Source organism: Mustela nivalis, assembly GCF_964662115.1.
Source record: "Mustela nivalis genome assembly, chromosome: 6".
NCBI classification, from domain to species: domain Eukaryota; kingdom Metazoa; phylum Chordata; class Mammalia; order Carnivora; family Mustelidae; genus Mustela; species Mustela nivalis.
The window spans coordinates 82,404,231-82,548,409 of NC_139025.1; the positions used below are offsets into that span (position 1 = coordinate 82,404,231).

General features: G+C 37.3%; 2 protein-coding genes, 1 long non-coding RNA gene and 1 pseudogene across 24 annotated transcripts in view; 1 reads left to right on the top strand and 3 right to left on the bottom strand.

Annotated features, from left to right (window-relative positions):
- Nucleotides 1–3,513, bottom strand: part of CTDSPL2 (CTD small phosphatase like 2) — an 83,006-nt gene extending 79,493 nt beyond the window's left edge. For 5 of the 19 annotated variants that reach the window (XM_082735319.1, XM_082735320.1, XM_082735321.1 and 2 more), the window contains exon 1: nucleotides 2,879–3,449. The gene's annotated coding sequence lies outside the window, so the exon portion shown is untranslated. Of the gene's footprint in view, nucleotides 1–2,757; nucleotides 2,854–2,878 lie in introns of those variants that run through there. The other 14 variants (XM_082735316.1, XM_082735332.1, XM_082735317.1 and 11 more) reach the window with 11 other exon arrangements.
- An 8,295-nt stretch (nucleotides 3,514–11,808) lies between these two features.
- GOLM2 (golgi membrane protein 2) lies at nucleotides 11,809–117,648 on the bottom strand. 2 transcript variants are annotated; one of them, XM_082735335.1, is made up of 10 exons: nucleotides 116,996–117,648; nucleotides 84,812–84,866; nucleotides 78,067–78,169; nucleotides 76,274–76,364; nucleotides 72,439–72,583; nucleotides 71,630–71,710; nucleotides 55,533–55,631; nucleotides 53,326–53,496; nucleotides 21,997–22,164; nucleotides 11,809–13,904 (listed from the first exon to the last, which is right to left on the bottom strand). In XM_082735335.1, exons 1-10 carry the CDS (start codon nucleotides 117,320–117,322, stop codon nucleotides 13,834–13,836), a joined length of 1,311 nt encoding a protein of 436 aa, XP_082591461.1. In that variant the 5' UTR covers nucleotides 117,323–117,648; the 3' UTR covers nucleotides 11,809–13,833. The 2 variants fall into 2 exon arrangements, with proteins under 2 accessions (XP_082591461.1, XP_082591462.1); XM_082735336.1 differs by lacking the exon at nucleotides 21,997–22,164.
- On the bottom strand, nucleotides 29,827–32,273 carry LOC309867058 (putative elongation factor 1-alpha-like 3 pseudogene; annotated as a pseudogene). The gene has a single exon. The product of its transcript is annotated as a putative elongation factor 1-alpha-like 3 pseudogene (transcript).
- On the top strand, nucleotides 53,492–71,514 carry LOC309867073. Of its 2 annotated transcripts, XR_014312972.1 has the most exons (4): nucleotides 53,492–53,566; nucleotides 58,575–58,693; nucleotides 63,246–63,402; nucleotides 70,757–71,514. It is a non-coding gene; the product is annotated as an uncharacterized lncRNA (long non-coding RNA). The 2 variants fall into 2 exon arrangements; XR_014312973.1 differs by lacking the exon at nucleotides 58,575–58,693 and having other exon boundaries at nucleotides 53,507–53,566.
- Nucleotides 117,649–144,179: the final 26,531 nt, after the last annotated feature.

Genomic DNA, 144,179 nt, shown 5'->3' on the forward strand with positions numbered 1-144,179 from the left:
CAACCACCTAATCTATCTATCTGTAATGTAGATCCAGTTACAATTTAACACAGTTTAAACTAAAAATTAATGTAGTCCTATACAACCAGTACTGACTATACGTCTGGCTTAGATATATACCTCATGAGAAATGTCAAATAAGTGAAAACTAAAACTACAACTGTATGGCTTTATCATAAGTGCTATATCTGTTAAATTTTCTCATTTTCAAAGCAGAGCAAATGACACTTTGTATTTAATCCAGTTAAAGTAGTCAGGTAATTTTTTTTTAATTTTTAAAATATTTTAGGTAATCTCTATATACCTCTAATGTGGAGCTTGAACTCACAACCTCAAGATCAAGAGTTGCATGCTCTATCAACTGGGTCAAGCAGGTGCCCCTAAAATGGTCAGATAACTTTTTAACCTACCCAGAATAATTACTTGAGCATACCATATATGAGACCTTCTCAGAACATTTGCTATTTATGACTTAGTGTCTTTTCTGCTTTATGCTTTTCACAACAGCTTGGTAAGTTTCAAATATAATTACAGACTGTTTATTTCAAATTCTAACAAACCACTTTATTCTTTATTGCATTAATACAAAGTACAGTCTCCTATGACCAAGATAATTTAATACCATTTCATTCAATCTGCAATTAATTCTATAGTTACAAGTCTAGAGCTTAGTACATCTTTCTGAACAACAGGTCCAAGTTATTATTTTTTAAACCAGAACTGTATAGATTTTGTTCTGCAATAATCTTGTGAAGAAACCTCTAGACCAGAAATCTCAAACATGAGAATAGTTAAATAAATCTGGGAGAGAAAAAATTTCCCCAATTCTTCATTTCTTAACAGTGGAAAAAGAATAGCATTACTAGCTCAAATGAAATGCTGGAAACATTATGTAGAATATTATAAAACATACCAATCCTATTTTTCTATACAATCCTATTTGGAATTTCTATACAGCTACAAGTCCACAGAGATTAAGGACTATACCACTTAGAGCTCTTACAACCTTTCAACCCATACTGAGAAGAGTATGAAAAGAGCACAGGTACTGAATGAATGCAGAATTAAAACAATTTGGGCGAATTCTTGAAGACAAAATCTATTTACAATTTACAATCTATTTAATCTATTTAATAGATTTACTACCTATTTACAATTACAAAATCTATTTCCTTAACTCAGCTATCTATAAATCAAATTTTACTTAAAACGGTGCTTTATCAACTACCCAAAAAGGTCATTAAAATAGAGATAAAACCTACACCCGTCCAATAATTTACATTACTTTAAGTCACATATTTGGCCCTGTTCTTTAAACAAATAGGCTCAGCAAGTATTCAATACGCCCTCACCTTCACTTCCCATCCCCTATTCTTTTGGTCTTAGAAGACAAGTATGAGGTTCAAGTCAATCCTAAAAGACTGCTTCACCTAAGAGCTACTTTTGCCTTGACTTTCTTTATGACCTTGGGGGGGAATCTACCAAATGACAACTATAATGAAGTTGGCATGCTCTTGTTTATCACTGAAATTTAACCCCAGTATGCTAACATTAGTGAAGTCTTCTAAACTGAACCTAGAGAACTGAAAACCTTTGAGTTATAAACGTCAACTGATGTGTAACATGAACCATATTTTTAAAAAATTAATTTGACTAGTTAAAGGGGGGAAAAAAACCTATCAATGCCCCAAATTCTGCAAGATGGAAAACAAATTCTGAAAACACCAACAGCCTCCTCATTTCTTCTCTTTAGGACAACTGGTCTGCAAGGTTAAAAGTGGGGGGCTATAAAACTAGCTTTAACTAGCAGTTTTCTTGCTTTTATAAGGATTACATTTGGACAACAAACGAAAATTTAAAACTTGGCAAAGAATGGGGAAACTGTATATAAAGAAATCTACAATCTGAAAACTACTAAGATAAATCTATCATTTAAACCACTAATTTGTATACCCATATTGGGCAGTAATCACTGTACCGCTTTATTGGCACTAGAAAAATAAATCCTTGCCTTGGAGGAACATTTACTAAGTACATTTCATTTCAGGATCTTAGGGCAGTTTACGAGCAGTATCTCTTTAGGCTTCCCTAAGGTACTCTAAAGTGCTTAACATCATTCACACATCCAGCCACCACTAGGGTGAGAAGTAAATAAACACGATTTACTTATGCAATTATTTACCACAGAATTCTAGTCAAGAAGGAAAGAGTAAACATCCACATAGTCATTTAACACCCAGAGAAAGCGTCGAATACTACGGCCGGTAACATTCACCCTTAATTGACCACTACAGAAACCACAGGCCTTCCACATGGGCTGTCCTTTACTACCACTCTTGATTCGAGAAAGTAACAATGTCAACTCAACATTTTATCAGTACAGAAGATAAACAGAACTTGATGAAATTTCTAATTCCAGATCCTTAAAAGATGTTTATAAAAACTGAGAAAGAGCAACGCCCCCCTAAAAGCGCCCTACTAGAAAGAATAAAATACCGAAAACATTAGGTGGGCCAAGGTTAGAAAAGCTGATCTAACCCAATTACCGGGAGGGACCACAGGGTTTGGGACTAGGAACGCGAGATCGGGGTGGGGGTGGGTAGCAAAGTGAAATCTAACCCCAGAAATCACAACACAGGCCGCAGCCTGGGAGCTGAAGCTGGCGGGAAGTGAGCTCCCTTTCTGTTCCCAGGGGAAAGTCCAGAGAAGAGCGGCTCCACAAGGCGCACTTACAAGGCGCCAATAGTGCATGCCTACCAAGGCACCGGAGCCGCTGGAGAACCGGGTTAAGAAGGGGAGGAGACCCCGGCAGACGGCCCTGGAAGAGGAGGAGGACTAAGGTTGGAAGCAACGGCAGTGTCTGGACGAGGGGGATTACCTAACTGTGACGACAGAGAAGTGTCCTCAGGCTCCGGCGATGGTCCCGACTGCGCAATGTGTGGTGTCTTTCCCGCTTAGCCCGCAGCAGCAACAGAACCAGCTCCTTCAGCCAGTCGCCATTTCCCGCCTACCGACCTGCTGCACCGCACGGACAGAGACCCGGATGGAAAGCGGCCTCTCCGCGCAGGCGCCTTGACTTCCTCCTCCCCCTCCCGCCACAATTCCGCGTGGTGGGAGGGAAGGAATGCGGGAGGCCTCAGAGGCAAAAAAAAAACAAAAACAAAAAAACCCACAACAAAAAACAAACAATTTTTACTTCCGTGAAGAGCGTTGGAGTTCCTGCCGCCAGAAGAAGCACACAAGCCAGATTCCCGACAAAAATTGAACGCAGGCCCCTGGGACCGAATGGAGGAACAAGGACAAAACCAATCAGGATACGCCAGGGCCTGGGGGTTATTTGTACTTTAGGGGCCTCCGTAGCTGGTTGTGTAGTGATTGCAGGGGGAGTAGGGAGTAAAGCGTTGGGAGTGAAGAGGCGGGGAACCGAAGGACGGTTTTTCCTCCCGCGGCTAACGGAACTGCTTAGGCAGGTGGGAGGGGGAGCGCGCCCTCGTCCCGGAGGCGGGGCTTAGGAACGCGTCGCTCACCCTGGCCGCTAGGGTTTAGTAACTCAGGCGCGCCAGGTGGGTGGAGCCAAGTGGGACCGGGTGGGACTAACGCCTTGGCGCGCAGGAGAAGGTAGCGTGCAGAGAGCGCTGCCCGAGGCGGTGGTGAGATGAGTTCTTCCATCTTTTCAGGGATCCCAGTGGCCCTTTAAGGTCCTCTTTCCAACTCTCTGCCTAGAGAGCATTGCAGTCGCTTGTGGATCTGTCATACTTCAAACGATGTCGACGGTGGTTCTGCCAAGAAGTCTGATCATTCAGACAAATGGGTTCCTACCTGCATGCCTGGGTCTAAAGATTTAGCGTCAGCCTCACGGGGTGAAAATGTGTCAATCCAAGCGTCCAGCCCTAGTAGAATATCAGAATACCAAGCGTAGTGGCTGGAAGAGTATCATCTGTTTACTAAAACTCCGGGCCATTCACATTATTCAATCAAGAACTATTTATTGAAAAAACAGTATGAGGACCATACTAGATGCGAGGGATACAACAAGGCAGACACGGACCCTGCCTTCCCAGAGTTCACAGTCTATTGAAGGAGAGAGACATGTAAACAATTTAAATACAATGTGTTAGAATGACCACAAGAAGTTTTGACAGGCGTACAACTGGGGGTCTGGGAGGGCTTTCATGAGATGACATGAGGATTTGATGTTACAAAGGAAGGGTGTCGGATGGAAACAAATGGAAAAATCCAAAAATGAGATTGCATTGACCAGTTAGGGGAAAAGTTCTGTGAACCAGGGATACAGGAGTTGAGGGGAAGATAGTGGAGAGAGATGAGACGAAGGTAAGCAGAAAACCCTTGTGAATCTGATTGTTTCAAGGTGTGGAGCAGGTGGGTTGTCTCCTGAAAGCTTTATGTATTGCAGATCCACAGTTCATTTGCACCCGGTATCTTCCTAATACAAGAAAGCTCTGAATGAGACATTGACTAACAGCGTGCAGAACTGGTATTAGTCCACAAAATAATAGATTACTGAAAAACTAATTGGAAATCAACAGTTACTGATTATCCAGTCTGTATCATGGAAAGCAATAGAATACAGACTAAACAATTACCCAATTGATTACCAAAATAATTTTTAAATTAGATAAAAATTGGAAATATTTCTGGGGAAAAAATGTTGCCAGTAGTAGTAACTTCTCAGTGTTCTCTCCTAAAACTTAATTATACTATTTATAAAATGCTTTTAAATGCAATTTGATTTTCCTAACAACTCTATGAAATAAGTAGAATAGGTGATATTAGTCCCCCAACTCTTCAGCTGAAACCATTGAAATTTTTTGATGGTGGGGATAGGGGAGAAAAAAGGAAAAACAGATGCCTATACAAAAAAATAATCCACTAGTTAAGAAACACAATCAGGAGTCAAGCTCTCCTTCTGCTCATTACACCATATCCAACTGTCTCCTGTGGCAATGTTGTTATTGTTAGATGTTAAGTTTAGTAAGGCTGCTGGTAGCAAGTTGAAATGTCTTTGCAATTTATTTAACATTTTAACAGCATTTTTTCACGGAGGATAACTGTATTATGTTCTGATTTTTACCTTTATTTACATCTAATAGTCTCTACTAGACAGTTTTCTGCAATATCTAAGTGGATTGTTGGAAGATCAAATGAGATTTATGGGAAACACTTAACAGGGTGTTTTCGTTGCTCCTTATCTGATGGTTGTTATTGTCATTAAGCTTCAGTAAAAATCTTGTCCAAGATTTTAGAATAAAATAAAGGTTTAAAAATATGAACTTTAAAAAAACTGAAGTGTGTTAAGATGCAAAGTGGTAGCCATAGGGGAAAAAATTAATGCAAAGACCTAGTCACATTCATCCTTTCTAAACTATATGTAACTATTACTATATGAAAACATTAATGAAATACAATGTTTACTAAGCAATGTAGTAGAAGTATCTTGGATATTCAACAGAATCCTTCAAAGAGACCCTTATTTCACAGTATATGGACTATATTTACCAATTATCTGATATTATAAGGCATATGTACTTCACAATCCACTCCTATATTAATTCTCTATGAGATAAATTTTATCACTCTTACTACAACTCATTAAGGAAGTAATACTCATAATAAATGTTGAAATATCAGAACTGCCATTTTGCTCTAATATTGCAGTGACTTGATGGCAATGATCAAGTGAAACATAACATTGTCAAAACTAAGCTCTTTTCTCTCAAACCTGCTTCTCTCTTAGTATTTTCCACCTTATAGAATGCAGTTTCTTTTTCATATTTCATCCTTTCTGTTTTAAGTGCAATAAACTAAACCTTGAAAATATATCTTGAATCCAAACACTTATCACCCCAGCCATCTCCCTAGGTCAAGGACCATCATCTCTGACCTGAAATACTCTAAGTCTTCCTGTTCCATTCTTGAACCTCCTTCAATCTAACACATACCCAAACTGATCATTTTAAACCTCTTTATAAATTTTCCATCACCCTTAAAATCTAAAATCTTTATTATGACACGTGAAGCCCTTCATTAGCTCACTCTTGGCTACCTTACTATATTCCCTACCTCTTGCTATTTGGATTCCCGCCATACCATCCAACTAACTGTTCTTTGAAAAAATATATTCCTGTATCAAGGATTTTGTATTTATTGTTTCTCTGCTTCTTTTTTTTTTAAATATTTTATTTACTTATTTGACAGAGTGAGATCACAAGTAGGCAGAGAGGCAGGCAGAGAGAGAGGAAGGGAAGCAGGCTCTCCGCTGAGCAGAGAACCCAATGCGGGACTCGATCCCAGGACCCTGAGATCATGACCTGAGCCGAAGGCAGCGGCTTAACCCACTGAGCCACCCAGGCACCCCTGTTTCTCTGCTTCTAATTCTCCTCCCCTAGACCTATGCTATTCAACAGCCCCTAGCCACAAGCCATGTGTGGCTACTGAGCACTTGAAATGTGGCAGTGTGACTGTAAATATCAATTTTTAATTTTATTTCATTTTAATTAGTTTAAACTTTAAGATTTTATTTATTTTATTTATTTATTTGATAGACAGAGATTACAAGTAGACAGAGAGAGAGGAAGGGAAGTGGGCTCCCTGCTGAGCAGAGAGCCTGATGCAGGGCTCATTCCCAGAACCCCGGGATCATGACCCGAGCCGAGGGCAGAGGCCCTAACCCACTGAACCACCCAAGTGCCCATAATCAGCTTAAACTTTAAAATTAATACCTGCATAATTAATAGAGCTTCCATTTGGGATAATGAAACAGTTCTATCTAGAACTAGTTAATGGCGAAGGTTACATAATATTGTTAATGTACTTAATGCCATTGAATTGTATATTTTACATGTAAATGTACAATGATAAATTTTACTTTATGTGTATTTTACAATAAAAAGAATTGCTTGTTGGTATTTCCCCAAAGAAGTTGAACTTAAGTCCACACAAATACCTACACATGAATGTCTATAGTAACTTTATTCATAAATGCCAAAACTTGGATCACCCAAGATGTCCTTCAATAGGTGAATGATAAACTGTGATATATCCATACAATGGAATAGTAATCAGCTAAAAGGAAATTTTAATGCATCTATGCATATGCATATGCTTAAATACGCATATACTTAAATATACATATGCATAAATGCATATCTTAAGAAATCTTAAATGCATATTACTCAGTGGAAAAAGCCAATCTGAAAAGGCTATATGCTGTTTGATTATAATCATATGATATTCTGAAAAAGATAAAACTATGGAGACAGTAAAAAGGTCAGTGGCTGCCAGGGTAGGGGTAAGGAAGGAGTTAAGTGGAACACATGGGATTTTTAGGACAGTTGAACTATTCTTCATACTATAATGATAGATACACATCATTATACATTTGTTCAAACCCACATAGAATTTACAATACCAAATATGAATCTTAATGTAAACTGACTTTGGTTGATAATTTGTACAGTCGTTGGTTTATCAATCTTAACAAATAATTTTACACTGCTGCAGGAAGCTGTGTGTGTGTGCACATATACACATGCGTATGCAGGAATGGAGTATGTGGGGATTCTCTACTTTCTACTTAATTTAGCTGTGAACCTGAAACTGCCCTAAAAAGTAAAGTCTATTGAAAAAATGTAATACTTGTTTCAGTTATTGGAAAACTTTTAAGTATGCATGGAACATAAGTATTGTGAACATACTCAAACATAAATTTTAATAATGCTAAATACCAATCAAATATTTCCAATGACAATTTAGTGTCCAAACTGAGATGTACTATAAATGTAAAATATATACTAGATTTCAGATTAGTTCAAAAGAAAATATAAAATGTCTCATTAGCAGTATTCTATGTTGATTACCTATTTTTTTTAAAAGATTTTATTTATTTATTTGACAGAGAGAGATCACAAGTAGGCAGAGAGGCAGGCAGAGAGAGAGAGAGGAGGAAGCAGGCTCCCTGCTGAGCAGAGAGCCCGATGCAGGACTCGATCCCAGGACCCTGAGATCATGACCTGAGCTGAAGGCAGCGGCCTAACCCACTGAGCCACCCAGGCGCCCCCTATGTTGATTACCTATTAAAACGGTAATATTTTGGATATATTGGTTAAATATAAAAATTTCACCAGTTTTTTAAAATCCAGTTACTAGGAAGAGGGAGGGGAAGTGAGGAAGAGGAAGAGGAAGGGAGAGAGAGGGAGGGAAGAGCCAGGGAGGGAAAATAAATAAAAATAAAATAAAAATAAAATGTGGTTACTGGATGGGCGCCTGGGTGGCTCAGTGGGTTAAGCCGCTGCCTTCGGCTCAGGTCATGATCTCGGGGTCCTGGGATCGAGTCCTGCGTCGGGCTCTCTGCTCGGCAGGGAGCCTGCTTCCTCCTCTCTCTCTCTCTCTGCCTGCCTCTCTGCCTACTTGTGATGTCTCTCTGTCAAATAAATAAATAAATAAATAAATAAATAAATAAATAAATAAATAAATAAAATCTTTAAAAAAAATGTGGTTACTGGAAAATTTAAAATTACATAGGTAGCTTGTTGTGTATTTCTATTGGATAGTGTTGCACAGGATATTCACGTGGCTTGTTCTCTTACCACGTGATGCTCCTATCTAAAATAGCAGCCCTTAGGGACACTTGGGTGGCTCAGTCAGTTAAATGTCCAGTTCTTGATTTCAGCTCTGGTAATGATCTCACGGTTGTGGGATTAAGCCCTGCATCAGACTCTGCACTCAGCAAGGGGTCTGCTGGAGATTATCTCCCTCTGCTCTTCCCCCTGCTTGCATTCTCTCTCCCACTCTCTAAAATAAGTAAAATCTTTCAAAATAGCACTCCTCCATCACTATTCTTTTATTCTGACTTATTTTTCTTTTGAATTTATCAATATGAGTATAGGAAATAATGATCTCTCCCTCTGGCATATAAGTTCCATGAAAGCAGAGACTTTATCACTGTTGTAACCCTAGTACTCAAAACGATTCTCCATATATATTAGGTAAGCAATAACTAATTGAAAGAATGACCATTGTTCTTTCATAATGGAATCTTTAGGCTTATGTGTTAGGGGGTGGGGTGGACATCTTGAGCACTCACCAAATATTGAATGAACCCCAAATCCACATTTCTGGGTACCTCAACATTTAACCCTCTATTTTCAAATACCTAAAGTACATTTGTATGTCTTCACAGTCATTCTACCACCATTGCAATTTGCAATTAAGCCCAACCAATGAATTTTTCATTTCAATTATTATACTTTGCAGGTCTAGAATTTCCATTAGGTTTTTTATAATTTTCATTTCTGTGCTGAGATCCTCTATTTGTTCACTCATTTAAAACATTTTCATCTGGGGCACCTGGGTGGCTCAGTGGGTTAAATCCTCTGCCTTCGGCTCAGGTCATGATCCCAGGGTGCTGGGATGGAGCCCCGCATTGGGCTCTCTGCTCAGCCAGAAGCCTGCTTCCTCCTCTCTCTCTGTCTACCTCTCTGCCTGCTTGTGATCTCTGTCTGTCAAATAAATAAAATCTTTAAAAAATAAAAAATAAAAAAACATTTCCATTTGATTTTTAAACATAAATTTTAAAACCTATATTAACATAACAATATAACAATAACCATCTAATTTTTTTAGCTATGGATCACATTTCAAGTATTTGTCTAGTAATTTTTTATTGAGTATTGGACATTGTATATATGTTATACAGGTTCTGGATTCTGTTATCTTCTGAAAAGTGATGATTCTTGTTTTAGGAGATTCTTCAGTTAGTGAGTAATCATTTAAACAACTACAGGCTCGGTTTTTACACTTTGTTACTAGTTTTTATCTATGAGAAGCCCAAGGACTTTCATTAAGTTCTAACTTGGCAGGCAGGACTCAATCTACATATAATCTCCCTTATAACCTTGTCAGAGCATGTTAGGGCAGGTCTATGAAGTTCTTACACTATGGCATGGTCTTTACTCCCAAGGTACAACCTTTCTAATGTTTCAGCCTGATGCCACAACTGTTATAATCTCTACCTTGGCAGGCCCGGAAACTTGGTACCCCTGACTACTGCTTTTAGGCCAACACTTCTTGACCTCTAGTATCTACATTCCATTCTCAACTCTGTGGCAACTGCTATCTGGTAAGCATTAGGTGGTCTTGCTCTAATTATGTATAGCTCAGCCCTCAGCCATGGATTTGTGGGCATCCCCAAGGATTTCTCAGGTTACCTCTTTGTATAGTTTCCTCTTGATGCTCACCCCATTGATTCCAACCATTTAGCTCTCTCTTGATGCCCACACCATTGATTCTAGCTGCTTCAGCTGCTCTCCACCATGATTTCTGTCTTCTCAGCTCAGCCTCTTTACACCACAAGAAGCTGGGTGATTGTGGAGGTCAATTGCTTAATTTCCCTTATTTCTAAAGTTTCAGTTTTGTGCTACCCCAAAACAGTCACTTCATATATACTGTCCAGTTTCATAGTTGCTACTAATTCAGGAGAGCTAGTCAAATTACTCAGTCATAGCCAGAAACAAAAGTCTCCCTTCCCTCAGATTGTTTGGGAGTGTTAAGGATAGAGGAGCAACTGCTCGCAAGTGACCAACTAAGAAAATATGAGCTGCTGGAAGTCATGGTTAGAGGTTTGAGGGGAAAGCTGGGTCTATATGAAAGAAAATAACAAGCAGAGGCAGTAATGGGAGTTGATGAAACAAAGTGAGCAGCATTTAATTGTGTCAACTGTCCACAGATCCAGGAGATTCCTGTCCTTAATGCCATTTGCTCACATGGGCCATTAAATTTCCCCCTTTCTTTGGGATAGTTGTTTAATTTTCATTTGGAACCCTTAGTGAGGAGAGTCTTAAAAGGAATTGGATATAGCCCAATTGAAAGTGAATATTGATGTGAAGACTCAATAACCTAGATGTTGGGAATATGTCACACAGTTTGATTATCTTACTGAAACTACAGGGTCACACATGTATGTAAAGGAACAGAAGTTTCCAAGGCTGGCTATTATGGGAAGTAACTATTCCCCTCAATAACTATGCAGTTTTTGTTTTATTTTTTCTTCTTGCAGATTCTCTTTCCTCATTCTAGCAAATTTTGTTACAGGCATATACAGGACAAGTAATAAAGGCACACAATCTTAAGATTTTTTAAAGATAAAGTTACATATTTTAGAAATGATTTTGAAGTCATATTTACATTTCCCCGGAATCATCCCTCCACGTATACTTCATTTTACATTTTCTCTTTATGGGTCAGTAGCAAGTGACCTGAACTTACAAGCTTCTGCCTCCCATACCCTTTCCATACCTCTTCAGCCGCATTTCTCTCTCCTGATACTCTAGCTTCACAATTATAATGTTTCAGTTAAGTGGAAACCTAATTATTTAGAAACTTAGAGACCTTGAAGCCTTGGAACTTTGCTTTATTTTTTAATAGTTCTTATCATTAAAGAACTATCATTAAAATAGTTCTTATCATTTAAAACTAACTGGTTCATGTATTTACTTATATATTGTCTGACAGCTCCCAACTTCAAAGCTCCATCAGAACAGAAACCTGGTCTATCTTATCCATTACAGTATTATTATGTAAGACAATGCTGGGCACATAGGAAGCATTCAGCATTTGTTAAATATACTAGCACTACAATAAACAACCCCAATATAAATCTTTCTGCCATTCTCATTTAGCTTAGCCTAAAATGTATTCTAAATTTGCTCAAATTTTAGTGTTAAAGTGTAGCTATTTGCATCACATGAGTGTGATATGTGTATATGTATCAGAATCAGCAAAATAGTAAAACAAGTTTAATTTAATTTATTAGAACCCAGTAAGTGATGATTTTAAAAGCAGAGTTTCCATCAAATTAACACTTAATTCCGGGCAAAAATACATGTAAAAAACCTAAATCTTAAGGCAGAAGTAAAATATTATAAAAACCGGCATGTCTATTACAGACTGTAGAATGTCAGAATTTTAAGAGATTCACATAGTATTTTATAGCACTAAAATGTTAATACAGTCAGAAATATTATCAATTGGTCCAAGATTTCTCAGTTTATAAAATGTATAGATTAATTAAAGAAATTTTGTTGTATAAGTAATAGCTACCATATAATTAAGTGATTGTTTTTATGACAAACGAAGGCAGGAAATTTCATGGTTTTCATTTGTAAAGATTTTACAGTATTAAATATAAAGTATTACTAGAAGTATGTTTTAGATTCATCTTCCCACCCTAATACCCAAATAGTGTACATCAATTCCCTTTAACTCCATTTTTTAAAATTCTGTGAATTAGCATACCTATTCATTATAGGCCTGAGTACACTCAGCAAAGGCATGAATTGCTTACTTTGATTTGGTAGAAATAATAATTTTAGTAAATCACTATCTTTTCCTGGTTAGTAAATAATTTCAAACTGAAGTCCAAGAATTTTTGCACCACTAATAAGTGAACACCTTTTTTACCTCTTTAAATCTGAATTTTTTACTAGAACCTGAGCACAAAGTGAGGGGTGGTGGTGGATTTCATGTTTATGTGCAATTAACAGAAGTCTTTCTGAAAAAGCAGAGTTAACAACCTTAAATTTCTCCTTATGATCAAACCTTTTATTTTGTGGTGGGGGAGAAAATTTAAAAGATTTAAATCCAAAAGCAGGGATTAACTATAACTAGCTTATGCATTTTATGGAATAGTGTCAGAAAAGACAAATGGATTTAAAATAATTTTGTAAGTCTAGCAAATATGAGGTTTATGGGTTCTTAACAACATATTAATTACAAAGATTCTTCATCTTTATTACAAACTTTTAAGCTATTTTAATAAAATGGCTGTAGACCTCACTGTACTTCTACCTATCTGTGCATTAATAAAAACCTGTTAAAACTCCTTATTTAGTACTTCTGAAAAATTCTAGTCAAATAAGATCACTATAACTACCAGAGAAGCTTTGAAATACTGATTACAGATTCATTTCAAAGTTGATTTATCTTCTTTCAGAATCTGGCATTTAAATCATGAATATTTTCACCAACGTGGACTCTGAAAATATAAAAATTTTAGCCAATGACAGTTAAACAGTACTAGTATGATGCGGAAAAAATAAAAATTGAAAGTATATTGTCAATCATGCATTTCACAATTTCATGAATTAAGTAAGATATAACTCATAAATATTATGTCTTTGCAGGTTACCTCAACTTCCATCAAGCACCAGCTGAAAGCTAATCTGCCGGAACACATCAGCACTCTATAAAATAAAAGAAGTAGGGGAGGGAAATGATTTTGCACACATGCTGCCCAGTGTTTGGCTTTCAGGTTCCAACCCCTCTTTTATGTAACTATTCTAGGTATAACTCCATGAAAAGCATGAGATGAGGGGTAGATAGAACAGAACAGTTGTTGGGCTAGCAAGAATATATTAGTGAATAAAAAGTTTTTCATCTGAGTAACTGTTCTCACTGGGGTTATGCTATGTGCAACATATAAACTGTACAACCAATTTTTCCTATCTGTTCATTTGTGGAAAGAATTGGGCTCAATAAAATGTAAAATATATATTAGTTCATTTTAAACACAAAGATTACAGTTTTGCTTATTTTGTTTTTGGCTCAACTGTAATACAACCAAAAAAATCTCTGCTTTAATAATACAATATGAAAAAGTTCACCTATGTACATGGGTACATTTCTTCATTAAAGTTTTTCCTTAAATCTATCTCATGTATCTTTACAACTGATCTTTACAACAAAAGTCAAAAACAACAAAGTAGAAATGATTCCATTTTACAGCACTTTAGGTTTTCTGAAGTTTTCCTTTAGGGCTTAAAGAACATCATTGAAACGTTGCTTTCCATAGTCTGCAGGATCCATCTGAAGTTCTCGTTCTTCATCATCTGTAAGGGAAACAGTTATATATCAAGAACATTTATTTTAAAAATTATTTGCAGAAAACCAATTAAACAATGCCTCAGTTTTTTTTCTTGGTCTTAGGGTAGATTTCTGCTTGTTATTTTATGCCTTCTAAAAAGCATTCTATTTCTTAGTAGCTTAGCTTAACAGTGAAAAGTCTGTCTTCCAGTATATTGGAAGATTACTTAATTTTTTAAAAAAGATTTTATTTATTTATTTGACAGAAAGATCACAAGTAGGCAGAGAGGCACGCAGAGAGAGGGGAAGCAGGCTCCCTGCTGAGCAGAGAGCCCGATGCGGGGCTCAGTCCCAGGACACTGAGATCATGACCTGAGCTGAGCCGAAGGCATAGGCTTAACCCACTGAGCCACCCAGGCGCCCCGAAGATTACTTAATTTTAATAAATCTTGATGGTAGTCAGATATGTAATTAGAAAGAAGTAGAGCTAGATATAGTTAGCAAAACTTCAGGAACCCACAAGTATATTATTTCCACTAGATGAAGTAGTCCTTTAAAGTTTTGGTAGAAACCATTCTGTATACATTTTCATGCCTTTAAAAAACAGCTTTTTTTTTTCCTAATTACAAAATGAATCCATACTCATCACATAAGAATTAGAAAATAAATGATAGGAAAATAAAAATCACTCAGAATCCCAGTACTTAACATTATAGTGAACTTCTCTGCTCCTCTGCAAAGAGCTTACCAGCAACTTCTTAAGTGAAATATACTAACCAAAACTTAACCTTTTCTTTATCAAAAAGAAAAAAATTATTACATAATATTGTTAGTAAGACCCTCAAGGCCACTATGAGTAACTATATTAAGCAACTCCTTATAATACCTTGGAGTTTTACTTATTTAAGCCATTGACAGGTTTTTCTGGGTTGTTCTTGGTTATCACCTGTCACTCCACATTACTGTTAGCTTATCTGCCAGTAGCAATCCCTATCTAATTTTGTTATAAACTACAGATTTTGAAATAAGATTGTTCAGAACACAAAATTTATGTTAGAACAAGAATGAAAAGTATTTAATCAAAGCGAAAGGCTTCTTTCTTAGTATAAGGCTTTAATAACATATTTAATAACATGTTTTGGTTCCTCCACAGCCTTAAAACACGATTTTTCATACTTTCTGGTCGACAGTTACAACTACCCAACAGGTGGCTCAGTTGGTTGAGCAACTGCCTTCAGCTCAGATCATGATCCTGGAGTCCTGGGATCAAGTCCCTCAACGGGCTCCCTGCTTGGGAAGGAGTCTGCTTCTCCCTCTGACTTTCCCCCTCTTGTGCTCTCTCTCTCCCTCTCGAATAAATAAATAAATAAAATAAAAAACCAACTACCCAACAGCTTAGTTTTTGATAGACTGAGGTGATACTATCATAATTGTCTGGAAATATAATTTCATATGATTTAAAGAGGTTAGAATTCAAATTCACGTGTATACTGTAACTTTCTGAAATCTGTTCTTTTAGATTTGGTAAGTTTTCTATTCTCAGCTTCTCTAGCATATCCTATAGTAAAATTTTGTCCAAGAAAGATGCCATATGGTGTATGTAGTATGTATGAACTTCACATAATGATGTGTTATTTCTTCTTTATGTTTATTCATAAAAAAATGCCAAATAAATGAACTCTTTTTTCCTTCCAATAACTTTCCTGTTAAATTTATAGAAATTCTCACATAGAATTGTAGGCGACCATTTTGCATCATAAGCTAACAAAATGATCTCACATCTCCAATAGGTAATCCACTAGGTATGATAAGCTCAAATCTGTTACAAGTAAAGGCTGAAATTGTATCCATAAACACATCCGTATTTTGAAAATATGCTAATCAATCTCTTATCATAGAACTCTTTATACTTTAAAAATTACCTTTTTTTTTTTTTTTTAAAGATTTTATTTACTTATATGACAGAGAACATAAGCACCGGGAGCCACAGGCAGAGGGAAAAGGAGAAGCAGCCTCTCCCCTGCCCTTTGCCTCCGGTGGAGCAAGGAGCCAGATGTGGAACTGGATCCCAGTACCCTGGTACCATGACCTGAGCCCAATGCAGGCGCTTAAACGACTGCCCCAAAATTATCTTTGGTTTTAAAAGAAAAATAGGTTAGGGAGCCTGGATGGCTCTGTGGGTTAAAGCCTCTGCCTTCAGCTCAGGTCATGATCCCAGAGTCCTGGGATCCAGCCCCACACAGCTCCCTGCTGAGCAGAGAGCCTGCTTGCTCCTCTCTCTGCCTGCTTCTCTGCCTACTTGTGATCTCTATCTGTCAAATAAATAAATAAAATCTTTTAAAAAAAAAGAAAGAAAGAAAGAAAAAGAAAATAGGGACACATGGGTGGCTCAGTGGTTAAGCATCTGCCTTCAGCTCAGGTCATGATCGCAGGGTCCTAGGATCTAGTCCTGAGTTCAGTGCCCTGCTCCGCGGGAAGCCTGCCTCTCTCTCTGCCTGTCACTCTCCGTGCTTGTATGTGAGCTCTCTCTGACAAATAAATAAAATCTTTTGGAAAAAAATAAATAAATTAAATAAAATAAAAGGAAAAGAGTCATTGGCACCTCTCCAGAAAGCTCTCCTTAGGATCTATGTTATAGGACATCACGTTATGGCTATAAATACATCTTTCAGGGCTTCAGTAATTAAACAAAGATTTAATCACTGGAGAGCAGTGGGGAAAGCAGCTATACAAAAGAGAATTCTAGAAATTTAACAGGAAAGTTACTAAAAGGAAAAAGGAGATATGCTGGAGGATGTTTAAGTGGCTGATTATAAAGAGAAAATAAGAGCAAAACTCTAGGAATAGAAAAACTGAATTCTAGTCCTGACCCAGGCACTTATGAACAAACCTGAGCTAGTTTCCAAATCTCTTTAGACCTTTAATTACCTTCTCAGTAGAGTACAGATAGCAACTGTTTTTCCTATCTCAAAATAAAATACTGCATATGAAGGTAGCCTTTACTGCCTTCATTTACTTCCAAAGTCGTCTATAAATATAAAGAGTTTGTTGATTCTATTAAGTTATGCTTTAAATCAAATTTTAATATGGTGCCTTCACATTATTTTTTAAAATTCCACAGGACTTTTAGAATTTTTCTTACATTGAACTATTATTTATGTTAACTAGAGTACATTTTCAGCGTAGCTATTCTAACCAAAATTCAAATTTCTATTCACAAACTTTTTGCATGTATTTGTAAAGTCTGATGAAATTACCTTACCAAATCTGATACAGATTAGAAAACCACTAAATATAATTGTATTTTATTTCATTTTACAAAGCAGCAACATCTATAAATACTTCATTAACATAAATACTTCATTAACAACAAAATGACTATTAAAGGAAACAGAAAAACATTCATAATTTATTAAATAATTCCTAAATTCCCTCTGAAGTCAAGAAACGACCACCTCCATAAAGCAAGCTATACCAAGCAAGAATATCTTGGGGTAATAAGGCAGTGAGACTCCACTAAAATGTACAAATTAATCCACAGGCCAAAGTGCAGTTATCCTCTAAAGCAGGCAATCCAAAGAAAAATATTGTTTGCTTTTACTTCTTAAAAATTATTATTCAACAAACACGTAGTGCTTGCAGTGCAGAAGACTTGTCCTAAGTACTGAACAAATATGTGAATCATATAATCCACACAACAACAGGTAAGTATATCCCTATTCTACAGATAAGGATATTGAGGTATAGAGGTTAGGTTATTCACAAGGTCATAGAGCTCATAAGTGGTGGAGCTACGATCAAATCCAGTCAATTTGGCTCCAGAATCCAAGCACTTAAGCATTATGTTAAGCTTCCTTCCACAAATATACCCTGTTATATGCAGGTCATATTCTACTAAGCAAACTTGGGACTTCTATGGGATTAAAAATAAGAGTAAAGAGAATTTGCAAACTTCCATCCCCTTATTACAATAAAGAATGAATTAAAAGACATATCCATCAGATGTATACAGTTTCCAGAGTTAATCTATTCACTGGGTCACTTAAAAGAAGGCAGGAAAAAGAATGTCTTACACTAGGCAAATAAAGTAATATTTCTTTAAATTTTTTTTTTTTTTGAAGAATGCTTCATGAAAACAGGAATTAAAAAATCAAAATAAACCAGGATTATAAACACAGGAAAAACAGGCTTCATTTAATTCTACAAGGAAACACTCTATAGGTAGTACTGTCCCAAAGGATCAATACATATGAACAAGCATCAGAGGTAAAACTGGAATCCTCTAGCTCTCTAATGGCAGAGATCATGCCAAAATCTCCATTTCATAATCTAGAATTTGTGGCACCAAAGCTAGAATGTCCTTAGCTAAATCCAGAATCTCAGTACTACAATTGGAATCCTCTTAAAAACCCAACAGACTGAGAAAAAACTACTTCTAATATTAGAAAAAGCAGAAAAGAGCCCCTAATGCTAGAACTTTAGTAGTATTTCTGAAGTGCATATTTCAGTTTTTTTTAATTGAAGTATAGTTGATAAAATGTTCCATTAGTTTCAGGTGTACCACATAGTGATTCCACAAGTCCACACATTATTCTAGGTTCACCACAAAGTGTAGGAGCCATCTGTTACCATCATGTTTCAATTTTTGATATCTCTCTAGCTGCAGTCTCCATGGTGGTAGTGAAGTTTCCACTTTCTCTCCTGGGTTTGGAGGAAGGTGTGTTTCAAATCTGAAACACATTTTCCCACGATACCTGTTGTTCAATATAGTGCTTCCACTGTGAATGTGACCACAGAATTTTTGAATTGAGAAGGACCATCTATTGTAGCTCAACACTCACATTACAGATGAAGAACTGTGGCCCACAGAGTTTAAGTGACTTGATAAGCAATACACAGCTGGTCTCCTAACTCAGAATAATGCCTATTTCTTAGAAAAGAAATTCCTTCTATTCTACTGCCTGCTTTGGCTACAAATGCAAACTGGCCTGGAAATCCAACCACTATTTCTACATTAAAACTACGAAGAAATGCTTTTAAATTCTAAATATTCTTTTTTTTTTTTAAATAAACATATAATGTATTTTTATCCCCAGGGGTACAGGTCTGTGAATTGCCAGGTTTACAGCACTCACCATAGCACATACCTTCCCCAATGTCCATAACCTCACCCCCACACCAACCTCCCTCCCCCCAGCAACCCTCAGTTTGTTTTGTGAGATTAAGAGTCACTTATGGGGGGCGCCTGGGTGGCTCAGTTGGTTGGATGACTGCTTTCAGCTCAGGTCATGATCCTGGAGTCCCGGGATCGAGTCCCGCATTGGGCTCCCAGCTCCATGGGGAGTCTGCTTCTCACTCTGACCTTCACCTTGCTCATGCTCTCTCTCACTGTCTCTCTCTCAAATAAATAAATAAAATCTTTTTTTTTTTAAGATTTTGTTTATTTATTTGACAGACAGAGATCACAAGTAGGCAGAGAGGCAGGCAGAGAGAGAGGAGGAAGCAGGCTCCCTGCTGAGCAGAGAGCCCCATGTGGGGCTCAATCCCAGAACCCTGGGATCATGACCTGAGCCGAAGGCAGAGGCTTTAACCCACTGAGCCACCCAGGCGCCCCTAAATAAATAAAATCTTAAAAAAAAAAAAAAAGAGTCACTTATGGTTTGAAATTCTAAATATTCTAACTTAACAATAAACATTAAGAATCCAAATTGTTGATAAGGGAACACCTATAATTTCCCCTTCTCACTTTTTGGACAGTTAATACTACACCTAAAGAATCCCCGAAAGCATGTTTAAAATTATTTGGGTCTACAATATTCTTTTTTAGTCAGTTCACTCAAACTTATCCCTCTTCATTTGCTGCAGTTCTTGAATCCTTGTTCCCTATGATAAAGGTATCCCATCCTCCTGCTGCTGTAATCTAGTGAACCCCAAAATAGGATTAAAAATAAGTTAGGTTGGGGCACCTGGATGGCTCAGTGGGTTAAAGCCTTTGCCTTCAGCTCAGGTCATGATCCCAGGGTCCTGAGATCGAGCCCCACATCAGGCTCCCTGCTCATCGGAGAGCCCGCTTCCTTCTCTCTCTCTCTCTCTGCCTGCCTCTCTGCTTACTTGTGATCTGTCTGTCAAATAAATAAATAAAATCTTAAAAAAAAAAAAGAAAGTGGCAACCCCCAGGTCAAGTAAGCTTCACCTGAAAATGAGGAAACCCTAAAATTTAACAATCCCCTCCCTACTTCATGAGAGTATCATCTTAGGTTATTTCCTCATATTCCTTAGACCTGGTGCATTTATTTCCTTGTGGAAGGAAAAACAGCAGAGCAGCATTAGGGTACTGGAGACCTAACATGGCAATGAGAACTAGGGGTGAGAGAAGGAGAAGGGTACAGGAGAGAGAGAGAGAGAACACTGAAGATAAATGTACTTACTATGGATAAAAGCCATACAAGATAACTGAAATTTTGTGACAAAAGTCATTAACTTTAAGATACCCTAAAACATAAGAAATGCTTTTCAATTATAGTTGAAATTATTTGCTCTAATAAAAACCTCAAAATTATCCAGTGACATGATAGACAGCAGCTCTTATGAATGAAAACTAGACAAAGTATAAACTAAGTTTGTAAGACCAGACGTTAAAAGGTTATTATTCTAGTCACAGTTATAAAATAAAAAGTCAATGAAAAAGCATAAAATTATCAGTTAACATTTACTCAGGGCCCTATGTATGCTAAGTACTTTGTGGGGGGTGGATGGGTGAATGTGAAGGCAGAAAAGGATAAAAACAAAATATAAGGCAAAAGAAATGAAAATTCCTGCCCTCTAAGAGCTTACAATCTAACTGTTGATATAATGTACATGCACGAAAACGCCTGGAAACAATGTTATAAATAACTGCAAAAAAATATAATCCAGGCAAATCACAAAGCAATAAGAAAAAAAAAATGGTAGAATTTAGGAAAAATGGATATTATAGAAAAGGTGGTGTAATTTATTCAATAGTTCCAAACAGTGTTTGAGTTCTCATTAATGCATCCTTAAATAATTCCTAGAATGATTATTATCTCTTTCTATTTACAACAACCATTCTTCCAAAACTAGAATGTACTATTGAAACAATGCCTGCATGGAAGACTGAGTCTCTAATTTCCCTTTTTCTATTAACTACGTAGTATTCTAGAACAACTATATTTTGAGTTTTTATAAAAACAACCCTTGTCATGAACCTAAATAACATCTGATTACTTTAAAAAGAGTAAAGGAAGAAAAAAAAGAGTTAAGGAAATCAAAACAGTTTACATTGGAAAATATTTCATGCATCACATTATAAAATCAAATACGTCAGACATTATGTTCATGATCAATTCTTACAGAAAACAGAAAAAGTTCCACAAATACTACTAAATGATATTAGCAGGCAAAAAACAAGCCTAAAAACTTGGAATAATACAACATACTCTGATACGCATGCATGGGGAGGGCTGCATGCACACAGGTAAATTCTGAACTTTTAATAACTTAAAAGCTCAGAAGTTACACAGTTAACAAGGAAAATGCGTTGAATCTGTGTATTAAACATAAAGCAGACAAATCTTTACAAACCATTAAATATAAATTTTCAGCTGCTCAGAAAAAATTTCAGAAACAGCCTTCCTATACTGAATCAGTAGTGAAATCATCTTCATTGTGGAGACCATTACTTTTGGGGCTTCCCTTGTAACAAAAAGGTTGTCTGGTCTATATTTGTACCTGGAATAATGAAATGTTTTCAAATGAGAAGTTGGAAAAGAATTATTTACTGGGAGTATTTGCCTCAGATTAACTCTAGAGCTATTTCAAGCAATTTAAATCTAAAATTTCTGAATATTCTTGAGTTTCAAATTGTATCAATAATATATGCAAGATAACTAAAATGAAAATACTTAAATAAAATAATTAAGATTTATAAATATGACTATCATAAAATTGTTTTCAAAATAAAACTGAAAAACCACAGAGGATCTCTTTGTATTAGGATTGTAATGCCACTAGGAAATGGGAAAAATTCTACACAAATTCAACCAAAAAATTTAGAGGTGGTTTTCACGGTCACAGCATGGAGGCCAGGCCCACGCTCACCTTGGACGTCTTCCTCTCCACCATCACCATCTTCTTCCTCATTGTAAGCCAGCTCAGCCTGCTTGTCTGCCTCGTACTCACCTACGTTACCATCATCCCCATTATAATCCGCCAGTTTAGAGCCATGCTGCGGATCAACAGGGGATTCATTCTCATCAAAGAATCGGCCTGTGAAGTAGGTAGAGGATTAATTCAAGAGTAAAGAGAGAAGAAAAGAAGGGACCTACACTGGAGGCAGACCAGAAAGTAGACAAGTGAAACCTGGCAACTTTGAGGGTACGGGTTATAAAAAAGATAAATTTTGTGAAAGTTATCCAAGACAAAAAAGAAATAAGAATGAAGATTGAAAACTTTTTAAAAAATAATTTCTCTTTTGTGTTAATTTTAGTACTTGCTACTTAAGGTTTGAATATTTTCAGGGCTGTTTTCCTAATAACTGACAACTTCTCCAACATAACTATTTGTCTAATTTACCACTTTAGAAGAATAATAAATAATTTTATTACTAGATACAATACATATTTGGAATCTCTAGTCATTTATTGCTTATAAAATACCACTTTCTATGAATAATTTTGATAACGTTTTTTTGTAAAAATAAACAAGTACTATGCAGATTAGTTTCTTTTTGGATGCTAAGCTAACACAACTGAGGGCTATCTCAGGTTTCTTCAGTGACAGTGACTCACTATAGTCTTGGATTTCTAAGGAGAGATGGCAGAAAGAATAAACCATCAGAATTCCTAGTGGTATGTGTTTTGAAAAAACACCCCATTTAATTCTGATTTATTATTTCCCATATCCTAAACAAGACTTTTAAGTCCTGTTAAGCTTAAGAAAGCTTAAGTTGATCTATGTGAGACTGTTACATTGCGCAAATACAGAAAAATAAATAAAGAGCAATAGAAATAGCACCTACTGTAGTAAGCTACTCAATAACTAAATACTGAAAATAAAAATGTTAGGCACCCTAAGATCTGACTCACAAACACAAGTTAATCTCTAATTTGACATTAAATTTAAGTATCATAAAAGTAAATTTTATTCCAATCCCTAAAATAACAGCAACTTACTGATAATGAAAGAATTTAAGACTTTAAAAAACTGTAAAAACTTTCTATGATAAGTCTAAAATTTTTTGAATTATATTTTTAAGAATTACATTGCAATGAGACATTCAGGAAAAAAAATTAATGACTTCTTTTCTTGAAAAGAAAGTTTAAGTACAAATGGGAAGAATTATGGAGGTATTGGTCAAGTCTACAAATAGCTCACCATATCATTAGGCCAATATATTTCTATTTGCTGGGTAAAGAGTTAATCAGGAAAATAGTTAAAGAAAAGGTCATTCTTACATAGGTTTTCAAGGATAGGGCATGTTTACAACAGGAGACTTAAGGAATTGGGGACAGTAAAAAGAGCACAAAGTCATCTTACATCTATTCCAGATGTAAGGTTGGATATGTACACTTAACAAAAAAAAAAGGAAAAGTTGATAAAATAGAGTTAAAGAAATGGATATAAAAGAGTTAAAAAGAAAAAAAAAACAGAAACAATAAGAATATGTAAGCTAATTTGTGAGAAAGACATCTTGTCTCCTAAGGATAGTAATATAAAACATCTTGGTGGCTTTTGTTATTATTTATTTCACTAACAATAAAATAGATGACAGCAACGTAAGCAAGGAAAAAGGGAGATTTATAGAGATCTGTATTTACTTTTTTTAAAAAAAGATTTTGTTTATTTATTGGACAGCGAGAGAGAGAGGAGAGAGAGAGAGAGCGTGCACAGCAGGGGGAACAGGCAGAGGGAGAAGCAGGCTCACCAGGCTCACCAGAGCAGGGAGCCCGATGTGGGGCTCGATCCCAGGACTCTGGGACCATGACCTGAGCTGAAGGCAGACACTTAATGACTGAGCCACCCAGGTGCCCTCTATTTTCCTTTCTTTTAAATGTAATATTTATTATGATCTAAGTACCTGGAGTAGTTAAATCATCCTTATACAATAAGAAACTGCTGTTTTATTTTTTTTTTAAGATTTTATTTATTTACTTCAGAGAGACACAGTGAGAGAGAGCATGAACGAGGAGAAGGTTAGAGAGAGAAGCAGACTCCCCATGGAGCTGGGAGTCCGATGCGGGACTCGATCCCGGGACTCCAGGATCATGACCTGAGCCGAAGGCAGTCGTCCAACCAACTGAGCCACCCAGGCGTCCCAGAAACTGCTGTTTTATATATAAACATTTTAATATGGTAGTTACCAGTAAATTTCTCAAGGTATACCATTTCCTCTAAGAATTTTTTTTAATTTTTTATAAGTTATAAAATATAGAAGGCTAAAAAATTAAAGTTACTGTGAAATATAGTTAATATTATCAGACATGGTATACTAACCAAAAAAATCGTCCTCCTATACTTATTATAATATTCCAACAGAACAATTTACAGTTTCTTTCCTTTATAGGTGTTTGGTGATCTGACTAAAGTGAATTCACTCCTAAAATTATAATACTACAATTAGTGACATGAGACGCTAGAGACAACTAGAAAATCAATAAAAAGAATGCTTAAAAAATCAACCACAGGGGCACCTGCCTGGTTCAGTCAATGGAGTGTGAGACTCTTGATCTCGAGGTTTTAAGTTTGGGCATAGAGATTACTTAAAAAAAACAAAAACAAAAACGGATTACCACACCATTGTCCTTTGCTGAATAAGTATTCTGTGCTATCATACATACAGAATTTTTATCTTTGGAGAAAGAGCTAACCCTTCATATAGGGTTTCTAACACTATGATAGCCAAAACAATAGAGTAAAAAAGAACCAGTTGCCAGTCAAGTCAGGACATCAAACTTCACATTAAACAGTGAATAGATATGAAGTATAAATTAAAATTAAATACATAAATTAAAATGCCTAACAATAATAAATATAACAGGCTGCTAAATTGTATGATTGTCAGGCAACATATCTGCAGAAAGAGTTATATAAGGGAGAAATCTGTATGGGTTGGAGCTAGAAGGGAAGGTTTCAAAGAAGAGGTAAATATATTGGACCGTGACGGAGCAAAGGAAAGAAATATTCAATGGATAAGTTAAGAAGGTAGATAAAGTATTCAGGAGACAGTAAAGACATTAATTTGACTGGATTTATTTAAGACTGTAGAAAGAGGAAGTTTAGACAAGAAAATTAGGAATAATTATGGAAAACCTTTAAAGTTAGAGACTTTAAAGAGCCTCCTATATCCACTTCACAAGGTTCATGTTAGAATGAATGACAAAGTACATGAAATTATCTACAAGGCTTTTTCATCCAACAAAGACCCACTAATGTATGTGAAAGGTATTGCACTGGGCACTGTGATGCAAAAATAAACTTACCATCTCTCTATATATTATAGTAAGGGAGACAAATATGTAAACAAATATTTAGAAAGCAATGTTGTGTGTGCTATACCCAATGACCTAGAAAGTGACATCTGAACACGGAGACTATCACTACCACTGGATAGAGGAAGTCTGGACTTTATGCAGGAGTCAATAGGCAGTTGTCATGATTTCTTTTAAGCTCTCTGAGAACAGGATTCTAATCTGGCTCATGTACCATAGAAACTCCACTATCTATTCAGGTAAGGAGTTATAAGGACTTAGACTAGGAAGATATAACAGAAAGTAGTTAGTAATGAATGAATCAAATAAACTTAAAAATGACAAACTGAATACATGGCACAATGGAATGGGAAGACTCAAAGAATGAGTTTATAATCCTAGCCTGGAAACTAAAAATAAAGATATTTGCACCCAAATGGAACAACTGAGAATGTATGGGAAAGCAAATGCTTTTGGTATACTGAACTTAGGGTTACAGTAAGATGTCCAAATGAAAATATTTTATAGATGCCTGGAAATACAGAACTAGACTGTTGGGCACAAAGTGAGGGCTAGTTGTATAGATTTAAGATTCATAAATATAAAGATGACAGGTTAAATTATGGCAAGATAATTTCTATTAGGAAATGAATATTCACAGACAACAGCTATAAATCGAAGGAGTGATCTTGGGTAATGACTGAATTTAAGAAGGGAAAAAGGAAGTAATGAGGGTAAAGTTATCACATGATGGTGTAAAACTGTGATATGTTCAACAAGAATTAAATATTGTATTTTATCTCTGAAGCATTTTACCCATTTAAAGATTTTTTAATTCTATCCTATTTCTTAGTAAACCATAATGCTAAAACTGTGCCCAGGTAGGTGAGTAATACAGTAATTATATTTAGTTTGGATCCCCAAATCCCCTTATATTTTTGCAAAATTCAATTGTGTACTTGAATATTATTTTCATCCTGGTGGCTGCTTGAAAATGATTAACTTACAGCCTATTGGTAACAAGATACTAGTTCCATCTCAACAGTTTAAACAAGAGCACATGAAGAAAGAAGCAATATACACTCTAGCTACTGAAAAGTCTTTGGGTGGTATCAAGTTGTAAAAAAAAATTCTAAGAGATTGTTGATACACTTTTCAGTTCACTTTAAACAATACATCAGAACTTCATACAGAATGACAAGTATTCTGTAAAACTCCTTAAATATCAGACTGCAAACTTGCAATACCAGTAGAAAACGAAAGGTTGACAACAAATAACGATAACATTTCTCAATCACAACAAGGCATTTCAACCAAGAGAACCTAAGTTTTATTTATTTATTTATTTATTTATTTATTTATTTATTTATTTATTTTAAAAAGATTTTATTTATTTATTTGACAGAGAGAAATCACAAGTAGACTGAGAGGCAGGCAGAGAGAGAGAGTGGGAAGCAGGCCCCCTGGTGAGCAGAGAGCCCGATGCGGAACTGGATCCCAGGACCCTGAGATCATGACCTGAGCCAAAGGCAGCAGTTCTCCCAGGCACCCCGAGAACCTAAGTTTTAATCCCATACTAGAAATCAAACTAAGATAAGTCACTTTTTTGCTTTATTAGCTCAAGGATTGCTTATAGGTTTCAATTTCTCAACTATTGTTGAGAAAACAAATATTGTTTAAAAAACAATATTGTATGAAATATTGTATGAAAAACAGGTTTTATGTTTTTCTAGTCCTTCTTTTAATATATTATCACTATTATAAAGAAAATGAATCAATCTGAGCTGATCATAGTAACTCGAGAGAGAAAGTAAAGGAAATTTTACTCTAAGGAAGGCAACCTCTTTTTCTAGCCTTTATCTACTCCTGGTATCCACTTGGTACCATTCATTTGGAAATCAATGCATTCAAATGACACCTACAGTTTTGACTACTTCAAGTATCCTTGAGGGTCCCTGGCATGTGATAATTTATAATCTGTTGAGACATTAGTTAGAGTTTGAATGCTGGAAGAGTGAGGTGTGCAAACTGGATAAAAATGTTACTGTAGGCTTTCCCCACCAAGCAATGCATAGGGAAAACTACCAAATGGCTTTTGAACAGCTTACTTTGACTTCATTACGAGGCACATTATGGGGCAAAAAGACCATACTTATTTTACATCTCAAAGTATAGGACCTGCATGTAGTAGGCACAGGAAAGAATCTGTTAATTGACTGTGGACTTATGGAAGGTAAAGAGAAACCAGGGAAATGAAAGAAGCATGGTAGCTGGAAATTATGTCTAACAGCATATGAGTAACCTGACCTTCATCACTCCTTCACTCCCATTCCCAATGGAAAGAGGTTCAACTGCTCTTTCCCCTTCTTTACATTACCCACAGGCTATGCTTTTGTTATTTTTTTAAGACTAATTCTATGAGGAGAAGAAGAAGAAGAGAACAGAAACAATTTGATTCGCATCAAGGTCAAATGCTCTTCTCCTTTACCTTTTGCTTTCATCCTCCACCAAACCTACTGGACTAGTCTCAGAACCAGCCTAAAATAAAGGAGCCAGAGGCAGGAACCAATTTGCCAATTTTTTAGTAAGTGATTAGAAGTAATTACTTTTAGTAAGTAAAAAATTTGCTAATTTTTTACCAGGCACATGGTAACATATTTATGACAAGCACTTTAATCTTACATACATTAAATAGTTGGGACACTTCATTTCAGCTTTGGTATTCAAATATTCTTAATAGTTTTTTTAAGGATTTTATTAATTTATTTGAGAGAGAGAGGAAAAAAAACATACGCAGGGGGTAGCTGCAGAAGGAGAGGGAAAAGCAGGGAGCTCAGCAGGGAGCCAGATGTGGGACTCAATCCCAGGACCCTGGGATCATGACCTGAGCCAAAGGCAGATGCTTAACTTACTGAGCCACCCAGGTACCCTGAAAATTTTTTCTTTCTTTCTTTCTTTTTTCAAATTAAAGTAAGCTCTCTACTCAACGTGGGGCTTAAACTCACAACTCAGAGATCAAGAGTCCCATGTTCTACCAACTAATCCAGCAAGGCGCCATTATAAATTTTTTTTTCTTTTTTTTCTTTTGTTCTGAATTTTTCTTTATAATGTAGTACTATGTTCCATACTTTACAAAAAGTTTGACAGATTTTTCTATTTTTTATTATTAAATATTTTTAAATATACACAGAAGTGTGGAGAATATCCATATTTCCATCATGCAGAATTTTGTCTAATTTAGACATATTTTAGAACGTTTAATAAAGGAAACATTACAGATACATGAACTTTCCCAGGATCTCTCCCTAGTATTCTCCTCCTATTCCAACGAGAACCTCTATCTTAAACTGGGTGTTAAACATCCCTATGAAAGTTTATGTATTCATTAATAAGTAGTTTTGATTCACCAGTCTCTAAACCTTAAATACATGGCATCTGGGTAGGAAAGAGTTAACTTGCCATGCCTGGTTTGTTCAAACTGGTACATTCCAAAGAAAGGTTTGTCTTTGGGACTGGTGGTTGGCTGGAAGCTGGCAGAGAACTTCTGAGCCTATGGAATGTTCTGCCTGATAAACATTTTTGTATGGCTGAGGCCTTGGGCCATGCTATACCAGTATGATTAGATAAGTTTATCCTAACAAAGCAACTTATGGTGTATATTTATTCTTGCTAGGTGGAGGATATAAGGGCTAGAGTATGAGCTCAGTCATAAGGGCATCACATGACATGTGGGCACTACATGACTGACCCCCAATAAACACTCTAGACCCCAAGGATCAAGTGAGTTTCCTGAGCTGGCAACACTTCACACGTTTTGTCACACATGTTCACTCAAAAGATTAAACAAATCTCCATGCAACTCCACTGGGAGGAGACACCGGGAAGCTTACATCAGCTTTCTTCTGAATCTTGCCTCATGAGCCTTTCCCATTTGCTGATTCCAGTCTCTGCCCTTTCACTGTACTAAGCCGTAACTGTGAGTATAATTCTTCTGTGTCCTGTGAGCCCTTCTAGTGAATCATCAAGCCTGAGGGTGATCTTAGGATAGTTAGGATAATGTATCTGTTTTACATTTATCCATGTTGATAAATGTGGTTTTGTTCATTCATATGAATTCCTATATACAATTCCATCATATGTATAATTCCATTGTATACACAATGATTTATCCATTTTCATACTGATGAATATTCATTTCCAATATTAATGTAATAAACAATGAATATTCTTGTACAGTGTTTTTAAGTACATATTAGGTACTAAGTTGTAGGGTATGTGCATCTTCTCACTCTTATGATTGATGTTCTGATTAACAAAAGTTCTTAAATTTAATCCACTCCAATTTGTCATTTTTAAAATTCATGGTTAGCTTTTTTAGGAGAGGGGAGATTAAGAAATCTTTCCCTATCCCATGTTATGAAGATACCATTTTGTTTTCTTCAAGAGGTTTTATTAGTTTTAATTTTAAATCTGCAATCTTTTTTTCTCATTAAACTTTTGTCTTAATGGGTCTCAAAATGGGTGATACCTTTTTGTACAAGTTGTTTCCACTAAAAAGAACTGATTCTAAAAACATATAACTTGGGTGCCTGGGTGACTCGGTTGGTTGGGCGACTGCCTTCAGCTCAGGTCATAATCCTAGAGTCCCGAGATTGAGTCCTGCATCAGGCTCCCTGCTTGGTGGGGAGTCTGCTTCTCCCTCTGACCCTCCCCCATCTTGTGCTCTCTCTCTTTCATTCTCTCTCTAATAAATAAAATCTTTTAAATAAAATAGAATAAAATAAAAACATACAACTTAAAAATGACACACACACACACACACACACACACATACACACAAAACATGGTCCACAAAACATTCTCCTTTCCTTCTGAAGGTCTTATAATGCAGTTATCAACAACCGGTCTTTTACTATTAAACTTAAATGGCCAATGACACAAACAGATCTCAGACCATTCTTCCATCACTGATTAAGACTGGGGTGGCAGGTATTGGGGATAATATTCATTTAGCCTTCCGAGCCTCCTAGGCAGACTTGGTGACCTTGCCAATTCCAGCTGCCTTCTTGTCCACTGCCTTGATGACACCCACAGCAACCAACTGACCCATGTCATGAACAGCAAAAGGGCCCAGAGGAGGATAGTCAGAGAAGCTCTCAACATACATAGGCTTGCCAGGAACCATATCAACAATGGTAGCATCACCAGACTTCAAGAACTTGGGACTATCTTCAGCTTTTTTCCAGAAGGATGATCTATCTTCTCCTTCCACTTAGCAAACTTGCAAGCAATATGAGCTATGTGACAATCCAGCACAGGTGCATATCCAGCACTAATTTGGCCTGGATGGTTCAGGATAATTACCTGAGCTGTGAAACCAGCTGCTTCCACTGGTGGGTCATTTTTGCTGTCTCCAGCCACAATGTGACAACAAACATCTTTGACAGATATGTTCTTGACCTTGAAGTCCACACTGTCCCCAGGAAGAGCCTCACTCAAAGCTTTATGGTGCATTTCAACAGACTTTACTTCAATTGTAACAATGTCTGGAGCAAAGGTGACCACCATGCCAGATTTAAGAACACCAGTATTCACTCAGCCCACAGGGAGAGAACCAATACCACCAATTTTGTAGACATCCTGGAGAGGCAGACACAAGGGCTTGTCAGGTAGACGAGGTGAAGCAGAATGAAATCCAGAGCTTCAAGCAGTATGGTTCCACTGGCATTCCCATCTTTATGGATGACTTTACATCCCTTGAACCAAGGCATGTTAGCACTTGGCTCCAGCATGTTGTCACCATTCCAACCAGAAACTGGCGCAAATGCTACTGTGTCGGGGTTGTAGCCAATTTTCTTAATGTAGGTACTGACTTCCTTAACGATTTCCTCGTATCTCTTCTGGCTATAGGGTGGCTCAGTGGAATCCATTTTGTTAACACCAACAATTAGTTGTTGTACACCCAGTGTGTAACCCAGAAGGGCACACTCACAGATCTGCCCATTCTTGAAGAAACCTGCTTCAAATTTACCAACACAGCGACAACAATCAGGACAGCAGTCAGCCTCAGTTGTGCCCATAATCATGTTTTTGATAAAGTCTCTGTGTCCTGCGGCTTCAATGATGGTCACAAAATACTTGCTGGTCTTGAATTTCCTCAGGAAGATATCAGTTGTGATAACCACATTCATGTTCAGCTCTCAGTTAACCAAAGAACCAGGCATACTTGAAGGAGCCCTTTCCCATCTCATCAGCCTCCTTCTCAAATTTTTTGATAGTTCTTTTGTCGATCCCACATTTGTAGATCAGATGACCAGTAGTGGTAGACTTGCCTGAATCAACATGCCCAATGACAATGATGTTGATGTGAGTCTTTTCCTTTCCCATTTTGGTTTAGGTTTAGCGGTGGTATTCACAACACCTGTTTTCTGGCAGAATACCTGTTATGAAAAAGCTCGGCCATCTATCTTGATTTTAATTTTGTATACTGTGGAGGTAGGAGAGCCAAGGTTAATATTTTCCCATTTGGCTATTGAAATGACCCAGTACTAGTTATTGAAAAGACTATCCTTTCACCCATTGCATTATATTATCAACTTTGTCATAAATCAAGTGACTATGTATGTGTGGTTAACTTCTTCATTCTTCAATCTGTTCCACTGGTCTACCCTCTATTCTTGTGCCAATACCATATTGTCTTAATTACCTCATCAATAACAGTTTTATAATAATCCGATGTCTGATAGTAGAAGTCACTAAGTTTCATTCTTCTTATAGATTGTCCTGGCTATTCTTAAGTCTTCTGCATTACCATACATATTTCAGAATAACTTTATTTCCACCAAATTCCATCCAATTTCCACCAAAAAGAAAAAAAATGGATAATGAATGGGATAGACCTGGAATTCTAGATCAATCAGAGAACTGACATCTTCAAAACACTGAGCCTTCCAATCTATCAACATGAATTACTTATATATCATCTAATATCTGTCAATAATGTTTTGTAGCTTATAGAAGTTCTTGTGAATATTTTGTTAGATTTTTTTCAAGAATCTGCTGTATTATGCTATTAAAAATAGTTTTTTGGGGTGCCTGGCTGGCTCAGTCAGTGGAGCATGCAACTCTTGATCTCGGAGTTGTGAGTTTGGGCTGTGTGTAGAGATTTCTTAAAATAAAAATCTTTAAAAAAAAATAGTTTCTTTTGGGGAGCCTGGGTGGCTCAGTCGATGAGCGTCTGTCTTTGGCTCAGGTCATGATCCCAGGGTCCTGGACTCAAGCTCCACATCAGGTTCCCCCCCTGGCGGGAAGCTGCTTCCCCCTCTCCCACTATCCCTGCTTGTGTTCCCTCCCTTGCTGTGTCTCTCTCTGTGTCAAATAAATAATATTTTAAAATTTTTAAAAAAATTTTATTTATTTATTTGACAGAGAGAGAGAGATCACAAACAGGCAGAGAGGCAGGCAGAGAGAGAGGGAAGCAGGCTCCCTGCTGAGCAGAGAGCCCCATGCGGGACTCGATCCTAGGACCCTGAGATCATGACCTGAGCTGAAGGCAGAGGCTTTAACCCACTGAGCCACCCAGGTGCCCAAATAAATAAATTTTTTTAAAAATCTAAAAAAAAAATTTTTCTTTTAAAAATTTCACTTTTTTTGCTGACATACACAATTAATTTTTTATATTAGTCTTCTAATAACTTTGCTAAATGCTTATTTAATACTTATTTACTTTAATAGTTTGTAGACTGTTTTGTTTTCCACATATAAAATTATACCTGCAAATAATATCAACTTACCAGTTTTATCTCTTCCTTTTAAATCCCTATACTGTTTGTTTTTTTTCTCTTTTTATATCATTTACTAGGACTTAGAGTGAAAAGCTGAAAATAAGTGATGATAGAGGTTATGTTGGTGTTCATGATTTCAAAAGGAAAATTTTTGATAGTTCACCATTAACTGATGTTATAGGATTTTTGTAGATAGTCTTCATCAGATTAAGGAAATTACTGTCTATTCCTAGTTTGCTTAGAGTTTGCTGTTTATCATGAATATATGTTGAATTTCTTCAAATGCTTTCTTTGCACATATTGAGATGCACCTACTCGACCTGTCTCATATATTTTGTAAATATGGTGAATTACATAAACTGCTTCTCAAATGTTAAATAACCTTGCATTTTGAGAATAAACACAACATGGTCATCATGTATATATTTTTATCTATCTCTGGATCTGATATGCTAATATTTTATTCAGTATTTTTAGATGTACTATGTTGGCAGGAATTGTCCTGTAATTTTCCTTTTTCATAAAATACTTAGTTCTGCCATCCAACTTATGCTGGCTTCATAAAATGAGTTGAGAGGTGCTACCTCATTTTCAATTCTCTGAAAAAGTTCATGATAGATTGGTTTTAGTTCTTCCTTTAAGTGTTTGGAAGAATTCAACCATGAAACCATTTGGGCATGAAAATTTCATTAAGGCAACGTTTTAAATTACAGATTAAGGATCTATTCTTTTCAAAGATTTTACTTTTAAGGGCACCTGGGTGGCTCAATGGGTGAAGCATCTGCCTGCAGCTCAGGTCATGATCCTAGAGTTCCAGATCAACCCCCATGCTGGGCTCTCTGCTCAGTGGGGAGTCTCCTTCACCCTCTCCCTTCCCCTGCTCCTTTTCTCTCTTGCTCACTCTCCTAAATAAGTAAAATCTTTTTAAAAAGATTTTATTTTTAAGTAATCTCTACACCCAACTTGGGGCTCAAACCCAGAACCCCAGGATCAAGAGTCACATGTTCCACCAACTGAGAGAGCCAGGTGTCTCCAGATTCAATATCTATTTTGTTTTTAAGATTTTATTTATTTTAGAGAGAGAGCATGAGTGTGCATAATCGAGGGAGGGGCAGAGGAGGGAAGACAAGCAGATTCCCACTGAACGCAGAGCCCAGAGAGTGAAGCCCTAGGTGGATCTCACGACCCCAAGATCATGCCCTGAGCCCCATACCAAGAGTTGGGCACTTAAACAAATGACCCACCCAGGCGCCCCAGATTCTATATCTTTTTTTTTTTTCAAGATTTTATTTATTTATTTATTTGACAGAGAGAGATCACAAGTAGGCAGAGAAGCAGGCAGAGAGAGAGAGAGAGAGGAAGCAGGCTCCCTGCCGAGCAGAGAGCCCGATGCAGGACTTGATCCCAGGACCCCGAGATCATGACCCAAGCTAAAGGCAGCGGCCCAACCCACTGAGCCACCCAGGCGCCCCCATATTCAATATCTTAAATAAACATGGAACTATTCAGATTTTTTGTATCTTCTTCTGTCAGTTTTATACAAAGGTGTTTTTGTAGAATACTATCCACTTCTACACTTTCCAATGTTTTGGTAGTAATTCATAATAATACCTCACTAAATATCCTCTAATATTATTCATAGGGCTGATATGGATGCTCTTTTTCATTCCTGATAATAATTTGTGCCATCTCTTTCTGTCTTGATCTGTGTTAGAGGTCTTATTTTCATTAGTCTTTTCAACAAACCAACTTCATTTTATTGATCTCATTACTGATTTCATATAGTGATCCTGAATTTAGTTATCTAGCTAAACTCTCTTATTAGTTATACTAGTCTCTTTTGGGGTGTGATGAGATTTGATTATTCAATTTACTTAATGATCATTAGTTTATTTAGGTTTTCAAATTGTCTTGAGCCAATTTTGGTAATTAATTTTCTAGAATATTACCCATTTGATCTAAGTTTTCAAATTTATTGTCAAGTTTTAGATAAAAATTTCTTGTGACTTAAAGATCTGAAGTATACCCACTGTTTTTTTAAGATTTCAAGTAATTTCTACATCCAACATGGGGCCTGAACTCATGACCCTGAGATCAAGTCTCATACTCCTCTGACCTAGCCAGCCAGGTGTCCCTAATCTCTGTTTTTTTGAATATTACTGATTTTTATCTTTTCTATTTTTTTCATTCGTATTACTAGAGGTTTATCTAATTTGTTTTTATATTTGTTCCTAGTTATTCTTCCTTTTCCACTTCACTTAAGATTGCTATTACTATTTTTTTCCCTCTCTTCTACATTCTTTCTATTTCTGCTGCTATTCTTTTTCTCCTTTCTGTGAGGTCAGATTTATCTTTGAGGTAAGGGTTGGTCTAACCCTGATTCAGCTATTTACAAGCTAAGTAATCCTTTTTTTCTTTTCTTTTCTTTTTAAAGATTTTACTTATTTCTTTGACAGAGAGAGAATACAAGCAGGGGGAGCAGCAGGGAGAGGGACAAGCAGGTTCCTGCTGAGTAGAGAGCCCCCGACGTGCGGCTTGATCCCAGGACCCTGGGACCATGACCTGAGCCAAAGGGAGATGCTTAGCTGACTGAGCTACCCATGTGCCCCTAGCTAAGCAATCTTAATTTAAAAGTACTATGAATCTTCTTTGTGTCTGCTTCCAGTCTGTAAAATGGGAATAAAATCTACACACTGATTTGTTATGCGTTTATACATACAAATACCTTTAGAACAAAAACTGGCACATACTAACCACTCCAAAGTTAGCTATTATATTAGTATCATCATCATTAGTAGTAGTAACAGGATAACTACTTCAACCTCTACTACTATTATTACTATTATGAATTTGACTCATTTGATTTTTTTTAAAGATTTTATTTATTTGTTTGAGAGAGAAAGTGAGGGAGAGGAAGAGAGAATCTGAAGCAGACTGCACTGAGCACAGAGCCTGATTTGGGCCTCAATCCCGTAATTGCGAGATCATGACCTAAGCAGAAACCAAGAGTTGCAGGCTTAACCAAGTAAGCCACCCAGGTGCCCCTCAACTCATTTAATTTTGAGGGCTTTTTTTCTTACTGCTTTCAAGGCCATAAATTTATTATATGTATTTCTCATATTTTGATATGTGTGGTACTATGTTGTACAATTTTTAAAGTGCTGATTATTCATTCCCCCTCAAAAAAAAAGTTCTTGACTGATACTTTTAAGTTTATAATACAGGGGTTTTAAGATACTATTCATGATATAAATTTCTAAAATTTATCAAGACTCTCTGTGACCTAGGATCTAGCCAATTTCTGTAATTGTTCTATGTATACTTTAAAAAAGTCTCTCTACTAAATGTAGGGATCTGAGACACCTGGGTGGCTCAGTAGATTAGCCCACTGACTCTTGGTTTCCATTCAGGTCATGATCTTGGGGTCTTGAAATCAAACCCCAAGTGGGGATCTGCACTCAGTGGGAAGCCTGCCTGTTCCTCTCCCACTGCTTCACTCCCCCATCCCGCTCTCTCTAAAATAAATAAATAAAATCTTTTTAAAAATAGGGGCACCTAGGGGCGCCTGGGTGGCTCAGTGGGTTAAAACCTCGGCCTTCGGCTCAGGTCATGATCGCAGGGGATCGAGCCCCGCATGGGGCTCTCTGCTCAGTGAAGAGCCTGTTTCCTCCTCTCTCTCTGCCTACCTCTCTGACTACTTATGATCTCTGTCTGTCAAATAAATAAATAAAATCTTTAAAAATAAAATAAAATAAAGCAGGGGTACTTGAGTGGCTCAGTTGGTTAAGTGTCTGCCTTTGGCTTAGGTCATGATCCCAGGGTACTAGGATTGAGCCTTAAGTCACACTCCCTGCTCAGAGAGGAGTATGCTTCACCCTCTCCCTTTACCTCCTCCCTCTTTCCCACTGCTTGTGCTCTTCCTCACTCAAAATAAATAAATAAATAAATAAATCTTTATAGTTGCTCCTCTTATTATGGAATAACCTTTTTCTTTTTCCCTTAAAATCTATTTTGTCATTTGTTAATACTTTTTTTTTCTTTTTTTTAAGTGGTATCTCTTTAAAATTTAATTTAATTTTTTTTTCAGTGTTCCAAAATTCATTGTTTATGCACCAAACTTTACATCAACTTTCTTTAGTTTTCACTAAGGAGTATCGTTATTGAAATTACAGTAAAACATACATTATATAAAACTTACCATCTTAACCATTTTTAAGTGTACAGTTCAATGGCATTAGATACATTAACACTGCTGTGCAACTACCACTACCATTCATGTCCAGATCTTTTTTCATCTTTCCCAACTGAAAACTCCATGTTCATTAAACAGTAATATCCTCTCCCCGACCCAGGGCCAGGCAACTACCATTCTCTGTTTCTGTATATTTGACTACTCTAGACACCTCAAATAAGTAGAATAACAGTATATGTCCTTCTGTAACTGGCTTATTTCACCCAGTATAATGTCTTCAAGATTCATCCATGTTTTAACATGTCAGAATTTCCTTATTTTCTTTGGCTGAGTAGTATTCCTTTGTACCTATAAACCACATTTTGTTTATCCATTCATTCAGCAATGATCACTTGGGCTGCTTTACCTTTTGGCTACTGTGAATAATGCTGCTATGAATACGTGTGTACAAATATTTGCTCAAGTTCTGGAGAACAGAAAACAAGGAACTTGAGCAGAGATTTGTACACACATATTCAAGAAGTGAGAAATAGCTTTCATAGTCCTTCATATTTTCTGTGTATTTAAGATTTAGTTGTAAACCTTTTATAGCTAGATTCTGCTTTTATATCCTTTAATGATCTCTTTTGATAAATTTAACCTGGTTATCTTTATCATAGTTTTTGTAATATTTGACCTTATTTCTTTGATTTTACTGTTAGGATTTTCTTCTTTAAATTTTCTTTTTTTTTTTTTTAAGATTTTATTTATTTGACAGAGAGAGATGTCACAAGCAGGCACAGAGGGAGGCGGGGGGGAGGGTGATGGGTGAGCAGGCTCCCTGCTGAGCAGAGTGTCTGATGCAGGGCTTGATCCAGGACCCTGAGATCATGACCTGAGCCATAGGCAGAGGCTTAACCCACTGAGCCACCCAGGCGCCCTTAAATTTTCTTCCTTCTTTCTAATTTATCTCCTTTCCCTTTTCTATCCACTGAGAGAGGGAAGTGGTACATTGTATTTTTTTAAGTGATTACCCTTGATTTTTAAGTTTTTCTTTTTTAATTAGTTATTTTTTTAGGTAGGCTCCATCCCCAACATGGGGCTTGAACACATGACCCTGAGATCAAGAGTCACATGCTTTACCAACTGTGCCAGCCAGGCACCTTAATCCTTAAATTTTAAACATACGTAATTTATACATATTTTAAACATTACAAAGTATTCAATATTTCTATCCTCTTTCTGAGCAGGACATGAACCTTTTCACTTTACCCCTGCATACCTTCTCTCTTATTATTTATTTATTTGTTTGTTTGTTTGTTTATTTATTTATTTGACTGAGAGATCACAAGTAGGTAGAGAGGCTGGCAGAGAGAGGGGGGAAAGCAGGCTCCCTGCTGAGCAAAGAGCCCGATGCGGGGCTCGATCCCAGGACCCTGAGATCATGACCTGAACCAAAGGCAGAGGCTTAAGCTACTGAGCCACCCAGGCACCCCTTATTTGCTGTTTGTGTTGTCTTAACACAAAAATAATTTTAAGTCAATAAATTTACCAACAGGTTTGATCAATCTGAGATCCCATTTTTTTTGTAGCTATTACTAGCACTCTTCAATTTTCTTTTTACTAAAGAGTAAGTTTTATCCTTCGTTGAGTGTTTATGAGATGTAAACTCAGTCTTGTGGAACTGAATATGTCCTCATTTTATCCTCTTTGTCCTCATTAGCTGGTACATTCTACACTGGTAGTTATTTTCCACTCATCACACTGAAGATATTACTCCATTTTCTTTTGTCACTTGAGTTGCTTATGAAAAGTCTACTGTCAATGTAACTGTTATTCCTTGGAAATAATCTATATCTTCTGTATCATTTAAGACTTTTTCCCTTTATTTTTGGATACTCTGAAGTTTCCCTACAGTGCCGAAAAGCAAAGATTTTCTTCATTATCCTACTTGACACTCAGTAGGCACATTTGTTCTGAGAACACATGCATGTCCTTATTCAACTGCAAAAGTTCTGAGCTCTTCAAATTCTTCAAAATTATTTTCAAGTATTGATTACCTACCATTTCCTCCATTCTCTACCTTAAACTCTTATTAGATATACAAATATCTTCTGTCTTAACATCTGTCATATATACATATTACATGTATTTGTCTCTGTATCTACCTCTTTGCCATTCCGTGCTATATTCCTGATAAATATCTCAATACACAGATGCCTGTGTGGCTCAGTTGGTTAAATTTCTGCCTTTGGCTCAGGTCATGATCCCAGGGTCCTGGATTGAGCCCTGCATCAGCGTCCCTGCACAGTGGGAACACTGCTTCTCCCTCTCCCACTCCCTCTGCTTGTGATTCCTCTCTCTGTCAAATACAAAATCCTTAAAAAAAAAAAAAAAAAAAAATCTCAGTACAAGTTTCCAAATCACTTATTTCAGTCAATTATTTTCATGGTCTAGCATCTCATAGACTGATTTTTGTTGCAGTGATTATATTTTGACTTTCTAAAACATAAAACTGGCTTTTATATTTATCTGTTTTTGCTTTACCTCTGCCTCTTTCTTAATCTCTTCTCTCTCTCCTTTTTTTTTTTTTTTTTTTGGGACTTTATTTACTTACTTGACAGAGATCACAAGTAGGCAGAGAAAGAGGAGGAAGCAGGCTCCCCGCTGAACAGAGAGCCTATGCAGGGCTCCATCCCAGGACGCTGGGATCATGACCCAAGCAGAAGTCAGAGGCCTTAATCCACTGAGCCACCCAGACACCCCTCTTCTTTTTTTAGTAAATTATCTCTTTATTTACCTCTTTGAGCATCCTTAAACATATTTTGTTTCTAGCAGGCTATTAGATAAAATTGTTTTCACATTTCAATTGTTGATATGGTGGCTATGTCCGTTAGCATTAATATTTTCATACATTTTAGAGTTTTGGTTTGCTGACTGATTTTCCATGTAGGTGGGGTATTTGTTCACGTTTTTTCTTTTTCCTTCTCTATGTCAACTCATATTATCTGGTAAGGTTAAAGATATTTTTACCCAGTTCCCCAGTCTAGAATGAGATTTATAATGACATTTCAGAGTTTCTATTGCATGATGCTACTGGGGATAGCACAAATTCAGTATAAAACCAATGATGGTGTGGTAGGACCATGTAGCATGGTTACAAGGCTGCATCCCCAAATTCCTGTCTCCGTAAGCCTTCAGGTTGCTAAATACTGATAGCAGTGGATACTATCAGATACCTGATACTGTTGATAACAGCCAGCAATAGCTTTATTTTCTGTTTCCTTGGCCAAGTGAAATGGAGCAATAACCAGGTCTTGGCTTTAAGCAACAAGTGAGGCTCCTGTATCATTCTGGTTGCTTTTAAAAGCTGAATTCCTAGAAACCTACATTTCCAGACCTGAGCATCATAGGTGCAATAATTCAGTTCTTTTCATTATCTAGTATTTTTGTTTCTTGACCACAGAAATGTTAGCATTGTTTTGAGATTACCTGTAACTTTTTAAGTCCTCTTTTTTAATATTTTTGTTTATCGTGTGTGAGCAAAGTGGATATATCAAAGGTGAACTCATTAAACCATGAGGATCAGAGGTTGAAAAATACTTTTAAAAATTCATATATATATATATAGGGGCATCTGTGCCTCTGCCTTTGGCTCAGGTCATGGTCTCAGGGTTCTGGGATCAAGCCCCGCATAAGGCTCTCTGCTCAGCAGGGAGCCTGCTTCCTCCTCTCTCTATGCCTGCCTCTCTGCCTACTTGTGATCTCTGTCAAATAAATAAAATCTTTTTTTAAAAAATCCATAATATATATATATATATATATATGTATATATATATATACATATATATATAAATCATATACTCTCTGATACTCTAGCTTGTCTCTCCAGTGTTGTTCAGGAGAATCATTAACCTTGGTTAAATAAATGAACTCCTGCTGCTACTTACTCTGACACATGCTATACAGAAAAAAACCATAAGAAAGGCAGCGTGATCATTGCCTACTGTTTTGAGTAACTGTCTTTCTGACTTTCAGGATAAAGCTGACATTTAAAAAGAACAGATTTTTCTATTCAAGACATCTAAATATACAGGATATGCCCTTCCTACTTGGCAAATAGGTAGGGCTTACATGAATTTTCAGTTTTAACTACCTTGGAGAATATCTGACTCCTTCCTGGGAATATGCCTCCAGGATACTTTGAAATATCCCCTAGACTATATTTTGTGTCATAACATAGCCTACATTCTACACTTTAAATTAAACCAACCCAAAGAGATCTTCCAAATTTAATGAAACATGCCAACATAGCCATTTTCAAATGATGTGGCAATACAAAATTAAATTTATAAAAATATATCAATAAAAATATGATATGCTAACCTAAAAAACAAAAAAATACTGAATTTTAAAGTGCCAAAAAATTTGTGGTGATTATTGAATAAAATCTAAGATTATTCCTCCTATATCTAGTCAGGAAAAATTATAGCTATAAATGCATAAGGTTCTGCCTAACAGGCATTCAAGAAAAGTTAGTTTAAATGTATTAGTAAGAAAAATAAATATGAAGATTTAAGTATCTAAAACTAAAAATTAAAGTTTAAAACCTAAAAACTTAAAAGAAAATAAAGTGACAAGTCACAAATAGCAAAGAATAAAATAAGTATAAGACAGATTAGAAATTAAACAGTAGCAGGAGCACCTGGGTGTCTCAGTCAGTTAAGCATTCAACTCTTGATTTTGGCTCAGGCCACGGTCCCAGGGGCCTGGGATCGAGGACCATATCAGGCTCCCCGCTTGGTGGAAAACCTTATTCCTTTCCCACTCTCCCTGCTTGTGTTCCCTTTCTCTCTGTCTCTCTGCCTGTCAAATAAATAAATAAATAAATCTTTTAAAATAAATAAAATAAAAAAGAGTGACTATAATAGTTCTAGGACTAAGAATTTTAGAATGAAGAAATTAAAAGTAGAAATTCTCATAACTATATATTGATATAATTTATGATCAAGCTATCATTTTGATTGTCACTATCTATAAATAAAAATCCCAAAACTGATACAATAAGTTTAGTAAGTATTTAACAAATGCTTACTATGTATATGAAGTCTGGGAAAATAAAAAAGAGTAAGACACAGTTCTGCCCTCAACAAGTTACCACTTTAATACAGAATGTGGGTAAATGAACAGTTACAGGATTCATGACAAACTATCCAACATTGCTGGTTTTGCTTTTCAGATTTAAGGAAAACTTTTTCTCTTTTCTCTTAAGCAATCTATAACTTAAAGCAATTTGAATGGTGATTCACAGACCTGTACCCCTGGGGATAAAAATATATGTTTATAAAAAATAAAAAATTATATTAAAAAAAAAAGCAATTTGTAAAAATATACCTTTGTTAATAAAGATGAAGTAATTTTCCCCCCTACCTGATCACTAGAAAATTCAGAAACAGAGTAATCTTATTTTCATGCAATATAGTTCTTTGGGAAACTTCAGTAAGAATCTGTTCTCCTGGTATAAGGACATATTTGGAAACTTTAGTTATATTACCAAGGATCTGACTAAATGTCATACTTCAGAATGATGCATAAAATTCAGTATGACCAGCTTCACAAATCTAAGGTTGACTGCAGGTGTTAGTATTTATTTATTCGGTGTACCTTGGGCTTGGCTTCCTAACCTCTAAAGGCTTTTAAAATTCGAATCTGAGATTCCTTATGAAAAGTCCCAGCAAACAAACTCAAAAGACCTATGTGGGCAATCACTATTGTTGCTGTACTTATATAAATAATCAGATCAATTTTAATGAGACTAGCTTTATTTTGCAAACAGATTAGTCTTACTTTGATAGAAATGGTGGTGACTATAGAGGAAAAAATGATGCTTCAACAAAAAACTATAGCACACCCTCATGGGTATTAATTCTAATCCTGTTCATTGTCTTTAAGATTTTGTTACTTACTAGGGTACCTGGATAGCTCAGTCAGTTAAGCATCTGACTTCAACTCAAGTCATGCTCCCAGCATCCTGGGATAGAGCCCTGTGTTGGGCTCCCTGCTTGGCTGGGAATCTGCTTGTCCCTATTCCTCTGCCCCATCCCAAGCTCATACTTGTTCACTCTCTCTCTCAAATAAATAAAGAAAATCTTAAAAAAAAAAAAAAAAAAAAAAAAAGGATTTTGTTACCTACTTGTTAACCAGATGGCATCTTGAATCCTTCTAGTTTCTAATTTTTCCCCACCCTCTGACTTTGAATTACTAAAAATTCAAAGTGTCCTTTTCCCAAAGCCATGCAAACTGAAGCTGGACAACTTAAATGTAAACTTCAGAGAAATCACCACAAGAGCTCATATATAGAAAAATTTTGTGCATTCCTATGTGTGTCACCTCAAAAATTCACCAGATCGGGACGCCTGAGTGGCTTAGTCAGTTAAGTATCTGCCTTCAGCTCAAGTCATGATCCCAGAGTCCTGGGATGGAGTCCCACAGTGGGGTCCTTGCTCAGCAGGGAGAGTGCTTCTCCCTCTGCCTGCCACTTCTCCTGCTTATGGCTAACAAATAAATAAAATATTTAAAAAGGAAAAAAAAAAAAAAAGAAAGAAAGAAAATTCACCAGATCACTTGATGACACTGTCAGAGACATTCAAAGTGTAAACCAGAAAAATATGTCATAGTTCCAGTGCCTTGTCCTTATTTCACCTGAACATGTTTCAAGTCCAACATCTAGAAAATCTTCTTAACTGAGTCTTCTGGGCTAAAAACTGGTTCCAATCATTAACTGTTATTTTTCTTTCGTTTCCCTAGAAATACTCAGGACAGAGACAGGTTCAATGGGTTATGGGACAGTCTATCAACTCAGTTTCTGGAATGATATTTCTTGAAGTTTCAGATGGGGGAATGACAGGATTCAGGACATGCCACCCCCAAATACAATACCTTGGCATATTAAATATTTTAAACTGAAGGAATATGAGAAATGGTATGTGAAGGAAGGACTTCCTGACCTTTCCTGAAGCAGGTCATAAAACCCTCATGTCCTCCCTGGACCTAGAGGAAAGGAACATTTTTATATCCAAGATACAGCAACACCAAGAAGAATCTGAACAAAAAGGCCTTGTTACATTTCCCCCAGCTTACTACACTTACCTCATACCCTTTGTCTTATTACATCTTTCCACAACTTTCCACTTTTCATCTGACCTAGCATAAAAACACTTAGGTTTAACCATTTCTCAGGTCTTCATTTTCTTATGAAGTGTCCTGCATCATTAAAATTTACATTAAATAAATTTATATGCTTTCCTCTTATTAATATTTGTCAGTTTAAATTTCAGACCTGATCATAGACCCTAAGAAGGTCAAGGAAAACTTTTCCTCCCCTACAGCAGTTTATTACAGAATAGTGTGGCAAATACACTAGTGAACGTATGTTCAATAGACTGAAAAAATATGAGAAAGGAGTAATTAACATGGTCAAGATTAGTAACAATATGAAGAAGGACTTTACCAAAAAGGTGACAGCAGAGCATGGCTTTAAAGTATGATTAGGAACTTCTTAGAAAAAGAACAAGAAAAGGAAATATTGAAGAATTTTTCTAAAACTTCAAAGGTAGAGGAGGAGCTGTGATAAAGCAGAAAACAGTGAACCTGAAGACTTAGATAATAGTTCTGACTGTTCCACTATTTATCTTAAGCAAATTAAACTTTTGGGACCTCATTTTTCTTTTCTGGGAAATGAGGGACTCATATATTAGAGAAGAGTCTCAAACCATAATGTAAATAAAAATAAGGTCTATGGGGCGCCTTGATGTGTTCAGTGGGTTAAGCCTCTGTCTTCGGCTCAGGTCATGATTCCAGAGCCTGGGATGGAGCCCTGTATCGGGCTCTCTGCTCAGCAGGGAGCCTGCTTCCCCCTCTCTCTCTGCCTGCCTCTCTGCCTACTTGTGATCTCTGTCAAATAAATAAATAAAATCTTTAATAAACAAATAAATAAATAAGGTCTAGGGTAAGATCTGAAATCCTAACAGGTGATATGGATGCTCTTAGTCACTGATCTATATACTTCGTGTAATAGGGCATTAGGTCATCTCTACAGGTTCCTTGTATCTTAGAAGTTTATTTCAAATCATTTTTCTATTATTTTGAAATTTTTTAGGCAAATATGATTTTGAGAAGGATAAAACTAAAGAAGAAAGTTACAAGGTAGAAAAATAAAAGAAAGAAAACTATAAGGCAAAAACTATATTTAAAAAGTATTTTCCTTTATGACTAAATAGTGTTTACTCTCTGAAAAATAAATATTTAATAAAATCACTTTCACAACTAACATGATAATATATCTCTCAAAATCTTTATAAAAAGAATTTATTGGACATATTGAATAAGCAATTTAAAGGTGTGAGAAATGAGAAATACCAAAAAGTAAATTATAATCTACAAAATAGTGATGTACAATTTAAAAACATAAAAACAATTCCATTTTTAAATAATGAGGGAAAACAGTTAAATATTGGGACATCAGTATAACTTGGGAAGTCAGATATTTATTCAAAGAAAAGCATAAGACTAAAATAAAGCATGAATAAATGGAGGCTTAGATGTAAAGACTAAAGATAGCAAATAATACAATTTCTTTTTTTGTTTGTTTCTTTTAAATTTTTTCAGAGAGGGAGGGGGTGGAAGAGGCAGAAGGAGAGAGAAAATCCCAAGCAGACTCTATATTCGCACAAAGCCCCTACCGGCAGCTATATATCACAACCCCGAGATCATGACCTGAGCCAAAATCAAGAGTCAGATGCTTAAGTGACTGAGCCACCTGGGTACCCCTACAGTAAGGTTACTGAGGACTATTTAGTGAAATTATTCTGGAAGAATAGAGAAAAAATTAGATTTTTTTTTAAAGTTTCTAAGTTCAAATTATTATAAAGCAGTTTTCAAATCCATATGTGATATTCTGATTTGTGCTAAGAAATATGTATTTGTCTTCATCCCTTTTCTGGCAGAGAGCTCCTAAAACATTTGGAATTTTCTAAATGAGGAAAGCCAAACTCTACCTTGTCTCCATACCTTCCAATATGTCTCTTCTGTCTGGCTATTCCAGAGTTCTATCCTTTCATAATAAGCCTGTAATCTAGGAAATAAAATGTTTCTGAGTTCTTTACCAAATTAATCACACTTACGGAAGGGGTTGTTGGAACCTCAGATCTATCATCAGTTGGTCAGAAGCACAGACAACAACCTGGACTGAGTAGAGTACATTATGCCCAGATAAAGAATAGATGATTAAAAGAAATGAAGGTTCTCATAAAAGTCAAGATAGATATACCTGAATATATACAAATAAAAACCTAATGTATTAAATTCAGCTAAGGGGCAGGATATTAGATCAATAAACAAAAATCAGCCATAACTGGAGAAGTGTGGAGAAAGGAGAATCTTTGAGCACTGTTGGTAGAAATGTAAATTGGTATAGCCACCATGGAAAACAGTATGAAAGTTCCTCAGAAAAATAAAACTAGGAGTGCCTGGGTGGATCAGTGGGTTAAGCCTCTGCCTTCAGCTCAGGTCATGATCTCAGAATCCTGGGATTGAGCCCGGTGCATTGGGCTCTCTGCTGAGCAGGGAGCCTGTTCCCACCCCACCCCCACCACCTGCCTATCCACCTACTTGTGATCTCTCTCTGTCAATAAATAAATAAAATCTCAAAAAAAAATTGAAACTACAACTATCATATGATGCAGCAATTTTATTTTGGGTATTTATCTAAATAAAACAAAAGCACTAATTCAAAAAGATATATGCACCCCCATGTTCACTGCAGCATTATTTATAATACTCAACAGATGGAGGGGTGCCTGGGTGGCTGAGTGCATTAATGTCCAACTCTTGATTTCAGCTCAGGTCATGATGAGAGGGTTGTGAGACTGAGCCACATGCTGGGCTCTGCGCTCAGTGGGGAATCTGCTTATCCCTCTGCTCCTCCCCCACTTACGCACATTCACTCTCTCTCCACTAAATTTTTTTTTTTTTAAAGGGAGAGCTGGAAACAATCTAAGTGTCTATCAATGGATAAATGGATATCCAATGGAATATTATTCAACCATAAAAAAGAAGGAAAGTTTGCCATTTGGGACAATAAGGATGTAACCCGAGGGCATTATATTAAGTGAAATAAGTCAGAGAAAGACAAATACCATATGATTTCTCTTATAATTTTTTTTTAGATTTTATTCATTATTCATTTGACAGAGAGAGAGAGAGATCACAAGCAGGCAGAGAGAGAGGAGGAAGCAGGCCCACTGCTGAGCAGAGAGCCCGATGCAGGGCTCGATCCCAGGACCCTGAGATCATGACCCAAGACGAAGGCAGAGGCTCAACCCACTGAGTCACCCAGGCGCCCCTCTTATAAATTTTTTAAAAAGGAAAAAACCCAAGTTTATAGATAAGAGTGGGCAGATAAGTAGTTGCCAGAGGTGGAAGTTGTGATGGGAAAAATGGGCAAAGGAGGGCAAAACATAAAAAACAAACTAAAGAAAACAAAAGCAGTTGATAGAAAATAGGCACAAAAATTTTGAATCCTATTTAAAGTAGTGACTTTGTGTGTGTGTATATATACATGCACACACGTTTATGATGTAGGTATAATTACATATAATATATATAAAAACACTGATCCAGAGCTATATTGCTACAATAATAAAAATAAAATACCACATTCTAAATTTTTAAGATGAAACCAAATATTACATATTTTTAGAAATTTGCATAAAAATTAAAACCTCAAAAGCCAAGGGAAAAAAGTCATTTTTCTGTGCATTATCAACGAATAATTTGAAAAGGAAAAAGAACTAAATTTACAATAACATCAAAAAGAATAAAATGCTTAAGAATAAACCAAGGAGGCAAAAGACTTGTACTCTTAAAACTATTAAACATTGCTGAAAGAAATTAAAGATACTTTGAATTAATGGAAAGACACCCATTTTCATGTACTGGAAACTTATGATTGTTCAGATGCCAATATTCCTCAATGTAATCTACAGATTCAGCAATTGTCTTGGGGCACCTGGATGGCTCGCTCAGTCAGTAGAGCATGTGACTTTCAATCTCAGGTTCATGAGTTCAAGTCCCACATTGGGTATAGAGCTTATGCTAACTTAAAAAAAAATGCCAACTGCCTTTTTAGTAGTAGACAAGCAGATCCTAAGAGTCATATGGAATTGTAAGAGATCCCAAATCACCAAAATAATTTTATAAAGAACAAAGTTGGAGGACTCATACTTCCTGATTTCAAAACAACACGAAGTTACAAAACAGTGTGGTAGTGGCATCTGGGGAACAGAATTGAGAGTCCAGAATAAACTCATACATTAACTTTGAACAAGGATGCCACAAGTGTTCAATGGAGAAAAAAAAGTCTCTTCAGCAAATAGTATGGGATAACGAATACCTGCATACAGAATAATGAAGCTGGATCTTTACCTCATATCATATATAAAACTTAGATTAAAAAGAATATAAGAAATAGATCAAAACCTGTATATAAAGGACAAAACTATAAAGCTTTTAGAAGAAAACATGGGGGAAATCTTGATAAGCTTTGATTAGGCAAAGGTTTCTTAGATAGGACACCAAAACCATGAATAACAAAACAAGGGATAAATTGGACTTCATCAAAATTAAAAACTTTGTGCATCAAGGGATACTACCAGAGAGTGAAAAGACCACCCACTGAATGGGCAAAAATAACTGTAAATCATGTATCTGATGAGGGTCTAGTATCAGAATATAGAAAAGAATGCTCAAGGAGCCCCTGGGTGGCTGTCATTAGATGTCTGCCTTCAGCTCAGGTCATGATCCTGAGGTCGTGGGATCAAGCCCTGCATCAGGCTCCCTGCTTAGCAGAAAGCCTACTTCTCCCTCTCCCCCTGCTTGTGCTCCCTCTCTCACTGTCTCTGTCCAATAAATAAATTTTAAAAGTCTTTTAAAAAATTAGAAATTAAAAAAAAGGGAATGCTCAAAACTCAACAAAGACAAGCAACCCAATTTAAAAGTGGGCAAAGGGGCGCCTGGGTGGCTCAGTGGGTTAAAGCCTCTGCCTTTGGCTCAGGTCATGATCCCGGGGTCCTGGGATCGAGGCCGCATCAGGCTCTCTGCTCAGCAGGGAGCCTACTTCCCTTCCTCTCTCTCTGCCTGCCTCTCTGCCTACTTGTGATCTCTGTCTGTCAAACAAAACAAAACAAAACAAAACAAAAAAAGTGGGCAAAGGACTTGAATAGACATTTTCCCAAAAAGATTTATACAAATGACCAATGAGTACATGAAAAGATACTCAATTTCCTTAGTCATTAGGGATATGCAAATGGAAATCACAATGAGGGGCACTTGTCTGTCTCAGACAGTGGAACATAAGACTCTTGATCTCAGTGTTGTAAGTTTGAGCCTCACAGTGGATGCAGAGATTACTTGAAAACAAAATCTTTAAAAAAAGAAAAGAAAAGAAAATCACAGTGTGATTCCACTTCACATCTACTAGGATGACAACAGTGAAAAATAAAACAACGAACCCCAGAAAGTACTAAGTTTTGGCAGGGATGTGGAGAATTAACTGTCTTACATGCTGGTAGGACTGTAAAATGATATAGCTACTGTGGAAAATAGTTTGGCAGTTCCTTCATAAAGCTAAACATAGAATTACCATATAGCCCAGCAATTCAATATCTACATATACACTTAAAAGAATCAAAAAAACAAGTGTTCAACAAGAACTTGCAAATCAATGTTCATACAGCACTATTCATAATAGCCAAAAGTGGAAACAACTGAAATTCAGATAAATGGATAAACAAAAGGTATTCATACAACTGAATGTAATTTAGCCATAAAAAATAAAATACTGATACATGGTATAACAGGCTGAATCTTGAAAACATCATGGTAAGTATAAGTAGCCAGACACAAAAGGTTACATATTATGATTCCATTTATATGAAAGATTCAGAATAGGTGAACCCCTCAGGTCAGAAAGCAGATTAATCTTTGCCAGGGACTGTGGGTAGGAGAGAACCAGGAGTGACTGCTTAATGGATACAGGTTTTTCTTTTGGGGTGATGAAAATGTTCTAGAACTAGATAATTGTGATGATCGCCCAACATTATGAATGTACTAAATGCCACAAAATGTACACTTTGGTAAATTTTATGTGCATTCTGCCACAGTTTAAAAATTATTTTTAATTAAAAAAAATTCTTGCATGATAAAATAAAATAAATTCTCATATCAGGAAAGGCAATGAAGAGTAAAACTGTGGCAAAGGTAATTTTTAAAAGGTTGATATCTAAAATTACATATAAAGATTTGACACAAAGATATAGGATCAGTATCTAAAGTTATCAGGCTAAGTGGTCAAACTGATACATGGATTATATACCAAGAAATAATTACAGTAAAATTCCTCACATGAAAATGGAGAAGCTACTAGGAAGTAAATGTTTATTAAAACATTTTTAAGGAATCATTATATTCTAAATGTCTCATAAAAGAGTTAAAAACCAAATGTGGTCAGGCCACAGGGAAATAAGTAAGTTTAAAATCTCCAGTGTTACCTGCCCTTTCTCCTGTGGTCTCTTAATCTAATAATTGTATTATTGCCATTAAAGGATGCAGTTATTAAAAAAAAAAAAATCTCCAGTGACATAGTGAAACTGTTCTGGAGAACAATCTGACAGACAATATGTAACTGGAACTATAAAGAAGGTTGTCAGATATTTTGACCTAGGAATTTCAGTTTGGGGACTACTTTTAAAGGAACACCCTCAAAGTAGGAGAAGCAGGAAATAATCTGAAGATAAGATATTCACAGCCATGACAACTAACATGAGAAAATATGAAATAATTTGTATAGTCAATAAAAAAGAGTTAAGCTAAATGAACTTTTATTATTGCTTAAGCACAATGGAATATATGCACCTATACATGTGGGTATATGTATGTATCTATTTAATATGACAACTGTGTAACTATTTGATAGGTTAAAATGTAAGTAAAGATAATGCTAATGTAAAGCACAAAACAGTGCTCCCACTGATTTCAACTCTATATATACAATGAAAAGAATTTGGAATAAGACTTTAAAACTCAACAGGCTCTTTTAAGTAAGTTGTAGAGAATAATAATTTCCTGGCAATTATTTTCCAATCACATTCTTTATTCAAAGATCAGTAAAAAAAAAAAAATACAGATATGGGAAAAATAAAAAGTTTTTCAGGATGAACTATAAGCTTAGAATAAAGTCTTAAATGAATTAAGATATTGAATAAAGGTATTTTGTTTTACGCTATCTCTTTCTGTTCAGATACAAGTTTTCAGGCCAATTCCTCAACAAGACTTAGAGGAAAATATTTTCAGTGTATTTTTTTTTAAAGACTTATTTATTTCAGAGGGTCATGCCTCAATCCCATGACCCTGAGACCATGACCCAAGCAGAAATCAACAGTCCGATGCTTAACCAACTGAGCCACTCAAGCGCCCTTCATTGAATTTAAACGTTAGGGGCACCTGGCTGGCTCTGTCAGAAAAACATGCAACTCTTGATTTCAGGGTTTTGAGTTTGAGACCTAGGCTGGATGTAGAGACTACCTGCAAATAAAATCTTCAAAAAAATTAGCCACATTTGTTTAATAAAAATTCAGGGTGCCTGAGTGGCACAGTTAGTTAAGCAACAATCTTTGGCTTAGGTCATGATCCCAGGGTCCTGGAATCGAGTTCTGCATTGGGTTCCCTGCTCAGTGGGTGTCTGCTTCTCCCTCTGTCCCTCTCCCTCTGCTAGTTCTCTCTCAATCTCTCTTTCTGACATGTGTCCAAAAATAAAATAAGCAAGTCTTTTTTAAAAAAATGTTTTTCAGATGATACTTCATTCAGTCTACCTGGATACACTTTAAAATATCATGGAAGGAGAAAGTGAGTTAAACGTATGCAAAGTATAACACCCAGTGTACATAATAAATAAATAAATAAATAAAAACTATCACTAGGGGGGAAAAAAAACGAAGACCGAGGAAACAATATATGCAAACTATATATTCATATAGATGAAGAAATATGAACAACTGTCAAAAGACCAATAAAAATGTTGAATAGGTTTAAAAATATAACACTGTGCAGTCCTCACTGTACAAGGAACCTGTGCAGAAGTACCTGCCTAAACACTGCTCTAAACAGTTGTTGCCATAGAAGCCATCATAAAAAGCCAACAAAGGCAAATTGCAGCTTTGAAGTTCAGAAGGTGAAGGGAAAAAGCTTTATAAAGCAAAAGTAGTGAAAAGTATAGTTTAAGGGAACTGACCTAAGAGATATGTCCTGTTCAAACTTTGCTATTGGAATTTCTCGCACTTCCTAAGAACCTGCCAATTAGAGAGTTACGCAGATTAACAGCTACTGTCCACTTATTAAAGTTGATACCCCTGAAACAATTAAGCAGTGATAAGTCATTACATGGTACTACAAATTTGTTCAATTCCTTTCACTTCTCTCCTAACACTTAAATGAAGCAAATTGCAACTGGAGGGAAGAGAAAAGAGCGCACCATTGAGCCTTCTACTATGGCCGTCTCCCCAGATCTGCATATCTCCCAGAATCCATTTATCAAAACTACTTATCTTCTCCTCCTAAGCAAAGTTTTCATTCATTAGCCTAACAAAACATATCTTTTTTCACTTCTCCAAAAAATTTTATAGTCATAAGAACAGCATTTTTAAAAAATCAACTCACCTGAAGTTCATTATTTAATAATGGAAAACAAGAGAAGCTTTTTAAAGTTTTCTTTAATATATGTCTATCCATTTAAAACTTGCTTTCCTTTTAATTTCACCACCATCACACCTTCTCTCTATATGCATATAACTTCACACTCATTAGAGACTATAATAATGAAGATCTTAACTAATCCTTGTAAACATACTATATTTAAATCTTTTCAGCATAACATTCATCAACTGATTCTTACTTTGCTTCAACTTATGGAAATCACCGACTCTATCCTTGGTAGCCTGCTTTAGTATATCTGCTTGAATTCTGGGTACACTCTCCAAGTTCGGGCCTGGAATTAAACGCTGAAGAGGGTTGGAAGGGTTCTGTTTTGAAGTTCCAGCATTTCCATTGTGATGTCCATGAGAATCTATAGCATAAAAACATCAAACCAAAGTCATATTTTGCTGAGGAATCTCACAAGACCTGCTTTAGAAAAGGTAAGACAACTGTTGTTTGAAACTGCATACTCAGGCAGGGTTTTTTGGGGGAGGGGGACTTTATTCTAACTTCTTTAATCAAATCTGACAGCTAATGTGGTTTTAGCTATGAGAAGTTGACTAATCATTCCTAGCTAAGTATCTCTGGTACTGATTTTATAGACATATCCAACAGAGAGATATATAATAGAAAGCCAAAGATTTTATTGGGATTAAAGACCTGTATCTTTGGGGGCACCTGGGTGGTTCAGTTGGTTGAGCGTCTGCCTTGGGCTTAGGTCATGATCCCAGGGTCCTGGGATTGAGACCCATGTCAGGCTCTCTGTTCAGCAGAAAGCCTGCTTCTCCCTCTCCCTCTGCCTTCCTCCCCACCTACTTGTGCTCTATCTATCTCTCTGTCAAATAAATAAATAAAATCTTTAAAAAAGAAAAAAAAAAGACTTGTATCTTTGGGGCACCTGGGTTGCCTAGTTGTTAAGCATCTGCCTTCGACTCAGGTCATGACCCCAGGGTTCTAGGATTGAGCTCCCTGCTCAGCAATAAGCCTGCTTCTCCCTTTCCCACTTCCCTGCTTGTGTTCCCTCTCTCACTATGTCTCTGTCAAATAAAAAAATAAAATCTTTTAAAAAATTGGGGAAAAAAAGACCTGTATCTTCTTCTCCCTTCAAACTCTGTATTGCTATCAGAAATCTCTGGTCTCTAAGTCATTTTCTTTTCTTTCTTAAAGCGTTTATTTATTTATTTGCTGGGGGTGGGGGAGAGAGACGGTGTGCGTGCACAAGCAGGGGAGAGGAAGGAGAGGGAGAGAGAGAAGCAGGTTTTCCACTGAGCAAGGAACACAATGTGGGACTTGATCCCAGGACCCTGGAATCATGACTAGAGCTAAAGGAAGATGCTTAACCAACTGAGCCACCCAGGCATCTCATCTCTAAGTCATTTTCATCTACACAGTAACTCAGAACTGTTAATTTTTTTTTCCAGTTCATATTTTTAAGTAATCTCTACACCCAATGTGGGGCTGAAACTCAGGAGCCCAAGATCAAGAGTCATAGACTCTACAGACTGAGTGAGCCAGTATTAAATCTTGATTCTTTCTTTCTTTCTTTTTAAAGATTGTTTAAATATTTTTTAAAGATTTTATTTATTTGACGGAGAGAAAAAGAGCACAAGCAGGGGGAGCAGCAGGCAGAGGGAGAGGGAGAAGCAAGCTCCCCTCTGAGCAGGAAGTCTAATGTGGGACTGGATCCTAGGACCCTGGAATCATGACCTGAGCCAAAGGCAGACACTTAGTGGACTGTGCCACCCAGGCACCCCATAAAGGTTTTATTAAGTAATCTTTACACCCAATCTGGGGCTCAAACTCATAAACCCCAGAGATCAAGAGTCACAGGCTCTACCGACTGAACCTGCCAGGCCCCCATGCTAACTCTTGATTCTTTATTAGTTAACTCCTGGATAAAACTTTCCTTTGCCCCACTCCCTTTCTTCCTCATCAAAGCCCTGATTTAGATCCTTACTATAATTAATTTTAATCACATCAATTCTCATTTTAGAGGAACATTTCTATAAAATTAAATACATATTCAGTAGAAGACAAATACATTTATAAGTAAGGAGTAGGGAGTTGAATACAGATGGATGTAGTTGTTAATAGAAGGACTCTGTGAGATAAATTTCAACACATTTTGAAAAGGGTAAACACAAACAGACTGGCAGAGATGAAAGGGAACATAGTCCAGACAGGCAGAACAAATAATTCTTCTGCTCTTCAGAATACTTCAGACAAAGTGTACTTTTAAAGGATTATTTATTCCTGAATTTTGATCAATCACTGGGAAATATGTAACATTAACTGGAATGAATGCTACTTCACCATGTTACTAAATGACATGTTTTATTCACTATCTAACAACACTCGACCAGTAAATTGGTTTTCAAATGGAATTTTAAGAATATGACTTCATACCTGGGGCCATATTTGGGGAGAGAGGTTGTCCAGTTGGAATATGGGAGATTGCTTGATGACTTTCATATTGAGAAACAGAAATAGAGGGTTTCCTTAGAGCTAAAAGAAAAGATATCCATATTATTCCTGACAATATGATTTCCAAAAACCAACCACCATGAATCTATTTGCACTGCACTAATCGTATGATGCTTATTTTAATTTTATAATCTTTATAGTTGATATATTAACTAATTAACTTAATTAAGTGAAACATTGTAATATCCATCACAGATTTTGGTGACCAATAAATCTGACCAGGATATAAAATAGATGGAACGCATATGTTTTGGACACCACTACATCCCCATCACCCAGAATAAATGGCACATAACAAAAGCTCAACTAAGATTAGATGAATGAAAAAACAAATGAATCTCTTCAGATACAGCAAGATCTTTTTCTATTGATAGTACAAATAAAAATCGACATTTAAAGATTAGGTAAAGCAATGAGAATATGCTACTCTAAGTTGCTCAGATTTTAAATAAAAATTAAATATGACTGATGGAACAATGCATTTTATTTTTGAAGAGGGAAAATTTCTATTTTGTACAAAGAGCTTTACTAAGAAAGATGTACATCTTCTAGTGGGGACCTTATTCTCCCTTAAGAAATGAAAGCAATAATGAAAGATCATTTTCCACTCACTGCCACTAACGCTACAGTTTCCCTGGGCAGCTTAACAAGATAGAAACAAGAGAACCAAGAAACTAGAGAGAGCAGAAACAGGTAAGAAGAAAAAAACAGAGAACCCATCTGTAAGATAGATTAGTGGCACATTTTATTCTTCTAAAACTTTGGTGGCAGAGATAATGTGTTCTTATCTCATCAGAGGAAAATCAGCCATCCTTACAGTTAAGGGCCATACGACTAGGTTCTGATTTGAGGACATAAGCAAACTGAATGTGCCACTTCCAGGTATGGCAATAAAATCTGTGCAAATCACCCACAACCTCTCTTCCTTTTCTGCTGCAACTCAGGATGCTACATGAGAAGATAAATGTTATCAAATAATGAAAGAGACACTACTTGGGAGGACAGCTACAAGGTAATCATCCAACCTATATCAGACTGTAAAATGAACAATAAATAAATAAAGTGACTGCAATTGGGGGTTGTTTGCTAATATAACACACCTGATGAATTCTTTCTTTCTCTCTTTTTTTGGGGGAGGGAGAGAGAGTCTTAAGCAGGTTCCCTGCTCAGCACAGAGCCAGACATGGGACTCAATCTCATGACCCTGAGATTATGACCTAGGATATGACAGTTAGAGGCTTCTCCCAAGGGTCAGAACAAATGATGACCTAGAAAACTACTAGTGGGCTTGAAGATAAGTGACAGTGCTAATCTCACTGTCCAATTTCTACAGAGTTCTTCAAATTCTTTTTCTATGTACATGTAAGTATCTAATGTTTATTCCACAAAAATGAGATATTATACTTGCTTTCTTGTTTTTTTCTGCTTTTTTCATTTAAAAATCATAAATATATTTGTATGTTAATAAGTACAGTTCAACATTATCATTTTTTAACAACTACATACCATACTTTATGGATATAATAAATTTAATGAATTAACCCTCCGTATAACACATATAACTTTCAGTTTGTCATTATAAACAATTTTGTGTTATGCCTTTTTACATCTACACGATAGAGTAAATTCTCAGGGAAATACTAAGCAGTAGGGCAAGACAAACAATAATTTATATCAAAGCATTTCTAACTTTCTGTGTATTTTACCCTGGTCCTCGCCATTGAGGACCATTAAGAGCCAGGGGAAAGTAGATAAATCAACAGAAAATACCATGCTGCCATCAGATAATATTAATAACTAGGCTACTAAAAGATATATCATTGATAAAGCCATTAGTAAAGAAAAGTACCAAAGATAAAATGACAAAGCCTAGTTTGATAAAGACAAAACACAGGAAATAAAATTGTAGCACAGAGTATTTACCCTACTACTCGGGTTCTGCCTTTTATATTTTTTATAAAGGAGAGCTATCTGTATGAAAATTCAATCATTCAACAATATCTATTAAGTGTCTATTATATGCTAGACACTGTTATAAAAAGCTGGAGATTCAACAGTGAACAAAATAGACCAAGTTACTGTCCCCATGAAGCTTACATTCTTGTTGGGTAGATAATAAGTAAATAAGAATATGTATAAAATATAAATGTCAGAGTGAAAACTGCTATGTATAAAGTAAGATAGAGATATGACAGGGAGTGGTGGAAGATTCTACTTTATATAGCTTGGTTAGGGGAGCCATTTTCAAAGAAGAGACATTTGAGCAAAGTGTTTAAATCACTTTAAATCATGTTTGAACCAACATGGAGGGAAAGCATTCAGGCAAAGACCATCAAGTACACACAAAGGCCTTGAGACAGGAGATGCATAGCATATCTGAGGAACTGCAAAGAAAGGAGTGAGGGAGAAGTGTTAGAAAGGAGGTCAGAGAAGAAAGAAGGATCTATATTAGAGACATAACAGTTAAAACATTAGGAAGAATTGGTTAGAGGGATGGGGGGCTGATGGCTGGGACTATATTTGGCAATTCCAAAGGAGGCAATAATGTACTACTAATAATAACAGTAGCTCCTATTTTCTGACTGTTTGGTATAAAGCAGGCACTAATCTCATGTCACTCTCACACCCCAGACTTTTTTAAATATGGACAAAAATATTTAAGACAACAGTTTTCAAATCTATGTGAGATAAATATGCCTTTCACAGATGAGGAAAGTGAAACTCATGACAGAAGATATACATTTCACTTGATTTAAAAATTCAAAGTAGCATTTCTGGAGAAAATCACTGAGATGCTTATAAAAGGTGATAGAAAGTTTAGGGTTAATCCTCCTTCACATCTCTATTGGACCTCAGTTGCAGTCCCTACTCTGAGAGCCAAAACAGAACTGTCCGCATTTCCTTTTTCCAACAACAGGGCTACAACCTCAAAAATGTTCAAACCTTCCAGTTTTTGTCTTACAGGGCATCACAATCCGGTGACTATGACTAGCGAGAAGTTACATGGCACTAATAGGCAACAGTCCTCAACTCTGGAAGCACAGCGCCTTACAGATACCACCCTGGACATACTGCATATGGAGGTGGTACACAGATATCTATATTCATTAAAAGCTCCAAAAGTGGTTCTGCTGCATAGCCAAGAGAATAAAAGACAGAATAAAAAGCATAAGCTTTGGAATTAGACCAGGACTTAAATCACGATTCTGTAATTTATTAACTGTATGATTTTGGGTTAGTGACTTCTGAAAGCCCTAGTCTTTATCTAAAAAACAGGAATAATGCCATTTACCCTGCATGATTGTTTTGGAGGCTAAGTAAGAATATTAACTAAAGAATTATGATATAAGTCGGAAAATAGTAGGTGTTCAATATATACTGAAGTTGTCAAAGTTGAGTATTAATCCTTAAATGAAAAAAGAATCCAAGATTCCTGCTGAAAAAACAAAAACATTGAAATGTAGAACTACTGGCCCTAGCCAATATATTGAGCTTCATGAATTCATAGTTTGCTCATATTCAGGGGATCCTGATGAATGTTTACTTACAGTAATGCTTTGGGAATTTATGAAACTCTAATTGGTAAGTGCCCATAAAAATATTAATCATCTTGAAGCATGAACATTAAATATAAAACAATGATACAACATTTTAATGTTCCTTTGTTCTGCATATACAAACAGATATAACATGCTTGTAAACTGTTCAAATACGAGCCAGTAGAACCATCCCCACCCTCTGAGCAATATAGATACATATCTAAAGAGACTATTAAAATGATATTCTCATGTGGCTCGTAAGACCTGGCCTGTGAACTCCACATCCTTCATATTTGGAGATCCATTTATATAATTTCAAAAGATCAACACAAATTTCCACTGCTAGCCATGACATAGAAGTCAGCACTGGACTTACCCTCTCACACCCCAGACTTTTTAAAATATGGACAAAAATATTTAAGACAACAGTTTTTAGGCATTGAACAACCAGCAGCACAAGACTAACTCTTGAAAGAAGGGCTATATACATGAGATGGGCAATCTCAGTGAGCAAAGGAGGCAGAGATCATCAGAGTTTGGGCTGCTAAGATGGTTGGAATTTTTAAGACAGAATACTACAGAGAAAGAAGCCGTGTGGGGTGAAATGGAGGAGAGAGATCTGCATGGATATTCCACTTGGGTCTTTGGCTGAGGCCTCAGCTAATACACACACAGGATAAGACTCTAGAGGGGCTAACAGAAAGCACTTGCTGCTGCAGGGCTGAGAGCTGAAAAGAAACAGGTCATAAAGCACTTGGAAACAATGCATCTTTGGGCCAGCCACAATAGAGAATCTTTACTGACCATCGGGGGCATTCAGATGAGATGCTACAAGGCCTACTTTAGAAGTAGGGATCATACCGTATAGTTAAGGGTCATGCCTTCAGATGAAAAACAAAATCAAAACTAACCTGTCCTGACAGCATAAAATCAAGAGCATTCACCAGTAATTTAACTGTCTGCCAGAATAAAACTTAGCACCCTTTAAAAAACAAAACCCATACTTCTATACTATAGCATTCATACAGGACACAATAAAATTACTAGACATAGAAAGAAGCAGGAAATAATGCCCATAATCAAAGAAAAAAAAGCAATCAACAGAAACAGACTCAGAGATGACCCACCTGCTGAAACTACATACAAGGACCTGTAAACAACTGTTTTTCACACACACACAGACACACACACACACAATTTAAAGGAAAAAATGGAGACATCCAGTAGAGAAATGGAAACTAAAAAAAGAACCAAACAGAAATTCTAAAACTCAAAACACGTCTCAAATGAAAAATAAACTGGATGGGTTTTGAACAACAGACTAAACACCGTAGAAAAAGGGTCAATGAATTTGAAGACAGATCAAAGACATTAAACAAACTGATTGAGAAAAAGTACTGCAAAAAAACTAAATAGAACTTCAGTGAACTATGGGATAATATAAAGCAGTCTGAAATGTATGTATCTTGAATTCCAGAAGGAAAAAAAAGAGAACAGGGCAGAAAAAATTTGAATAACACCTGAATTTGAATGAAGGCTGAAAATTTCCCAAATTTGGTGGAAAACATCAACCCACATATTGAAGAACCTCAGGGAATCTCAAGCAGGACAAATACAAAAAACCCAGGAGACCATTTCAATGTATATCTTAGTGAAACTCATGAAAACCAAAGCTATAGAAAAAACCTTAAAAGCAGTTATCAAGGGGCACCTGGGTGGCTCAGTGGGTTAAGCCGCTGCCTTCGGCTCAGGTCATGATCTCAGGGTCCTGGGATCGAGTCCCACATCGGACTCTGCTCCATGGGGAGCCTGCTTCCCTCTCTCTCTCTGCCTGCCTCTCCATCTACTTGTGATTTCTCTCTGTCAAATAAATAAAATCTTTAAAAAAAAAAAAAAAAAAAAAAAAAAAGCAGTTATCAAAAAAAAAAAAAAAAAAAAAAAAGCATACTATCAGTACCTGCCTGGCTCAGTTAGTAGAGCACACAATGCTTGATTCTCAGGGTAGGAGTTCAAGCTTCACAAGGGCATAGAGCTTACTTTAAACAAAAACAAAAACAAAAACAAAAACAGTAATACAAAGGCACATCAAAAATAATGATGGCAAGCTCAGAATCAACAAAGTCTATAAAACAGTGGAATTGTATTTTTAAAATGATAAAAAAAATCAACTTGAATTTCTTTCTTTTTTTTTTTTTTTAAGATTTTATTTATTTATTTGTCAGAGAGAGAATGTACAGGCAGCCGGAGGTACAGGGAAGCTCCCCACTATGCAGGAAGCCCGATGCAGGACTCAATCCCAGGACTTTGGGATCATGACCTGAGCCGAAGGGAGACACTTAACCACCAAGCCAGTCACCCAGGGGTCTCTTGAATTTCTATATTCAGTAAAAACATACCTCAAAAATGATTATGAAATAAAAATGCTTTTAGATAAAAGTTGAAGAAAATGTGTTGTTAGAAGATCTGCATTTCAAGAAATGTTAAAGGAAGTTCTCCTAGCTGAAGGGAAAATAATAATCAAGATAGAGATCAGAAACTAGGGGCAGTTGGGTGGCTCAGTTAGTTAAGCCTCTCACTTGGTTTTGGCTCAGGTCATGATCTTGGGGTTGTGCTATCGAGCCATGAGTGGGGCTCCACACTCAGCAAGGAGTCTGCTTAAGATTCTTTCCCTCTCATTCTACCCCTCCCCCTGCTCTCTCTCTCTCTCTCAAATAAATAAATAGATCTTTAAGATCTTTAAGAAAAGAAGATTCTCTCTCTCCCTTTCCCTCTGCCCCTGCCCCCACAACTCACAAACACTCTCTCTCTCACTCTCCCTCTTTAAAAAAAAAAAAAAAAGAAGAAGAAAGAAAAAAAGAAAAGAAAAGAAAAGAAAAAAGAAAAGAAACGAAACTAGAATCCTTAGGAAGGAATGAAGAGCACTAGAAAAGGTATGAATATGGTAAATACAAGAGACCATAATATATTCTTCTCTTATGTTCTTTCTTTTTTTCCCCCCTATTTTTTATTAACATATGTTTTATTAGCCCCAGGGGTACAGGTCTGTGAATTGCCAGGTTTACACACTTCACAGCACTCACCATAGCACATACCCTCCCCAATGTACATAACCCCACCACCCTCTCCCTACCCCCCTCCTCCCAGCAACCCTCAGTTTGTTTTGCGAGATTAAGAGTCTCTTATGGTTTGTCTCCCTCCCGATCCCATTTCTCTTATGTTCTTAAAATAAAGTTTTTTAAAGCAAAATAATACTAAAAGTATTAGGATTTATATATAAATAAAATACACAACAGAAGATGAAGCAATGCTAATGGCATCACACCTCGGTAAAGTTCTATATTTCACATGAAGGACTACAAGATTATTTCTAAATAGACCTTGCTATAGAAAGGATGCAAACAGTAATCCCTGGAATAACCACTAAAACACAGAACTTTTTAAGTATAGTTCTTAAAAAGTGAGAGAAACAGACACCAATTAAACCCTCAAACCCAGTGAGTACTAACTATCCTACTCTCCCTAGGTATTTTCTAATTCAAGACCCTATTTTGATTCCTTTTTTCTTAATTGTGGCCCCATAAAATATGACAACGAAAAAATTATAAACCAATGTACCATTAGAAGTTTTTGCATCTTTAGTAGCAATTTCCAATAATACAATTTGATATTATGCTAACTTAAGTATTTTTTTCCTACCCCCCAAAACCTTGCCCAATTTTATATAATTTGTTTCTTTGAAAACTTTTTCTTAAAGGGTCAGTTAGTGAATATTTTAGGGTTGGAGGCCGTACTCAACTGTTCTGGCACAAAAGCAGCCATAGACAAAATATAAATAAGCAAGGTAATGTTTTAATAAATGGTTTATTAAAACCAGCAACAAAGCTATAGTGTCCCACTACTGTCTTAAAGGATGCCTAAGAGAAAAAATTAAGTATATCTACAGTTATTTGATAAAAACTTTTAATGTACTTTTATAAATATAGATATTTCCTCTGAAAGCTCTAATCATTTAAGAATCTTAACCGAAATAAATAATAATAATAATAACTACATTATTTCTTTCTTCCTTCCTTTTTATTTACTTATTTATTTTTAGAGAGAGAGGGGAAGAGGAGCAGAGGAAGAGGGAGAAAGAATCCCAAGCAAGCACCATGCTCAGTGCAGAGCCTGATGCAGCACTGGATCTCAAGACCCCAAGATCACGAACTGAGCCAAAATCAAGAGTTGAACACCTAATCAACTGAGTCACCCAGGTGCTCCTACATTGCTTCTTTAGAACATAATCTTTTCTGGGGCTCCTAGGTGCCTCAGTCAGTTGGGCATCTGCCTTTCGCTCAGGTCATAGTCCCAGGGTCCTGGGATCGAGCACCATGTCAGGCTCTCCACTTTGCGGGGAGCCTGCTTCTCCCTCTCCTTCTGCTTATCACTCCCTCTGCTTGGGATAGAGGGTAGAGAAATGGAAACTAAAAAAAAAAAAAAAAAAAAAAAAAAAGAAATTCTAGAACTCAAAACATGTCTGAAATGAAAAATCACTGGATAGGCTTTGAAAAATAGTCTAAACACCATAGAAAAATGGATAAATAAAATCAAATGGATAAATACAATCTTTTTAAAAAAATCTTTTTTTTCCCTCCTCTCAAATATCACTATGATTACCTCTCTTTAATTTTTAAAAAAATATTTATTTTTAATAGGTAATTTATACCTTATGAAATTTTGAAACCAAAATCCAAAAAGTTCAAAAGACTGTATGATTGAAAACTAAGTTACCTTTTTATCTCTGTCCTCAGTCTTCTTTCCCAAGAGTAATCACTATTATCATGTGGAGCAGTACTAGTCAATAGAACTTTCTGGAATGATGAAAATGTTCTATACTTGCGCTGCTCAGTACAGTAGCCACTAGCTACAGGCAACCATTAGGCACTTGAAGTATCTCTAGATTTAGGAACTGATTTTTTAGTTCTATTTAAGTTTAATGAAATTAAATAAATACATGTGACCAGCTGCTACTGTATTAGACAGTATAGATCTAGAAAATTCCCCCAAGAGAAGTGTTTTTCAACCTTAGTTACATAATACAATCACCTACAGAACACTTGCACATTCAGTGCCCAAGCTGCATCTCAGACCAAACATATCAAAATCTCTGGAGTGGGACCCAGACATAATTTTATTTTAACTCCCCAATGATTCCAATATACAGACAAGGTCAAAAGCCTCTATTTCAGAAAATTAAGTATCTTACACATAGAGTAGCTCTATCTAATATATATGTATAAACCAAAAGAAGTAATTTTTTCTTTCTAAGTTATTAATTAGAAAAGAACTTCCAATTGTTTAGGAACCTAAAAATCTTTGTATCTATCAGGATTTTCCCCAAAGTAAATCATTAGAGGCAATTTTTACTAAAAGAGTAACTGGATCTTAAAACTAGAAAAAAGTTTCCATGTAAAAAATAAGATTTTTCTCTCTGTTGATACACATGACATGGAGAAGACATTTGCATCACATACTTCTAAAGAACTCTTAAAGAAAATCCCAACATTTGCATCACATACTTCTAAAGAACTCTTAAAGAAAATACCAACAATCCAAGAGAAAATTGGGTAAAATTGATTACCAGGTAATTTATAGAAGGCAGCAACCAAAATGGCTAATATATGAAGGGATGCTTAATGTCACTAGTACCACAGCATATTTAAGTTGAAATAAGATAGCATTTTAAAACTGTCAGAATGGCAAAAAATTAAAGTATAGCAAACCCAAATGTTAGTGAGGACATGGATAAACAGATACTGTCCTATATTACCAGCAGAAGTATCAACTGATATTACTGAAGATGAAGATATTCTATCATGCAAGCATTCTACTTTTAAGTTCATACCCTATACACAGTTTTGCAACCACTATGCTGAGAATTGTTTATGCGTTACCAGTGTGCTGAGCTATTAATCCCCACAACTCTGTGACTGAGGAGGGCCTGGGACAGATAGATCCCTAATCACGTTTTCTAGCCAGTAGCGGGCTCATCTTTGTAACTCAATATACTACTCAAATATTAGAATCCAGAGAGTCTCATGTGCATAAGATGTAAACAAGAACATCCACTGTGGTATTGTCTGAAATAACAAAAAACTAAAAACAGTCTTAATGTTTATTATATGTGAATAATAAATCATGATATATTTATACAATGAAATAATTATAACTGTTGAAAAGCCACAGGTATGACATGGGTAAGTTGCAAAAGCATAAAATTGAAGGAGGAAAAACAAGCTATAGAATAATATACACAATAAGACACCATTTATTTAAAGCTTAAGGCAGCAAACAAAACAATACTTTATAGTTTTACAGATGCTTACAAATATAGTAAAAGTCTAAAAACATGTATGGAAATTGATACACACCAATCTCAGCATAGTAGTTACCTCTGGGGAAGAAGAGACAGGAATAGGATCTGGAGGGTACACAAGGAGGCTTCAACTTATCAGTAATGTTTTATTTCTTTAATAATAACATCAATAACAGAAATATCTGAAACAAATGTGGCAAAATGTTGTGTTATTTTTGTGGCTTTCTTTTGGGGGGATGTAGGTACTTGGCTATTTATCATATTATCCTGTTTTTCTGTATTTTTAGATTTTTTTAAATCTAAAAAAGCTTTAAAAACTAGTGATATAAATATATAGCTGTCTAGCATAACAGGTGCCTAAAAGAGCATAAAGGTAAATATCCAGGTAAGGGTGTGGTAAAGGATTAAATTCTAAGACTCCATAAAATCTTGGAGACTAACTTAAATCAACATTAAAAACAAACAAAATCCACTGAGGTTTAGCTCTATGGTTTAGGGAGCTCAGAAGCTGAAATGTCATGTTAATCATAGTCACATGTTATATACCCCTTGACTGTTTCAGAGCTATATTTTAAGACAGTTCAGCCCTGCTTTGTTATAGTTTCTGGAAGAGCCTTGGCTATCATAAATAAAACAGTCATTAACAGATAAAAATCTACTTTAAAATGACAAGGATGTGTTCTTTTTTCTACTTCTTCTGTGGGGTTACTACCTCTACAGCCATTAGGGACTCCACATATATACCAGAACTTGCACTGACATTAAGAATTTCAGCATAGACTACTTCAGAAAGAAAAAGACAACACTCAGTAAAAAGAATGACAAGAATATGTTTCTAATGATATGCAATAATCATAATAATAACAATAGTAACTAAGATTTATATAGCTGTGGCAATAAGCCAAGCCCTGTCCTACCCACTTCACACTGAAATCTCACATTCACGCTTCAAGGTTGGAACTGTTGTTATCTTATTTTACAGATAATGTAAAGAGCAAATAAATGATCATCACACACCTATTAAAAGATGGGAGCAAAGGGTTTGAATCCTGGCAGTTTAATTCCAGATACCACTGTCCCATCTAGGTGGGGATATTCTGGTAATTCAGCAGACACATTTATTGGGACTCTGTTACATCTAAGGCATCAAGCTAGGAGCTCAAGGTACAAAAATATGAAATGGCTTCCTTTCTGTGGGCATCTGACTGACTACACAGCTCAAAGTTCCTTTTCAACAGTTACTATATCAAAATAATCTTTATACTCAAGATACAAATCTAAATAATTAAGGGTAACTATCGTGAACTATCGTGCTTTTTAAAGCAAAGCACCAACAGTTTAATGAAGTTCAAAAATTAATCTATAGGACTTCTGGTTTCTGGTTCTACAAGTAAGGAGCTTAGGAGTTGCCACACTATCCTAGTAAGTAAAAAGCTATACAGGCTGAAAAATCAACAACCCTTCCTGGATAAGAGAGAAGAGGACACAGGGCAGACCACTGTTCTTAAGAATGGAGAGACAGAAAGATGAATACAGGAAATCACAGCTTGCAAAAAAGACTCATAAGCAGAAAGTGCCACAGGAGCCAGTGGCAGGGAAGGAAAACCTGAACTGTAATTGATGTTCAGTGTGAACAACTCACTGGAGGCTCAGTGTGGTAACTCAGAGAGTTAAAAATTCTAGGGGGACTCAGTCACAGGGAGGATCCCCACAATATACTCAGTCACAGGGAGGATCCCCACAATATTGTGAGATTTACCTCCAGGAGCTCAACTATATTCCCAAAGGAAATTTTGGGGGGGGGGGGTAGGTTGAATCCCCTCAGGCAGGAGGAAAGGAAAAAGAAACTATTTTGAAATATACCAGAGCACTCTGCTCTTAACAAGGCCTGCCCTCAGGAGAAACTAGGCAAATAGAGCCTAATTTGCTAGGGTATTATCAGAGCGAGTGACCACAATTAGAAAAATACCCAACTTCAGCCCACTCTAGCCATCTTGTCCCACCTAAGGGGAAGGAAAAAACTGAAAAAAAACTTGTGAAGTTCATAGACCAGAGACATAGAGTTGCTCTAAAAGAATAGAAATCAGGGGCGCCTGGGTGGCTCAGTGGGTTAAGCCGCTGCCTTCGGCTCAGGTCATGATCTCAGGGTCCTGGGATCGAGTCCCGCATCGGGCTCTCTGCTCAGCAGGGAGGCTGCTTCCCTCTCTCTCTCTGCCTGCCTCTCCGTCTACTTGTGATTTCTCTCTGTCAAATAAATAAATAAAATCTTTAAAAAAAAAAAAAAAAAGAATAGAAATCATAGGACTAAAGAACACTTCAGACTTTCCACTACCTCATACCTCACTACCACATTACCAAAGACCTACTTACAGCAATAACTATTACCTCGTACATCATGTCTGACTATCAAGAAAAAAATTACAAGTCATACCAAAAGGCAAAAAAGCACAATTTGAAGAGATAGACCTAGCATCAGAGAATTTAAAACACTATGATTAATGTGCCAAAGACTCTAATGGATAAAGTACACAGCATGCAAGAACAAATAGGCAATGTAAATAGAGAGATGGAAATCCTAGAAAGAACCAAGAAGAAATGCTAGAGATAAGAAACACTGTAACAGCAAGGAAGAGTACCTTTGATGGGCTCATTAGTAAACCACACAAAGCTGAGCAAAGAGCTGTGAGCTAAAGGATCTATCAAAAGAATCCTCAAAAACTGGGACGCCTGGGTGGCTCAGTTGGTTAAGCAACTGCCTTCGGTCAGGTCATGATCCCAGCGTCCTGGGATTGAGTCCCACATCGGGCTCCTTGCTCGGCAGGGAGTCTGCTTCTCCCTCTGCCTCTGCCTGCCATTCTGTCTGCCTGTGTTCACGCGCGCTCTCTCTCTCTGACCAAAAAAAAAAAGAATCCTCAAAAACTAAAAAGCAAAGAGAATAATGGGGGAAAAAGCCACTATCTAAGACAACTACAAAACGTATAACATAATGCATAACGGGAATACTAGGAGAACAGAGAAAAGAACAGAAGAAATACTTGAAACAATAATGATGAATTTCCCCCAATTTAATGTCAGGCACTAAATTGCAGGTCCAGGAAGCTCAGAGAATACTAAGCATAAGTGCCCCCCCCCCCAAACCGGCATGAAAGCATATCACATTCAAACTACAGAAAATCAAATATAAAGAAAAATTAATCCAGAAGAAGATCCCTAATAGTGTAGACAGTGTCTACTTACACAGGTATTTTTGGCATTAATGCTAAATTTACATAAAACATATACCATTTTTTTGTGTTCTTCCCAGTTCTAAGCTATAGTGCTGCAACCATTATATGAATCAAGATAGCAAATTCATACTGTAAAAGTCAGACAAGAATTTGTTGGCATCTCATCAAAAGTATCATTATTCATCTCTATTCATTCTAATGAAATGGTTGTGTGATTTTCGTAATCAAGCAAAAGTAGCAAGACAGGATTTTTGCCCTTAGGGGTTCATGTATGCAAGACATCTGAAAACCACTGTCTGATAAGCACAATATACCTAAAAATGGTGAAGATAAGATCCTGAAGACCTCTAGCATTTTCATATCATATAATTCTAATTCTGGAATTCTTTGGTGGCCAGCTAATAAATTATGATAGTGGACCAATAAGAAGATAAATGAAGACACTCATACATAGAATAGCAATGATATAATTTTAACTTGAAAACTATACACAAAAAGAGGTTAAAAATTATAAATTTCAATGTAAATATATATTTTTTTATATATGACATCAAAAACAAATGCATGCAAAGAAGGCATCAAAATGGCCAAGAGACACATGAAAAAGTTCTCAACATCACTCAGCATCAGGGAAATACAAATCAAAACCACAGCGAGATACCACCTCATAGCAGTCAGAATGGCTAAAATTAACAAGTCAGGAAACAACAGATGTCGGTGAAGATGTGGAGAAAGGGGAATCCTCCTACACTGTTGGTGGGAACACAAGCTGGTGCAGCCACTCTGGAAAACAGTATAGAGGTTCCTCAAAAAGTTGAAAATAGAGCTACCCTAAGACCCGGGAATAGCACTACTGGGTATTTATCCCAAAGATACAAATGTAGTGATCCAAAGGGGCACATGCGCCTGAATGTTTATATCAGAGCATCAGTGTCCACAATAGTCAAACTATGGAAACTATGGAAAGAATCTAGATGTCCATGAAGAGATAAGGGGGTAAAGAAGATGTGGTATATATATGTGTACAAACACATATGTGCGTATGTGTATATATATATATATATATATACACATATGTATGAATGTATATATACACAAACACACTGAAATACTATGCAGCCATCAAAAAATTAAATCTTGCCATTTGCAACGACATGGATGGAACTAGAGGGTATTACACTAAGCGAAATAAGTCAACAGGAGTAAGACAATATTAATACAATCTCTCTGATATGAGAAGTTTAAGAGACAAGGTGAGGGGGGGCTGTGGGGGGAAGGGAGGGAAAAAAATGAAACAAGATGGGTCCAGGGAGGGAGATAAACCATAAGAGACTCTTAATTTCAGGAAACAAACTGAGGGTTGCTGGGGGGTGGGAGTGGAGGAGGGATAGGATGGCTGGGTTATGGACACTGAGGAGGGTATGTGCTATGTTGAGTGCTATGAATTATGTAAGGCTGATGACTCACAGACCTATACCCCTAAAACAAATAATACATTATATGTTAATAAAAGAAAATACATGCAAGTTGGTAAACAACCCTTGTTCATATCTGAATAGGGTACTTCTATATACTAAAAACCTACCGTTTATCCTTGGTGAAACTTTGGGTGAAACTTAAAAAACAATCAAGGGCAATGTGAAAGAGATTAATCAAGCTAAAGCTCAGTAAGTCTAGGATTGGAGTAAGTGCTGCAAAATTCAGAATAACACATGGTCCTTGTTCTCAATATTAAATTAAAGTTGAGTTAGTGGTTCTAAAACTTTAGCATAGATCAGATTCACCTGGAAAGCTGGTTAAAACACAGATTACTGGGCTCCATCCCATGAACTTCTCATTTAGTGTCTGAAATGGAACCTAAGAATTTGCATTTCTAGCAAGTTCCTAGGTAATGCTGATACTGCTGGTCCAAGGACCACACTTTAAGAACTGCTGGATGACTTCATTACTTCACAAACAAATCATGTTCATACTAACTCTATTTTTAAATTCCTGTTACTGCTCTTGTCCTTGCTTTTATTTTAGAGGCATATACTGTGAAGTGGAAACCCAAAAGAAAAGACATAAAAGAATTTGAAAAGATGATGAAACTATACAAATAAAAGGACCAATATTCATTCATTTGGATCTCGGACACTTGGCAATTTGAGCCACACACAATGAGCTATAACCACCGAATTGATCCCTATGACTGGAAAAGGAATCAAAATAGCCAGGAAGAATAAAAGACATGCTGTTACTTCCAATTTTTCACCACAATAATTTGGAGTCAGCAGGAAGAGGTGCTTATGACAACCAAGAAACAGAAATGGCAAGAAAAACAAAGAGACATGTGAACAAACAAACAAAAACAACCACTGAACAAGACTAGAAGTCACCCACAAGTGACTTCAAGTGGAAATGGTAAGAAGCTGACACATTAATGAAGAAAGAAGCAGACACTGAACAGCAATGGCCATAAAAGAAGAAAAAGAAAAGTAGAGAATAAACTATTAAAGTGTGGGGTAATTAACTGAAAGGACAAGCCAAGTCCTAAAAACTTATAAAAGGGTATTACCATGCCATATTAAAGCACACCAACAACACAGCAATCTGGGAACATTTTGTCTCAAAGATATGAGCCATATAGACTTTTAGTAAATACAGATGATCTAACACAGGGTAACTGTCATGAGCAATAATTGAGTTAAGAAAATGTTCAAATATGGCTGACTCTTATCAACACAAAAAAATTTTAGCAAGATTTTTAAAAGCAGTTGGATCCTAAACAAGTCCTGGCAATTAATGGGTAGTTAATTAACAGAAAATATAATCTTCCAGAGATCTATGACTTTTCTCAAATGACTGTGACTTTTACTGAAAGAGGGTAGGGTAAATACTCTGATGACTTTTACTTACCAGTAGGAAGATCTTCAACTTTTGCAAGGTCATTCTCTTCTATTCCAGGCATTCCTGCATCACCACCTCGTTTGATTTGTTCTGCCCAAGTAACAAAAGATATAATTTGGTTTTTTTTAATAAGATTTATTTATTTTACAGAGACGAGAGACCAACCATGGGAAAGGGTGCAGTAAGAAGGAGAGAATCTCAAGCAGACTCCACGCTGAGGGTGGAGCCCGATAGAGAGCTTGATCCCGTGACCTTGAGATCATGACCTAGTCAAAATTCAGAGTTGGCCTCTTAACCAACTGAGCCATCCCAATAATTCTTTTGTTCCCTTACATAATTGAAAAGGTTTTGAACAAATGTAATAATCAGTTTCTAAAGCAATAGGCTACATTGACTGCATATTGTTATATCTTGCTTTGGACACAGTTGTAACTCTAAAACAATTTACTCTCTTCTCTTTTCTATCAAAAAATCCAAATTTGAAACAACACTGACACCTAATCAAAACTGAGATAAAATCAAGCAATATTCTTTTTTTTTTTTTTTAAAGATTTTATTTATTTATCAGAGAGAGAGGGAGAGAGCGAGCACAGGCAGACAGAATGGGAGGCAGATGGAGAAGCAGGCTCCCTGCAGAGCAAGGAGCCCAATGCGGGACTCGATCCCACGACGCTGGGATCATGACCTGAGCCGAAGGCAGCCGCCCAACCAACTGAGCCACCCAGGCGTCCCAGCAATATTCTTTATGACTGAAAATGTTCACTTCAAAGTGAGTAGAAAAGTTAATATACTATTAACACAAAACAAAATAGTAATACCTTTCCCATGTGGAATATGATTGCTTGATGGTTCTTCGTTCTTATCTGCAGCATTCTCAGCTACTTTGGGAATGTTTTTAGGTAATGCATGATTGTTTATACCCAAATCATTTTCATCTTTTGATTCAAACTTGTTTGAGTTTTGCTGTTAAATAAAGATTTGGTAATAGTAAATATTTTTCAGTTCAAAAGATTAAGCAATTGACACAACTACCAATTAAATGTTCTGAAACAGTTCATTTTCTGAAGCATATACTATGGTTCCAAATTCCAAACACTTGGGAGATGTGGGATATAATACTATTTTCTGTTCAGTTTTTAGACCTAATATGAAATAAAAGAATAACAATTTTTAAAGTCTCTAATTATAGTAAGTGGTCTTAAGTGTTGGGCAAAGGTAATTTTCTTTGGCCATGCTGAGGGAGTGATGCTGCAAGATAGTCTTGCTGAGCACTGTAGGTTGCTGTGGAGGACTACAGCTGGGCATTATTCTAGGTGCTATGGGCAGGGTGGGTTCTCTAAAGGCCTATGGTATGATCAAGCAGGATGGTGGACTACAGGAGGCTGGCACATGGGTGCCCACTCAAGTGTGACAGATGGCTAGTGACCCTGCCAGGCTTTTCCAGAAGCAGAAACAGCAAGGGTGGAAAAAAGCAGACTTCTTTCTAGGTGTACTGGCCACCCAAGCATAGGAAGTAATGGCAGAACAATACACAGGTCAGTGTATTCTAACATGCTTCTAACCCAATCATCTCTTTGGAAACTTGAATCTTCAGATACTTGGTTAGGCCTGACTCAATTTTATTGGTGGGTCAGTTGTGCCTTTCATATTGGTTGAGTGACCTCAGTAGAAAATTGAGAGAGGAAGGAGTTAAATACACATACTTGTGTTGCCACCTAGGTCCTTCTACTTAATGTTTAATGCATATATAAATGCTTTTTCAACTCTAAAGCACTATGCAATGTTACAAAAAACAATATACTAAAAAATCTAAAGGAAATCTAGAAAAACAAGTCAAATTATAAAAATTCATTATAAGAAACAATAGTACTAAAAAACCTAAAGGAAATCAATAAAAAACAATAGTACCAAAAAATCTAAAGGAAATCTAGAAAAACAAGTCAAATTATAAAAATCTGTCACAATGAAGAAGAAAAGGTGTTTTGACAATCAGGTATAGGTATTCCAGTGGGGCTGGTAGATAACATTAACAATAAACATTTGTACTGTGCTTTATAGTTTACAAACTACTTTCAAATCTATCCTCTAGTAAAGTGAACAGCTTTGGGAATAATGAAGTCAGACTGAGGCTTGAAGAAGTTCAGTAGCTTATTCAAGATTACCAAGATAGAGAGTTACAGAGAAAGGATTCAAACCACAGTCTTCCTCACTCCCACATTTCCTAGGAGCCAATTCTGAGCTTAATAATCGATTAGTGAAAGAATAACACTGAAATTTTTGAACTTGTCAATAGGAAGGCTGAGGGTAAGAAAATCCATGAGGTTTCCTGAAGAGCCAGGCTGTATCTCTGTGCATTTAACTATAATATTATATCATAAGGCTATTTCTATAGTACTCTTTGTAGAGGTGGATAAAACAATTAATATTAAGCAAAACTTAAAGTCAACAAATTACTGCTCAAAAATACTTTCCCATTTAAAATAGTTAATCAAGATGAATTATTAAAGATAGTACCTTGATATGATTGGACAATAGCAAATATTCTTAATAAAATTAGATGGCTTTCTAAATGCAATGTTGGTGATGTGGTAAGAGGGCCACCTAAATGTTTTTTAAATAAAACTTTCTATTCTGAAATAATTTTAGACTTACAGAGAAGTTACTACTCCTCACCGGATTTCCCTTAATGTTAACATCTTATGTTAGCACAGTCCATTTGCAAAACTATGAAACCAGCATTAGTACCTTATTAACAGAACTCCAGACTTTATTTAGATTTCACTTCTTTTTCCATTATGCCCTTTTTCTGTTCTAGGATCCAATCTAGAATACTCGATTTCATTTAAGCCCTCAGGTCTTCGTTTTCTCTGCTCTACAACAATTGCTCCTCCTTCATAGCATGAAAGCAGTAAACAAATGACTATGGCTGTGTTCCCAAAAAAATGGTATTTACAGACACTAAAATATGAATTTCTTTTAATTTTCCAATGTCATAAAATATTCCCTAGGTTTTTTCAACCATTTTTTTAAGTTTTTTTTTTTTTTTTTTTTTTTTTAATTTATTTGCCAGAGAGCACAAGTAGGCAGAGAGGCGGGCAGAGAGAGAGGGAGAAGCAGGCTCCCCGCCGAGCAGAGAGCCTGATGCGGGGCTCGATCCCAGGACCCTGAGGTCATGACCTGAGCCGAAGGCTTTAAGCAGAGGCTTTAACCCACTGAGCCACCCAGGCACCCCTTTTTCAACCATTTTTAAATGTAATAACCATGTTTCGCTTATGGGTCATAGGGAAACAGGGAGCAGGTTGGATTGTTTGTAGACCTCTTCATCACAGTAATTTCTAAGGTAGGCATGTGGTTGGTTAAAAAGAAAAATCTCTGAATACAACTTATGCTTGTTTCATACAGTTTCCATTAGATTTGTTCCAATGAAAAAAACAAGTGAAATTTCACAGAATCAATTTATTATGGTAGTAGAACAGGGAATGAAGGATAGGGAGTAGGACTAGCAGCTGGCCTGAAGGGTAAGGGCTGGTGCACTACCCTAGAAAGAAGTTCCTCCCCTCTTTGTTCCATTTAGGGCAAAATAAGGGTAAATAAAAACTGGAGAGAATATTAGTTAACTAATAAGATAAAAATAGCCTAGTACACACTTGCCCGGAAAAAAGGAAAAGGTCTCACCTGTGCTTCTTGGGAGAACAGAAGAGAGTAAATTTATCCCCTTATTTATATATTGGTCTTATAATAATTCAATTGCAACAGCAAACCCCTTTCTTTTGTGTTCTACTATGCCCCTCTAGCCATCTAGTGTCTCAATAATACCTCTGGCTGCCTTCAATGCCTCTATGCTAAGATAGTAGCTCACTTAGTCACTCACTGTCATCTTCCAGCAATCTATGCTCACATTTCTTCAAGGCAGACTGCAGATGAGCAGCAGCTACTCCACTTTGTAGATTCAAAAAAATGAAACAGAAAGAACAATGCCCTCGATATTATGCTATAAAACAGTGAGTTAGCCAAGAACAAATTTGGTTTCCTTAACTTCTAGTCCTGTAGGTAAGATGCTAACACATTTCACTATTCCATCTCTCTTTAAATCCCAAGACTTTTTACAAGTCATGGTTAATCAGATGAGATTACAGGATGCAAAAAAAAAAAAATGCATGTCCTAATGTCTAGTAATTTTCAAATTCCTTCCATTTCTAGCACGGCTTTCATAACATATAGCAAATGAAAATGGATAAATTAATAAAAGAAATTGCCACCCCCAAAAATATGAATCAAAATGACTAATGTTTCATTTCTGTGTTTTAAGAAAAGAATTTAAAGTAACAGAGATTAATACTTTATGAACAGGTGTCTCAAATTTTTCTATTTCTCAAAAGCATAAAATAAGTAACTGATGGAATATCCACTTTACAATCTGAGAAATATATTAATAGCAAAATTATTTTTGAAAGTCAGATAAAAAATATTTAACTAGTTATAAGAGTTGAGGTTATATTTTTGCAAATGTCTAATTTACTCAGCAATAAAAACACTGCAAGTCAATTTTAGATACTGGCAAGCTAGAATACTTAAAAATACAATGTACATATTTTAATTTCTAAATTACAAGATTTATAACAAGAATGTATTCTAAGTATTTGTTAAATTTACCTTTTGTTCCTGCAAAAACTGGTCAGCTAACTTTTTAATATTTTCTTCATGTTGTGCTCTTAACTCCTTGATCTGTTGTCCACACTGAAAACTAAATCACAGAGTCATTCTTTTAAGCTATATTATCTTGCATTGACTTCTCAAAGTTGTCTAGAAGTTGAAAACATACATTTATAAAGATAAAGCATTCAGTTAGCAAGAAGGTGGGCACAGGACAAAGAAAAGACATAAAAATAGTTCACAGTCAAAATTCTGAGAATATTTAGGATAAAGAATACTATAAAGCTAATTAAAATAACAGAAATTAGAAAGATGAAAAATTGTTTTTATAAATTACATTTATAAAGAAACAACCATCAAAGCCAACTTCAAACACAGAAGAGAAAAAACATTACAGAAGAGAAAACCATGAGACCAATATATAGTAACAGATGAGAAAACATAGAATTATGAGTTGATAAGGAATAGTAGCAGATGATTCACCCAAAAGATAGCATTTCAACACAACAGTAAGAGTCTAAACCATAAGAAGAACAAGAATGGAAGGAACAAATAAATAAGATAGAATGGAGCCATCAAGAAAAACGTGAAAGAACAGAAGAGATAAAGATTGGGAATTTCCACTGGACAAATGGTCATAGAATACAAATACATCATTCATGCAAAAAGAAACAAATAGTTGTAAAATAAACAAAAAATGTTAACTTTAACCATTAAAAGTACAATTAAACTTCTTCTATGTATATATGATGGTACTTTATTCCTATACTAGCAAAATTAAGACTGAATTATAAAAGCCAACATTGGTAGGGGTATGGGAAAATATTTACATTATAAATTAGTACAACCATTTTTCATATATGTGATACAAACAAAACCAATAAAACATTTTGTCTCAGGAATACTGTATTTGAGAATATATACCAATGAAATAACATGAGAGAGAAATCCTTTTTGCATTAAAATTTCTATAACTTGTGTTTACTACAGTAAGATAAGGAAAACTACAACAGTCCAGCAAATAGGAGAGATTAACAATTGGTACACTAACAATTTGTACACTAACATGCTGGAATAATATATTACCCTTGAATATGCTAACTCTCTAATTCTACAGATAAATTGAAAACTACTGAATACTACCAGGTTAAAATACATGTATGTAAGTAAATACATATTGATTACCTACAAGAGTAGGAAGTCAGAAATGGATACATGGTGCTTTAAAATATGGTTCATCTTTCTAGTTTTGGGTATGCAGATCCAAAAGATAACTTTCATTATAAAATTGATTAAAGAAATAACAAATTTTTAAAGAGTGATTGCTGGAAAGACGTTCCCTGACCTCCTCACCAACTGAGTGTAGAGGTGTACACAAGAAGACTGAAATACAGAGCAGGAGCTGCTGGAACTCAATCCCTCAGCCATTCTGGGGACACCTCCCAGCATGGGCTTTGTCTTCTCGATGCCCCTCAAAGAGAACCACAGATTCTCCTGTCAGTCTTTGCACATCTAATGCAATGTAATTCAGGCCTTGCAAGATTTTCTGGCTGACAATGAGTTCTTCTATACGTGCAGACTAAACATATCTTGTAAAAGATATTTTCATGGTGTTTAACATATCAAAATAAAAGAGAGTAGATTTCAAAGAGGCATAGAAATACAACAGAAAAGGAATTTAAAAGACCTAAGGAAATGAAAGAAAAAAACAAATCAGAAAGAAAGAAAGATATTGTCCAAAAGTTGGACAAATATTCCAGATTTATAACTATTTGTTGTATATAGCATCTCACCTCTCATATTCTAACCTCTTCACAAGGTAAGTAGTGTTCTTCCTATAGTCCTGAAGCTGGTCTTCTTGTCGAAGAAACTCCTGACGAAGTTCAGCAAGTTGCTCTAGCCACATAAAGAACCAAAGGAATATAATTTACTCACTCTAATGCTTCTTATCAAGAAATTACAGGATTTTAAAAATTTATAAAATTTTTAAACACTTCTCAATTTCTTTACTCAGACTCTCGGGCAGTTAAATTATATAATTAGTACCACATTTAATTGTCTTTTATAACACAAGCATGGGCAATAAAATTTTTTTAAAGATTTATTTTTTTATTTAAGGTGGTGGGGAGAGAGAGTGAGCAGGGGGAGGGACAGAGGGAGAGGATCTCAGGCAGACTCTGCACTGAGCAGGAGCCCAAGATAGGGGCTCTTCTCTTGACTCTGAGATCGTGACCTGAGATGAAACCAAGAGTCAGATGCTTAAAAGCAACTAAGACAAAAACCAAAAAACCCTAACTCTTTAAACCTATCTGCTTTATAAAAGGGGAGTTGGGGGGGGTGCCTGGGTGGCTCAGTGGGTAGCCTGCTTCCCCCTCACTCTCTCTGCCTGCCTTTCTGCCTACTTGTGACCTCTGTCTAATGAATAAATAAAACTTAAATAAATAAATAAATAAAAGGGGAGCAGGGAATCAATGTGTTGGCTATGGATAGAGAATTCATGGTTTCTTTTTCATTCTAAATCACCTTTGACTCCCAATTTATTTATTTATTTATTTATTATTTTTCAAAAGATTTTATTTATTTATTTGACAGAGAGATATCACAAGCAGATGGAGAGGCAGGCAGAGAGGGAGATAGAGGGAAGAGGGAAGCAGGCTACCTGCTGAGCAGAGAGCCCGATGCGGGACTCGATCCTAGGACCCCGAGATCATGACCTGAGCCGAAGGCAGCGGCTTAACCCACTGAGCCACCCAGGCGCCCATTGACTCCCAATTTAAATGCCAATCACTATGGATCTCATTTCTAGTTCTGCTACTAATGCTAGGTCCACATATACTATAATTATATTTTCAAAGCTTATAATTTCTGGACAAGAGCTGAAAGTTTTAGTTGTAATGAATAACATGAAATTCCAAGCTGAAGAGTAGATTAAAAGTGGGACCCGATACTCTTCCCTGCCCCCTGCTCCCCAGAGAAGGGGAGGCTGGGACGGGCAGAGGGAGAGGGAAAGAGATCTTTAGTAGGCTCCACGCCCAATGCAGAGTAGGAACCACTGCCAGGATTGATCTCACAACTCTAAGATTATGACCTGAGCCAAAATCAAGAGTTGGAAGCTTAACGGACTGAGCCACACAGGTGCCCCAGATACTCTTTTGTTGACATTTAATCCACAATCACCGGCCCCATATTTTGTAGCTTGCTCCCTCTTCACATGACCCTACAAATAAAAGAAATGCAGCCAGAGAAGAGAAACGTTAGTTTCTTAAACAGAGGATTAAAAAAATTCGGGCACCTGGGTGGCTCAGTTGGTTAAGCAACTGCCTTTGGCTCAGGTCATGATCCTGGTAGTCCCAGGATCAAGTCCCACATCAGGCCCTCTGCTCATCAGGGAGCCGGCTTCTCCCTCTGCCCCTTGCCCCTTTCATGCTCACGCTCTCTCTCTCTCAAATAAATAAAATCTTTTTTTAAAAAATTAGCTAACAGCCTTAGCAGTAAGCAAAAGTAGTAGTTAAGAAAGTCTTAATTTTTATAAATGGCAACAGAAGTCTTTTCTATATAAAGTAACATTTCTTAAGACTAAATATATCTAATCATAATGTACCAATATTATAACATCTACTTCTCATGGAAGGTTTCTAAAATTAGTCTTATTACTTTAAAGGCACTCCAAAAATGCTTGGGATATAAGTTTTCAAAAAGCAGAGGTAAAATATATTTATAATGTAATTATATACATGTAAAAAACTGGACTAGAATAACAACATACCAAAGTGCTACCAGTGATCATGTATAATGGTGAGATTCTGAGCATATTTTTTTCTCTACTTTCTAAGTTTATTGTGGAGTCATAACTGTGACAATGACAACAAATAAAAATTTTAAAGTCAGATGGACACTTGCTGAAGTATATAAATAAAACATTTAAAACATGCATATTAATAGTTATTGTATAGTATAATAACCAGGGGTGAAAAGTTAATGATTCACATAAAAATGTTTGTAATTGATAATTATGTTTATATATTCAAGCCACATTTTTTATTTAAAAAATTTTTTTTGAGGACACCTGGGTGGCTCACTCATTAAGCATCTGCCTTCAGCTCAGGTCATGATCCCAGGGTTCTGGGATCAAGTCCCACATTGGGCTCTCTGCTCAGTGGGGAGCCTTCTTCTCCCTCTCCCACTCCCTCTACTTATGTTCCCTCTCTCACTGTCTCTCTCTCCCTGTCAAGTAAGTAAATAAGATCTTTAAAAAATATATTTTTGAGATAGAACACTGTATAAGTTTAAGATGTATAACATGTTGATTTAATTCACTTGTGTACTGTGAATGATTACCACTAAAGCATTAGCTAACACCTCCATCATTTCACATAATCATCATTTCTTTTTTGTGGTGAGAACATTTAAGATACCCTTAGCAATTTTCAAGTACACAATACAGTATTCTTAACTATAATCACGATGTTGTTTATTAGATCCCCAAACTTACCCATCTTATAACTGAGAGATTGTACACTTTGACCAACATCTCTTCATTTTCCCCACCCCAACTTCAACCCCTGGTAACCACCATTCCATTCTGTTTCTGTAAGTTTAGTCAAGCCACATTTTAACTTTCTTTTTACTCTATTAATTCTCCAATATGTAAACATGGTTGATCTTCATAGTTTTTCACCTGTTACAACCACCGCAGATAAAAATAGCAAATTTGATGTCAGGTATCCCTGAATAACACATTCTGCTTATTACTTGACCCCTGGCCCCATCTCCTAAGACACAGAGGACTAGAGGTAGGACAAACTCTGGCCTCAGCTACGGATGTTGATTCTACAGAGACAATGAGATCTCAGCAAGAGGCAAAAAAGCCTTGTAGCTTATGGTCAGCCAGTTCAGTGAACCTGTATTCAGGCAGGAAACTGAAAAGTTACTGCAATTAAAAAAAATGAGCATCACTAAGTAGCTAGCCACTAGAGAATGTACTTCAACTGGTGGTCTTTAGGCTTCTATTCTCCCACACAGTAAAATAACTGAAGTAGCTAAGTTTATCTTCAGAATGAGCGTGAGGCTTAGTATGATTTCAAGATTTGAGGGGCACCTGTGTGGCTCAGTCAGTTAAGCATCTGCCTTCAGCCCAGGTCATGATCCCTCATGATTCCAGGGACCTGGGATCGAGCCCCGCATTGGGCTTCCTGTTCAGCGGGGAGTCTGCTTCTCCCTCTCCCAGTCTCGCTGCTTGTGTTTCCTCTCTTGCTGTGTCTCTCTGTTTCAAATAAATAAATACAATCTTAAAAAAAAAAAAAAAAAAGATTTGGGATGGCTTCTCCTCCTCCCCATACAGTTTTTCCCTAACTACATCAGAAATTCCTTTATAAAGAACTAAAGTTTTATTTCTAACTGGAAATAAAAGGCTTAAAATATAATTGACAAAGAAAAATAAAACACCAGTGAGTTCCAGTCCATGTAAACTACCAGATTCTTTTCTGTTTGAATACAGGGAAAGGATTATAAAGCCAGGAGCTAATTGGTGCTTTAATACAAAGACCTGAAAAGGGGAGAAGTAAATAGATTGGAGAGCAAAACTAAAGAAAAATCTTTCCTATATTTCAATTTTTCCTTCAGCTGATGGCGTGTTTTTAAATTTTTTTAATTGTCTTTATTCTACCTTCTTTCTTGCAGTATATTTTATTTTACTTTTTAAATAGGCTCCACACTCAACATGCGGCTCAAACTCACAACCCCAAGATCAGGAGTTGCATGTTCTACCCAACTGAGCCAGCGAAGCACCCCTTGTTTTCTTTATTTTAAACCCAAAGATACTCTGTGTCTACTGTGGCTCCCCCTGAAAACCACAGCAGGATTCTCAGAGTAACTTAACAAGAGATCAGGTCCATAGCTGATCATGCAGAATGTTCTACTTCTGACAGTAACACCAGAATATATTACAGAAAGGCATGGCCATACTCCTTCAAGAGAGATGTAGTTGGGTGCCTGGGTGGCTCAGTGGGTTAAAGCCTCTGCCTTCGGCTCAGGTCATGATCCTAGAGTCCTGGGATCGAGCCCCGCATCGGGCTCTCTGCTCAGCAGGGAGCCTGCTTCCTCCTCTCTCTCTCTCTGCCTGCCTCTCAGCCTACCTGTGATCTCTGTCTGTCAAATAAATAAATAAAATCTTAAAAAAAAAAAAGAGAGAGAGAGATGTAGTTAAGAAATGGGTTGCCTAGAACCAACACCTAAGGCAAAATAAATAAATAAATAAATAAATTTACTTCTAGAAAATTTTTATTTCAAATTTCCTTTCAGTAATAGGCATAAAAATAAGGCAAGCTATTCAAGATAAATGGGTGTATACTAAAATGTTACTTTGTTATCTCAGGGATTAAAAACCAACTCTCATTCCTTTCATTTCCAAAAAAATATTAATTACCATAAGGTTTTTTAGAGTCTTAATGTGTATTAATTCCATTATACCCAATATTAATTTCAATGAAAAGAGTCCAATTTGAATTTTATAGTTGATTTGAAGTTTCTTTCAGTAGAAATACTTCCTAAAGTGCAAAAATCCATTTAAAAGGATATTCACTCCTAAGAGTCCAAGCTTTAGTAATTGCACTAAGACCAAAAGTTGTACAGTTATGCGTTCAAATCAAAGCCTTTCTTACCACTAAAGATTATCACAGAAAATTTCTGAACATCTCAAGATCTACATCATTGCACACAATACAATAAATAAATATTTTTACTCAGTCACATGGGTTGTCATTTACTTTGGCATTGACTAGCAGAAGCCACTGGACTTCTCATTCAACTGATCTATGATTATTTAATAGGAAAGTACTTTGATGACAAACAGAATCATTTGTTAAAATAGCAAGCAGAGGGGTGCCTGGGTGGCTCAGTAGGTTGAGCTTATGACTTCGGCTCAGGTCATGATCCCAGGATCCTGGGATCGAACCCTGCATCGGGCTCTCCGCTCAGCGGGGAGCCTGCTTCCCACCCCCCTCTCTGCCTGCATCTCTGTCTACTTGTGATCTCTGTCTGTCAAATAAATAAATCTTTTTAAGAAAATAGCAAGCAGAAAGCAGCACTGACAGAGTGGCATCTTCCGTGTCTTCCTGATGTACTGCTGTGAGTCAAAAAGAGTAAAACACGGACACAAAAGCAATAAAAACAGACATGGCCACCCAGGAAGTAAATTTCTAAGAGAACGTCAAAGCTGTTCTAAATCACAGATAGTAAAAAATAATTTCTATTTTCAAGTTACAACACACACACACACATACACAAAATGATGGTTTTGCTAGGTGAAGAGCAAAACTTCAATAAACTACAAAGCCAGCTCAGGTTAGCTTCTTCAAGAGGACAATAAAAATGTAACATCTAGGGACACCTGGGTGGCTCAGTGGGTTAAAGCCTCTGCCTTCGGCTCAGGTCATGATCCCAAGGTCCTGGGATCGAGCCCCACGTCAGGCTCTCTGCTCAGTGGGGAGCCTGCTTCTCTTCCTCTCTCTCCGCCTGCCCCTCTGGCTACTTGTGTCTACTACTACGTCTGTCCAATGGATAAATAAAATCTTTAAAAAAAAAATGTAACATCTAATTCTACCAAAGAGTATTAAAATGTTTATAAAGATACATTTTTGAAATTACAAAGCATTTATTAACCACATACAAAATCTTAGAGTCATTGTTGCAAAGTTTTAAAATAATATAGTGCTATAACAAAAGGGTGGGAGGGAAGGGGGATGCTCTTCAGACTCCAAATTCCAAAGGCCAGTGACGGTGTGAAGTAATGTAAGGAATAATGTATATAGAGTTTATTCTCCTTAACTATTATTATTTTTTATAAAAGCTTTAGTGATATATTTTTTCACCTAAGGGGGGAATATATACATACAGCTCCAGGTTTCTTCCTGGCTTCTTTATTTCTTTCCTTTTTTTTTTTATTTTTAAAGAGGGAGAAGCAGACTCCCTGCTGAGCAGGGAGCCCGATGCAAGATGTGGGACTAGATCCTGGGATCCAGGATCTTGACCTGAGCCGAAAGCAGTCACTTAACCAACTGAATCCCCCAGATGCTTCCTTCCTGGCTTCTTTCTTTTCAAGTTTTCTTTCTGTTCTAAGTTTCTTTCTATTCCCAGGGTATCTAAAACACTAAGCATGGAGGACCTGTCCAAAGCTCCTCTAGACCTGAATGGATTATTTTAGCAGCTGGAAACAGTACAAAGGGATTATCCCTTAACCTTTTCCCTAGAAATCTGATAGCTTCTGAAGCTACAGCTCAATTTTCTCTGATGCTTCTTTTAACAACATTTCATTGCATGAAATCAGTCTACCACACAAGATTTAAATGCAAATTTTAACTTGTATTTATTATATATAAAGCAACATTATAATCTTTTATTCTATCTTAAGACAGAAGGATAAAAGCCTTGGAATCACTCTGTTCAAAAAATTTTATATCATTTTGCTAACTATTTAATTCTTAAGGATTTTAGACATTTTGTGAACTTTATTTATCTTTAATCTGCAATTAAGTTTCTTACCCTTTAAATGATGTATATCTGCCATCTGATATGATATGTTGCTCTGTAGTTTAACCTGAAAAAAAAATTAAGCTTCATTTTACTATAGAATATACAGTTTTGCTCATATTTCCTTTTTTTGGCTCATATGCACTTTGAGCTTGATCATAAATGCTAAAGAAAAATTCTTAACTTCTACAAATCCACTCCTTTACAAAAAGAATTAAGAGAAAAATTCTGATTTTGTAATACTCATTTTAAATTTGTAAAAGGATATTCATTTTACTTACTATATAGTCTATTAACTTTCAAACATTTAAAAGTTTGAGTTGAATATTGCTTAATGGGATTTTTCAAAATCTTACCAGAAGAGACCTCTTATTAACTCTGTATTAAGAAAAGAATTAATTATTTGAATCAGTTAATGGCAAATCAAAAATAACTGATGCTTATTAAGCTCCCATAAGATAACATATACTACACAGGACCTATAATTGTGTTCACTGCCCTTCAAGAGCCAATATAAAAGAACAGTAAGAACTTAGAAGTATACCAAAATATGACTCAAATTAAGGCATAGAACTTCATTTAAATCTTTTTTTTTTTTAAGTAATCTTTACACCCAACATGGGATTCCAATTCATGACCCTGAGATCAAGAGTCACAAGCTCTACCAACTGAGACAGCCAGACACCCCAGGCTCAGCACTTAATTAAAAAAAATTTTTTAAAAAGGCTTTGGAGAGCTAGGATTCACCCACAAAGAACTACTGTACCAGTTCTTGCTTAAAAAAGGTTTCATTGAATTGGTAAATGCAACTAAAATATCGCTACAAACAGGTTCCCTTGTCACCCTCAAGAGTAACTTTACAGATTCATATTGATCAGAAGCAGCTCCATGAGTACCAAAATGATTATGATAAATACCTCCTCAATCTCTGAAGAGAAAGCTTTATAATTGAAATAATTATAGATTTGTAAGAAATTGCAAAGACAACACAGAGAAGTCCCATGTACCTGTCACACAACTCCCCCAGTGCGTACATCCTATATAACCATGAATAACATCTAAACCAAGAATCTGACATTGGTACAACATGTAAGCATTAATTCTATGTCATTTTGTCATATGTACAGATTCATGTAACCACCACCAAAACCAAGATACAGAATACTCTATACTCTATCATCACAAAGATGTCCCTCATCCTGTCCTTTATATTCAAATCTATCCTCCTTCCTCACACCATTTCTAATCCCTGGTAACTACTAACTTGTCCTCCATCTTTGCAACTTTGTCATTTCAAGAATCTTATATAAATGGAACCATGTAACATGATCTTTTTTTAAAAAAAGATTTTAGGGCGCCTGGGTGGCTCAGTGGGTTAAGCCGCTGCCTTCGGCTCAGGTCATGATCTCAGGGTCCTGGGATCGAGTCCCGCATTGGGCTCTCTGCTCAGCAGGGAGTCTGCTTCCTCCTCTCTCTCTCTGCCTGCCTCTTTGCCTATTTGTGATCTCTCTCTGTCAAATAAATAAATAAAATCTTAAAAAAAAAAAAAGATTTTATTTATTTATTTGACACAGAGAGAGAGAGAGAGACCACATGTAGGCAGAGCAGCAGCAGGAGAAAGAGGGGGAAGCAGGCTTCCCGCTGGGCAGAGAGAGCCCAAATCGGGGCTTGATCCCAGGACCCTGAGACCATGACCTGAGCTGAAGGCCGTGGCTTAACCCACTGAGCCACCCAGGAGCCCCAACATGTGAACTTCTAAGATTTTTCTTACTCAGCATAACACATAGTTGTTGCATATATCAATAGTTCATTCCTTTTTATTGCTGAGTAGTATTCCATGATATGAATGTACTACTGTTTTTTAAAAAAATTAAACTACTATATATTTTTGTGGTTTCTACTTTTTAGTTATTACAAATACAGATGCTATGAAAAATCATGTACAGTTTTTTACATGAACATTAGTTTTCACTTCTCTGAGACAAATGCCCAGGAGTGAGGTTGCTCCTTTTCTAAAGACCATGTCACTTTCATTCTCATTTTTAAAAAATTACTATGCCAAGGTACTGGACGGTAGAATATAAAACAACTGGAAAACATGAGAGCAGCCTCAAGGAATCAGTAGACAAGGCAGCACCTAAAGCAGTATAATTACTGTAGGAATTCAGGGATGAATCTTAGTTGATGTGATCAGGGAAAACTTTATGGAAGGGACTTAGGCTATGAAGGCTAAGTAAAATTGTAAATTGGTAGAAAAAGACATTTTAGATAGAGGGGATTGCATAAGAAATGTTAAAGAGCAAAGAAAGCATGAGGCATGATGCGCCTGGGTGGCTCACTCTGTTAAATAGCTGCCTTCGGTGCTCAGGTCCTGATCCTGGGGTCCTCAGATTGAGTCCTGCATCAGGCTCCTCGCTCAGCAGGGAGTCTGCTTCTCCAACTTGTGCTGTCTCTCGATATCTCTCTCTTTCTCTCAAATAGATAAATAAAATCTTTAAAAAAGAAAGAAGGAAAGCAAGCAAGCAAGCAAGCATGAGGCACATATGAAGTCCTGATCAAAATACTGTTTGGTTATAGCACATAATAAAGGGGAAAAAACAGTGATAAAGAAGATTGGAGAAAAAGTCCTTTAGCCATAAGAAGAGTATACTCTTCAAACGGAGAGCCAGTGACTTTCAAATTTCAAGTGAAAGTTTATCCATAACAAATAACTAATGAAAGCATACCTGTTCTAGTTGAAACAGAAGTGGCAATCTAGGAGTCCCTCTCTCTTTTTCCCCTAGAGTCCTGGTAGCTTTGAAGAATGAAGTTTAAAATATGATGTTGATATTTAGTCATAAAAAGGAATGAAGTACTTGTACATGCAACAGTATGGATGAACCTTAAAAACATTATATATGCTAAGTAAAAGAAGCCAGTCACAAAAGAACATAGGGTTTCTTCTGGTGGTGATGAAAATGTTCTGGAATTAGTGGTGGTTGCATAGTACTGTGAATTTATTAAAAACCAAACTGAACTGGAGAAAAAAACCTGACCTGTACATCTTAAAATGTAAAGTTTTATGATATAAAAATTGTTTCTCAAATTTTTAATGCAAAAAAATAGAAATGAAAATGCCAAAGGTATTACAGGGACTGGATATGAAACTGGAGATAAAATAATGGACAAACTCCAGGCACCCAAGAAGTTTTATTATTTCGGAGAGGCAGTCAAGTAACTTGTCAATTATAATACAGTAAAATAAATGCTATTATTAGGTCCTACAGACATGACAGGAAAACTTAGTAGAAACATTAACTCCTTAGATGAAATGTCTTAGGGGAATGAAGGGTGGCTTCTGAGATGATAGCTAAAATATGTCCAGGAGGAAGAGTAAAGTTTTGCCAGGTAGAAGTGGGCTGACGGTAAGGAGGAAAGATATTCGAGGCATGTGTCCAAACTCTGAAGTGAAAAATACTACACATTACAAAAACTTCAAACAGTTCTAAGAAGCTGTAACAGACAGAAGGAAATAACAAGAAATATGCCTACAAACGTAAGCAAGGTCCACATTATGAATGGTCTTGCCAAAAAATTCCAATGGCAATGGTCAACCTTTAAAGGACTTCAAGCAAGGTAAAGAGATCCAATTTGCAACCTGGTTTCAGTGTGATGAATGGACTGGAGGGACAAGACAAGCGAGGGAGACCAGGTAAGGAAAGTAGGAGAGCAGGAGACCACTGTTGCATTTCAGGTAAGAAAATGATGGTCTAGGCCAGGGAAGGGCACACTATGGCCTGTGAGCCAAATCTGGCCTGCTTCCTGTTTTGGGAGGGATGTCAAGCTAAGGATGGTTTATACATTTTTAAATGGTTGGGAAATCAAAAGAAGAATAATATTTTGTGAATTAAATGAAATGGAAATTTCAGTGTCTATAAATAACGTTTTATGGGAAACAGCCACATCCATTCATTTACATATTATCTCTTGCTGGAGCTATGGTGATTGTGACAAAGACCATATGGCCTGCAAAGCCTAACGTATTTCCAATATGGCCCTTTATGGAAAAAAAAAGTTTGCCAACCTCTGGTCTAAACTAATAGAATAACAGAGAAATAAATATATGTGGGAAATATGAAAGAGGATGAATGAATAATCTTGCTGACTGATTAGATAACAGCGGTAAAAGAAGAAACACCAGGCACAATGTTTAGATTTCTAAAGTAGGACACTAAATGAGTAAGGATGGAATATTCCCCAGTAGGGAAGCAAGAAAAATAGACTTGGGGTGGGAAGAAGTGGGGGAATGATTTTTTTCAGGTTTGAACCTGCTTAATATGAGGGCACTTGTGACACACCCCAAAAGAGATCTGGAAAAGGCTGGAGCTTCTGCACCACTGAGTTGAGGCTGATTAGCATATGAAAGGCAATTAAAGCCAAGGGGACTAATGGTGAGATCACTGATGGAAAGGTGCAGAGGTAGCAGGAGAAACTGATACCAATTTCAGCAGCTGATCACTAAGAACTACTCTTCAATCATTTGTAATTAGCCTGTGTTTACATTCTTTCCCACTTCCTTTATTTTCAGGATCCCCCTCCTTTTTCTTTGCATTTTTTTGCCCCCCCAAAGAACATAACCATCTTTTTTTCTTGTTTTCAACAAGTTAGCATGACTTTGTTTTTTATCCATTTTTATGATGTTATTCCAACTTCTCTACACTCTATTTTACTTGCTTTTTAAATTGCTAGAGAGATGCTGTTCTTAAATGCTAGGCTATGAGTGCTCAGCTTCCCTAAACTGTCTCTTTTGTATCCTTATATACTTAAAAAAAAATTTAATGGAGGAAGAAAATTCAGTCTATAGACCACAAAAATAGTACACGATTATATGAACAGTACTGCTTTATTCTTATCATTTTAATTTTCTCTTCAATATTCTTTTTTGAGAACGGAGATGCTGATCCCATGGCATATATATCAAGTCCTCACATTTCAAAAGCTGCTCTGGAATAATGTATTTTACATGGTATTAAAGAGAAAATCATAGCTTGTCTAGATAAGTCTTTACTTACTCCAAGCATAATAAATTTTCTACCCCATTCCTTTGCCATGAAGAATTTTTCAGTTAGCTTCTCAGACCCCACTCCCCCTTATGGCACAGTGTTCCCTTCGCATCTCATGTTCTCTATTATTCCTGTCAATCTTTCCAGCAGGAGTCTCACAATAATCTTATATTTAATGTTTCGTATTACCGGCAAGTACCAGTTCCCAATTTCTCTCACTTCCTATTAACAGTAGTTTCATTGTGCAAGTTATCACACCTTCCACATGCCTTTGAACAGAGGTGCCAAGGATTTGCTCAAAGATCTCAGCAGAGCCCAGCTGGTAGATCATTAAACCCAGAAGTTCTCTTCCCTCTACAGCAATTTTACAGTATTGCTCACTTTCAGACTCTTGATGTCTGCTACTAATCTGTTCATCTTTTTGACATTGCAATATCATAGGCGTCTGATGTCTCTTCTCTCCATATATACACCTCATCACCCCCTTCAGTTCTTACCTAGCTTCTAAAATATTTTCATAAAGAATCCTTCTAACATTCAATGTTATCCTTTCAAGGAAATCTGAATGTGTTTTCAGCTAACATGAAACTTTTTTTGTATTCTTGCAAAATCTAATATAAAGCAATGACTTAATTTTGGCTTTAATCTTATGTTTTCTACTATCTTGAGTCTGTTTATGAAGACTTCCTATTTGGCTTCTGATTTATTTGCACTAATTTCTTCAACTTTGTCTTCCTTTCCTTTTAAGCTTCTCATTAGTCAGTTCTTTAACTCCTTTGGCTTTAACCCTCTGAGAGTCTTCACTTCTTTAATACTTCAACCATCTCATCACCTTCAAAAGGAAGCTTGGCTTCCCTTCTGATTATTCCTCCTCATAGTTTTAATTTTCTGGTATTCTAACATGAATTTGCTTACCTTTAAATGACTCTGATAAAACTTCCCAATTGTTCTGAAACTAATTTAAGTTCTCACTATTGCATGCATGATCAGAAAAAGACATTTCACTTTACCACAAAAACTCTGTTGGAATTGGCAATGCTATAGGAATACTTTTTCCCCCCTAAATATATTCCAGACAGGTAATAGTACATAAACTCTAAGAATTATTATTTAATCATTATTTTATGAAAGGACTCTCATTGTCTGGCTATACAGGTCCCTTTTGGTCACTTTCAGACTTTTGCCAAAACTCCCTTTTTTACAATATGCAAGATCTCAAATAATTTCTCTATCAAATTTCTTTGGGGATAAGAAGTATGTGTTAGACATGCACGCACACAGATGCACGTGTGCACACAAACACAACCCCATGCCCTTGCCTAATTTACATCTATCAGATAGATTCCAACATATCCTTCAAAAACCCACAATACTCAAAATACCTTGCCTGACTCAAGTCCGCTGGTAAGAACCTCATATTCAATCCTTTCAAAAACTAAACATTCTTTTATCACACACCGTCCTACTTCCAATAAGAATGTCACCTTGTCTTCTACTCCCAAGGTTTATCAGAAATGACAATTCCATGAGAACAGTGACTGTGTCTCTCACTCATCCCTGTGCACCCATCTCAGTAAATGTTTGCTGAATGACTCCCTAGATCTTCATGCTCCACACTCTCTGTGATACATAGTTTTCTACCTTAAATTGTACTTTATTCGTATTTGTATAATTCTAATTATCCTCCAATAACTTAACTTCAAAACTCCCTCATTTATTTCCCCTTGTTATCAACTTCATTGCCTTAGGCCTTAGTTTCCCTCTCCTCTTCTGCAATGCTTTTTTCTCTGGGATTTGAAGTCGATCTATAATTGGCTGATTATGCACGCTGTCTTTGGCCTTTCCCATATTAATCTCTTAAAATGTGTTTACTATCATTCATGAAACATTTCTTTCTCTCTTCCAAGACATATGTTCTTTATCTCTTTCTTTAGTAACAATTATCTTCTGATAGTTTCCTATAGCACTTCTCACTCATCCCCAGCTATTTCATCTATTTTCCTCTAATCTTTCTTCCTCCAATACCTAACACTTAATCTTTATATTTTTACCAACTCTTTCTGAAGCTCTTTTAGTGCTTTCCCCATCCCATATGGCTACTTTGAATTAATTTTGGCAGCTGTTACCAGCTCAGTTGCTCTGCTTCTCTTTTCATTCTGGGACCTTGAAAATGGCTCAGCTGTGCGTGCTTCACTTTCATTATGACCTGTTCTTAGGCAATCAGCACAACTTTGACCATTGATCCCAAAGGCTATATATAATTGGCTTTTTACAGATGTCATTTCTGGCTCCTTTTTCTCCACACCAGAAACATTTTTCCTTATAACTCATACTCAGATGATTTCTAGAGGCAATTCTATCTTCTATAACGTAACTGCTAAACCTGGATCATGCTCAGAATCACCTAGAGAGCTGTAAGAAATACATATTCTTACCTCCTCCACCTCACTCCAGTGTGACTTAGTAGTCTGGGATTGAGCCCAGAAATCTTTTTTTAAGAGCTCAAGTGATTCTGATAAGCAGCCAGGTTTAGTGATTGAGTAATCTATAGTATGTCTTTGGCCGGCACCTATACCAGCTGGATCAAAATGGGATATTGATACAAACTGATGGGTGTAAATTTTTTTTAATGTTTATTTTGTGTTGGGTCTTGTGCTAAGTGTTTTATAAGTATACTACATTTAATTCTCACAAACATCCTATGAGGTAGGCTTTACATTTTTTTTTTTTAAAGATTTTTATTTATTTATCAGAGAGAGAGAGGGGGAGAGAGTGAGCACAGGCAGACAGAATGGCAGGCAGAGGCAGAGGGAGAAGCAGGCTCCCTGCTGAGCAAGGAGCCCGATGTGGGACTCGATCCCAGGACGCTGGGATCATGACCTGAGCCGAAGGCAGAGGCTTAACCAACTGAGCCACCCAGGCGTCCCAAGGTAGGCTTTACATTTTACATATAAGGAAACTGTACTCTATTTCATATGCCTACAGTAGATTCTGAATATTCTCCCAAGCAGTGCCACGTAAGAGTCTGTGCTCATGACACTGTGCATATACTAGATCAACTACATAAATAAACTCACAGAGCGCCTGGGTGCCTCAGTCAGTTCAGTGTCTGCCTTGGGCCCAGATCATGATTCCAGGGTCCTGAGATCAAGCCCCACACTAGGCTCCCTGCTCAGCAAGGGAGCCTACTTCTCCCTCTTCCTCAGCCCCTGCTCATGTGCTCTCTCTAATAGAGAAATAAAATCAGAAAAGACGAAAGAACTGAGAGAAGAAAAACAAGAGTCTTGGTGTCATGGAAGCCAAGAGCACAGAGAGCTGGGTGAAAAGATGGTGAGATATCAGGAGTAGGAAGAGAAAATCCAAATGTGAACAAAGACAATTCTCTTTTTAAGAAATGTAACTCAGAAAGGAAGAAAAGATGCAAGCATTTTTTAAGTGCCAAGGAGCAAGTAGAGACAGAGAAGTTGAATATAAGAGGGAGACTGGATTAATAATATTACAAGGTCTTTGTAAAGGTGGAGGGAATTAAATCCAGAAAACAGGTACAGAGGCTGGTCCTAGAGAAAGTAGGAACTTTTTTTTTTAACCCCAACAAGGAGGGAAAACATATGGTTAGAGAAGTAGGTATGCCTACAGATTTGGTAATAAAAATTTATCAGTTCCTGTCCAATTCTTGGTCAAAAAGAAGACAAGATCACCTGCTGGGCTGTAGGAAGGGAAAGAGGAATTTAAATGGGGGAAAGAAGGTGCGGAAGGCTTGAGGAGGGTAGAAGTTTGAAAGCTGTTGGAATAGATAATGCTGTCTAGAGAGTATTGTAATTTGTAAGGGCTGCTGAAAACCCATTTGGGGCAGCTGAGCATAAATTTCTACAAGTACCAGTCTGGTTATATACTTATTCTCCAGCTATGCTTGAAATAGACATGTACAAGAGAGAATAATGGCATGTACAAGAGAGAAACTAAACTGAAACAACCAATCACAGAATCTTAGCTGGATAGGCAGTAAAGAATTAACAAGTCTGCTGGAAAAGAAGAAAAAGATAAGTGGTCCAGGTGAAACTGAAAAACAAATATAGTCCATTGGCAGCTCTAATATTTTTTTTTCTTTAAAGATTTTATTTATTCACCCATTTGGGGGTTGGGGGGAGTGCACATGCAAGCAGGAAGAGGGGCAGAGGAAGAATTCCAAGCAGACTCAGTGCTGAGTGTGGAGCCCAACAAGGGGCTCAATCTCACAACTGGGAGATTATGACCTGAGCCAAAACTGAGAGTCAGACACTCCACCAACTGACGAACCACCCAGGCACAACCCCCCCAATTTCTTTTTGATATATTCTCCCAAGAATATGCAAGTCTGAAGTTCACAAACTTTAATTTTTTTTTAATTAAGTAAACTCTACATGCAACATGGGGCTCAAACTCACAATCCCGAGATCAAGAGTTGTATAAATATGAGCAAAACAACATGAATCACTCCCAGATATAAGAAATTACAAGGAGCATAACTCACCACTCTCTCATTCTACCATAGCAACTGATATTTCAGATGGGGGCTGCTCCGTCTGCCTACTTCCTAGAATGAGGAAGATGTACAGCCATATCTTCAGTCAAACCACAAAGAGCATGTGAAGTGAGTGATAATTTTTTTAAAGATTTATTTATTTATTTTGAGGAGAGAGAAAAAGTGTGCACCAATGGGGCAAGCGGCATGGGGAGAGATTCTTTCAAGCAGACTCCCTGTTGATAGAGAAGCCCCAAGCAGGGCTCAATCCCACAACCCATGAGATCACAACTTGAGCTGAAACCAAGAGTCAGATGCTTAACTAGCTGATTTTTTTAAGTAGGCTCCACACCCAGTGTGGGGCTAGAACTCACAACCCTGAGAATGAGCTGCATGCTCTACCAGTTGAGCCAGTCAGGTGCCACAAGTCAGTGATAAAAATTTTAAGCCACATAAGATGATACAGATGGAGGACTAAGAAACAGAAAGGAGAGAAGGAGAGGTCGATAGGGAAATAAAGGCAGACTTTAAGGTATGAGAGGAAGAGTCTCCTCCCCATCTGCCGTTTCCAGTTCATAAAGCATTTCTACTTACACACCTCATTAAACCTTAAAACTTGAAATATAAAAAATAAAAATAGTTTCTCCACAAAGTAGCAACCCTTCTCAGCTTCCGCACTACCTTCGGTTTATCTTTCGGTTCTCCTGCCTCTTCCCACTCTTCATCTTATTAACCAGCCTGTTAGTGCCTAGAACTGCATGCATTCACACTCCACACAAGCTTTCACCAGGTCCAGCCAATTTTTCTTCTGCAATTTCTCTCAGATCTGACCCTTAACTCTTTTTATGTTCATGGCAACCACCTTAAACTACAAGGACTATTTTCATCTAGGTGAACTAGAACAGAAACTCTGTAAGAGCAGAGATCTTATTCGATTGGTCACCCCTTATCCCCTGGCACAATTCAGGCACTCAACATTGTGACAGAATAAATAAATGAAGAAATCTAACCTATCACCAGTCTTTTTCCCACTTTTATCTATTTCCATATGGTAGTGACAAACATCTTGGCAAAAACTTGTTTTCCATAAAAATCTTTCTTCCAGTCGAAATCCAATAATAGAATACTATTACCCATAGTGTGAAATCTAAAACTCTTCTACCAAGCATTTAATGCCTTCCAAAAGGTGGGAACCACTTTATCCATTTATCAAAAATGGTCTCCTTGACATAGTCAAGCTAGTTTTAACCATCTCTAATTTAAACTACTTTTTCCTATGTCCATGGTTCATCAGACTATCCTTTCCTTTCCTTTTTACCACTATAAATTAAAAACCAAGACTTAAGCTGATTCTACAATATCATAATGTTAATTTCTATAACTAAGAATTTCATTATATTCACTATTCCCATCCTTCCAACATGTTCCCAATTTTTTATGCTATTAGGCCCTAGTCACAGCTTCCACTTCCAGGTCCTCTCTAACTCAGTCATATCCTAGCCACCTCCTACCAGAACTACCCAGTGTTGGGTTGTCAAATTCCCTTTTAGGTCTTAAGTGTGCTTTTAATTTCTTTCTGTTTTAATTTATTCAGCATATATTTATTGAGCAGCTATTTCATGCAAGTCACTGTTCTAAGCACTGGGGATATAGCAAATCACAACAAAAGACAAAAATCCCTGCTCTTGCTAGAAGATTATAATATTTAAAGTATAATGCTTATTACAATAAACAAAGGAGTCATACAATAGCATAGAAAGCGGTAAGTGCTGTGGAGAAAATACATTAGAGATGGAAAAGGGGGGGAAGGCCTTAACAAAAACCTGTCATTTAAATGAAAACTTTTAAGAATGAGAGTTACCATGAAGCTACGTGGGGAAAGTGGGTCCAGGACAAAAGGTATAGCCAGTGCAAAAACATCATCACAAGAAAATGACTGATACATCAAAGAACTGATCAAAACAGCCAGCATGGTGTGAATGAAATGAGCAACAAGTGTAGTAAGAGGTCAGAGAAATGTAAGGGAAGCAGAGGGTCTAGGGCCTGTGGACCACTGAAAAGACTCGGGACTTTTTCTGCAATTGAGATGAAAGCCATTGGAGTATCTTAGGCAAGTAAGAAATATAACCTAACTGGCATTTTAACATAGTGCTATGTTGAAAACAGACTGAAGTAGGAGCAAGGAGCAAGAAGAAAGGAATTTAGTTAAGCTATCACCAATAATTTAGGCAAGAGATGGTGACAATTTAGACCAGAGTAAAGGTAGTAAAAGAGGTAGAGAGAAGTGTCTGGATGCTGGATTTATTTGGAAGCTAAGCCAACGAGATTTGCTGGTAAATTGGATGTGGGGCTAAGAAAGGGTCAAGAATGACTCCAGAGCTTCTGGTCTGAGAAACTGATAGGAAGGAGTTGCCATTAACTGAGCTAGGAAAAACTATGCACAGTAGTTTTGAGGTAGGGGAAAGATCAGGAATTTGTCTTTGGACTGGTTAAGTCCAAAACCATATATGCCATCCAGGAGAAGATGATGAGTAGAGAGTTAAATGTCAAGGCTGGAACTTAAGAGAACACTCTGGGTTAGACATATAAATTTGGAAATCATCAGTATATAAATGATATTGAAAGAGGTGGCAGGGTGAACTCTCTAAAGGACTATGTGTAGATAAAGAAGAGGTTCAAGGACTAAGCCTTGGAGTATTCTATTTGAGGAGGAACCAGAAAAACAGAATGAGAAGGAATGACTAGTGAGGTGGAAAGAAAGCAGTATTTCCTGTAAGCCCAAATGAAGAACATGGTTCAAGGAAGAAGAGGAAGTAAACAACTGTATCAAATGCTGCTCATAGGTGAAGTAAAATAATGACTAAGAACTGATAACTGGATTTTAGCCAATACTCAAATACTAGACCACAGTTGGTATGATGAGGGCAAAAGCCTGATGAGAGTGAATGTAAGGGAATATATTGTTGTTTTCAGAATAAGCTACCAGACTTACTTCCAGCAATAATCCTTCTACATAGCAGAAGACCAAAACTGGGTTTCAGCCTCACTTTCTACGAAAGTTATCTCAAGTGATCATACTCATTACTTCCAAATAAAAAAACTGATCATGGTAGAGTCAGTCCTTAGTTTTCTGATACTAATTCCCCAGAAGTCATTGTACTAGAAAGCTCACTTCGGTCCTCAGCACCTTGAGTGAGTATATGTCCTAGATTTTCTAAAGGTTCCAATTTAATATAATTTCCTTCTGTTAATGAAAGGGACTCCTTATATGTGCAATAAAACATGTAATTTCATGCCACAGCAATAATTTTTAAATTTTTTTCTCAAATCAAGAAAATTCTCTTTCAGCTAAGGGCTGGGGAAGGGAAAAAAAGAGAGCTTGTTCAATAGGTATAGAGTTTCAATTCTGAAGATGAAAAGGTTCTAGAGATCTGCTGCACAACAATATGTATATTGCTAACATGACTGTACACTTAACAATGGTTAAGGTGGTCAATTTTATGTTATGTAGTTTTTCTCAATAGTTTTTTGTTTTTTGGGGTTTTTTAAAATTCTTTTTCAGACATGATGTCCTGATTTTCAATTTGGAAAATACAGACACTATGCTGTTAACTCAAATCTTGAATTGAAGGCATTCCAGGCACCGTTAACATTTGAGAAATTTAATTTATTCAATTATTGAATTTATTACCCATTGAATTTTGTTTTGGGGGAGAAGTACTATTTAAAGAAGTAAAACTTGTTAAGAAACTCTTTCCTCTAAGCTTTAAAATAGTTTCCTCCTTTCTTCCAGTTACAGTAAAAGATACCATAAGGCATTAGGCAAGTGGCTACCAGAATGGGTCACTAATAAGCAGAATGTGTCTAAGCACAAAACCGCCTTGGAGAATTTGGTATGGAAAGTTTCTATCCATATTTTTAGTCATATGCTCTTTCAGGTCTTTTTAGATGGTTCTTTAGTAACTGACCTTTCATTCCTTGATTTCAGTTGTTCTTTGTATCCTTATTAAACCTCCCTCATGTAATTAATACTGAACAGTGTTGTGCATAAGGAAAGACTGTGACTATGGAAAGCCCAATAACATAGTGCTTAAAAGAACAGCTCTAAGATTAAGCTGCCTGGGTCTGAACTCTGAATTCATAACTTATTATTACCTTGGTCGAACTGCTTATTAACTTCTCTGTGCTTCTGTTTCCTCATTTGTAAAATGAGAATATTATCTGCCTCAGAGGACTGAGATAAACAAATAGTGTTTACAACACTGCCTGGCACATAGTAAGTGTTCAACAAATGTTACCTAGTAGAATATCTTTTTTACGGTTCCCAGCACCTAACATGGTGTTCCCTCAAATTTAGCCTTTTTGGCCAAAATCATAAACTGGGAATTTCAAAGGATTTCCTAACATGTTACTTTATTCCCGATTCCTTTTTTGCTGGTGCCGAGCTACTTACTCTATAAGTAAGTACATTTTGGATTATTTTCTCCTAAATGCTTCAACTTTTTTCCCAACTCAGTTAATGATCTTTTTTGTTAATAACCCTTCCCCTTCAAGAATCACCTGTAGGGGCACCTGGGTGGCTCAGTGGGTTAAAGCCTCTGCCTTCAGCTCAGGTCATGATCCCAGGGTCCTGGAATCAAGTCCCGCATCCGGCTCTCTGCTCGGCAGGGAGCCTGCTTCTCTCTCTCTCTCTGCCTGCCTCACTGCCTACTTGTGATCTCTCTCTCTGTCAAATAAATGGATAAAATCTTAAAAAAAAAAAAAAAAAAAAGAGTGCCACCTATAGACTGTGAACTTTTTCTAAGTCATTCATTAAAAATGTTAAGTATGACCAGTGCCAAAACTAATCCCTTGTGTCCCATGTTTATTATAATTCTCCATCTGAGAAAGTAACCATGATACATTAAAAAAACTATGGCATTAGGAATCAGAAGACGCAAGGTTTTAGATCCAACATCAGGTACTAAAGACCAGAGGCAAATAACTTTTAAAGGCTTTAGTTTTCGGGGGACATGGGTGGCCTAGTAGTTAAGCGTCTGACTGTGGCTCAGGTCATGATCCCAGGGTCCTGGGATTGAGTCTGAGGATCTGGTTCCCTTCTCAGCAGGGAGTCTGTTTTTCCCTTTCTCTCTGCCCCCTCCCCCAACTTGTGCATGTGTGAGTGCACGATCTCTCTCACTCTCTCAAATAGATAAATAAAATCTTTAACAAAAAAGCTTTAGTTTTCTCATCTATAAAATGGAACTGCAAGTCCTACCTACTCTGGAGTTTAGCTATGAAGATCAAATGCACCGGACTTTCAACTCTATTATTCTCTATTCTTGCTGCCATTGTCTGAAATATGGACCCATAGTTCTTGCCTAAACTTCTGCAACAACATATTTCTGAACTGATCCTGATTTCATTTTCTTTCCTCTATAATTATCCTCTATACTATACCCATAACTATCTTCTTAAAATAAAAATTTGATTATATTGTTCTCTATCACCTAGAAGGTGAAATTAGAACTCCTTAGAGTATGGCATTTAAGACTTTTAAGAGTCTGGCCCCAGAGAGCCCAGAAATAAAACCTCACATATATGTTAACTGATTTTGCAATAAGGATGCTAAGACCATTCAATGGGGAGAAAACATCTCTTCAACAAATGGTGGTGGGACAACTGGATAACCATATGCAAAAGAATGAAGTTAGACTCTTATCTTACACCATACAGGAATACTAACTCAAATGGATCAAAAACCTAAACTTAACAGCTAAAACTATAAAATTCTTAGAAGAAAATATAGGGGGAAATCTTCATGACCTCTGATTTAGGAATGATTTCTTAACTATGACACCAAAAGCAAAGTCAACAAAAGAAAAAAATGGATGAAACTGGATTCCATCAAAATTAAAAACTTTTCTGCATCAAAGGATATTATCAATAGAGTGAAAAAACAACATACTGAAGGGAGAAAACATCTCCAAATCATGTATCTGAAAAGGTTTTTTTTTTTTAAAGACTTTATTTATTTGTCAGAGAGAGAGAGCACACAGCAGAAAGAGCAGCAGGCAGAGAGAGAGAACCTGGCTCCCTGCTGAGCAAGGAGCCTGATGCAGGGCTCAATTCCAGGTCCTCGGGATCATGTCCTGAGCCAAAGGCAGCAGCTTAACAGACTGAGCCACCCAGGTGTCCCTGAAAAGGGTTTAACATCTAAAGTAAATAAATAACTCCTTCAACTTAGCTAAAAACAAATAATCCAATTAAAAATGGGCAAAAGACTTGAACAGATCTTTCTCCAAAGATAAAAATGACCAAGAAGCACATGAAAAAATATTCAACATCATTAGAGAGAAATGCAAATAAGGTGAGGTATCTCTTCATACCCAGTACAATGGCTATTATTAAAAACAAAATAAACAAACATGTTGATGAGGATAAAAAGAAACCGGAACCCCTGTACATTGCTGGTAAGAATGTAAAATTGTGCAGGCACTGTGAAAAACAGTTTGGAGCTTCCTCAAAAAGTTAAACATAGAATTACCATATGATTCAGCAATTCCACTCCTAGGTAAATACCCAAAAGAACTAAAAACAGATTCAAACAAATACTTCTACATCAATATTCAAAGTAGTAGTAGTATTCACAATAGCCAAAAGGTGGAAACAAATCAAGTATCCAGCAACAGATAAATGCATAAACAGAATGATATATATACACAGAGAGAAAAAGATGGTAATGTTATTCAGCCATAAAGAGGAATTAAGTTCTGATACATGCCACAACATGGGTAAACCCTGAAAACATTATGCTAAGTGAAATAAGCCAGACAGAAATGGACAAATATGGTATGATTCCAGTTGTATGAAGAATCTGGAATAGACAAATTCATAGAGACTAAAGTAAAATAGAGGTTATCTGGGACTGGTTTATGGGAATATGGTTTATGGGAATTGCCTAATGGGTACAGAGTTTTTGTTTGAAATGATAAAAACAGTTCTAGAAATAGGTAGTGGTAATGGGTATTTGTCATCATTAATGTACTTAATGCCATTAAATTATAAACGTAAAAATGGTTAAAAAGGGGGTCCCTGGGTGACTCACTCATTAAGTGTCTGCCTTTGGCTCAGGTCATGATCCCAGGGTCCTAGGATCCAGCCCCACACTGGGCGCCCTACCCAGCGGGAAACCTGCTTCTCCCTCTCCTTCTCCCTCTCCCACTACCCCTGCTTGTGTTCCCTCTCTCACAGTCTCTCTCTCTCTCTCTGTCAAATAAATAAATAAATAAATAAATAAATAAATAAATAACATCTTTTAAAACAATGGTCAAAATAGCACATTTTTTTTGAAGAGGGAAAAGGGGAGGGACAGAGGGAGAGAGAGAATCTGAAGCAGGCTCCAATGCCCAGCATGAAGCCCAATGTGGGGCTCAATCTCAGAACCCTGAGATCATGACCTGAGCCAAAATCAAGAGCTGGATGCTTGGGGTACCTGAGTGGCTCAGTCGGTTAAGTGTCTGCATTCAGCTCAGTTCATGATCCCTGAGAGCCTGCTTCTCCCTCTCCCTGCCACTCTCCCTTCTTGTTCTCTCTCTCTCTGTGTCAAATAAATAAAATAAAATCTTAAAAAAAAAAAAAAGTGACGCTTAATCAACTGGGCCACACAAGCATCCCTAAGATCCTAAAATAATAAATTTTATGTTAAGTATATTTTACCACCACAACAAAAAAATGATAATAAAGAGTCTGACCCTAAATAGCTTTATCTCCAGCCACAAATTCCCTTCCTTTTCACCACCTTGCATGCCACTCTCCTACTAAACTGCCTCAGCCATGAAGGTACAACAGAGGCTCAATCTTTCCTGGCTTCATTTATGTTTCTTTTGCTTTACCCCTTTCTAAGTTTGGTGAACTACTCTTCATCCATCAGGATTCATTCTTCAGTGAATTCTTTCCTTCTTGACTTCCTGAAGCAGTTAATTATTCCTTTGTACTCTCAAATCCCTTCGTAAATAGTTCTACTGTAGCATTTAAAAAATGCATTATGGATTTTTTTAAAGGTTTTATTTATTTATTTGACAGAGAGAGATCACAAGTAGGCTGAGAGAGTGAGAGGGAAGCAGGCTCCATGCGGAGCAGAGAGCCCGATGAGGGACTTGATCCCAGGACCCTGAGATCATGACCTGAGCCCAAGGCAGCGGCTTAACCCACTGAGCCACCCAGGCACCCCTGGATTATTTCTTGACACGCATCTCTTTGATTACATTGAGTTCCTTAAGAACAAGTACTGAATCTTACCATCTTTCTATACCTAGCACATAGCCCATGGTAGACACTCAACTTTCCCAAATAAATGACTTATGTATATATCATGCTTTGAAAAAATCAGAAAGTACTATGTCAGGAAAAGGACTTATTTCATTTTACTCTTTGTGAATTTACTCAAGTTAGCTTCCAGTTTACAAAACAAGTCCCTAAAGATATGCAATATATAAAGATTTTTTTCTTTATACTCCCACTAAATTAATCCCAAGGTTTTCTTCTCTTCTTTTAGATGCTAAATTGAACCAGAAAAATATTTTTGGGTTTTTACATGAACAAAATACTAATCTAAATGTACTAGCAGAGCGCCTGGGTGGCTCAGTGGGTTAAGCCGCTGCCTTTGGCTCGGGTCATGATCTCAGGGTCCTGGGATCGGGTCCACATCGGGCTCTCTGCTCAGCAGGGAGCCTGCTTCCCTCTCTCTCTCTCTGCCTGCCTCTCTGTCTACTTGTGATTTCTCAGTCTGTCAAATAAACAAATAAAATCTTAAAAAAAAAACTTAAAAAATAAAAAAATAAATAAATGTATTAGCATACATTTCAAAGAGAAGATACATTCTGTCTAGAAATAAAATTAGTTAATAATGAGTAGTTTTACATCAGACAATTTTGACCATGCCTTCCAGAAAGTAGTGTAATCAGGTATATGGATATCTATGGAAGCCCTAGCATATATTTATGCATGCTTTGAGAGCCAGTGCAAACTACTCAATCAATCACCAAATATTTACTTATTTAAGTATTATACCTACAGGGTACAATACCAAATACGTACATGTTTACATGCTTTAGTCTAGATTTTTATAGTCAAGAAATTCATAATATAAAGTTGGAAGACACAGAAAAAAAAGATGCAAAAAAAAGGACATGCTATATAAACATGCAGATCTGGTCATTTATTCAACAATTATTAAGTGGGTATTAGCCAGATACTCTAACCACAGCAGATAAAAAGAAATGGACCCTGCCCCCAAAACCTTAAACATTTATTAAGTAATGTTATGCCAAGAACTGTGTAAATACACAGATGAACAGAACAAACAGCCATGCCTGGCTTCCAGTCTAGATATGGAGAGACAATTATAATAAACAAATATGGCAATTAACACTGACAACTCTTTCTCAAAACTCTTTTCCCTTGGCCTCCATGACACGACAGTATCTGGGGATTTTCATTCCTTTCTGTCTGGCTAATCTTTGTCAACAATTTAAACCTGTTCCTCCTCTACTAAACCTTTATCTGCTGCAAAGCTCTGCACTATATATGCAACGTCCCTCCACAACCTACCATTCCTATGATTTTAACAACCATAACATTTAAATCTGTCCCTAACCCATCATTTCTACTGAGTTACTGACTTGTATTTCCAATAACTACTTTATATTTCATAGATTCCTCAAACGCAATTTACCTAAATTTGTACTTTTCTCAAACTAACTTCTAATCTAAGGTTCCTACCTCAGGTCATAAGCGCCACCATCAGCTGGACTGCACAAACCAATATCAAGGGATTCATCTTTGAATCCCCATCACACATCAAATGTATTATAAAATCTTAATTGGGGGCTCCTGAGTGGCTCAGTGGGTTAAAGCCTCTGCCTTCGGCTCCGGTCATGATCCCAGGGTCCTGGGATCGAGCCCCACATTGGGCTCTCTGCTCAGCGGGAAGCCTGCTTCCTCCTCTCTCTCTCTCTCTCTCTGCCTGCCTCTCTGCCTACTTGTAATCTCTATCTGTCAAATAAATAAATAAAATCTTAAAAAAAAAAATCTTAATTGTATAAAAGCAGGACAGATCCTCATTGTTGGAATTCACTCCTGCAATACAGAACATCTACCATTCCTACCTCAATGTCTAAATGCCATTAATGCTCCCCTGTCATTAATACTAATAAAAATGCTCCCTGAGGCTAGTACTGACCAGGCTAAGAATTGCACTATGCTTAGCTGAAGACTCCATTATCTCTTATCTGCACTACTAAAAAAAATTTTAAATAAAAACCTTGATTATTTTCCTTACATCTATTTTTTTCTTCCCTCCAATCAACTCTCTATTCTGCAGCCAGAATAAATGTTTTAAGCTTAATCTGATTAAGTAATTACTCAAAATCCACAATGTTTCTGGACTTAGGGAAAAGCATTTAGTCTTTTACCATAAATATAACGTTAGTGGGGCACCTGGTGGCTCAGTGGGTGAAAGCCTCTGCCTTCGGCTCAGGTCATGATCTCAGGGTCCTGGGATGGAGCCCCGCCCCGCATAGCCCCGCATCAGGCTCTCTGCTCAGCGGGACCTGCTTCCTCCTCTCTCTCTGTCTGCATCTCTGCCTACTTGTGATCTCTGTGTGTCAAATAAATAAATAAATAAAATCTTTAATATATATATATATTATATATATATAATATATATATATATAGAACGTTAGCTCTGGGGGCTTTGATAGATACCCTTTATGAATTTGAAGAAGTTTCCTTTCATTCCTATTTTGCTTAGAGTTTCCTGTCATAAATGGTATTAAATTTTGTCAAATGCATTTTCTCCAAGGATATCCAATCTCACCAATTCTATCTAACATTGTATTAGAGGTCCTAGCTTTTGTAGTAAGGCAAGGAAAAATAAAAATCACGCAACTGAAAAGGGGAGAGGGGCACCCAAGTGCCTCAGTTAAGCATCCATCTCTTGATTTTGGCTCAGGTTGTGATCTCAAGGTTGTGAGATCAAGCCCTGCATCAAGCTCCACACTAGATGTGAAGACTGCTTAAGATTCTCTATCTCTCCCTCTCTCTCTGTCCTATCCCTTCCCCCTCTCTTAAAAAAAAAAAAAAGGGAATTATATGTAGATGATACTATGATACACATAAAGAATTCTAAATTCTAAGCAGGCTACAAAAAACCTATTACTAATGAGTATTGTGGCTTTTTACTGGTAGATTCCTTAGAATTCCCTGGATTCCATTAACACTAGAATGAGCTCTAATGCACAGAAATAATCAATATACAAAAATTAATCGCATTTCTATGCAAAGAACAAGTAGAACAAAAGATATAATTTCATTTTTGATAGCATCAAGTACACAAAAAACTTAGAAATAAATTTAGTAAAATACATAGGAATGCTATATACTGAAAATTATGAAATGCTGCTGCAAGAATTTAAAGAAGGCTAAAAAATAGAGAAACACCACATACTTGGATTGAAATATTCTATATTATTAAGATTCAATTCACTCCAAATTGATTTCTAGATTTACTATGGGCTGAATTGTGTGCCCAAAAAGATATGTTGAAGTCCTAACCTCCCAGTACCTGTGAAGGACCCTTACTTGGAAAGAGAGCCACTGTAGATGTAATCAAGTTAAAACAGAGTCATACTGAATTAAGGCAGAGTTTAATCCAATTTGGCCAGTATCTTTAGAAGAACAGAAAACAGAATTAGGGAAGAAAACACCATGTGAAGAGACAAAAGATATATAGACACATTGGGAAGAGAGCTATAGAAGATGGAAACAGAGACCAGAGTTCTGCTGCCATAAGCCAAGGAACACCTGATATTATCAGAAGCTAGAAGAATCTTACGCCTAGAGGCTCCACTGGGAATACGATGCTGACAACACCTTAATTTTGGACTTCCATTCTCCAAAACTGTAAGATAACAAGTTTTGCGGGTTTTTTAAAGTTTCTGGGTTTGCGGGTTTTTTTTTTTTTTTTTAAGATTGATATATTTATTTTAGAAGACAGAGAAAGAGAAAGAAAGTGGGGTAGGGGCAGAGAGAGAGACTCTTCAAGCAGATTCCTTGCTAAGTATAGATTCCCCTGTGGGATTTGATCCCACCACCCATGAGATCATGACCTGAGTCCAAACAAAGAGTTGGAGGCACTCAGGTACCCCAAGTTTCTGTTGTTTTAGGCCACTCAGTTTGTGGTGCTTTGTTATAGACCTAAGCAACTAATACACATAGTGAATACTCTAAAGTTATTTTATTTGTTGGTGAGATACTGCTCTTATATAATATCACATATTTTATATAATTTTACATTTTCTTTTTTAAAAAGATTTATTTGTTTGTTTGCTTATTTATTTATTTGAGGGAGTGGGTGCACACATGAAAGAGACAGGGCAGGGGTAGAGGGAAAGAATCTTTAAAGAGACTCCCCACTAAGCATAGAGCCCAGTGCGGGGTTTGATGTCATGACCTGAGCCAAAACCAAGAGTCAGTGGTTTAAGCAACTGAGCCAAGCAACTGAGCCACCCAGGCGCCCCTAATTTTATATACTTATAAACATACATATAAAATACTGTGTGGCAACACAGTTTACTGGAAAGAGCAAGGGTTGTCGTAATCAAAGACCTGAGTTTAGAATTCTTAAGCCTGTTTCTTCGTTCATAAAATGAGAAGATTAATGAAATAAAATATGTTAACACCTGTCCAGTACAGAGTATGACATTCAGTAATGTTAGTTCCTTTTTTTCCTGGGTATATTGGTATAGTTAGTCTTGTACTGTTCTCTTTAAGCTTTAATATATTAATTAAACTGACAAAAATATATTGAGCACTTACTCTATACTAAAAAGATCTTTGAAACCTGTCCCCATTTTTCTTTTTTGTCTCCTTTTATTTTCATATTTCTCCACTTTCTTTTGCTTCCATATTAAGGAACAGTGATCCCCAAGAGGTTCCAAGAGATCATAAATTGATCCTTGAAAAATGATGGCTACATTGGGTGCCTGGATGGCTCAGTTAAGTGTCTGCCTTGACCCAGTCTTCCTGCTCAGTGGGGACTCTGCTTTCTCCCTCTCTTTCTGCCCCTCCCCTCAAATTGGGTCTGCACGCTCTCTCTCTCAAATAAATAAATAAAATCTTAAAAAAAAAAAAAAAAGAAAGAAAGAAAGAAAAGAAAGTGAGGGCTATGATTTAGTTATGCAGAGAAAAGGTAAAAGGACATTCCAGGAGCTTCCTTCCACCTGCTTGATAGAGGAAGAGAAACAATCCTTAATTGTGTGGTATGATACTGTCCTCTGAGTAATAAGGAGAACTTTGTAGATTGTGACTTCATTAAACAAGAAGAACTAATTTTTTTGTGGCTGAAGACCTAAATTTTCCCCATTTTAGCTTCTTCCTTGGATGAAAATTAACATTTCCTTTGACTGAAAGTCCAAGGTTCCCTTTAGACACAGCTAGCTAGGTATATACTATTTCCAGCTTCCCCCACTGCCTCAAGATTCTCTTTCTGATTCCCAAATAACTTTATCTAACTTTCCTGCCATTATTTCTTCCTGGCCAGATAGGTCCTCCTTTGAACAATGTTGCCTGTTACCTTCCATGTCTGATTCTTTGTCTCTGGCCAACTAGGTCCTTCCCCTAAGGATGAATTCAAACCTTATCTACAGGAAGCCTTTTCTATTTAATATAAAATGATATATTTGTACCTTATAATTTCAATCCTATATAATTAATTTAATTTAAATTCACCTTGGGGCAAAACTGTTTCTCATTAGATGGTTAACAGAGACCTCATCAACTAACATTTTTCACACTTAAACTTGACCCTACTTAGCATTTTGTACTGATCTGTCCTGCCCTTCCTTCCTTCTTCAAAAAAAAATTTTTTTAAAGATTTTATTTATTTATTTGACAGACAGAGATCCTAAGCAGGCAGAGAGGCAGGCAGAGAGAGGAGGAAGCAGGCCCCCTGCTGAGCAGAGAGCCCGATGCGGGGCTTGATCCCAGAACCCTGAGATCATGACCTGAGCCGAAGGCAGAAGCTTAACCCACTGAGCCACCCAGGTGCCCCCCTTTTTCAAATTTTTATCCCTTGTCTTTAATAAATGAATAAATTTATTCATTTAAACTTTATAAGAAAAAGAGGTAACTATTATTCCTCTCTCATCATATCTGTCTCCTATTGAATGTTTATATATCCTGTGCTTCCATCTTTAACCCTAATTTCAGGAGATTATGGGAGCCAAAGGCCACTGAAGCCACTCCATAGGAAGTCCTTAAAAGTTAGACATCAGAATTAATGCAGTGAAATAGCCACTCTGAATGTAAGTTTTGAGGAAGATCAGATTTGCTTTAAGGGTAGGAACCAACTGAAAGAAATACAGACCTGGGCAAGGAGACTAGCTAGGAAGCTACTGACTTTCCAGTCAATTCTTTATTCTGCAACCACGAAGATGTTTTTTAACTCAATCTGATCAAGGAATACCTCCTTATGTTAAATCACTGAACACCAGATGCTAGGTATCAAAGATGACACCAAAATTTTTTAAATTTATTTATTTGATAGAGAGCACAAGTAGGCAGAGAGAGAATGGGAAGCAGGCTCCCCACTGAGCAGAGAGCCTGATGCGGGGCTCGATCCCAGGACCCTGGGATCACGACCTGAGAGCCAAAGGCAAAGGCTTTAACCCACTGAGCCACCCAGGTGCCCTGACACCAAAATTTCTAACCTTAGTCTTAATAATGGTTGCATGACCAAGAAAATATGAAAGTGATACAGTTTGGAGAGGAGGTATGAATTTTGTATGGTTTATGAATAATTTGAAGTAGCAATTAAATTACAGCTAGAACTTGGCCAGATTATGACTGATGAGGCAGAGGCCAAGACAGGAATTATCTTGTGCAGCATATTACAAGACCTGTAGAAGGTTGATCCTCAAATCACAGAGGAACTGGCAGGCTCCAGGGCAGTCAGCTAAGAAAAATATGGGAGGAGTCAATGAAGCCTAATTTAAAATGGACCAGGAAATGGGGGAGGAAAAAAAAAGTCAAATAACCACGTTCAATGGGTGAGGCAGGTAGGCTGGAGGTGGGACCAGTTCTAGGCAGGAATTCTCTACATCCTGGAAAGAAGACAGGATGTAGCTGCGGAATAGTAGCTATTTATCTATCTGTTGATCTTTCTATCTTTCTTTCTTTCTCAATATATGGTATGCATTATTCTGAACATGTTAATAAATTTATTCATTTAAACTTTCTAAGAAAAAGAGGTAACTATTATTATCCTCATTTTACAGATGAGGAAAGTGGGGCAGAGAGAAATCACTTGCCCAAAGTTACACACATAACTAAATGGCAGTACCAGGATTTGAGTCCACAGCAATAAATATCCACTGTGTGCCAAGGTTTTATGCGCACACACACACACACACACACACTGAGCATATTTTTGGGGGAAAAGGTAATATGCTTCCCATCCTCCTTTCTGGCACATAATTTTTTCCCTATTTAACCACAGGTATATACTACCTCAGGGAAGACTGTGGTTGTTAAAAGCAAAAGAGATTATTTATTGTTCAGCTCCAAACCTCAAAACTGACCTTTTTTTTTTTTTGCATTTGTAATAACGCAACAATTTGGGGGAGTAAATTCTAACAGCTCCTTTTAATTTGCAAGAACCTGACTTGGCTCATTTGGACCACACAGCTTTAATATAAGATACACAGAAGAATTATTCAAGGTCAGATAAGAGAAATACCCTACACGTGGGAAACAGAAGAATAGTCCTTTCTGACGCAAAGAGGAAAGAAAGGTATTGTGCGTATCATAGATTCCCCTTCTGATGGGCTGAACTGTATTCCCCCTAAAATCCACATATTGAAGTCTCAAACTCCAGTACCTCAGAATGTAACCTATTTGGAAATAAGGTCTTTAAAGAGGTGATTAAGTTAAAATGAGGCTATTAGCATCGGGCCCTCATCCATTATGACTCGTGTCCTTATAAGAAAAGGAAGAGACGCTAAGGATTTGTGTGCAAAGCAGGTCAGGCAGGGAGGGAGAACCACAATCATGTGCTAACAAAGTTGCAAGAGGGCAGCCATCTGCAAACCAAGGAGAGAGGCTCCAGAAGGAACAAATCTTCTGTACTTCAACCTTGGATTTCTAGTCTACGGAACTGTGAGAACATAAAATTTCTGTTGTTTTCAGCCATCCAGTCTGCAGTATTTTGCATGGGAGTCCTAGCAAACTAACAGAACCCTCTGGGGAAACTCCCTTAGAGGATGGCAAAAAATAAGATAAATATGGGGGAATCCCACAGAAGTGGGCCTTGTTTCTTACTTTCCCAGACAACTTATGCTCCCTTAAGTTATTTCTGTGTTCTATCAGCTCAGATAACAGAGGTAACAGATTGAAAATGGGAGGACAGTACAATAAGTTGGAAGATGTCCAATACCACCTTTCTGATTCCTTTGGAGCTGGGATTTCTGGACTCCCAAAGCTACCCTGACAGTAGCACACCTAGCACCTAGATCTTCGTCTCTAATACCATTTTTCAATGAAAGAAACCAAGTCTTCTTGGAGAAATTGCTGATTCGAGGACTGGGGCAGGAAATCTACAAGGTAAGGAAGGGGCATGTCACAGCAATGGGTATTATATCAAAGGGATGTAAGGAAGAGCTCCCAATGGTCAAAATTGGAATAATTTGAGCAAAAAAATAAAGTGACATTGGATTATAACCTGAAGTATAAAATAAATATCCATGAGTCCATACTAATATAAATAAATGACTTAATTAATTAATTAAGGAAAAAGAGACAAAGGTCCATGCAGAAGGTTTTCAAATAATTTATACAGATACTTTGACCTTAAGGAGGTAAGGGTATAACTCCCATTCATTTTAAGTGTGGGCTGCACATAGTAACTTCCTTCCAAAGAGTACAGTGTGGAAAAAGAGGGAAAAAAGAGCAATTCTATGGTAGACAAACAGGACAAACACCACTTCAAGCCAGGTGATCAAGGTTAACATCAACAGTGAGAAGTCATTTTGAGAGATGTACTACTAATATGATGTGATAAAAATGACACTTTACCTCTGTGAAGACCTTCTTCCCCAAAACCATAAAAACCATAATCCTATTCTAATCCTTAGAAGAGCATCAGACAAAACCCAAATGAGGGATATCTGACAAGTACTCCTCAAAACTGCCAAGGTCATCAAAAACTAGGCCTGAAAAACTGTCACGACCAAAAGGAGCTTACGGAGACATGAGGCTAAATGTACTCTGGATGGGATCCTAGAACAGAAAAAGGACATTAGGGAAAAAATGAGGAAACTGGAATAAAGTATGGACTTTAGTTAATAACAATGTATCAACAGGGGTTCATTAATTATGACAAATGTACCATACTAATGTAAGATTTAATAATAAAACTAGGTGTGGGGTATATGGAAACTCTCTGTACTTTTTTTTTTTTTAAGATTTTATTTATTTATTTAATAGAGAGAAAGATCACAAGTAGGCAGAGAGGCAGGCAGAGAGGGGAAGCAGGCTTCCCACTGAGCAGAGAGCCCAATGTGCGGCTTGATCCCAGGACCCTGAGGATCATGACCTAAGCTGAAGGCAGAGGCTTAACCCACTGAGCCACCCAGGTGCCTTTTCTGCACTATCTTTGCAGTAATTTCATGTATCTATAATTGTTATAAAATAAAAGTTTATTTAATTTTTTTATTTTTTAAAGATTTTATTTATTTATTTGAGAGACAGAGCACGAGCAGAGGGAGTGGGAGAGGGAGCAGCAGACTGTTGGAGGCAGGCCCCTGGCCAGGGCGGCCTCCGCCATTAAAAGATGGCGCCTGGCTAGTCGCCAGGTTAGGATTGCCTCGTGAGACTAAGCAGAACGCCCAAAGAGGAAGTAAACAGCATTGGTTGCTAGCGAAGTTGTTCGTTTAGGTGCACAGCCTGATTCGTTCCCTCCTGTACCCTGCTCGCTGATTGGTCGTGTAAGCGTATATAAGTGTGTAGACTTGCGGAAATGAAGAGAGAGAAGATGCATCTGAACCAGGGTGTCTTGTTGTCCTTGCGGGGCGAGGGCGATAGCAGACTCCCTGCCTAGCAAGGAGCCAGATGCCGGGCTCCATCCTAGGACTCTAGGATCATGACCTAAGCTGAAGGCAGACACTTAACCAACTGAGCCACCTAGGTGCTCTATTTAATTTTTTTAAAGATTTGTTTGTTTATTCCAGAGACAGAGAGAGTGTGTGGTGAGTGGGGAGAAGGGCAGAGGCAGAGAGGAAACAGACCTCTACTGAGCATGAAGCCTGAGGAGGGGGCCCCACCCCATCCCTCTGACCAGAGTTCATGACAGCAGCTGAAACTAAGAGTAGGCTGCTCAACCAACTGAACCAGCCAGGCGCCTCTAAAAGTTTATTTAAAAAAAGAAAAGAAAAAGCCTGAGCAAGAACTGCCTTGCCAACACCCCCTACACATGCCTACTAACTAAAGCAACTCAGCAGGGCAAAGGGATTTTTGGTGTGAAACATCTATTGGAAGGAGGTGGGCATATAAGGGGTGATGCCTCCATAGGATCATGGTCTCCAAAAGACTATAAAAGAAATGCCTCATCAGGCATCCAAACACCACTGTTGACACTTAAGAAAAAGACTCTAGAAGACCCCCAAAATGACAAGCAATTCTGAGGTCACTGCCCACACTGCCCTGGGAACATATTAAACTTAACTTACACCTCAGACTACCGTGACAATAAGAATATTACTAGGACACCTTAGGATGCAGTTAAGGAAATCTCAAACAATAGGAACATTTTTTTATCTCAAGTAATAAGTGCCAATTATTCTATTACAATATTTTACCCTATAACCTTCAGTGCCTCAGCCATTCCTCAGGTTAACTCTCCTGGCACTCTTGACCTCTCTATTTCAGGTATCACATGCAGAAGAAACATCTGACAGAAGTGAGACTCGGGTTTTTTGTTTTGGGATTTTTTTTTTTTTAAGATTTTATTTATTTATTTATGTATTTATTTGAGAGGGAGAGAGCACAAGCTGGGGGAGGGGCAGAGGGAGAAACAGGCTACCCGCTGAGCAGGGAGCCAGAAGCTGGGCTCCATCTCAGGACCCCAGGATCACAACCTCACCTGAAGGCAGACACTCAATCAACTGAACCACCCAGGCACCTAAGTGAGACTCTTTTGAAGAGCACTTGTCGGGTGTTTTGCAGAATGTCACTCAGTATGAATTTGTCTGATGCTTTCTCATGATTAGACTGGGGATTTTAGATTTGGGGTAAGAATATTTTAGAATGTCATTCTTTAAGGAGCAAGGAAAACTTCCCCTCACAACTCACCAGCAACATCAAAAGCCCCTCATTAAATTAATCGCTAGGAAGAAAAATGAAATTACCATAATCAGTTTAGATCTATCAGGACTTAGCCCTGAGTCACAAGGGAAAGATATAGATCAGACAAAATAGGGCTGGTCTGCAAAAATGAAGTGGGGTGTAAGTGGACACTGAGCAGGCCACCACCAGTGTCTATAGGTAAAAATCCTAAAAGGCCGAGCCTCTATTCAAGAGACTACATTAAATGAACACACCTGTTTTAAAATGAACAAGACACTTTTCTTTGACTAATTTACTTCTTCCTCCAACACTATCACCACCCAGAGCAATTTTTACATCAGTTATAGAAAATAATAAAGCTTTAGGGTTCTGTTTTTTCTACAGTCTAATTTGTGTGTTAAGTTTGATATTTCCATATATGTGATCTCAGATCTGTACAATACGTAGGTAGGTATTATGATCCCCATTTTACAGATGAGGAAATGAACCCAATGTAGTTAAATAAGTTGCCCAACATCACATAGCTAGAAACTAAATCACAATTCTAAGCTATATTGCAGTCTTCAAAACTTAAAATGTTTTCTAAGCTACCATATACTTCCCCGGATATATATAAAGGAAACACCTCTAAAAGAGAACTTTCATCTACAGCTCGTCTAGACCAAAACTAGCCTATTAGCGGCTCAAAGCCCCCTCAACCCCAAGAACAAACATGCACAAGCATTCCAACAAAGTTGCTGTAGCTAGCTCAAAATATGGAACTGACATACAAGTGAGAGATTCAGATGCGTGAGCCAGCTGCATAAATGTTCGAAACAAAAGTAAAGACACCTATGGTAATATTTTCCTAACTATTGTGCTTCGCTGGATTTTTTTGTACCATGCTAACAAGTAGGCCATGAAAATAGTAATCTGTGATCAAATTAACTGAGAGATCAGGTTAAACAAAATTAAATAGGCTTATTTACCAAAAGAGCCTTTATATGCTAGCAGGCATTATGAACTCCAAGAAGAGTATATTCTACTTAAAATGTTTAACATCTCCCTCCAAAATAGTTTTCCTTTTTAATCCTGACCACTTACAAACAGTTCTTAGGAGAGTATTCTGTTTAACACCATTTTGAGAAACACTATTCTACAGGGAAAGCAAAGGCCCAAGAACAGAGTCCATTATTAGGGAGCTGGAAGAAACACAGTGAAGAAGGTAGGAAGCAATCTGGAGAGTTCATTATTATAGAGGCAAGAAAGAAGATGGTTTCTAAAAAGAGTCAACAGAACCAGACTACTGAGAGATTAAATAGATTGATAAAAAATTTTTTTGGATTGGATTAGGAAAACTGTCACTTGTGACCTTTAAGACAACAGCTTCAGAAAAGGGGAGGAAAGAAGGCTGGCAAGCATAATAAGAAAAGATTAGGATGGAAATGATAAAAGAAGTAGATGAAGCATTTCTAGACCACCAATAATTGTAGTTTAGCAGTGAAAGGAAAAAAAAAAGAGAGAAATTGGTGGGGTGCCTGGGTGGCTCAGTCCGTTAAGCATCTTTCTTCATCTTGGTTGTGGCCCTGGGTTTGGGATGGAGCCCCGCACACTGCTCCCAGCTTTGAGGAACCTGCTTCTCCCTCTCCCTCTGCTGCTCCCCCCGCTTGTGCTCTCTCTGTCAAATAAATGTATAAAATCTTAAAAAAAAAAAAAAAAAAGAAAAGAAAGAAAGAAAAGAAAAGAAAAAAGAAAAAGACATCCTTAAGTGAAAATGACTCTTAAAAAAAAATTAAAGAAAAAAAGAAATTGGTTGGTTGGAAAAGGTAGTATATAGTAGAATGAAAAAAAATTTGGAATGGGGGACACCTATACCTGGTTGAAGGTAAAAGGGAAAACATGCTGAAACATAATCACAGACTAGTAGTTGGAAGAAATGGAACAGAGTATAATGACTAGAAAAAACTTATCTTTCCTCTTAGATTGGAGAGAATTTGAAGAGCAATGCCTAGCCAAGTCTAACGACCTTATTTTAATACTCCAAAATTTCATAGATTTCTGCATACTCCACCCAAGAGAATTTTTCAATCTTTATAGTTCAGTGTGTAGCATGTATATAAATTTGCTGATGTGTTGCTCCTCTCAGAGGACGTCTACATTATGGGCAAAAGAAGAGGGTTATAGAGCAGCAGTTACCTGAGGGCCCCAATCTGCATGAAGTCAGTCAGGTGGAGGAAGATGAAAATATGGAAGCTGGAGCTCCAATTTATAATGCCTTGGTATAAAAGATTTTGACATACAAAATAAAAACTTACAATAATAATAGGAACACACACAAAAAATGTGAAGATTACTGTAGAAGGGTCCAGAAAAAAGGCATCTATTTAGCCTATCCAGAAATTTTCACAACTCTGCTGTACCAACAGAAGTTGCATAAGTCATAAATTAATAATGTAACTCCAATATGCTGGTGAGTGAGGAAAAAAGACTACTCAGTAGCAGGTCTAGTTAGGTCCAACCTCAAACTTTTTTAAATTTAAACTTTGTATGGCTTTCCATTTACATAAAACACCAACCCTAAGAGCCACTTAAGCATAAAAATTTTCATTTTTATTCTCTCAACAACAACGACACTGACATGAGATTCTGTTGCTTAGAACATAATTATAGATTCTACCTTTTTTGGCTAATTTCATTAACAATTCAAATTGAGTACATAATTTTGTATTAACTATGTCCAAGTCACAATTCTGGCTCATATGTGGCTCCAGAGCCCATTTACTGTAACCCTTTGATACAAAAAATGTAGTAACATCTGATTCTTCAACTACTTAACATACCAACCTACACAGTTTAAGAAAAGTCATACTGCTTAAAAAATATGTAAGAACAGGAGTTAGAGGTTTCTTTAATTAATTAAAGAAATTAATATTGATCTGTATGCACGGAATAAGGATAAGGCAACAATACCAACACCAAATCTGGCAATCTCCAGACGGGTGTCTGTGTAAACCTAAGGCTGCCACATAGGCCAGACGACTACTACTGCCAGCTCAGCAGCTGAGCTTGGAGAAAAGGCGGCATCCACACACAGGCCACTCTAGAGAACCAGAACTTACGGCCAGTTTCGTCTGGTAGAGAGTGGAGAACGTGGCAGCGAAACAGGGTTGTTGACGGTAAGGGGAGCCTCCAGGGCTGCGATCCTGGAAGGCAAAAAGCAGCCGCGGCGGGCTAACCGCCCCCCAACCCCCGGGTTGAAACTATGGGGGTTGAAAGGAGAGAGCTCGTCCTTACCTTGTCATCCTCGCATCTTTTCCCCAGGCCCTCCCTGGCCTGCAGCCGGCTGCTGAGGCGGCCGTAGTCGGCCTCCTTCTGGTCGATCTGTTTCTTGTGCGAGTCCACCAAGAGCAGGAGGTCGGAATTGCGCTTCTCCAGGCGCCCACGGGCCACCTCAGTGCGCTGGACCTGGCCCTGCAGCTCCGCCACCTCCTCCTGAAGCAGGACGTGGCGGGAGGAGATACTCCAGTAGTTGAAGGCGAGGACCGCGATCACCACCAGCAGCACCACCAACACGAAGGAGGGCAGGCGGCCGGCCCGCCGGTTAGCTCCAAAACCCACCATGGGGTCGAACTAAGCTGTGCCCTGGGGCCTCGGCGCAGACACCTGCGGGCAGAAGCTCAGGCCTCAGAAACTGAGTTGCCCGGGGGACGCGGCCCCAGGGCCGGCCGAAGGAGGAGGCGGGCCAATCTGCCTGCCGGCGAGCCGGAGAAGGGGGCGGGGCCGCAAGCCGCAGGCCCCTCCCCGCCCCCCCTCCTCAAATCCGGCCAAAGCGCGTTCCCTAGGCTTTGAAAACGACCCGCACCAGCCGGGTGGAAGCAGGAGAACCCAGCTGCCAGAACCCGGAGCCCAACACCTCAGGGTTGGGGGGCGGAGAAAGGTGCCGGAAGGGGGCGGATTTAACTCTGGCTCCGCCCATTGGCTGGGTCCGGGTCGCTTAGGGGGCCATTGCCTAGTTTCCGCCGACGCCCCCTCTTCTCGCGAGATAGTGAGTTTCTCTCGCCCTTTGCGTTCTTATCTCGCGAGTATTATCGCTGTTGGGCAGTGTTGTGTTAATTTTGGTGCTTTGTGTTGGCCCTTGGAACCGAGTTCTAGTCCCTCCAGTTTTTGCGCTCTCGGTTCCTTTGACCCAGGGTTTAGAGAGTGTCAGCCCTACCCTGGTCCTTGTGAGAGTTTTTGTCTTCGAAGACATCTGCGGCTGCGACCGCTTTGTAGTGAAAACGGTAGGTGAGCTGCGGGCAGAAAGGGCGACTAGAAGGGTTTTGTACATAATTCAGTAAAAAGAGATGTACTCGTTTGTGCTAATGATGTGGACAGTAAACAAAAAAAGACCATAAAATAGCGTGCCCCAAACATTACAGAGAAAAATCAAGAGAAACTAAGATTTATGACTGAAGGGGGTGGTGCCAGCCTGGTTTCCAAGGTTACTGCTTTCAAGAAAGAGAAGAACTTAAGAATGTGTGAGCTCTTTTCTTAAACTCACTGCTGCTTTTGCTTTGAGCCAGGCTTCCAAACAGAAAATCCAGAACCTGCCCTCAATAAATGGTAACTAATGCTGTTACTGACAGCTGAAACACTCTGAGTTAGAAATAACAGCTCTTTTCCAAATTATTTTTGCATGCCTACTCTCATGTTCCTTCTCAACACAGTTTTACACGTGAGGAATCCAAGACACAGGGTGTTCCAGAAACTTTCCCAAAGTCCCATATCTTGTTTGAGGCAGAGTTCAGCTTGGATGCAGATCACTGTTCTCAAACTTCATTGCTTTTTGCATTATACCAGGCTAACCATTACTAGATGTTCAGCATTAATCACATCACACTTGAGCCTTTTGCTCTGGTTTCCTAAGATCAAAGAAATCAGGGCACCTGAGGCATATCCCAGTTCAGGGAGGAGTCTTATTCTCCCTCTGCCCCTCCTTCTTCCCATGCTCTTGTGTGGTTTCTCAAAAATAAAACAAAATAAAATCTTTAAAAAAAAATAATGAGATCAAATGGCAAACATTTGCCAGTCTCAAATGGCAAACAGAATTTGAAAAGAGGGAACAAAGCAATAATGGGAAATCACTGACTGTAACGAACCTTCCCACATATCCTTTCCTCAACTTCATAATGGCCTTGCTTTGTGTAGCCAGCAGTTGAAAATTAACTATAGAGTTAACTGCTTAAGATGTCACTCTTTAAAAAATGTTTTCATTTTTATATGGGATTCTGACCTGTAAAAGCTTAATATTTTATAAAACACATTCACATACATTTCTTTCTGCAGATGCTTAAAAGAACTATTTGGTACTTATTGTTCCATTATTGTTCCATTATTCCATTTTACAGATGCAAAAGTAACTTGTCCAAAGTTACATGTCTAGTAGGTGGCAGGGCTGAATCTTGAAAATCAGTCCTCTTTCCACTCTTCCCCCAATGAAAAAGTTTTTATTCCATTGTGGTTACCTCTTCAACCCATTCTCCTATAAAAAGAGCCCAATCCACATACCATCAAGACACTGTATGAGTTCTCTCCTAAAGATGGTTCTGGGTTAGGCATTAAATAAATGGAAGCAAAAGTCAATTCCTTAAGGCAGAAGATTCATAACAAAATTGGTAAACCATGTTTTTTTTTAAAGATTTTTTAAAAATTTATTTGACTGAGAGAGAGACATCACAAGATCACAAGTAGATATAGAGACAGGCAGAATGAGAGAGGGGGAAGCAGGCTTCCTGCTGAGCAGAGAGTTAAGTGGAGGGCTCCATCTCAGGACCCTGAGATCATGACCTGAGTCGAAAGCAGAGGCTTAACCCACTGAGCCACCCAGGTGCCCCGATAAATTATGTTATTAGTATATATCCTTGATATGATGTGATGAGAATAGCACTTTGTGGTCTTCCTTCTCAAAACTCATAACTCTAGTCTAATTATGAGAAAATATATCACACAAATTCCACTTAAGGCACAGTCTACAAAATGTCTGACCAGTAATCTTACAAACCATTAAGGTCATCAAAAACAAGGAAATTCTGAGAAACTTCCACAAGCAAAGAATCATAAGGTGCCGTAACTACTAAATATAGTGTGGCATCCCAGATAGGACCCTAGAACAGAAAAACAACAACAACAACAACAACAACAAAAACCAAAACATTAGGGGTAAAAGAGGGAAATCTGAATAAAATATGGACTTCATTTAATAATATATTAATTAATTGTCACAAATATACCATGCTCATATAGCATGTTGATAATGGGGGAGATCAATGTGGGGTATGTAGGAATTCTGTACCATTTTCACTTTTCCTGTATTTCTAACACTCCAAAATTATTTTTAAATCATCAGTTTCTATCTTTTGGGATATCTTTTAGGTTATCATGTATAGACAAATATGTTCACATAGCTGGAAAGGCAGTATAATCACTGAGAAATTATGTTTTAAGATTTATTTGAGGGGTAGGGACACCTGGGTGGCTCAGTTGTTTGAGCATTAGACTCTTGGTTTTGGTTCAGGTCAAGGTTTCAGGGTCATGGGGTGGAGCCCTACCTCAAGGTCCACACTTAAGATGGAGTCTGCTTGAGAGAGTCTCACCCTCCCTCTCCATCCCCCTCCGCTTCTCCCCCTGCTCATGTGCACTTTCTCTCTCTCAAATAAACAAAGAAAACCTTTTAATTTTTATTTTTTAAAAGATTTTATTTATTTATTTGACAGACAGAGATCACAAATAGGCAGAGAGGCAGGCAGAGAGAGAGGAGGAAGCAGACTCCCCACTAAGCAGAGAGCCCGATGCGGGGCTCAATCCCGGGACCCTGGGATCATGACCTGAGCCAAAGGCAGAGGCTTAACCCACTGAGCTACCCAGGTGCCCCTAAAGTCTTTTAAAACACAAAAGAGATTTATTTGAATAAGCATCTATTATAAAGGGACAAATGAGGTTGAATAGTGGGAATTTTGTGTTTAAATGGAGTTTTCTTCAAGGACAAAAATCACATTGTTCATTTCTCTTGTGCAATCCAGACACTTTTTTGAGCTCAGAACACTATTTGGCATATGTCATTTTATGTTGACTCAAAAAATTTTATGTGCTGGTGTACCTGGTCCCGCTCTTGGTTTCACCTCAGGTCATGGTCTTGTGGGTCGTGCTTTGGAGCCCCACAATGAATTCTACGCTCAGTGGGAGTCAGCTTGAGGATTCTCTCCCTCTGCCCCTCCTCCCATTCTCTCACTCTCTCTCACATGTGCTCTCTCTCTCTAAAATAAATGAATCTTAAAAAAAATATATTTATGTGCTACAGTTGACCAAAGGAGTGGATTATTTTGTATCTTATTCCTCAATATATATATATTTTTAAAGATTTTATTTATTTGAGAAAGAGAAAGAACAGGGAGGGGCAGGAATGGAGACACAGGAGAGATTGGGGGAAAGAATTTCAAGCAGACATGTGCTTGAGCCGGAGGTGGTGCTTAATTCCATGACTCTGAAATCACAACCCAAGCCCAAACCAAGAATTAGAAGCTTAACCAACTGAGCCACCCAGATGTCCCTTTTTTTTTTTTTAATTTTATTTTTATGCAATCTCAACACCCAGTGTGGGGCTTGACCTCACAACCCTGAGATCAAGAATTGCATACCCTACTGACTGAGCCCACCAGTTACCCCATTATTCCTCAATATTTTTGACATTGGGTAGGACTAGGTTAGAGAAGGTGGCAGCTCATAGAAATACAAAATATGCAAATTTGTGAAGCAAGTTCCTTCCATTACAAGTGGAAAAAAAAATTTTTTTTCAAAACTGCGTTAAGCAAAAAATTATACTTACCTTAGAAGCATACTAAGATAGTTCACCATAATAGTAGAAGAGAAACAGGAACTGGGGTGCCTACAGAGGACTCAATGCTTCCAGGACACAGTCTTTCTGTTTTCCCCTCTACTTGGCTTTATTCTTTCTTTCTTCAGATGGTGCTTTGCAGATAAGAAATATGATCCCAGAGGCTCCTGCGTGGCTCAGTCAGTTGGGCAGCTGCCTTCGGCTTGGGTCATGATCTCAGGGTCCTGGGATCGAGCCCACATCGAGCTCTCTGCTCGGTGTGGAGCCTGCTTTCCCCCTCTCTCTCTGCCTGCCTCTCTGCCTATTTGTGGTTCCTCTCTCTGTCAAATAAATAAATAAAATCTTTAAAAAAAAAAAAAAAGAAAGAAAGAAAGAAATATGACCCCAGTATTCAGTATTCCCAGGGTCACATCTTGATAGTTCCTTGATCTGAGAAGAAGGGAGTTCTGCCTTTCAGTACAAAATTTACCAGGAAAGTATTCTGATGTACAGCCTAATCATTGCACACTGCTTATATCCATCACTGTGGCCAGGGAGGTAAGGTATTATGATTAGCCCAGCATAAGACACACCCCTATGCCCAGTGGTCAGTCTAATACCAAGAAAGAGAAAGAATTTGGGGAAGACCAAAACAAATAATGTTAGTTACAACTGAGTTTTCTTATTCTTGAGATGTATCTTCCTTCCAATTAAGAACAGTTACTAACTGGATAAAGACATTGTATTGCAGTTTGGGTTCCCCAGGAAACAGGCTTTGAGATGGAGATTCATAATAGGAGGAAAATAGTATTGGAAGAGGGAGAATTGGAATGCTATGCAGTCTTAGCAAAAACCTCAGCCAGTTCTATCTAGAGTCTGAAGCTGGTCTCCAGCATTGTCCGAAGTCAGAGGGGTGCAGGCCTTTATAACCCCATATCAACCAGGTTTTGGACAGCTAGGGGGAAAGGGCTAGTAGGCTATGTGTTAACTCCAGTGAATTAGTAACTATGCCTGAATTGCTATATTAGAGAAAATTTTAGAAAGTATATCTGGGCTAAGTGAGGAAGGATGCATGATCAATGAGTAATTTGTCCACAGGCACAGCAGGGGGTATGATGTCCTGCATGGGAGGTAGATGCTATGATGCAGAATCCAGATCCCCTTTCAGGTATAAAGGACTTCTTGCCCCAACTTCAGGAGTGCTGCCAACAGAGAGACTTCAGTTACAGCCATCTTCAGTACTGCCTCAATTGAAGAGGACTACCTAATGAGTGGAGTACCCTGTTCCCATGGCAACCAACAACCAATGCTAGTGAAGAGAACACACTTTCGTTATTTCCCTATTATCAAATCTGCTTCCTATGGAATGTACTATAATGGTAGCATGGGCTTTGGATTAAGAATGAGTGAGTTAAAATCTCTGCCTCTTACTATTTTTGTAACGTAAGGCAACATACTTAACTTCAGGACCCCAGGTGTCCCATTTCCAAAATGGCATATCAATTAGGATTCAGTTGGGCTCCATATAAGGGGTAAAAATAACTTGAACAAGAAAGGATTTTTTTTTTCTCACATATAAAATGTATTCAGACACAAGCAATCCAGGATGGGTATGGCAGGCTCCTTCAAGCTCACTGCTGTCCTCCCTATAGTGTAGACCTCATCTTCACTTCCAGACATGACTTTCTTGATCCAGGAATCAAAAAAGAAGAAGGGCACCAACCTACCTAACTTCAGCCTTTAAGAAACTTCTCCAAATGTGCATTTCCACTTATTTCTCATTGATCTGAACCTAGTCACATTTTCACCACCAGAGACCAAAGAAGCAAGGAAAGATAGTCCTACACCAACAAAGTCTTCAGTTGAAAATTACAGTTTCCTATTACAGGAAAGGAGGGAAAAGTATAGGGAAGCAAGAACAAACTCTGTCACAAATGGGGATAATAATAATGCTTATCTCATAAGGCTGTTGTGTGAACTAGTATATATATATATTATACTAGTATATATATACTAGTATAATATATATATATATATATATATATATATATATATATATATATATATACACACCAGGTTGAGAAGAAGCTAAGATGGTGGAGTAGTAGGAGGACCCCAGGCTTACCTTGTCCCTTGAACTCAGCTAGATAAATATCAAATCCTTCTGAATACCCAAGAAATCGATCTGAGGACTGGCAGAACAAACTGTACCAACTAGAGGGAGCGAAGAGGTCATACTGTGGAAGGTAGGAGATGTAGAGTTGTGACTTGGGGGAGAAGCTAATCGTGGGTTCTATGGATGGGAGGGGGAGAAGCTGATCATGGTTTCCATGGATGGGAGGGAGCCCTGGTCTCATAGAGAAGTGAGAGAACGAGAGACAGAGACAGACAGAGAGGAGAGCACAGGGGATTGCACATGGAAAAACATTTCTCAAAAGCCATTGACTGGGAAAACGAGAGGGGCTGATTTTTGTGAGTTTTTACAACCACAGGGCTCAAAGACTGGACTTAGAGGTCTGTGGTTTGACAGCTGTAGAGTCAGCAGGCAATGCAGTGCTCCTGAGGAGAAGGAGGGCACATAGTGTGGGGGCAGATGGTGTAATCTGAGGAGCCCCTGGGACACACTCAGAAGATGGTTGCCCTTTCTTGGAGTGCATCTGAGAGAGGTTGCATTGCCTCTCTAGGTACAAAGGAGTCCATAAGCACCATTTCAAAATCTCCCCAACCCCTCAGCATAAACTAACCTCATTAAGAAGCACAGTACCAACACTGGCAGCAAACATCACTTACATCAAGCCCCTCCCCCTGCACTCTGCAGGTGCTGCTTTTCCCCAGCAAGTTTGCCTGAAAACCAGTGCAGCAGCAACCAACCCCCCCCCCACAAATGCCAGAACAGGACCCCTCCACCCCCCACCCCACCATACACACATACCATATCTCCTGACCACCGAGTTCTGCAAAGCTTCAGCTCTAGTGGAAATACTATCAGGTCTCAGTTTTAACAAGCAGACCAGAGCACACCTAGTTAAAACTCACCACATTCTGGACAAGGTCAAAATGCTCCCTACTTAAGGCAAGGAGAAACTCTGCCGAAGACTGACTGAGAGAAGGAGCAGCCAAAACACAGCAGCAGAGTGCACACAACAAACAGCAGAGACACTTCCTGAAGTGCCAGGCCCGACAGTACACAACCCCTTCTTTTCAAATCTTTTACTCTCACGAGCAGGAAACATAACAGGCTTTCCTAATACACAAAAGATGACAAAGACCTAGACAAAAAGCCAAGATGGAGGAATTTAGCCCAAAAGAAAGAACAAGAAAAGGTCACAGCCAGGGATCTAACCACAATAGATATAAATAATATGCTTGATTCAGAATTTAAAACAACAATCCTAAGGATACTAGCTGGGATTGAGAAAGCATAGGAGACACCAGGGAGTCCCTTACCACAGAGATAAATGACCCAAAACTAGCCAGGCCAAAATTAAAAATGCTACAATGAAGATGTTAAGCCAACTGGTTGTAATGACCACAAGGATGGAAGAAGCAGAGGAACAAATAAATGATACCAAAAAAAAATTGTGGAAAATAATGAATTGAAAAGAAGAGGGAAAGAATAATATTGGACCATGAATGTAGACTTAGGGAACTCAGTGACTCCATAAAGCATAATAACTTTCATATCATAGGAGTTCCAGAAGAAGAAGAGGGGGGAAAGGGGGCAAATTATTTGAGCAAATAATAGCTGAAAATTTCTCTAATCTGGGGAAGAAAATAGACATCAAAATCCAGGAGGCACAGAGAACTCCCATCAAATTCAACAAAGGCAGGTCAACACCAGACATATTCTAGTTAAGTCTGCAAAATATAGAAATAAAGAAAAAAATTCTAAAACCAACAAGACAAAAGAAATCCCTAACTTACAAGGGAAGACAAAGTTAGCAACAGATCTCACCATAGAAACTTGGCAGGCCAGAAGAAATTAGCATGATATATTCAACATGCTGAATGGGAGAAATATGCAGCCAAGAATACTCGATCAAGCAAGGTTGTCATTCAGCATAAAAGGAGAGATCAAGAATTTCCCAGGCAAACAAAAACTAAAGGAGTTTATGACCACTAAACCAGATCTGCAAGAGATATTAAAAGGGATTCTTTGAGTGGGGGAGAAAGACCAAAAGTGACAAAGAAAAGAAAGGAACAGAGAAGATTTCCAAAAATAATGAACAGCAGGTAATACAATAGCACAAAACTCACCTATCAATAATCATTCTGAATGTAAATGGATTAAATGCTTCAAAGACATAGGGTATCAGAATGGATAAATATGTCATCTATATGCTGCCTACAAAAAACTCATTTTAGATCTATAGAAACCTGCAGATTGAATGTGAGGGGATGAAGAACAATTTCTCTTGCTAATGGACAACAAGAGAAAGCCAGAGTAGCCATACTTACATCAGACAAACTAGATTTTTTTTTTTCAAAAGATTTTATTTATTTATTTTAGAAAGAAAGAGTGCACAGAGCCCAAGGTGCCTGGGTGGCTCGATTGGTTGAGTGTCTGACTCTTGATTTCAGCTCAGATTGTGAGTTCGAGCCCCACTTTGGGCTCTGTGGTTAACAGGGAGTCTGGTTAAGATTCCCTCTCTCCCTCTCTGTCTGCCCCTCTCCACCATATGCACTCTTTCTCTAGACAACTAGATTTTATTTTTTTAAAGATTTTATTTATTTATTTGAGAGAGTCAGAGAGCACAAGTAGGGAGAGAGGGAGAGGGAGAAGCAGGCTCTCCATCAAGCAGGGAGCCAGATGTGGGGTTTGATCTGAGGACCCTGGGACCAAGACCTGAGCTGAAGGCAGATGCCTAACCGACTGAGCCACCCAGGTGCCCCAACAAACTAGATTTTAAACCAAACACTGTAGCAAGAGATGAAGAAGGACATTATATCATAATAAAGGGATCTATCCAATGAGAAGTTCTAATGATTATGAATATTTATGCCTACAACCTGGGAGCACCCAAGTATATAAAACAATAATGAACATAAAGGAACTCATTGATAATAATACAATAAAAGTAGGGAACTTTAACACCCCACTTAAAAAAATGGACGGATCATCTAAGCAGAAAATCAACAAGAAAACAAGGGCTTGAATGACACACTAGACCAGATGGATTTAACATATATATTCAGAACATTTCATTCTAAAGCAGCAAAATACATATTCTTTTCAAGCTCATATGCGACATTCTCCAGAATAGATTTCATAACAAATTGGGCCTCAACACATACAAAAAGATTGAGACCATAGCATGCATATTTTCTAACCACAATGCTGTGAAACTTGAAGTCAACCACAGGAAAAAATTTGGAAAGACCACAAATACATGGAGGTTAAAGAACATCCTACTAAAGAATGAGTCAACCAGTAAATTGAAGAAGAAATTAAAAAAAATATATATATATATATGAGAAACAAAATAATGAAAACAAAACAGTCTGAAAACTTTGGGATGCAGCAAAAGTAGTTGTAAGAGGGAAGAATATAGCAATACTGGCTTACTGCAAGAAGCAAGAAAATCTCAAATACACAACCTAACTTTACACTTAAAGGAGCTAGAAAAAGAACAAATGGAGCCTAAAGCCAGGAGAATAAGAGAAATAATAAAGATTATATCAGAAATAAATTATATAGAAACAACAAAACAAAAGAAAACAAAACAGATCAATAAAACCAAGAGCTGGTTCTTTGAAAGAACTAATAAAACTGATAAGCCACAGCCAGATTTATCCAAAAGAAAAAAGGACCCAAATCAATAAAATCATGAGGGAGAGAAGTGAGATCACACAGCACACAAGAGAAATACAAACAATTATAAGAGAATATTATGAAAATTATATGCCAAAAAATTGGGTAATCTGGAAGAAATGGATAAATTCCTAGAAACATATAAACTACCAAAACTAAAACAGGGAGAAATAGAAAACCTGAACAGACTGATAGCCAGCAAAGAAATTGAATGGATAATCAAAATCTCCCAACAAAAGTCCAGGGCCAGATGGATTCCCAGAAGAATTTTACCAAACTTTTAAAGAAGAGTTAATACCTAGTCTTCTCAAACTATTCCAAAAAATAGAAATGAAAGGAAAACTTCCAAACTCCTACAAGGCCAGCATTATCTTGATTCCAAAACCAGACAAAGGCCCCACTAAAATAGAGAATTATGGGCCAATATACTTAATGAACCCAGATACAAAGGTTCTCAACAAAATACTATCAAATAAAATCCAACAGAACATTAAAAAATCATTCACTGCAACCAATTGAGATTTATTCCTGGGCTGAAAGTGTGGTTCAGTAGGCACAAATCAATCAACACGATACACCATGTTAATAAGAGAAAGGAAAAGAACCATATGATTCTCTCAATAGATGCAGAAAAAGCATTTAGCAAAGTATAGCGTCCATTCTTTTTTAAAAATATTTTATTTATTTATTTGACAGAGATCACAAGTAGGCAGAGAGAGAGGAGGAAGCAGGCTCCCTGCGGAGCAGAGAGCCTGATGTGGGCCTCCATCCCAGTACCCTGGGATCATGACCTGAGCTGAAGGCAGAGGCTTTGACCCACTGAGCCACCCAGGCACCCGCGTCCATTCTTGATAAAAATTCTCAGCAAAGTAGGGGGAGAAGGAACATATCTCAACGTTATAAAGGCCATATTCAAAAGACCCCCATAGCTAATATAATCCTCAATGGGGAAAAACTGAGACCTTTTCCTCCACAATCAGGAACAAGACAGGGATGTCCACTCTCACATTATCTTATTTAACACATGGTACTGGAAGTCCTAGTCTCAGCAATAGGACAACAAAAAGGAATAAAATGCATTTTAATTGGCAAGGAAGAAGTAAAACTTTCACTTTTCACAAACGACATGATATTCTGTAGAAAACCTGAAAGACTTCACCAAAAAAACTGCTGGGATTGATACATGAATTCAATAAAGTTTCAGGATAAAAATAACACACAGAAATCTGTGACATTTCTATATACCAATAATGAAGCAGCAGAAAGAGAAATTAAAGAATCGAACCCATTTATAATTGCACTAAAAACCCTAAGATACCTAGGAATAAGTCTAACCAAAGAGGTAAAATATCTGTACTCTATAAAATATGAGTATAAAAATGAGTATAACAATGCTTATGAAAGAATTTGAAGATAACACAAAGATATGGAGAAATATCTCGTGCTCATGGATTGGAAGAACAAATAGTGTTAAAATGTCTATACTACCCAAAGCAATCTACACATTTAAGGCAATCCCTATCAAAATACCACCAGCATATTTCACAGAGCTAGAACAAACAATCCTTAAATTTGTATGGGACCACAAAAGACCCTGAATAGCCAAAGCAATCTTGAAAAAGAAAAGCAAAGCTGGAGGCATTGGAATTCCAGACTTGAAGTTGTGTTACAAAGCTGTAATCATCCAGACAGTATGGTACTGGCACAAAAAGACACATAGATCAATGGACAGAATAGAAAACCCAGGAATGGACCCACAGCTATATGGTCAGCTAATCTTTGACTAAGCAGGGAAAAATATCCAAAGGAAAAAAAGACAATCTCTTTAACAAATGGTGTTGGAAAAACTGGATGGCAACATCAGAAAAATGAAACTGGATCACTTTCTTACACTATACACAAAAATAAATTCAAAATCGATGAAAGACCTAAATATGAGACAGGAAAGCATCAAAATCCTGGAGGAGAACACAAGCAGCAACCTCTTTGACACTGGCTGGAGAAAGTTCTTACTAGCTATGTCTTCAAAGGCAAGGGAAACAAAAGTAAAAATGAACTACTGGGACTTGATCAACATAAAAATCTCTGCATAGCAAAGGAAACAATGAAACTAAAAGACAGCCTAGGGAATGGGAAAATAAATTTGTAAATGACATATCAGATAAAGGGTTAGTATCCTCGGATATATAAAGAATTCAACAAGCGGCACCTGGGTGGTTCAGTGGGTTAAAGCCTCTGCGTTCAGCTCTGGTCATGATCACAGGGTCCTGGGATAGTGCCCCACATGGGGCTCTCTGCTCAGCAGGGAGCTTGCTTCCCCCTCTCTCTCGGCCTGCCTCTCTGCCTACTTCTGATCTCGCTCTCTCTGTCAAATAAATAAATAAAATCTAAAAAAGAAAAAAAAAGAATTCAACAAGTGCAACACCCAAAAAATAAATAGTCCACTTAAGAGATGGGCAGAATACAGGAATAGACCTATTCCTAAAGAAGACATACTGCTAGCTAATAGACACATAAAAAGGTGTTCAACATCATCAGGGAAATACAAGTTGAAACTACAATAAGATACCACCTCAAACCTGTCAGAATGGCTAAAATTAACACAGAAAACAAGAAGTGTGGGTGAAGATTAGGAAAAGGGGGAACTTTGCACTGTTGGTGGGAACACAAACTGGCACAGCCACTCTTGAAAATAGCATGAAGTGTCCTCAAAAAGTTAAAAATAGAACAACCCTCTGAGTCAGTAATTGCACTACTAGATATTTACCCAAATGTTATAAAATACTGACTTGAAGGGACACACACTCCCTGATTTTTATAGCGGTGTTATCAACAATAGCCCAATTATGGAAAGAGTCCAATGGTTCATCAACTGATGAATGGATAAAGAAGATGTGGTGTATAAATACAATGGAATATTACTTAGCCATAAAAAGATCTTGTCATTTGCAACAACATGAATGAAGCTAGAATGCATTATGCTAAGTGAATTAAGTCAGTCAGAGAAAGACAAATACAATATTATTTCACTCATATGTTGAATTTAAGAAATAAAACAGATGAGGGGCACCTGGGTGGCACAGTTGGTTAAGCATTCGACTCTTGGTTTCAGCTCAGGTCTCAATCTCAGGGTCATGAGATTAAGCCCCAAGCAGGACTTTGCATTCAGCATGCAGTCTATTCTCTCTCTCTGCCTCTGCTCATCCTTCCCCACCATGTGATTTCTCTCTCTCTCAAATAAATAAGTCTTCAAAAAAAAAAAAGGAAGAAATAAAAAAAAGAAAAAGAAAAAGAATTGAAACAGATGAACATTGGGGAGAAAAAAAGACAGGCAAACTTTAAAACATATGGTTGGGGCATCTGGATGGCTCAGTGTGTTAAAGCCTCTGCCTTCAGCTCAGGTCATGATCTCAGGGTCCTAGGATCGAGCCCCACATGGGGCTCTCTGCTCCACAGGGAGCCTGCTTCCCTTCCTCTCTCCCTGCCTGCCTCTCGCCTACTTGTGATCTCTGTCTATATCAAGTAAATAAATAAATAATCTTAAAACAGATGCTTAACTACAGAGAACAAACTAAGGGTTGTTGGAGGGGAGGTGGATGGGGTTATAAAGGAAGGCAATTGCTGTGATGAGCACTGGGTGTTGTTTGTAAGTGATAAATCACAGAATTCTACATCTAAAATGAATATTGCACTATATGTTAACTAACTGGAATTTAAATAAATACTGAAAAAAGAAAAAAAATGTATGTATCATGCTTAGAACAGACATTTATCAAGTATTCAATAACTACTACTACTACTACTATTAATATCATTATCAGTGATTCTCAGTTTGTGAGGAGGACATGAACAAATCTATATGTTCACTAACTTTGTCTATATATTGAACAAATAATTTTACAAAATCATATTACCTTTGTTAAAAAGTCTGAGATGCTATTGTGATGAACAAAATTAAAATTTATATAAAATTACTAGTAATTTCATCATAAACTTCATTATATATTTTCTTAATGGATACTAAAAGTATAATTACTGTCACATAGTTATCTGTATAATTTCTGACATTAAAAAAGAAGTTCTTAGAGACAAAAGATTGGTAATCTTGGGCCCAGAGCCCCATATTTTTGGTAGACTATATCCTAGCCTTTATCTGGCTTTCCAGACTTATTTTTCCCTTCTATCGCTTATACCCCAGCTCTAAGGATATCCTGTTTCCTGGGCTGTTATGTATCTGACGCTTTTTTGGCTATTTCATATTTGAACGCTTCCCCAAGTTCCTTTCTTCTCTTACTACCATTTATTCATGAAGGTATTTATCATTAATAACAATTATACAAATTTCTCAGGTACACATATAATCACATTATATTGTTAATATAATAGTTGATAGAGAAAATACTTAATTGAAAATGTTATTATGAAGTGATCAATGCTTTAATTTTTTTAAAAAAAAATTTTGAAGATTTTATCCATTTTTTAAAAATTTTTATTTATTTGACAGAGAGAGAGATCACAAGCAGGCAGGGAGGCAGGCAGAGAGAGGAGGAAGCAGGCTCTCCGCAGAGCAGAGAGCACGCCGATGTGGGGCTGGATCCCAGGATGCTGGGATCATGACCTGAGCCGAAGGCAGGGGCTTTAACCCACTGAGCCACTCAGGCGCCCTTAGATTTTATCCATTTATTTGACAGAGATCACAAGTAGGCAGAGTGGCAGGCAGGAGGGGCGGAGCAGGCTCCCCACTGAGCAATGAGCCTGATGGGGGGGCTAGATCTTAGGATCCCGAGATCATGATCTGAGCTGAAGGCAGAGGCTTTACCCACTGAGCCATCCAGGCACCTCTGAAGTGAGCAATGCTTTTAAATGAAATTTTCAAAAGCTCATCATGGCATTGAGTTATTAGAAACCTACTTTATTCAAGCCTTCATATCATGAGTGTGCATTAATTAATTGACTAATTAATTAATCAAATATTCATTGAGTATCTGCTATGTGGGTAGGAGGAGGGGCAGACCATACAGAAGAGGCAGAAGGTTCTCCTGGGGCTTCCAATCTCTTCCTCCTTTACCAGTGCCCAAACAGGGAAATAGTCCACTCCCTTTAAAACCCTTTTGACACCTCCCACTCCCTGTTGCTCCCAAGTAGAACCGATCACTATTTTAGTGTGCCTCCATGATATTTTCTAGATTTCTATCATAACAGTTTATTTTACGGTGACACATCAGCCTCTTACTATATTTTTTTTTTAAAGATTTTATTTATCCATTGGACAGACAGTAGTAGTAGACACAAGTAGGCAGAGAGACATGCAGAGAGAGAGGAAGGGAAGCAGTCTCCCCGCTGAGCGGAGAGCATGATGCGGGGCTAGATTCCAGGACTCTGGGATCATGACCTGAGTCGAAGGCAGAGGCTTTAACCCACTGAGCCACCCAGGCAGGCCCTCTTACTACATTTTTAATAGATGTTCTTCTGTAGAACTACATTAACAGATAGTACAAAGTAGGCTGTGATTTTGTTTTGATACCATACCATTAGGCTTTCCTCCCCTTATCCGATGACTGCTCACTTCTTTCTTCCTAGTTTCTTTGGACTTGTCTGAAACACTTTGTGAATGCTCTCTTAAGCATTTTGCCCTTAGGTTTTTTGTTTTATATTTTGAATTATGGAATTTTAGAACAGAAAGGGGATTTAGAGATTGCCTAATCTAAAATTTTGATTTTATAAATGAAGATGAAAATCCAGAGAAATAATGTGACTTGCCCAAAATTATTCTGTTCTGACAGATAATTGCAGACCTGAGATCAGAATGCAAGCTTTCTTCAAGATCCCGCATAAGTCTGTCCTCTCTGAGACCTTCTTCCAAGTTCCGGTCAGCTCATATTTTGCCCTTCTGAATTATGAAGGTATTTTCTACAAACCGCATAATTTCAGCAATGGTCATAGAGCATAATACTGCTTTATACTGTTACTCAATTCCTTCACATCAGTATATTATAACTGACCATCAGTAAACTGACCATGTAAACATCAGTAAGCACAGATTTGGTTACTATTATTTTCTCTTTTTATTTTTTTTTTTAAGATTTTATTTATTTGTCAGAAAGATAGAGCACACAAGCAAAGGGAACAGGGGCAGAGGGAGAAACAGACTCCTCGCTGAGCAAGGAGCCTGAAGTGGTACTCGACTCCAGGACCCTGGGATACGGCCGGAGCCAAAGGAAGATGCTTAACCAACTGAGCTACCCAGGCATCCCAATTATTTTCTCTTTTTAGCAGGTAGCATAGTAGTTAGTAGGTATGAAGTACCTAGTGGGTGCTGAATGAATACACATAGTAGGGATTTAAAAAATACTTTTCAACAATTAATCACCACTTCTCGCATATCCTCTTGAAACATAATTATTCTTGGAACATCTAGGTGGCACAGTCAAGTAAGAGTCCATCTCTTGGTTTGGGTTCAGGTCATGATCTCAGAGTTGTGCATGGAGCCCCGTCACAGGCTCTATGCTCAGCTTAAGGCTTTCTCTTCATCTCCGTCTACCCCCTCCCCGACACTAAAATAAATAAATAAATAAATCTTTTTGAAAAAACAAAATATAATTCCTTGGTTCCTTAACGTTTTGGTTGTAATTCCTTTTGTAATTTAAAAAAAAAAAAACAGACTTAGATTCTTGGCAATCGATGAAAAGATGGTTATGCCTCTGCACAGTCTGCTGCAGTCTGTGAGTCTTGGCAGAAAACCCAAGGTTTCTGCCCTATTTTTTTGTTTTCTACACTGCAGTTCATCTAACCTTCTAGCTCTTTGTGGCTTTGTCTTCTAGACATTGTTCTGTAGAGTGACCCTAATTAAATGTGGCCCCATTAAAGATAGTGTGACTTGACATGAGGCAGGTTTCAAATGATCATCCTGTGATTTTCCAAACCTTTATTTTATTTGTTTATTTTGGTCTGCAGTACAGTGTACTTGCTGCTAATGCTAGCATGGTATCCCAGTAAACCCTCCCACGCTGATGTTCAGGTGGAAGACACAGCTAGAGTAGAGCTCCTCATGTGTCATATATTGCCCTTTAGGCAGATCCTCGTTATCCATCGTCTGAGCTTTTAGTAGAAGCTAAAAGCCTAATTTTAACCTACACAGTTTTTTTTATTAAATCTGTTAGTTTCAGCATGTTGTTTGTGTTGTTTTCAGCAGTGCAATCCCTTGATCTATATCAAGTAAACATGATGACAGATTGAACTCCCTTCACTGCTCCTGCTCAGGTGCTCTGAATTGATTTGCCAGTGTCTTAGAGAAGACTCAAGTTGCGTGCCAACACAGAACAGAAGCCATGGTTTACAAAAGACTATATCTTCCCCCACAAGACCATTTTTTTAAAAAAGCAGGGTAGTGTAGTAAATTTAAAATATTAATATGTTTTGAAATATGTCTGTTGTCAACACCTCCTTATTACATTATATTGGTGTCCACAATATTCTTTCTTTTGGCATCTGGACATTGCTGGGATTATTTGAAATCCATATTAAAAATTACTGGAGGGCACCTGGGTGGCTTAGTTGGTTAAGCATCTGATTTTGGCTCAGGTCATGGTCTCAGGGTCCTGAGATCAAGCCCTGTATGGGGCTTGCCACTCAGCAGGGAACCTGCTTGTTCTTCTCCCTCTGCCCCTCTCCCTCCTCATGCGCTCTCTCTCTCTCTCTCACAAATAAGTAGATAAACTCTTTAAAAAATTTATTGGGGGGCACCTGGGTGGCTCAGTGGGTTAAGCCACTGCCTTCGGCTCAGTTCATGATCCCAGGGATCCTGGGATCGAGCCCTGCATGGGGCTCTCTGCTTAGCGGGAAGCCTGCTTCCTCCTTTCTCTCTGCCTGCCTCTCTGCCTACTTGTGATCTCTGTCTGTCAAATGGATAAATAAAATCTTTAAAAAAAATTATTGGGACTTTTGGGGGTGCCTATCTGGCTGAGTCGTTAGAGCATGCTACTGTTGATCTTGGGGTAGTGATTTCAAGCCCCATGTGTGGAGTTCAGTTTACTTAAAAAAAATTGGAACTTTAAAGAAAATCTATTAATTTCCATAGCCAAGTAACTTATTTCAGATGATGATTAGATCATGCTCTATACACACTGTGCTATCTCATGCATCCATGCCTTGGTACATTCCATTCCTCTTCCCTTGAATGCACCCTTCTCATTCTCTAAGTCTTTTATGATCTTATTTGAATGTCTCTTCCTGAACTGTTTCTTCTTTGTGCCTCTACTACACCTAACTTACATGTCTGATATTACACTTGTTATACCTATATTACAGCTATTAGTTTACATATTTATCACTCTATTGGACTGTGAAATCCTTAAGGACAAGAACTTTGTCCTGTTTATCTTCTCATCATCTAATGTTGTGGCTAGTATATATCATGTTTGATGAATAAAATAAAAATATCTATTCCCTCTGGATGTAGTCAACTCATCCTTAGTCTCTCTACCACATATGAGAAAAATCCTAAAAGTCTGAATGTTTCTTTTTTTCCTCTTTTTATTTTTTAGAAATGAAAATAATTTAATATTTTACTCCCAAGCTTATGAAGGCAATACAGGCTCAGAACAACAACAAAGTAATCAGATAATCAAAAAGGAAAAAACCAAAATGAAAATTGCTCATGATTCCATCTGTCCAACCATAACCACTGCTAACATTTTAGTATAGATTTTTCCAGACTTTTTTCTATCTATATACATATATACACAAAATATTAAAAAAATGAAATATTATACATATATTTAGTAACCTACTTTATCCCTTAATATCTTATAAGCAACTTCCTGTTTGATGAATTTTATTACATATTCAGTTTGGGTAAATACATAGAAAGATGTGCTATACTTTAAACAATCCCTGTAGGTGCACACTAAGTATTTTAGGTAGATTCTTGTGGTTGCATGAAACATAGATACTCCTCCTACACCCCAGACATTTAAAAATATAAATAAGACTCATTCAAATTGTCTCAAGGGAAAGGAGGTTGTCTTAAGGACATATATAGATTGGAACTGGAACCAGAAATCCATCTATCAGGAATAAAGTTCTGTGAACCAGTTATGCTTTCTGCTGTTGCTGTCTCGCCTCTTTCTCCACATCTCCCTAGTACTCCCTTTTTATAGGGAGTTTATTGCTGCTTCTTCTAACCTTCCATTTACACATACTTTTGACTTGGCTTACTTTAGACTCTTAATTTATGACGTTCTTTCAGTTTCTGTACCTACTTCTCAGTCTCTAGAAGTTCAAATATTTTCCTCCCACACCCAGAAAATGACTTTGTACACTCCACTTTGTATCTCCTGGGTGTAGACACTCAAGAAGAAACGGCAAGAGATGATGATGAAGAGATAAATGAAGGTTAGATCACGAAGAAGCCCCAATGAAAGGGTCTGGATTTTTAGCCAAGAGTAATAGAAAGTCATCAAAAGGTTTTAAGAGAGAGTGACACAATTAGAGTTATGATTTAGTAAGACTTCTCTAGCTTAGTGTGATTGTGCTTACAAGTCTATAGAAGGCAAGAAAACCAGTTAGGGTACAGTTGCAATAATTCAGGGAAAAGATACAAGTGACAAAGGAACAGTTTTTAATTTGAACAACCCAATCTATATAGAGCCCATTTACTGAAATGGGGAACCCCAGAGAACTGATCAGAAGTTTCTTTGTAGGTGAATTTATAGTCACTTCTATAACTAGAGAAGTTTTTCCAGTTGTAGAGAAAATTTGCACATCACTTCCCTCAGTCCTTAAAGATCTTCATCTGAGGGGCACCTGAGTGGCTCAGTGGGTTAAAGCCTCTGCCTTCGGCTCAGGTCATGATCCCAGGGTCCTGGGATCGAGCCCCACATCAGGCTCTCTGCTCCGCGGAGAGCCTGCTTCCTCCTCTCTCTCTCTTTGCCTGCCTCTCTGCCTACTTGTGATCTGTCAAATAAATAAATTAAAAAAAAAAAAAAAAGATCTTCATCTGACAACCTCAGATCTTTCTACTCTCTCAAATGTAAGCAAGAGCTGTGTGGGGATGTAGTTGTCTTGAGTCTTAAGCCACGCAGATAACTTATTACTTTGGCTTTATCCTCTATATGATGAAATCAGTTTTCTTGACTGAATACCATATCATGCCTTTCACTTCCTCCTGCCAATGTGTAAGAAATAATGTAAGAAAAAAACCTAAGATACCTTTTGATAACCTGTTGGTAAAGTGTTATCCATCTCTATGCTCCTTTCCCCCCATTTTTTCCCTAACTCTGGGAAGTTGTTTTGGAGGAAACCTCCATCTAGACTGTTCTTCACCTCTAGAAAGTATTAGGATGGCTGATGGATGCTTTGGAAAATGAATTCCTTGGGAAAAGGAAACAAGATTTCTGGTTTAGTCAGCTAGCTTTGTGATAAGGCACAAACCATTCCATTGGTCTAAAGGTGGAATAGTAGGTAAGGCCTGGAAAGTTTCATCATCCCTGGTGCTCTTTGCACCCTGACTTGACTTTTATTCCCCAAGAAGGACCTATCCAAGCAAGACAGATGGCCAGCTTCTATGAGCATGCTTGGAATAGGAGGCCTCCCTCCCGTACCTTTCTTCCTTTTCTACTACAGAATAATTTCTGGGTAGGAGCAAGTTAAGTCTAAGAAGTTACTAATTTGAAACATAGCTTGTTAGGATACATCTCTTAGTTATAGTATTATTTATCTATAACTTTGGCTAAAGTAGCAGGACCTGAGCCATGTCACCTAAATCCATTGAAATATTTCCCCCAAACACTAACAAAGGATTAACAAGGATTTATCTCTTGCTTGGAATTAAAGATTGTTTATGTATCCTAGAAGGGAGTCCTTCTAAACGGCCACATAGAAATACCTTTTCTGTGGGATGTTCGTAAAATAGATGGGGAGGTGGTCCATGGAGCAAATTATTTTGGGGAGCATCTCATTCTCCACTTTCTGTTTAAAGATTCACAAATTAGGGGCACCTGGGTGGCTCAGTGGGTTAAGCCGCTGCCTTCGGCTCAGGTCATGATCTCAGGGGCCTGGGATCGAGTCCCGCATCGGGCTCTCTGCTCGGCAGGGAGCCTGCTTCCCTCTCTTTCTCTCTCTGCCTGCCTCTCCATCTACTTGTGATTTCTCTCTGTCAAATAAATAAATAAAATCTTTAAAAAAAAAAAAAGATTCACAAATTACATCAAGATATTAAAAGTTATATGAGAAATCCTATAATAAACCTATTGATATTTTGACAGTTTTTTTGAAATATAATTTATATGCCATAATGTTTAGAATATTTACAGAGTTTTGCAATCATCAGCAGTTTCTAATTCCATATCATTTTCATTGTCCCCAAAAGAAACCCATATGCAGTCACTCCCCATTCTTTCTCACCCCTTCTCTTTTTCCCTTTACATTTGCTGATTCTGGATATTTTGTATAAATGGATTCATTCAATATGGGGTCTTTGTGATTGTCTTCTTTCACTTAGTATAATGTGTTTGAGTTTCATCAGGGTTTGTAGCTTATATGAGTCCTTCTTTGCTTTTTATTGTCAAATAATATTCCAATGTATAGATATGCCACATTTTGTTTATGTTTATGATGCACATTTAGTTTTTTTTTCATTTTTTGGCTATTATGACTAATGCTGTTGTGAGCATTCCTGTACAAGGTTTATATTCATGTTAACCTTGCATGTGTTGACTAGCAGGATGAGGCTATGGACATATACCTATAAGTATATGTACATCAAAAACTGTCCCTTGGGGGCCAGGTTTCACAGGGAAAAGATTGTATTAGCTTATGCTTAGGTTGTTCTTTTTCACAAAACAAGACCTATAAATTATATTTAAAAAAGGGAAGAACACATGAACTGTTACAAAAATGTCTGCATGCTTACTACTTTATACAGTTTCTAGTAGAGAAGGAAGGAAACCTACCTTTTAGTGCACCAAATAAGATGGAAAAAGTGGCTATTGGATGTCTTCTACTGACAATCTTGATGAAAAGAGGAGACTTGTTACCTGGGAGGCAAGTAGCAGTAACCAGGTCATATCTCACGTTTTAAGGGTAAGGGAGAATCAAACTCCAGCTCTGCTTGAAACTTGCACAGAATTCCAGGAGCAAGATCACCAGGAGTAGATGACTAACCAGTGCAGGTAATATCTGGTACTAACTTAATGTTATCTTGAGTAGAATATAAGGGGACTATGTTGAAAAACCATTTTAACTGATGCCTGTCTCTTAGAGACCTGATATTTTAACTCCTTAAACCTATTAATTAATCTGGGTCTCTGTTTTAAATTCTCCCCCTGCCCCTTGCAATAATAGTTGTTAACTTCCTTGGAATTAGTCATATGGAGAATACCTTGGGAAATGCTATTCTAATTATTTTAGTTCTTAATTTCACTCCATGAGTAAATTACTTTCTCTTAGGTCAGTGTTTGTGATCTTCTCCTAACAGCAATTATTTGAAACTTCATAAAATATCACATGCAGAACCTAACAACTTGGCCTCTTTTTTTTCATATTTGTGTCTTAAAGACAGTTCAACTTATTTCTAATACAGACCTGGGTTGAAATGATTTGTGCTTTTTAAATGAGTAGTCAAAGTCCTGAAATTTAAAAACTGATGCAACACATGCAGAAGAATTAAACTGGACCGTTTTCTTACACCATACACAAAAATAGACTCAAAATCGATGAAAGACCTCAATGTGAGACAGGAATCTATCAAAATCCCTGAGGAGAACACAGGCAGCAACCTCTTCAACCCTGGCCATAGCAAGTTCTTGCTAGACACATCTCCAAAGGCAAAGGAAACAAAGGCAAAAATGAACCATTGGGATTTCATCAAGATAAAAAGCTTTTGCACAGCAAAGGAAACAGTCAACAAAACCAAAAGACAACCAACAGAATGGGAGAAGATATTTGCAAATGATATATCAGATAAAGAGCTAGTATCCAAAATTTATAAAGAACTTATCAAACTCAATGCCTAAAGAACAAATAATCCAATCAAGAAATGGGCATAAGACATGAACAGACCTTTCTCCAAAGAAAACATCCAAATAGCCAACAGACACATGAAGAAGTGCTCAACATCACTCAGCATCAGGGAAATACAAATCAAAACCTCAGTGAGATACCACCTCATACCACTCAGAAATTAACAACAGACAAAACAACAAATGTTGGCAAGGTTGTGGAGAAGGGGGAACCCTCTTACACTGCTGGTGGGAATGCAAGCAGGTACAATTACTCTGGAAAGCAGTATGGTTGTTCCTCAAAAAGCTGAAAATAGAGCTACCCTATGACCCAGAAATTGCACTCCTGGGTATTTATCCCCAAAACATAAAGGTAGTAATCTGAAGGGGCATGTGCTTCCCAATGTTTCTAGAAGAAGCGTCACAATATCCAAACTATGGAAAGAACTAGACAGATGAATGGATAAAGGAGATGTGATATATATAAAAAATGGAATACTACTCAGCCATCAAAAAAATGAAATCTTGCCATTTGCAATGATGTAGATGGAACTAGATGGTATTATTCTAAGCAAAATAAGTCATTCAGAAAAAGGCAATTATCATATGATCTCACTGATATGAGGAGTTTAAGAAACTAAACAGAGGATCGATCATAGGGGAAGAGAGGAAAAAATAAAACAAGATGAAATCAGAGAGGGAGAAAAACCATAAGAGACTCTTAATCATAAGAAACAAACTGAGGGTTGCTGGAAGGGGAGGAAAATAGGAGGATGGGGTAGCTGGGTGATAAACATTAGGAGGGCACATGATGTAAGGAGCACTGGATATTGTATAAACTGATAAATCACTGAACTCTACCTCTGAAACTGATAATACATTATATGTCAATTAATTGAATTTAAATTAAAAAAATTAAAAATTAAAAAAACTAACAAAAAAACCCACTTCTGATATAACACAGAGAGAGACAAACCAAGAAACAGAGTTTTAGCTATGGCAAACAAACGGATGGTTACCAGAAGGGAGGTGGGTGGGGGATGGGTTAAATAGGTGATGGATATTAAGGAGTGTGCTTGTGATGAGCATGGAGTATTGTAAGTAAGTGTTGAATCACTAAATTGTGCACCTGAAACTAATATTGCACTGTATGTTAACTGTCTGGAATTTAAGTAAATATCTTTTAAAAATAAAAATTTTAAAAGATTTATTTATTTGAGAGAGAGAATGTGCACATGTGTGTGCATGTGCAAGGCGGGGGGGGGGGTGGCGGCCTTCAAGGTAAGCACAAGGCCAGACACAGGGCTTGATCTCACTGTGCTGAGATCATGATCTGAGTCGAAACCAAGAGTCAGCCACATAACCGACTGGGCCGCCCAGGCTCCCCAAAACATTTAAAAAATTTTTTTAATTAAAAATTAATGAATACGGGGAGTGGGGGTGATTTTAAAAATTAATGAATAAAAACTGATCTAACAGATAGATCTTACATGGAAATGTAGACAAAGTGAACTGATGACTTACATGGTGGCTGAAGTAAAGCTCCAAACTCAAAGGTTAGATTACTTTAAATCTAATATATCTGGTAATATATTTAGTGATATGATTTCTAAAAACAGGTCATTTAAAACTATTGAAAGTTGATTACAATGCATATTGTTTACAGTAGCAGATTTACCTTTCTAATTATGTTTCATTTAAGATATTGTTAAATTTTCTAATAAGCCAATACTTCTCAACCTTTTTTTGTCTTATGACACAGGAAAAATGATCATCCCTGATGTGATAGTCTTCTAGGGTTATCTAGAATTCTCAGTACAAGCTGCGATTCTACTTCTTTATTTCCCACTCATAAAAACATACTAAAATGTAAATAAGTGAGAATGAGGTTATAAAAGGAAGTATTGCTTCCTTTTTCTGGTAAGGAGTTTGGCTGGACCTAACCAAGCTTTATTTCTCTTGGATAAAGATCTCAAGCCACGATCAGCACCAGATATATCACCGGTAAATTGGGGGCGAGATGGGAGTAATGAAGGTGCAAGAGGAGCCAAATTTCAAGGAGAGAGTGTTTCTTAGAAACTCGTCACAAAAGAAGTAATTAAACAATGCCTTTCTCAGTTTAGGTCTTTCTCCTTTTGGACCATCCTTCTTAATATTATAACTTGTACCACTGATAAACCTTGTACTAGAGGAAGGGTTATAAAATGACCACTACCACAGAATTAGCAGAATAGTGCGGGGGAGGGGGTCACCAGGAGGAAAGGGAATGTTCGCAGTTCATCCTTATTTCATTTTTACTCTTTATCTGCCCAAGTCTTGCTGTGTTCAACTAGGTTTCAGAACTTTACTGATCTTGCTGCTACCATGACCCCCAATGCTGAGATGAGAAACATTGAGTCCGTTTAATTCTGAAAGACCCAAGGATTTTTTCCCTTTTTAAAATAAGTTATAATTGACATGTAACATTATATTAGTTTCAGGTATACCACATAATGATTTGATATTTGCATATTTTGTGAAATGATCACTATAATATGTGGTTAACACCCATTATCATATAGTTAAAATTTATTTTTCCTGTGATAAAACCTTGTAAGTTTTGCTCTCTTAACAACTTTCAACAGTATTATTAACTAAAGTTCCCATACTGTGCATTATATTCCCTTGATCTATTTATTTTATAGCTAGAAGTTTGTACCTTTTGACTACCTTTACCGGTTTCATCTGCTCCCTCACCCTTACTTCTGGCAACCACCAATCTGTTCTCTGTATTTATGAGTCTGGGGTTTTTTGGGGGAAGGAGCAATTCCATATAAGTGGAATCATGTGGCTTTTGTCTTTCTCCATCTGCCTTATTTCACTTAGCATAATGTTCTCAAAGTCCATCCATATTGTTGCAAATGGCAAGGTTTCATTCATTCTTTTTTTATGGCTAGATAAAGATTCTTAAAAGCAACACTAATGACATTTTGGGCCAGTTAATTTTTTGTTGGGGGGCTGTCCTGTGCATTGTTGGATGTTTAGCAATATTCCTAGGTTGTACCCACTAGACGTCAAAACATCCCACCTCAGAGTTGTGATGAGAAATGGCTCCAGACATTGCCCGCTGGGGGAGACAAGTGTTGCTAAATTGAGACAAAGCTCTCTTACTTTTCATTCGGTTGACAGGAGGAGAAAATGTATTTAAAATGATATTTTCTGGGGCGCCTGGGTGGCTCAGGGGGTTAAAGGTGTGCCTTCAGTTAAGGTCATGATCCCAGGCTCCTGGGATTGCATCAGGCTCCCTGCTCCCTCTGCCTGCTGCTCCCCTTGCCTGTGCTCTCGCTCTGTCAAATAAGTAAATAAATAAAATCTTTTTAAAAAATAGTATTTTCTAAGGAAATTAGGGGAACAAAAGCAAAATACAAGAGCATAGCATTAATAAATAGCCACGATGGTTGTACAATACTCTGAATGTACATAATGCCACTGAACTGTTCACTTTAAAATAGTTAAAAAGATAAACTTCAGGTTATATATATATTTACTACAATTTTCTAAAAGAGGACAGCATTAATCAAGTATATAGGTTTCTGAATCTAAGTTAATTAAACTTTAATGACAGATCAGCATTATTGGTATAGTTTATCAGGTACCTAAATTGAAGTTCTTCCTATGCTTCAGCACTGTCTAGGGAACTCTACCCAAAAGCCTCTTTCTTCTAAAGTAAATACTTTAATTTCTGTTTTGTGTCAGGCATCTGAGGCAAATCTCATAGGCAGACAGGACATTAGGCTGCTAAATAGCTCACAGTTCACCATTTGAAAGGACCATTATAAT

Bases quoted from the DNA above. Each gene is read 5' to 3' on its own strand.
- GOLM2 (XM_082735335.1), bottom strand. From the start codon at position 117,322: ATGGTGGGTTTTGGAGCTAACCGGCGGGCCGGCCGCCTGCCCTCCTTC. The intron at 71,711-72,438 runs GTATTACTATTT...TTACTTGGGCAG, and splicing joins TCATATTCCACATGGGAAAG to AACAAATCAAACGAGGTGGT. The intron at 22,165-53,325 runs GTAAGAATCAGT...CCTACTTCACAG, and splicing joins TTTCCATAAGTTGAAGCAAA to GCCGATTCTTTGATGAGAAT.